The 125,745-nt window shown below is 37.3% G+C and overlaps 4 protein-coding genes across 18 annotated transcripts in view; 2 read left to right on the top strand and 2 right to left on the bottom strand.

Moving 5' to 3' along the window:
• The first annotated feature begins 4,108 nt into the window (after nucleotides 1-4,108).
• dennd1a (DENN/MADD domain containing 1A) lies at nucleotides 4,109-51,126 on the top strand. 3 transcript variants are annotated; one of them, XM_046867395.1, is made up of 23 exons: nucleotides 4,109-4,256; nucleotides 8,734-8,792; nucleotides 12,566-12,609; nucleotides 18,551-18,600; nucleotides 18,690-18,809; nucleotides 18,891-18,960; nucleotides 20,772-20,852; nucleotides 22,205-22,258; nucleotides 22,434-22,544; nucleotides 23,213-23,313; nucleotides 27,529-27,574; nucleotides 30,472-30,573; nucleotides 30,675-30,800; nucleotides 31,276-31,377; nucleotides 31,458-31,545; nucleotides 33,012-33,052; nucleotides 33,125-33,196; nucleotides 36,605-36,661; nucleotides 37,803-37,928; nucleotides 47,180-47,250; nucleotides 48,547-48,675; nucleotides 49,031-49,313; nucleotides 49,447-51,126. In XM_046867395.1, the coding sequence occupies exons 1-23, from the start codon at nucleotides 4,234-4,236 to the stop codon at nucleotides 50,383-50,385; spliced, it is 2,895 nt and encodes a 964-aa protein (XP_046723351.1). In that variant the 5' UTR covers nucleotides 4,109-4,233; the 3' UTR covers nucleotides 50,386-51,126. The 3 variants fall into 3 exon arrangements, with proteins under 3 accessions (XP_046723351.1, XP_046723352.1, XP_046723353.1); XM_046867396.1 differs by lacking the exon at nucleotides 48,547-48,675; XM_046867397.1 differs by lacking the exon at nucleotides 49,447-51,126 and having other exon boundaries at nucleotides 48,547-48,731; nucleotides 49,031-49,172.
• Nucleotides 51,127-59,221: 8,095 nt separating this feature from the next.
• Nucleotides 59,222-67,760, bottom strand: LOC124397714. 5 transcript variants are annotated; one of them, XM_046867398.1, is made up of 8 exons: nucleotides 67,595-67,759; nucleotides 66,143-66,188; nucleotides 65,944-66,057; nucleotides 65,672-65,800; nucleotides 62,595-62,673; nucleotides 61,872-61,927; nucleotides 61,696-61,781; nucleotides 59,222-59,681 (listed from the first exon to the last, which is right to left on the bottom strand). In XM_046867398.1, exons 1-8 carry the CDS (start codon nucleotides 67,622-67,624, stop codon nucleotides 59,409-59,411), a joined length of 813 nt encoding a protein of 270 aa, XP_046723354.1. In that variant the 5' UTR covers nucleotides 67,625-67,759; the 3' UTR covers nucleotides 59,222-59,408. The 5 variants fall into 5 exon arrangements, 4 of the variants coding, with proteins under 4 accessions (XP_046723354.1, XP_046723358.1, XP_046723355.1 ...); XM_046867402.1 differs by having other exon boundaries at nucleotides 65,944-66,029; nucleotides 67,595-67,681; XM_046867399.1 differs by lacking the exon at nucleotides 67,595-67,759 and adding an exon at nucleotides 66,848-66,986 and having other exon boundaries at nucleotides 65,944-66,029.
• Nucleotides 67,761-74,380: 6,620 nt separating this feature from the next.
• skp1 (S-phase kinase-associated protein 1) lies at nucleotides 74,381-83,334 on the top strand. Of its 2 annotated transcripts, none has more exons than XM_046868322.1 (6): nucleotides 74,381-74,448; nucleotides 75,705-75,801; nucleotides 76,284-76,357; nucleotides 80,004-80,147; nucleotides 80,947-81,087; nucleotides 82,723-83,334. In XM_046868322.1, the coding sequence occupies exons 2-6, from the start codon at nucleotides 75,705-75,707 to the stop codon at nucleotides 82,756-82,758; spliced, it is 492 nt and encodes a 163-aa protein (XP_046724278.1). In that variant the 5' UTR covers nucleotides 74,381-74,448; the 3' UTR covers nucleotides 82,759-83,334. The 2 variants fall into 2 exon arrangements, with proteins under 2 accessions (XP_046724278.1, XP_046724277.1); XM_046868321.1 differs by lacking the exon at nucleotides 74,381-74,448 and adding an exon at nucleotides 74,876-75,032.
• Nucleotides 83,335-92,749: 9,415 nt separating this feature from the next.
• The window catches only part of tcf7 (transcription factor 7), a 62,561-nt gene continuing 29,565 nt past the window's right edge, over nucleotides 92,750-125,745 (bottom strand). For 2 of the 8 annotated variants that reach the window (XM_046867696.1, XM_046867703.1), the window contains 7 exons: nucleotides 124,195-124,281; nucleotides 119,471-119,578; nucleotides 118,768-118,930; nucleotides 116,328-116,435; nucleotides 102,510-102,558; nucleotides 98,312-98,384; nucleotides 92,750-94,479 (listed from right to left, as the gene is read on the bottom strand). In XM_046867696.1, the coding sequence (XP_046723652.1) occupies nucleotides 94,224-94,479; nucleotides 98,312-98,384; nucleotides 102,510-102,558; nucleotides 116,328-116,435; nucleotides 118,768-118,930; nucleotides 119,471-119,578; nucleotides 124,195-124,281 (844 nt within the window). In that variant the 3' untranslated portion in view covers nucleotides 92,750-94,223. Of the gene's footprint in view, nucleotides 94,503-98,311; nucleotides 98,385-102,509; nucleotides 102,559-116,327; nucleotides 116,436-118,767; nucleotides 118,931-119,470; nucleotides 119,579-124,194; nucleotides 124,282-125,745 lie in introns of all 8 variants that reach the window. The other 6 variants (XM_046867698.1, XM_046867702.1, XM_046867700.1 and 3 more) reach the window with 6 other exon arrangements.

Here is a 125,745-nt window from a genome sequence, read left to right as displayed (position 1 = left end):
GCCTATTAAAGTCTGCCCCAATCACCAATCGTTCTTTCCTAGGTACACCATCTACCACGTCATCTAATTCACTCCAGAATCTTTCCTTTTCCTCCATCTCACAGCCAACTTGTGGAGCATAGGCACTGATGACATTTATCATCATCCCTTCAAATTCCAGCTTCACGTTCATCACCCTATCAGAAACTCTCTTCAGCTCCACTACACTCTTACTGTACTCGTTCTTCAGGATCACCCCTACACCATTTCTCTTTCCATCCACACCGCAATAGAACAGTTTAAACCACCTCCAATGTTCCCTCCAATGTGGCCTTATAAGGAGACCTTTCGACTTGGTCTCCTGAACCCACAACATATCTACCTTTCTCCCCTCCATCATATCAGCTACCTCTCTCCCTTTACCAGTCATAGTGCCCACATTTAAAGTACCAACCCTAACCTATACTCTCCTACACTTTTCCTTTCCCTGCCGTCTCTGTAGGTGTCTTCCTCTCCTTCTCCTCCTTCGGCCAACAGTAGCCCAATTTCCACCGGTACCCTGTTGGCTAACGATACCCATGGCGGTCGTTGTTAACCCGGGCCTCGAAATTCTTTATCGTGACCAGCATATTTGATTTGGTACATGTTTTATGCTGGATGCCCTTCCTAACGCAACCCTCCCTATTTATCATGGCTTGGGACCGGCACTAAGAGTGCACTGGCTTGTGCCTCCCCAATGGCTGGGTTCCTGTCAGAACTTCAGCCTGAGCTATGTTTATCCTTACCACTAGAGGATGCCATTGCCACATGTTCTACATCTCTTTCAAGTTAATGTAGAAATACCTGCAAAAGTCTACATAGCATAAAGTGGGTGAAAAAGAGTATACTACATAGAGAGTTTTGTGTATAAATAGAGAAGTGAACATTTTATTGACTCCATAGAATTCCAGCCATATGTCAATGTGATCAAGATTGCAATATCTTTAACATTTAGACCTCTCCCGTCTAAATCAGGGGTGGGCAAACCTTTTGGCTCAGTGGCCACACTGGGTTTTATAATTTGAAAAACAGGACAGGCCAGGCCAGTAGCAGATATAAATTGCATGTGAATCCATTACCTCAAAAGTAAAAAAAACTTTTACTTCAGTTAAAACATTTTTAGTTGTCCACTTTTATTTTCTTTGGTCCATTCCTTGTTAAATTAAAGTAAGGTTAAATCTAATGGCAAATATGAATAATGAATATCTGTGTGTAGAGACTATAGACTCTACTTTAGCAAAGGTTGGTAGTGTTTGGAATGAGCTTTTAAATGAAATGAACTGAAGCACTAGTCTTCCACCCGATGAAAAGTTGAAATTGGATTCTTTGCCATAAGGATGCATTTCCTTTATTAAATACCTCTTGTATTATTCGAAGTTATGTTCTTTTACATGTCCATTTATCACAGATAAACGATGTTGAGGTGTGCAGTGATGGTGATCAAATGCAAACTGTAATCCTGAGTCAGTGTAGCAGACTGTTAACATTAACTAAAGTCCAAATCTAAATAAGAGACAGCCTATCACACCACTGTCAACAAATCCAAGAACACTAAGGTCGAGCAAAACAAATAAAGAGACAAAACCCTGATCAGAGGCCAATAACAGGTAATTTCCCACTGTGTCTGTGCTATGATGAGGCCTAAATCCTGAGTGATACATTTCAGAAATGTTATTCCTGAGGTGGTGTGAGCATAACTGCTGTGCTGCAACCTTTTCTAAAATATAAGATAAAGGGGAGGTTTAATATTGACCTATAGTTATATGTTCTTTATTTTTTTATTTATTTTTATTTTATTTTTTTTAAGTATTCACAGCGCCTTAAATTTTTCCACATTTTGTTATGTCACAGTCTTATTCCAAAATGGATTAAATTCATTCTTTTCCTTTAAATTCTACAAACAATATCACATTATGACAACATAAAAGAAGTTTGTTTGTGATCTTTGCAATTTATTAAAAATAAAATAAATAAAAAAAACAAATCACCTACATTAGTAATCACAGCCTTTGCCATGAAGAATTGAACTATAACCTGATTAGAATCCCTCGTGGTAAATTCAGCTGACTGGACATAATTTGGAAAGGCACACACCTGTCTTTATACTGTAAGGTCCCACAGTTAACAGCGCATGTCAGAGCACAAACCAAGCTATGAAGTCCAAAGAATTGTCTGTAGACCCCCGAGACAGGATTGTATTGTGGCACACATCTGGGGAAGACTAAAGAAACATTTATGCAGCATTGAAGGTCCCAATGACTGTAGTGGCCTCATCATACGTAAATGGAAGAAGTTTGGAACCACCAGGACACTTCCTAGAGCAGACTGTCTGGCAAAACTAAGCGATCATGGGAGGAGGGCCTTAGTCAGTGAGGTGACCAAGAACCCAAACATACTCTGAAATAGCTGTAGAGAAAGAAGAACCATCTAGAAGATCAACCATCTCAGCAGCACTCTTCATAATAGGCCTGTATGGTAAAGTGGACAGATGGAAGCCACTCCTCAGTAAAAGGCGCATGACAGCCCGCCTGGTGTTTGCCAAAAGGCACCTAAAGGACTATCAGACCATGAGAAACAAAAATTGAACTCTTTGGCCTGAATGCCAAGCATCATGTCTGGAGGAAACCATGCACCATTCATCACCTGGCCAATACTAAGTCTACAGTAAAGCATGGTGATGGCAGCATCACGCCGTGGGGAGGTTTTTCAGCGGCAGGAACTGAAAGACTAGTCAGGAAAGAGGGAAGGATGAATGCAGCAATTTACAGAGACATGCTTGATAAAAACCTGCTCCATAGTGATCTGGACCTCAGACTGGTGTGACAGTTCATCTTGAACAGGACAACGACCCTAAGCCCACAGCCAAGATAACAAAGAGGTGGCTACTCTGGAGAGATCTACAAATACCTGTGCACAGATGCTCCGCATCCAACCTGATGGAGCTTTAGAGGTTCTGCAAAGAAGAATGGGAAAATCTGCAAAAACAAACAAACAAACAAACAAACAAAAAAGAAATAGGTGAGTCAAGCTTGTAGCATCTTAATCAAAAAGACTTGAGGCTATAACTGGTGCCAAATGCTTTTTTGTTTTTAATAAATTTGCAAAGATTTCAGACTAATTTCTTTCACATTGTCATTATAGGGTATTGTTTGTAGAATTTTGTGGAAAATAATGAATTTTATCCTATTTGGAATAACTGCAAAATAACGAAATGTAGAAAAGGTGTAGCGCTGTGCATACTTTCCAGAAGCACTGTAAACACAAAGCAAGTTAGACATAACCAGACTTACACTCCACAGGTTTGCAATGATTACAAATAAATAATATAGTGGGGAGCTTAAGCCTCATAGTATATATCTGGATAAAGCAGTTATCAGAGCCTTTTCTGATATTTTTTTAATTTTGGTCTGATCAATGTGTAATAAATTACTCACGTCAGAGGTGTGCAATAAGTAAAGAGGTTTATTCAACTATAAACAATAGGAATGTAAAGCAAATTTGTTGCTAAAAGAAAATGTTCTCCCCAGTTGTAACCGATTAAAAGGCATTAATTAAGTGTGCTGCGAAATCTTTATTTAAAAAGAAAACTATAACTTAATATATTGCATATAGATATTATATGGCTGGTTAACCAATAAATAATTATAATTATTTTGCAATGATTATGACAAATTTAATAACTGAGTTACTCAAGTCTGATTTCTAAAAAAAAATGTAAGATAAAACGAGTTTCATTACGATAACGCATAAAAATTTTAAACATTAACTCACCTCCGGTGTTATTGATCTTGCTAAAACCTTTGTTTGTGTGTATCTCTAAAACGCTGAACATGAAACGTGGGTATTTTTTTACTTGTTGATACCTTCAAAGAAAAAGAAGGTGTTTAATAATACGTTACACCAATGTAAATGGCGAAGAATATATACGCAGCCTGTTAGTCAGCCGAATACACCGAAAAAATGTAATCACGCGACTCGCGCGTAATTTCAAACCAGGCGCTTGGTAAATGAAGTCCGTTAGTTTTGTGGTTTACTTCCCAGCGATTCTCCGATAGGCCTTTAAACAACTACATCTCCCAGAATTCCTGTTTGCACTCAGTAGTGATTGTCGCGTGTGTGTGAGGGGGTCGTGTACGCTGTCTAACGGGGCTGTCAAATGGATATTGTTGCTTCGCAACTTAATTCTTCACCGCATTGACTGAGGCTGAAAAAGAAATGAGAATGGGGTCTCGGATCAAGTAAGCGAACTGCCATTCAATGTTATCTGTCTGAAATGACTGAGGGTTACACAATGCAGATCTAGACCCTCGCAGGCCTGAATTTACTTGTTCCGAATGGGTGCAATTTTTATTGTTATTTTTGCCAGGTTCACGTGTTGAATTATTCCAATATGTGTGATATGTATGGGCATTGTCCCTGTTTGTGTCTCAAACGACTCGAACACAGTAATCTTGTGTGTATAATATTGTTCACGCCCTTGTGATCTTATCCACCTCGGTCATGTTGGATCTATATTGGACAGTAACTGCATATTCGAGATATTCGAGATTCATCCTTTCCTACAAAACGTTTTTTTTATCACGTGTATTACTAGTCTATTATATTTGGGAGTGGACAGGTAACCCGTTCCTTGTATACCGCGATTACGCAATGTTTTCAGAAACACTGGACACCAGATCTTTATATTAAATGTCAGTTAGGAACAGTCTAAAAAGTGCATGACTGGCCACAGTTTAAGATCTGTATCTGGGTGAGAAGTGTCAAACGTTTATTAGGCTGTCACATAACATGTCACATAAAAATTGGACAAATAAATCAATCAGCAGCCTCTCTTAAATGCTTTTAGATAAGAGGGAAACAGTTTGTTGTCAAAAACCAAAAACAAAAATGTACCTATGAAAGTAACTTAGTTGCTATAGGGTGGGCTGGTGGATGGGGTGAGCATGGTTCCTGCTATTCAACATGGTCCTTTCTTACCACTTGGACACTGCTTTTTCAGCATACGTGGTTAATGCTTGGTTTTGTACTTACATTTTTCAAGTACCTTCAGGAGGGAACCTGGTCAAAAATTAAGATCAGCTGTGTGCAGTGAAAATTCATTAAACAGTTGTGTCTTAAATTAAGTCATTAGTTTACTCAAAATCTTTAGTACAAACTGCTGCTATTAAACTCTATTCAACATTATATACAGCCATCATACTCACATTACACTGTTTTTTATAACAATTGTGTGGAAAAAACCCTTTAAAGTGTGTGTGCATGTGTGTGTGTGTCTATACAGTACTGTCCAAATGTTTTGGGCAGGTGTGAAAAATGTAAAGTAAGAATGCTTTAAAATAGAAGTGTTAAAAGCTTCTTTTTTTTTTTTTTTTTTATAAATTAAAAATTTTTTAAAGTAAATGAACAGAAGAGAAATCCAAATCAAACTAATATTTGTTGTGGCCACCCTTTGACTCCAAAACAGCATCAATTCTACTAGGTACACTTCTAGGTAAAATATAGATCATCTGTGGATGTACAGTGGGGGAAATAATTATTTGTTCCCTTGCCGATTTGGTGAGTTTACCCCCTAACAAAGAAATGAACAATCTAGAATTTTTATGGTAGGTTTTTTTTAACAGAGAGAGACAGAATTAAAAAAAAGCTGCAAAGAAAGTTTATAAATTAATTTGCATTTGATTGAGTGAAATAAGTATTTGATCCTGTACCAACCAGCAAGAATTCTGACTCCCACAGACCCAGGCATGAGCAGGACACAGGCATTATCCTGAATGAACTATAAACAAACTTATTTACTTCCCCCCATTCAGAAATAAGTTTGAAACTTTTTAATTAATTTACCAGAGCAGCAATAACTTAGATGTGGTATACGTGTTCATGTTTTTTTGGGTGCCGATTTATCGGGGACATTGGTTCTGTAGCAATAAAGCCTGTGATCAACATCTTTCTAACTATTGGAGAAAAGAGAGAAAGTGAGAACACTTTGTGATATTGAAGAATTTCTTGCCAAAAAGTCTCCTGGAGGATATTTTAGATAATAATAATATAATAATAATAATAATTATAATAATAATAATAATAATAATAATGATTTTGCTGCAACTAACGACAATTTTGAAATCGATTAATTGGACGATTGTGTCTCTCTCTCTCTCTCTCTCTCTCTCTCTCTCTCTCTCTCTCTTTGATTACTTGATTAGTCAAATAAATATATTTTTAATCAGTTGTTTTGCTTATTATAATTATATAAAGTTCTTATTCCGGGTATTTATGTATAAAAGTGTACTTAAAGTCACATAGTGAGTTTAACTAACATTAATTGAGACATTTTAAAGTTTATAGTGGCTGCTTGTTGAGGAGTGCATGGGGGAACACACAATTATTTATTTCTGTATAAAAAATAAATAAATAAAAATTCAATATGAAAGGTGATTTGTGTAATTCAACGTTTGTATTGTATTTTGCAGATGGCAAGTTGACAACCATGCTAAAAGAAAATCTATATAAAATATAATACATTGTTTTTGACAATTTGTGTTTAAACAAATATACAGATATTTTGTTCATTTGTAAAGATATAAAAATATTGAATATATAATAAATGTAATTTTGTATAATAATTAAATGATATATAGATAAAAAATCTACAAACATTAAAAACAAGCATTTGAACGTAGTAAAACCACAGTAAATCACGTCCGAAAACAGATCAATGAACTGCGGTAGTAGACAATTCCTATAAAAGAAGAATGGAATGGAGAAACGCAGCAAACTAACAGAAAACAACAACAGTGACAAAAAATGTAATCATTTACTGCTGCTGTTATTTGCTGCATTTAGATTTAGTGTTTGTTCACACTGCTTTAATTGAATCCATCACTATGTCATGAGCGAGCTGATTGTGCAACTTGACACTCGCTAGTCACGACAGAACAGATCCAGTGCGACTGTCCTGAAGTTAGCAAACAAACAGTTTACACAATAGCATTCATTAAACTACACCAGATTCACATGATGAGGATTATACAGTTTTTGCTTACTGTGCTGATGTTTCGTGCATTTCTGTGCACACAATTCCATACCACACAAGCTCTGCTTTGCATGACTTCCAGGTATAGTTTTCTTTATTGCGTTTAATATAAAATGCTCCCATGCCTTGGATGACTTGGGATGCACACTTTTCCTGCTGTCGGTTTACTCTGTACTCAAGTGATTTTCTCAAGCGGCTGTGTTATATTACCCTCATGCTAACCCATAAGTTGAGCAGCCCAACTAATCAATAACAGCTAGAGGAAACTGGGTGAATATAAGATTTCAAAGGGATTTATTGTTTTCTAGCTGAGCTACCACTAAAATTGTTGGATCCAATCATTAAGGTCTTTGGATGTACACCCATCAGTTCTCCTAATCTTTGTCTCGTTTTTATGGCAGAGGAAACCTGAAATAAAAGGTGATTCAGTCCTTGAATAAAGGGGTTACAATGCCGTCTTCTGAGTTATGCTCTTTTAGATGACATCATGGATTAGCCTGTTGGAGAACGGCCGAGTTCTGTGAAATACCAGAACACAGAGAACAGAGGTCAAAAGTTTCTTCTTGTTTCCCTGGGCTCCTAAGAACACAATGGTGTTTACTCCTATATAAATGTTGGCCATCTAACCTATATATCTAATATATATATGTGTGTGTGTGTGTGTGTGTGTGTGTGTGTGTGTGTGTGTGTGTGTGTGTGTGTGTGTGTGTATGTATGTATTTTTATTTATAAAACTAAGGCTAATGTGGATACATTTGAAAATGCAGGTTTTGTCTAAAAACTTTTTGCGTCCACACATTCATTTTAAGTTGTCTGAAATGTCTGAAAAATGTCTGAAAACACTTATGACCCTGTACTGTGCATGAAAAAAATGTAAGAGGCTTCGTCTTTGGTAATTTCCCCCTGCTGTTTATTTACTTTTCGGCTATTTGAAATGTCGTGGCAATGACGTCAACGTTTCCGAATTTATCCACAACGCTTTCATTGACTATAAGCGCCATCTTAGTGTGGATGAAAGACAAAAGTGGAGAGAAAAATATGGGTTTACATACAAAAGATTGGTGCTTGACTGGATCTGCACAACTGTGATTGGTTACTTTCTGAGGCAGCAGTTGCCCTGACAGTATTGCACCTCGACTGTGCGACTAGACACATGGCAAACATCAGAGATTCTGATTCTGTGATTGTAGCGTTACGCATGTTATAGTTAAAATTTAGAATCATTATTTCAGATGTTAACTATAGGTTCCCTGGTGGTCTAGTGGTTAGGATTCGGTGCTCTCACCTTTGCGGCCCGGGTTCGATTCCCGGTCAGGGAACCAAACCCAGCCATTAGGGTTGCACAAGCCAGTGCACTTTTAGTGCCGGTCACAAGCCCGGATAAATAGGGAGGGTTCCGTTAGGAAGGGCATCCAGTGTAAAAACGTGCCAAATCGAACATGCGGATCATGAATACGGATGATCCGCTGTGGCGACCCCTAATGGGAGAAGCTGAAAGAAAGTGTATTTCAGATGTTAAAAATGATTTTAAAAATCTTTAGGGAAGTCTGCATATTTGAGTCTGGAAAAATATGGAATTCTGAAATTTAAAATGTGTAGTAACTCTGAATAATTTGCTATCTATGTTTAGAAACCTTGTTAATATCCTACTTTTTATGTTAACCTTTGACACTTGTGTATTTCAGGGACAAGCCTAAGAAGATCTTTGAGGCTTACCTAGAGGTTAAATATTCTGAGAGAAAAGGTAAATTCTACCTTTCCAACATCACCTCATACAAATACTCAATTCAGTTCCATTCAATGCAGTTTGATTTGTATAATGCTTTTAACAATTTTAGCAATTAGGTTTAAAACCTTTAACAAGGATTGTTAAATTTTGTCATCATAATTTTTGTTATGACGTGGTTGTCATTTATTGCCACAGATTATCTTCCAGTACACTACCATAGTTTGTGACAACTGTGTTTTCAGTAGGTCTTAATATTTCACTGGTGTGTTGTTATATTTTTCGAACCTACTTTGCTTTTATCATAGAGGATAGATGCAATCTCTAAATACCAAAGATTGGGAGCCCAATTTGAGTGTTTAAACTTTCTAAACCTTCACAGATCAAAAACATATACATAGTCTTTCATGAACATGTAGGATTACATATCTTACGCAGTCTAAACACAAACTAATCCAAAACTTTTGCAGCACCCTAACAAATTGTATATAAAACAGAAGTCAACAAATAAACAAGCAGTATAGAAGGACAGCAACATGAACTTTCCAAAAAGTAAAGCAAACTGTTAAAAACAGTTGCAACATAGCCCTCCCTATAGTTAGAATTAAAAAGTAATTATTATATTAAACTTGTGACTAAAATTTAGCCGTATACAATGCTTGCCAATAATAAGCCGATTCACTGTTAAATATGGTCCTCTCTAGTGATTCCATTGGTTGTCCTCACAGCCTAATGTTTACATTCCCACACCCTTTACTAGCTCTGACCATGCATAACAGCAATTATGGTTCCAGTTGCTGCTCCCTAGGCAGATTCACAACAGAAAGTTGTGGCATCCCTGGCTAGGTTACCTACCTTTTGGCTTTTGGAACAGTGAGCAGACTGATGACTGTTTTAACAGTTCAGGAAGTGCCCAAACACTGAAATGCTTGATGAAGACTAGATGGTTCCAGGGTGAAGCAGCTCAAATGTATGAAAGTGAAGATTCATGTATCTCAGGTATATGAACAATGACTCTTTTACATCATGGACTGCACCTCTGGGCAAAAAGGGCGTCTGTGACGTGATATTACACAAGGGGTATTTCTTCTTCATGGCAACTGCACGGGCTTCCAGGCAAAGTAGATAATGACTTTCTGGGGGAAAGTGTGGTAATTAATTGTTCCAAATGAGATTTAGAAAGTGATGTCAAGACTATGCTTAGAAACAGCTGAGTTCAGGTTTATCTCATTCCACTGTTACCTTTTGATAGTCTCTTTGAAGCAACATCTGCAAGTAAACATTTTTTTTTTTTAGTTGTTTACATTTGGGTCTTTTAAAGGATTGAGCTTTTTATAAGTCTGCATTTATTAGAAGGGCACAGCACAGTGGACAAAATCTTTTGAGAGTAGTTCATATAGCATGCATTTATATTATTATATTATTATTACAAATTATACTGTTTACCTGAGATGACAAAATTCCAAAATTATGCATTCAGCAGCTTTAAAATCAAAAGATCTAGTTTTCGTGTAGCTCCAATGCCAAGTTAAATTTTGTATTTTTTTTTTTTACATGAATGACAATTATGAAAAATGGCAAAAACATTTTGTTTAAAAAAAAAAGAATGTAAACATTATTTAGCGATGCTAAATTATGTGCACCTATATGCCATATTTGAAGTGTATATAACAGTCTGTTTCCAGTCAACAGTCATCATTGAATTATAATAACTTTAGTGATAGTATGTGTTGGTATTATTTTCACTTATTATTATTAATATTGTTAGGGGTTCAAGCATGAATGCTGAAACCCTATTGTTATTGTAAAGATTTATTATTATTATTATTATAATTGGTGGATGCACAAGCCAGTGCACTCTTAGTGCCGGTCCCAAGCCCGGGTAAATGGGGAGGGTTGCGTTAGGAAGGGCATCCAGCGTAAAACATGTGCCAAATCAAATATGCGGATCACAAATGAGAATTTCATACCGGATCGGTCGAGGCCCGGGTTAACAACGACCGCCACAGGTATCGTTAGCCGACAGGGTACCGTGGAAATTGGGCTACTGTTGGTCAAGGAGGAGAAGGAGAGGAGGAAGACGCCTACAGAGACGGCAGGAAAGGAGCAGTGTAGGAGAGTGGAGGTTCGGGTTGGTACTTTAAATGTTGGTACTATGATGGGTAAAGGGAGAGGTAGCTGATATGATGGAGAGGAGAAAGGTAGATATGCTGTGTGTTCAGGAGACCAAGTGGAAAGGGAGTAAGGCCGAGAACATTGGAGGTGGATTTAAACTGTTTTATCATGGTGTGGATGGAAAGAGAAATGGTGTAGGGGTGATTCTGAAGGAAGAGTACAGTAAGAGTGTAGTGGAGGTGAAGAGAGTTTCTGATAGGGTGATGATTGTGAAGGTGGAAGTTGAAGGGATGATGATATATGTCATCAGTGCCTATGCTCCACAAGTCGGCTGTGAGATAGAGGAGAAGGAAAGATTCTGGAGTGAATTAGATGAAGTGGTAGATGGTGTACCTAGGAAAGAACGATTGGTGAATGGGGCAGACTTTAATGGGCATGTAGGTGAAGCGAACAAAGGTCATGAGGAGGTGATGGGTAGGTATGGCTTTAAGGAAAGGAATGTGGAAGGGCAGATGGTGGTCGATTTTGCTAAAAGGATGGAAATGACAGTGGTGAATACTTATTTTAAGAAGAAGGAGGATCATGGGGTGACGTATAAGAGTGGAGGAAGGTGCACACAGGTGGATTATGTGCTATGCAGGAGATGCAACCTGAAGGAGATTGGAGACTGTAAGGTGTTGGCAGGGGACAGTGTAGCTAGACAGCATCGGATGGTGGTCTGTAGGATGGTTTTAGAGGCGAAGAAGAAGAGGAGGAGAGTGAGGAATGAAAGAAGAATAAGATGGTGGAAACTGAAGGAGGAAGAGTGTAGTGTGAGGTTCAGGGAAGAGGTCAGACAGAGGCTCAGTGGTGTTAAGGAGGTGTTGGATGATTGGGCAACTACTGTAGGAGTGATGAGGGAGGCAGCTGGAAAACTACTTGGTGTGACATCTGGAAATAGAAAGCAAGACAAGGAGACGTGGTGGTGGAATGAGGAAGTGCAGGAGAGCATAAGGAGAAAGAGGTTGGCAAAACAGAAGTGGGATAGACAGAGTGATGAGAAAAGTAGGCAGAAGTACAAGGAGATGCGGCAGCAGGTTAAGAGGGATGTGACGAAAGCCAAGGAAAAGGCATATGAGGAGCTGTATGAGAGGTTGGAGAAGGAGAAAAGGATTTATACCGATTGGCCAGACAGAGGGACCGAGCTGGGAAGGATGTACTGCAAGTTAGAGCATTAAAGGATGGAGAGGGAAATGTGTTGACTAATGAGGAGAGTGTGTCACTTCGACATAAATGGCTATAACTCATGAATAGAATGAGATATCTTTATCAAACTTGGTGGACATGTCTATGAGCTCAATCCTTGGTCAAATAAAGAAATTACTAGTAAAATAGCTTTGCCACTGGTTGGTGCTAAATAAAGAAATAAATGGCTATAACTACGCAACCGTCCATCCGATCGACTTGATACTTGGCATGCAGTGTCTCTGTCCAATGTGCCATTAGGTTTCATAAGGATATTCATATACAGAAACCCCATCTGCCAGTAACATGTGAGCGCCTGTTAGACAATGTTATCAGAGGCGTATTACAATGAAACTCGGTGGGAATGTCTTTTTCCTTTTGACCTTCAGTACCTCAGTTGCTATATTTATTATTATAATAATTATAATAATTATTATTATTATGTTGTTTAGGGCCAGAGGTGTGTTGGTTTTTTCCTTTGGACTATACTGACCAGGTCTGTATACCTTTATTATGCTTTATTCTCCTCTTGTGTGCTTCATATATATATATATATATATATATATATATATATATATATATATATATATATATATATATATATATATATTAGGGATGTCAACGATTAATCGACGATCGATTAATTGTCGATAAATATTTTAATCGATAAACCTTATCGACGGTCGATTAAGCATGATCACCATTAACGTACATAGTTTGAGACGTAGGCAGCTAGCTGGTTTGCCAACCGCCAAAAGAGGACGACGCACGCGGCTTATGCCAAAACATGTAAAGTACAGCAGTTGTGAAGGAAAATTAAGCGAGCACGCAAGAGTTTTTTTTGGGCTCATTTTATTTCAAATGGTGATAATGTTAATTGCAAACATTGTGCCTGTGTTTTAAAATATAATACATCAACGAGCACCATGATATATCATTTGAAAAAAGTGGATCCAGCGGTTTCCGGACAGAAATAACTAAACGACTGTGCAAAATGATTGCAAATGACATGTTGCCTATAAGCGTCACCGTAACAAAAACTTGCTGACATGGACGCACGCTCGCTACGATTTCCGCTCTATGGAAGTGCGCTCCACTCAGTCGCTAACCGCCCGAGCAAGCGCTCCGTTAATATTCCACTGACGCTCGCCGTAAACCAGTTCCAGCTCCGACATAAAGTTTTTCTAGTAGGCCTAATTGTTTACTGTTTGTACCAAAATTCTTTTATAATTGTCTAAAATTATGCATGCTGATAAATAGCAATTATGTTTCCAAACTAATTTTTTTAATTCTTCTTAATTGTATTAATTGTATTAATTAAAATGTATTAAATATATTAATCTATCCTTAGCAAACATTCCTAAAATGCAAAAACTAAAATAGTGTATTTGATTTTCATTCACTTTATTTCCGTGAAAATAGCTGCCGTTGTTGTTCAATAGAATATTCAAAATAGGCTCATTAAAACACAAACGCACACACTCACACGAGATGAAATGTGCGTAGATCTTTACAAAATACACATGGATTATAAAGCATGTGAAAAGCACACACAAGATAAAATGCACTTAGAACGCTTGGATTATGAACTGGGTTGAGCGAGCGGAGTGGAATCTTCAGAAAGGCGCTCTTAAGGAAATATTACCACTCCGCTTCGCTCAGCTCATATGCCAGAGTGCATCTGAGACTGCGTTATATTAGTCATTGTATTTGAATTAAATAATTATATAAAATGATCAATCGATTCATTTTATAATCCTACTAGCCTTTTATTTACAGTAAAACCCTTTCCTTTGTGGGAGGACGCTATGCTTTTAGTGTCATTGCACAACAATTCATGCGATAACTACTGTAGACGCATCTTGCAGTATGAAGGTTAACGATTAATCGATTAATTGATCGTTAATTTAAACGACGATCGATCATGAGAATTTGTCGAAATTGACATCCCTAATATATATATATATATATATATATATATATATATATATATATATATATATATATATATATATATACACATACACACAGTACAGATCAAAAGTTTGGACACACCTGCTCATTTAAAGAGTTTTCTTTATTTTCATGACTATGAAAATTGTAGAGTCACACTGAAGGCATCAAAACTATGAATTAACACATGTGGAATTATATATGGAATTATATACATAACAAAAAAGTGAACTGAAAATATTTCATATTGTAGGTTCTTCAAAGTAGGCATCAAGAGAATGCCAAGAGTGTGCAAAGCAGTAATCTAAGCAAAAGGTGGAAAAAGGTTGAAGAACCTACAATATGACATATTTTCAGTTCACTTTTTTGTTATGTATATAATTCCATATATAATTCCACATGTGTTAATTCATAGTTTTGATGCCTTCAGTGTGACTCTACAATTTTCATAGTCATGAAAATAAAGAAAACTCTTTGAATGAGAAGGTGTGTCCAAACTTTTGGTCTGTACTGTATGTATATATATATATATATATATATATATATATATATATATATATATATATATATATATATATATATATATACACACACACACACACACAGTGTGGCATAAAAAGTATTTAGTCAGCCACAAATTGTGCAAGTTCTCTCATTTAAAAAGATGAGAGAGGCCTGTAATTTTCATCATAGGTACACTTCAACTATGAGAGACAAAATAATCCAAAATATCACATTGTCTGATTTTTTAATAATTTCTTTGCAAAGTATGGTGGAAAATAAGTATTTGGTCACTTACAAAAAAGCAAGAATTCTGGCTCTCTCAGACCTGTAACAACTTCTTTAGGAGGCTCCTCTGTCCTCCACTTGTTACCTGTATTAATGCCACCTGTTTGAACTCACTATCAGTATAAAAGACACCTGTCCACAACCTCAAACAATCAGACTCCAAAATCCACTATGGCCAAGACGAAATAGCTGTCTAAGGACACCAGAAACAAAATTGTAGACCTGCACCAGGCTGGGAAAACTGAATCTGCAATAGGTAAGCAGCTTGGTGTGAAGAAATCAACTGTGGGAGCAATTAATAATCTCCCTCGATCTGGGGCGCCACGCAAGATCTCACCACGTGGGGTCAAAATAATCACAAGAACAGTGAGCAAAAATCCCAGAACCACACTGGGGGACCTAGTGAATGACCTGCAGAGAGCTGGGACCAAAGTAACAAAGGCTACCATCTAGGGCTGGGCGATAAATCGATTTTATTGATTAACTCGAATGTGTAGTTTACATCGATCTGTTTTAATAAAAATCGGTTTTCTCTTTAATGTCGGCCGACGCTCCCCTCTGGGCTCCCATAGTTTCGGACGAACTCAGCTCCCACCCCCCTCTCCCCGCGCGTTTGCCATAGAGATACACAAACAACATGGCAGCGAGCAGAGAAGAACTCGTTCCCAAGAAAAGTTAAGCAGCCGCATCTTGAAAATACACGGTTAAGCAGCCGCACTTTTAGTGTTGCACGTCCAATCATACACTTACGGTACGGGTGGTGGAAGCGACCAAAATACATGTAAAGACGCTTCAGAACGGTGTTTTCGTTAAGAAAAAATCTGATCATTTAAATCAACATATTCAAACACTCGTAAACACTCATTTTACTGTGGAGTTTTTAAGAAAAGTAAAGGCAAATTCACTCCAAGCATCACTGCATTTTTAACCATGTTCCACATTTAAACACTCATAAAACATTTTTCTTTATAGGTTTGCTCAATCCTACAAATCCCTGTCTATTACTCTCCTAAATTGAATCTCATTTTACTGTGGAGTTTTGGAGAAAAGTAAAGGCAAAATCACTCAAAACCTCAGGTGCATTTTCAATTATGTTCCACATTTAAACACTCATAAAACATTTTTCTTTATAGGTTTGCTCATTTTATGTTGTTACGTTCTATTTTCACAATTTACAAAGGCAGGGCCGCCATCTTGTATTTTTGGCTTGTTGTTTCTGATTGCACTTTAACCCAAAATAGGTTATAATCACAGAAGTGTAAATAAACTTTATTTAATAAAGTTAAAACTTAAAAAAAAAAAATATGCAGATTGATTTTAAGCAGGGGGAAAAAAAATTTAAATCGATTTAAATCGCAAATCGGATTTTTGTGAAAAAATCGGGGATTTTCTTTTTTTAGGCCATATCGCCCAGCCCTACTACCATCAGTAACACACTACGCAGTAACACACTACGCCATTTTTATATATATATATATATATATTAGGGATGCCACAATTATCAATATAATATTGAACCGTTCGGTAAGACATCCACGGTTCAATACGCGCTTGTGAATTGCGTTTTTTCCAGTTTTACGTTTAAATAATTTATGTGCTTTTTATTTCTCTCTGAATTGACTGTTTGTGTGTGCCTGTAAGTCTACGAGCTGAGATGAGGAAACTCCTCCTCGCGAGTAAATGTTCAATCACTATGCTCTAAAGTTAGGGGGCGCTGAACCATCATTCCACACTTTAACATGGCAAGCGGTGGTGAAGTGAGGCTACAGTACCAGCGTCTTTTAAATCTGTGGTGTGGAGGCATTTTGATTTTGCTGTTGAGTATAATGGCGAGGAAGAAAAAACGGTAAACAAAAAAATGACTGTCTGCAAGCATTGTTTTACACGTGTAGCCTACTTAAACGGAAACACTTCCAATATGATTGCACATCTGCGGCGCCATCCCCCAGCAATATCAATGTCTGAAGGCAGGAGATGTGGGCTTTTGTCATTTAATAAAAACACTCGATCCGCGTTACAGACAACCGTCTCGCACATTTTTCAGCACCGAGATAATTTCCGACCTCTATGAAAAGACATGCAACAGTATTGTGTACGAATTGGCTCAAGCACAGAGCCTTGCTCTGACCACAGATGGTTGGACCTCGCGGGCAACCTTGAGTTACCTCACTGTAACTGTTCACTACATGTCGGATTGGGAAATGAAAAGCGCTGTACTCCAAACCCGTCCCCTGTATGAAAGTCATACAAGCGCTCATTGGGCAGAAGAGTTGACAAACGCAGTGAATACATGGAAGTTGAGGAGGCCAAATATGTTTAGGAATTTATGTGTTCCCCAGTTTGTACATGGGCTACCAGCAGCTGTGAGATGTCAGTGTTAATTAAAAAAAAAAAAAAAAATTGTATATTATACAAAACACTAGAAACCAGTGGACTTTTCTTTGCTTTTAAGTAAAATAAAGTATTGCAATAAATCGTTTTTATTTGTTTCTTCTTAACCTCTTACTTTTCCTATTGCCTAAGCATAGAATAACAAAAAACACTTGTATGTGTTAAGCATCAGGACCGAACTGAACCGAAAACCGTGGTTAAAAAAACGAGATATGTATTGAACCGTGGGCTAACTGTATTGTTGCATCCCTTATATATATATATATATATATATATATATATATATATATATATATATATATATATATATATATATATATAAATAATGTGTATATATATATAATGTATATATATATATATATATATATATATATATTTATATATATTTATATATGTGTATATAAAATATATTTATACATACATACAGCCAGATAATACAGCAGTGTATTATTTTATAAATATGTGTATATGTTTTTATGTACCGTAATTTTCGGACTATTAAGCGCACACAAATATAAGCCGCACCCACTGAATTTTACAAAGATTTTTATTTTAAACATAAATAAGCTGCACCTGTCTATAAGCCGCTGTCCACATTGAAACTAATTAACTTTACACAGGCTTTAATGAAAGACATTTTCTGTTACACGACTTGTATCTAAACACTAGCCTACCAAGAAAGTCATTGTTCACTGTCTTCCTCCTTCCTTTCACAACAATTTCTCTCTGGAGTTTTTCTTTTGGCATCGTCGTGCGTGTAAAAATCACCATCGGTGAAGCTTTTCTCCCGATGCCGTGCAGCTCAGAACACAGGTGAAGTGCGTTTTTTTTTATGCTCGGTTGTTTTCAGCGTGATGAATGATTCGCATTTCCTGTTGACAGTCTGAGTGAGCGGCAGGTCAAACATCAGAGGAACCTCATCCATATTTATGATGTGGGAGCACATCTGATTTAATATAAAGAGTTTAATTGGTTCACCTGAACCCGTTCGGCAATTTCACTGGTATAATGTTATGGGGCACAGTTTTTTGGCTTGTAGATTGTGAAACCGGGAAAACCCCAGGAAAAAATCCATAAATTAGCCGCTTCATTGTTTAAGCCGCAGGGTTCAAAGCGTGGGAAAAAATATGTGGCTTATAGTCCGAAAAATACGGTATATGATTTGAAGGATTCAGTGTACATGCAATTGTATAAAGCTGCTGCTAACATTTAAGTAGTAGTAAATTTTAGTAATGTATCTGGCAACAATTTTTTACTTAATACTGGAAAGTAGAAAATTATTTCTTCCTTTCTCTTCCCCTCAGGAAACATTGCAGACAGTGCCTAAGTTTTGTTTCCCTTTTAGTATGGACAGGTATACAACCACATGCATTCAGGCACACATGCATACTTTTTCCTCAAGTCTGTCTTTAGATGCAGATATTCAGACCCATTCTCTCTCAGTCTGGCAGTGAAACAAGTGGGGCAAAACTTCACATTTGTCTTGACTGATATTGAAAGTAAGCAGCGTTTTGGTTTCTGCCAGCTATCAGATGTATCTCTGAGTTGCTACTGCTTCCTCAGGTGAGACTTAGTTATCTATTGTGATTTTGGTATGTTTAAGCAACGTTGCAAATGTTTGTATGTGTTGATTTGTGCATACAGTTATCTGCCATGGTTTGAAGTGTTCTACAAATTGCTGGATATGCTGGCTAACTACAGTAATAAAGGACAAGTAAGTAAAATCACTGTGGTGTGGGTGTTTGGGGGTGTGGTGTAACCATTTATTTCAGTTTATAGTCATTTTTATCCTGACATTTTAATAAAATAAAATTATTTTTAGATTAAAATTATTAAGATTATGTATCCAGCAAAAGATTTCTAACACAAACATCTTTTTATAAATTGGGTGGCATTGTGCCTATAGCTTTTTGGAGAAATGGTTGTTGATCCTGAAAAAATGCAATCACTATGTTATAAGATAAAAAGAATAAAATTACCCCAGTGCACAAGTTTGTTTAATTGTCATATATGGTATTCCATGTAAAATGCACTGCTGTGTAAACCCAGAATGCACTGATTTGCAAAATCTCATAAACCAATATTTTACAATATAATATTCACAATAGAACACAATGGTATTTACAATAGAACATAAGGAAATGGACAGTTTTAAGGAAGAAATCTGGTCTCAAAAGGGCCATGTTCAACACTGTTTCTCTTCTTTTAACAAGTGTCCGTGTACATCTGGGAACTGAGCCAAATGTTTTTAAATGGTGGAAGGTCTGGCCTGCAGGCAGCACATGGACTCTTCTACTATGAAGCCATGCTGTTGTTTTTGATTCAGTATGTGGTTTCGCATTGTTTTGATTAAAAAAAAGGATGCCTGAAAAGGATGTTGTCTGGGTGAAAGCATATGGGATCTGATTTCTTGGTGCCCTTTCCAGTTGTGCAAGCTACCCTTTCCATAAGCATTAATGCATTCCTCCATACTATCAGAAATGCAGGCTTTTTTCATTAAATGCTAATAACAAACCAGCATGTCTCTTTCTTTCTTTTTTTTAGCCTGAAGGATGTGGTGTTCATGGTTTACAATAAGGATTTACACATTTTTATTTGTCTGACCACAGAATAGTTTTTCACTTTGCCTCAGTCAATTTTAAATGAGGTTTGGCACAGAAAAGACAGCAGCATTTCTGGATCATGTTCGCATATGGCTTCTTTTTGGCATGGTAGTGCTGTAAACTGTATTTGTGGATGCCAAGGCAAGCTATGTTTACAGACAGTGGTTTCTGGATGTGTTTCTGAACCTCTGAGGTGATTTCCATTGAAGAGTCATATCTGTTTTTAATGCAGTACTGCCTGAGGGCCTGAAGATTACAAGCATCCAATATTTATTTTTGCCCTTGTCCTTTTTGCACAGATATTTTTCCAGATTCTTGGAATCTAAAGAAATTTTTCACAATTTCATGTTGAGGAACATGATTCTTAGATTCTTCTACAAATTTGTTTTGCAGATTGGTGAACCTCTGTCCATCTTTACTTATGAGAAACTCTGCCCTTCTAAGATACAATTTTTATACTCAATCATGTTACTGACCTGTTGCCAATTAACCTAATTATTTGCAACCTGTTCCTTCAGCTGTTTCTTTCTAGTAACACTTTCATTTTTATTTGCCCTGTCCCAACTCTTTTGAGGCATGTTGCAGCCATCAAATACAAAATTACTTTTTTTTTTTTTTAATGTTATGTTTCCTCACTTTAAACATTTGGTATGTTTTCCATGTTCTATTGTAAACAGAATATGGGTTTATGAGATTTGCAAATTATTGCATTTTGTTTTTATTTAAATTTGAGACAGCTTCCCAACTTTTTTGACATTGCGGTTATAAAGTAATTGGGTGAAGCTACTGCAACAGATAGCACATTTACAAAGTTATTTTTTATCCTTTGACCAAGACAAAACAGGCTTTTCTCTAGGAATGGATAAAATTATCACTATAATTTTTGTGTACTTTGCATCTGTGTTTTTTTTACCTGATACAGGAGAATTTAAAGAAGGAGATGTTGGAATCACTACATGCATTACCTATTCCTGAACCTGGAATGCCTGTATACCTGAATATGGTAATAATTAAAATGTATTAAACATGCAGTCAAAAGATATACTTAATTGAATAGTCTCTCACAAAACAAATATTGACATCAATCTAAAGCCACCTTCACACATTTATGGATATTCTTTAAACATAGCTTTTGCTGTTATGTCCCTTCTTTCTGCATTAAAAAAAAAACTTTTAAAATTAAGTTTTAAAATCTGTCTGTTTTTGCTACAGCACAAACTTGCACAAATGGGTGTGTTATGAAAGTAATAAGACTAAAAATTATAAATGCTAATTCAACTGGTACTTTGTACTGTAAAGTGCATCTTTGTTTTTCACAGCAATTGGTTTCAGATCCTCATACAAAATGTAATATAAGACAAGGAGAACATGAGAAATCACCCTTTCTAGTTACATCAATTATGACATGTTGTCCAGTCCCTAAAGTAGCAGAGCATCTACACACAATTATAGTACCACCACCATTTGACTGTTATGTGGAATGATGTACATTGCCTACAGGAAATCATCATACACCTTTGAAATAGTTACTTTATTCATCATACATACACTGAATTTACCTCCTGGATGAGTCTGCAGTTGTGCTCTTGGAAGGCAGATGTATCTTCTAAGAATTTTCACTATTCCAAGTTTTTTCCATTTGTAGCAAAGGTTCACAGGTCTACCAGAGTTTTTAAACACTTAAGACAAAAATGTAAAAATAAAAGAAATCACTGTCCCATGTTCATATTCCACTGCAAATATCATATAATTAATGGCAAATATCATACTGATGGTGCAGTGATAAAGTTTGGGAAATGAATAGATCTGCAAATGTCTTGTAGAGCACAGCGAATGTAGAGGACTAAAATAATACCAACTCCCAACTAATAATATGCTTGATTTGTCATCCTTCTTTAATAAAGAAACTATGTGTGGTTTGAATAATCGAAAAAGGGAGAGAATGCATCACTCTCAATAAACCCCTGATAGGTATCTCTTGATTCTGTCTTCTGCTTCTCATTCTGAGGCTGATACAAAAACACCCGGTCTCTCTCCACTGCCCCAAGCACACACTCTGATGGATCTGCAAAATAAATGAGACATAAAATCTCCACATCTTCTACTTCCAACTGATTCATCTACAGAACATTCCCACAAAAGGCTTTATCTGTCATTATGTAGACAGCATTGAAAAATATAGCCATAGAATTTCAATTCTTCAAAAATTCACTTAAATACATTTTAAGTTATCCTTTTGGATCACAGAATAGTCAATAAAAATATTTTAAAGTAGGACGAAGCAGACATGCTAATGTAGCTTATGAGTTTGCTAAAAAAAATATACATCCTTTTCTGTTTTCTCTCAATCCTTAGAATGCCTGTTTCAATGTGCCTGATTTGCGAGAGTTGCCAACCATCCCTGAAAATGTGAGTTACTTTGAACACTATGTTTACAATGTTACTGGCCAGTTCTATGTTTTCTAAATATTGCAGTGCCTCTCGGTTGTAATTACAATCCTGCACAATTTTCAGTTGTGTGTTAAGTTTAGCACGTTACCATTTTCTTTTTAGTAACTACAACTGATTTCCTTATTTATTTCAGACAAACCTGACAGAGTATTTTGTATCAGTCGATGTAAACAACATGCTCCATTTGTATGCAAGCATGCTGTATGAACGAAGAGTCCTAATCAGCTCTAGCAATCTGAGCACTGTGAGTGTAACTTTTCCCTTCATTGTGTTATGTTTGTATTTAATCTACACTGAAACACGTTAGCACCTAAAAAAATGTATAAACTGCAAATTAACCCAAAATTACAGGATAAAAGTTAAATATGCTGTTCCAAAATATATTTCTTATTTTGATGCTGATAATGTTATTATGTTGGTATTCTTATGATAACATAACACAAATACTGGAAGAATAAAAAGAAAAATGTATATTTAGCAAAAAATGTAGATTCATCTTTGATTAGAAGCAATAGAAGTGTAGTCAAAGACAAACTTTGTGAGTTTGTGGGCATTCCACAGTGTGGGTGCCATGGCATTGATGAAAGCCCAGTGTGGGGCACCGTAAACTGTAAGGATCTGGGGGTGTAAGCATAGAGAGGCTCTGAAAAAAAGAATAAATTGTAAATGATATTTAAGGGATTATTTACTGTTGTCTATTTTGGAGTTCTGGATAACGAGTTAATGACTGTATACACATGATTGTTTTTGATTCTACACTGTGTTTTATGATTGTACTGTGGTGCACTGTGAAGGTGACCTTATTTTTCTGAATTGTCAAAACATTAAAAAAAAATTTGACATATGACATAATTAAAAAATGACTAGCCAATTTGAATGAAAAAGAGCCTTGGTTCTTTTTTTGTCTCTTAGTTAACAGCATGTGTTCATGGTGCGGCTGCCATGTTGTATCCAATGTACTGGCAGCATGTTTACATTCCAGTGCTGCCACAGCATCTCCTAGACTACTGCTGGTAAGAACATGTGTATGGACACAGACACCACAATGCCATAATATACATTGATTAGAATGTGATTCTTTACAGCTGATGGGATACAAAACAGAGCAATCCAGTGAATAATACTTGTTAGAAAGGTGGCATATGTACTTGTAATCACTCTTCATTTGTAAAGAAATTGTAGCAAATTATATGGTAAATGTGCTAAAAACAAATGTAATTATTAAAAAAACAATTTGAATTTTAATAAGGACACATTGTTTAGGCTAAAAACATATTGGAACAATGTTAACGTTATTTGTGTAATATTTTAATTTGTAATCCTTTATTTGTAGGTATGTGAGAAATGCTTAATAACTGCTTTGCATCATTTTAAGTTGTTCCACTTTATCCTGTTTTGCAGAAGCAGTGGAATGGCTAGTCTTAAATTTCCTTAAATTAACCTAAATGTTTAGTTGCATGTCAAATTATACCATTTGGCAGACACCCTTGTCCAGAGAAACTTACAATTGTCTTATAAATGAAACTTTAGGTTACTTTTGTAACCCTGGTTCTATGATAACAGGAGTGAGGTATCATACTGGGGGAATCAACTCGGGCGTGACCAATCCTTGAAGCACCAATTACACCACGTCTGTTGGTTGAAAGACCAATCACGACAGTGAGGTGGTATTCCAGCCTCACTCATGTGTGATAACAATAACACAGGCTCTTCACTTTTTACAGTATAGAGCAGATATATATTCGAAAAATACTCTCTCTGTACATTATTTTTTTCCTTTTACACACTTGGGACAGAATGAGCCAATGAAGGCTCTGTAGCATCCAGCCTATAAAATATGTCAAAAGTGTGTGGCAAAGCCCAGCTCCCAGCACAAATGTCTTGAATTGAACCACCCTTAAACAACGGCCACAAGGTGGCCAACCCTAGGGTACTATGACCCCTCTGACCCTCTGGAGGACTAAGACCCCATTATAATAACTTCCACTAACCAGTGGGACAGGTGCTGACAGGAAACAGGTTTACCCTAATGAGAATTAGCCCATGAAACAAATAGTTGATTATGCCTTCTCAATCCCTTTGTCCTGTTCACATAGTGATGCAGCACATGGACAGGGCACAAACAATTAAGCCACTCTTCTAACGATGAGCAAAAGGGCAGCGGATGAAAAGCCAGTAAATCTACCTGTCTACAGGTGAAAGCTGACTCTTATTTCAGGCATAAATGCTAAATTAGTCTTTAGAGTTACTCACGAGAAATCCACAGCAAAGCGCATACAAGAGTTATGAAGTGACAAAGCATGCAGTTTGTAAGTGGAGGATTGTTTTTTTGTTCATCTTTTCACACGTTTGTGCCCTCGGCTCACTGCCTGGATGCACTGGGAAATGCCTTTGGCAAAAAGTGTAAACTTCCGTCCTCTCTCTTGTATAACCCCACGGGTGAAGAGAGGAGAAACATGTGGGGCACTGGGTGAACTGATGCACACAGTCCAACAGGAAAACCTCCTTCCTTCCATTTTTCTTGAATCACACCTGATGCTTATTTGCTGGATGGGATAAGACTCCTGTGCTGTGTAGAGTTCTACAGAGACTCCACAAGTGCTGTAGCCCCTCTTTTGATGACCCAAAATCAGACCACAGGTTAGGTGATGCTTAGCTGCTGCTGCAGCTGATGCTGCTGCTGTAAATGATGCCTTGCCTATGGACTAGGGCTGTTTTTGGTGAACCTCCACCTGCATTGACTGCTGAGCTGGGGTGTGTGTGTGTAGGGGGGTACCCTTACTGTCTCCTTACTGTCCCCCCTGAAAGCAAAGGCAAAGCCTGTACACACAGGTTTGGGGGGGCTTGAGCAATATGCGTCCTGGGAAGGCAGGTTTTAAAAGCTTTCCCATCCTTCTTGCGCAAGTTGAACAGCTGAAGCATATTTGTTATTCAGTGCTGAAAAGAGCCTTTGGCTCCACTGGAGCATTAAGAATCTCTGCCTCTCTGATACGCCCGTCAGACACAACCACAGGGCTCTTTCACCCACCACAGCCAGGCCAATGCTGGACTGCTGCTCTCGACGAGTGCAGGTCTGCAATGACACACCCCTTTTTCCACAATGCTGAATCGGGTGACCTCCATGAGTTTATCTTGGTACGCTGAGAAGTGTGGCATTTAGGGGTCTGACCGCCACAGTAGAGTGGAAAATTTTTCTGAAAAAGAGAGAAGCAGACAGCCTATCTAGTCATTCCATCCTGGCAGTGAAGGGGAGGGCTGCTCCCCGATTGGGGTGGAGGTGACTTGCCATAGACAGTTTGGCTGGGGGGTTGGACATCCCTAACACCTTTATATTGTGCACCTCCAGTCTAGAGAAACCCTTAACAGGTACCCTATGTGAGCCCCTCTAAAGGGTTTGTAGCAGAAGTGCCACATTTCTGCAACACATGCTGGGACAGCTGGTATCAGCTGCTTAACTGAGGAAGTGCGTGATAGCAGCCTCTTCCCATAATATAAATTCCTCTCTGGGCCCTTGCGCTCTTGCTGAGATGGCCATTCAAAAGAGAGTAGGGTAACTGTTCTACACATCTCACTGAGGCCCAGGTTCCCATGCATGGGGGAGGGGGGGTCACCCATAGCATTGCCAGGCCTGGAAGAAAGATTGGGAGGGAGAAGAGCATACTCTTCCTCTTCCTTCAAATCCTCCTCTAAAAGACGAGCAACCTCATCTTCACCCCACCAAAGGATCTGATTCAAAGAGGGGAGAGAGTGCAGAAGAAACCTCGTCCATCAACTCTCCCCAGCTGCACCAGGCCTGAGGAGCAACTTTGTTCATCTCTGCGGGTGGCGCAGAAAGACTTGAGTCTTCTTTACTTGCGGCCTCTCACTTAGCACTTCAAAACCCTTAACAGGAACTGAGAGCAGTGCGGGCAGCAATTAGCGATTAGCTAGATTAGGGTTAGCGAGGACAGCCTGTGTGTGTCTAACTCCCAAACACGGTATGTACACGGGGTGAAAATCTTTAGAAGATATCATAACCCCGCATGCACATGGACGAGAGGGATCTTTCCCCTTCGCCGTGCCACTGGATGGGAATAGCAGTCGCCATAACAGAGATGCGCACAACGTGAGATTAACGAAATCACCACAATGTGCCGCCACTCGATATCAGGTCTTACAGCAATTATTCTTTTTTACCCCTCTTATTGGGTGTGAATAATTGAGATAAAGAAGCTGTAACTGCTTGAAAAAATAAAAAAGACATCAGAAGGAAACTATACACATTAACAGTGAATATTTCCCCAAAGGAGCAGTTGTGCTTCGCAACATACCCTAAAAAATGACTCGTCCATAAACAGTTTAGTGGCCACTCGTTCATCTGCTGAGGATTGCTTCCAATAGGATCTTAACGGGGAAAGTGAACGAGGTAGGTAAAATCAGCAGCGCTGTATATGAGGGAGTCAAGACTCTCGCATCACTGTTGTGATTGATCTGTCAACCGAGAGACGTGGTGTAATTGGTGCTTCCAGTATTGGTCACACCTGAGGCGATTTCTATAGTGAGATACCAAAACGAGTGGTTGAGGGTTAACGGCTTTGCACAAGGGCCCCATGAGCTACCACTTCCCACAATAACTGCAGAAAGCAACTGATCAAATTAAATAAGCTTTTTAAAGCTTGTACCACAGTTTGTTTTTTTTTCCAGTTGAAAACGTCTCATAGGGCACCATTTAGCAACAATAAAAACCTGTTCTATGTTTATATATTTATATTAATACATAAAAATATTGATATATTAAAATGTTTTTCTTTTTTTTTTGGAATATTAGATGTAAATATCAGCCAATTTAAGCTGTAAATATAGTCTATAACTTCATACTCGTATTTTGATCATTTGATCACAAATGCAAAAAACAATAAAGAGACTTGTCCTTGCCATTTATTTACTTTTAAATGGTACTATATGTCTGCACTAATCAGTTAATTGACCAAAAACAAACACAAAAGATTTTTCTTTGACTTTTTAGACTATTTTTTAAATAATTTATAGCTGCAGCCTTACTGTTAACCTAATCATTGGTTAATCTAGAGAAAAATAAGGTATGTGCTATGTAAACCATTATTGAGAATTAAAAAAAATGTTGTTTACTTAGACTGTAGTAGTTTTGCAGGGATCTTCTGTACAGCCAGCGTACTTTGAATGCATGCAAGCATAAGGATAAAGGTTTACTTTTTCTCTCTTTATGCTAGTGCTCCTATGCCATACCTGATAGGAGTCCACTCCAGTCTGATGGAGGTAAGAAAATCCTTAAAACAACCATCTGCTAGTTTTAAATCCTTAAACCCTACATACAGTATAATCTGAGAACTAACAGTGCTTGGGGCTGGTAATGGAGCTCAGTAAGATGCTCTATAATTGAAATGTACACCTTAAAACATCACAGCTAACAATTTATAACTGCATTTCCTGCAATAAATACACTGTGCTTAATGCCACAGATGAGAATAATCAGGAATTACCTGAATATTTAACCCACCTCTTCACCATCCACAGATCATTCACCAGCTGCCTTTTTGTTTTTTGTTTTTGTTTTTTGGTATTTTCATGCTTTTCATAATTTAAAAAATTCATGAAACTTGAAAACTTGAAAACTAGAAATGCTGGCCAATAAGACCTTGCAAGGCTTGGGGCAAGTTGTTGGTCAGGTGCTCTGTAGCACCCCATTTGACACCTAGTTTTCATTATAAGAATCCAGATTCATTTACATGCATAAAATTTGGTTGGCATATGGGTCTTCTTAGGACATTAATTTTACACTTGCATTGATTAACTCATCCTAGCAAATGGACAGTCATTTTGTTTTAGTGCTTTTTGGTAGCTTCCAAAATTGTAAAACACATGCAACTGCCAACTGGAAGGGAGGATTTTAAAACAAAACTTTCCTGTATTGGCAATCAATTGAACTATTACATTGAACAAAGATAGTGTGATAGATTTTTGTTATACATATACATTGTGGCATGATTTGAAATTTATGCTCAGTGGCAGGGAATTATTAGTGTGAATTTTAAATTCTTCAACTCTCAAAGGAACTTATTAAAAACACTTCTTTGCTACTCTTATTGAATGCTTTCGGATATTGCATCACATAGTCTACAAGAATTAATACAAATTGATAGCATCATGCTGACCCATGAGATCTTCTGAAGAATAGGGGCCTGCTATCTCAGTATTTACTCCCTATCCTGTTCACACAGCATTACCTAGAAGCATCACCTGCCAAACCAATTAAAATCTTTCAATGAGCTGACTACTAGGGTCCACCCAGTCTTAAATCTAGTTTTGTCCCATATATGTGATTGTAAAAGGTGTACAGAGTCATGAATACAGTACACTGTAGGTTCACCTCCTAACACCACTCCAAAGCCTTGTTTTAAATAAGGCTTTAGTTGATTAAAGTCTGCTCACTTCCTAAATGAACCAAGATGAGATCTATATCCCATTAAGAATCTGTCACTCCAAACTTTAGTCAACAAACAAGTCAAGTAGGCTTTTATTGTCATTCCAACCAATATACAGTACAATACACAGTGAAGTAAAACAATGTTCCCCAGGACCAAGGTGCTACATAAAACAACATTAAAATAAGAGTCATTTAAAACAAAGAAATACTGTGACACTGCAGCACTGACCAGTTTCAAGACTTTTGCCAATCAACAGTGCATATAATGATAAATACTATACATGGAAGCACTGAATTTAAATGTTTTAGCACAAATAATTTAGCAGTCTGGATGTGCTTTGGAACCTTTTCCCAGGTGGCAAGAGAGTGAAGAGTGGGTTGTTAGCGGTGTGTGAGATCACCCACAATGCTGGTGTCTTTGCAGATGCAGCGTGTTGTGTAAAGGTCCATGAAGGGTAATAAAGGGTAGAGAGACACTGATGGTTTTCTCATCTGTCCTTACTATCCACTGTAGGTACTTGTGATCTGAAATAGTGAAATTCCCAAATCAGGCAGTGATGCAGCTGTTCAGTATGCTCTCGATGGTCCCCAGTAGAACGTTGTGAGGATGTGTGGTGGGAGTTGGTACTTCCTCAACTTTTTCAAGAAGTAAAGATGCTATTGGGGTTTATTTGTTATAGAGCTGGTGTTGAAGGTCCAGGTGAGGTTCTTCACCAGGTAAACACCAAGGAATTTGGTGTTCTTGATAATCTCCATGGAGGATCTTCAGCAGGGAGTGATCACTACATGTCCTCCTGAAGTCAACAACCATCTCTTTCAGAGACAAGCTGTTGGCTTTGCACTAGTTATATAATATATATAGAGGCTATAACCTCTGCACTTCATCTCTGTACGCTGACTCCTCATTCTTGCTTATGAGACCAACCATGGTCATGCCTTCAGAAAACCTGATGATGTGATTCAAGGTGTGCATTACTACACATTCATGAGGCATCAGTGTGAACAGCAGGGGATTAACCACACACAGCCCAGGGAGAGTCCCAGTGCTCAGTGTGATTGTGCTGGAGGTGCTGCTCTCGATCTGGACTGGCTGAGGTCTTTCAGACAAAAAGTCAACAAACCAGTTGCAGGGGGAGGTGTTCAGGCCCAACAAGCTTATCTTTCTAGTCAGATGCTAAGGAATGCCAGTGTCAACATTCAAATATGAAAAAGCTGGGGCAAATTTGCTATATTAGGCAAAAGCAGTCCCAAACATTGCACAAAGCTGGTGGGAACCCTAAAATAGTTAGGCAGAAATAGTGGTTTTAGAAATAGTGGTATTAGTCAGAAAAGTGTGAGTGCTTATGAAAGCAACGTTTTCAGCATTTTTCTTTTAAAGATCTGCTGACAAAGATCCGAAATTTGTTAAATCTTTTTAAATGATAGGATTCAACCACCTGCTAAAAACAATATAATAACAAAAAGATCCATATTATGTTGGACAAAATAGAGTGCAAGCATGATAATAAAATCCCAAGGCAATTTTATTTCAACCAATTTTAATTGGTGAATAGCCTACCCCAATCTAAGTATAAGGTAAACAGAACTAAGAGTTTAAAATGTAAACTAAGCCGGCAGTTTAGCTAACTCTTACCTTTACTCGTACTTGCGGTCACTTAAAAAATGTAAGACTGCATATTTGATGTGTTAAGCTTATTTTATATACATGTGCTCATATCGGTGTTTGCAGAAGGTGAGGGTAATGGCTCTGGATGATGTTGTAATTATAAATGTGGATACCAACACACTAGAGAGTCCATTTGATGATCTACAGAACCTCCCTAATGATGTGGTAAGAGCATATGTGCACAGTTTCTTTTCAGGAACTTCTAATAATTTTAATTAAAATCTGTTGCATAAACTGTGCACTGATTTTGTGCATGTGTTCTGTAGGTGTCTGCTCTAAAGAATCGTCTGAAAAAAGGTTCCTCTACAACGGGTGATGGGGCAGCGCGAGCTTTTTTAAAATCACAGGCAGCTTTATTTGGCAGCTACAGGAGCGCTCTACGTATAGAACCGGTGAAACACACACAGCAACATCTATGCTGTCACTAATCTTAGAGCTGTTGTGAAAAGACTTTGACAATGTTAATTTTTAGTCACGCTGATCAAATAGAGATTGTGCACGCTTGTTCACTCTTGGACAAAAAAAATGGACCAAGCCCCAAATATAAAAATGTTAAATAAATGGCCTTGACAATAAATCATTAGAAAGAAATGTATCAAGAATTAAACAAGTAAAATAAAAAAGGGACAATATGTTATTATCAATATAAACTATTTGTCAACTGCTCAACTATTTGAAGCCATTAGCAGTGAATTGATTAAGGACTTCTATTGTTTAAAGAGCAGTCCAAGATTAACCCCAAAGTTTACAAAATGTAACATGTAAGAAGTTTATGTATCTAATGTATATGTTTGTGTCTGTATACTTTAAGTTTGTGTCTTACTATCAAGTTTCCATGCATGTGACATTATTTATTTCTGCTTTCAGGACGAACCAATTACATTCAATGAAGATGCATTTATAACACACAGATCCAATACAATGAGACAGTTTCTCCAAAATGCAACACAGCTTCAACTGTTCAAACAAGTATGCAGATATATTACATACAGTTCAATATACTATGCATATTTTTTATGTAAAATTATATCTATTGACAAAATGCTTAGTTTATAGATGGACGTTTGGAACTGCTGAACTCTGGTGAAGGCTTCAATGATGTGTTTGAGGAGGAAATTAATATGGGAGAATATGCTGGTGAGGATATTTAAAAATATACATTTTGTGTCTGTGTAACAGCCCACAAGGTCCATAATTCATATATTTTCCATGTTTTGTGCAAAATACTGTTTATTCTTAAAAGAATAACCATGTGATTCCTACCTCGTGCTTAGGGCTAGCAATGCTTTTTTGTGTTATTGTGTTATTTTTCTTAATATTCATATCTGTATGTGTATTCAGATCATGCACAACACATAGTGAGCATGGCCTGAAACTGATTTTTGTCATTATTATTATTGCTTTGTTGTTGTTGTTGTTGTTGTTGTTGTTATTATAAATGAATCCATGCACAGGAAAACATTTGAGACAATAACCCCAATTATGTGTGTCCACCTAAGTGTAAAGGTTGCTTGCAGTGACAGATCTGAGAGTTGTCTAGGGAGATCTCAAGATTTAACTTGGGGGACATGTTTCCGGGGATGGAGAGCTTACCTTTGCTAGAATTAAGTTTCAGCCTGTGATGGTTAGAATCTCAGCTGTGTTGAAAGCAGTTATTACATGGAGTCATGTAATTTCTGGTTGCTAATTAATGCACAAGAAAAAAGGAACAAGAAAAAATATTCTGTATTTTATCATGAAACGGATTGCAGCAAGCAGGGAGCAGAGTAACATGAATTTTTTTTTATTGTTAAACTGGTGTTCTCAGTATCTAACTAATTCTGGGAGTTTAAGTCTGGTAATGAACCTGTATGTAATATAACCTCTATTTAATATATCCATGCATACTAATATATATATATATATATATATATATATATATATATATATATATATATATATATATATATATATATATATATATATGTATGTATGTATATATATATATATATATATATATATATATATATATATATATATATATATATATATATATATATATATATATATATATATATATATATATATATATATATATATATGTATATATATATATATATATATATATATATATATATATATATATATATATATATATATACAGACCAAAAGTTTGGACACACCTTCTCATTCAAAGAGTTTTCTTTATTTTCATGACTATGAAAATTGTAGATTCACACTGAAGGCATCAAAACTATGAATTAACACATGTGGAATTATATATGGAATTATATACATAACAAAAAAGTCACCTTCACTCTGCGGTCCAGCTCACCCCTAAACCATCTCGATTGGGTTCAGGTCCGGTGACTGTGGAGGCCAGGTCATCTGGCGCAGCACCCCATCACTCTCCTTCTTGGTCAAATAGCCCTTGATGCCTTCAGTGTGACTCTACAATTTTCATATTCATGAAAAAAAAAAACTCTTTGAATGAGAAGGTGTGTCCAAACTTTTGGTCTGTACTGTGTATATATATATATATATATATATATATATATATATATATATATATATATATATATATATATATATATTTAGTTTTTTTTTCTTCTTGTTTTACACAGGTAGTGATAAAGTATACCATCAGTGGCTTCTGACATTTAAGGTGGGTTATCAGGTTCTTGCATGTCTGTTTTCTGTATGAGCATGATGATAATCTTTATAATTTCCTTCACAGAAAGGTGGCGGGGCCATCTTTAACACTGTGAAGACAAAAGCAAATCCTGCTATGAAAACTGTCTACAAGTTTGTAAGTTTTGTATTTTATATAATTTCCTGTCTTACAATACTATTTAATTTCACAATTTAATATATTGTCAATAAACTATACGAATATTGAACAAAAAGATGTTTTATCATAATGTAGCTTTATCTTAGTACAGTTGTATGCAAAAGTTTAGGAACCCCTGACAATGTCCATGATTTTCATTTTTAAATATTTGGGTTTATCAGCAATTTTATTTTAATCTATCAAATAACTGAAGGACACAGTAATATTTCAGTAGTGAAATGAGGTTTATTGGATTAACAGAAAATGTGCAATATGCATCACCCTTGTCATTTTGTTGATTTGAATACCTGTAACTACTTAGCACTGAATAATTGGAACACACAATTGGTTTGGTGAGCTCATTAAGCCTTGAACTTCATAGACAGGTGTGTTCCATCATGAGAAAAGGTATTTGAGGTAGCCAATTGCAAGTTGTTGTTCTCTTTGACTCTCCTCTGAAGAGTGGCAACATGGGGGTCTCAAAACAACTCTCAAATGACCTAAAAAACAAAGATTGTTCAACATTCAACAGGAAGGCTAAAAAAGTTATCGCAGAGATATAAGCTGTCAGTGTCCACTGTGAGGAACATAGTGAGGAAATGGAAGACCACAGGCCAGTTCTTGTTAAGGCCAGAAGTGGCAGGTCACATAAAACACAGTGGTACCTCGACATACGAGTGCCCTAACATACGAGTTTTTTGAGATACGAGCGGTCACTCGGTCGATTTTTTGCTTTGATACGCGAGCAAAAACTTGAGATACGAGCTCGAGACGCCGCTGCAAGATGGCGAATCAAAGCCAGAAAGCGAAGATTGTGACGAAAATTAAGATAGTGTTGCATTAGCGGGAAAATGAGAGCTGTTTCTTTAAGGCTACTATCTCTGGGTATTGTAGTCCAGAGTAAAATGCATTATGGGTAGTGTAGTGCGGGAACGAAGTGTGCGGACTGGATGTTTTTACTGTGTGCGATTTATATGATTTGTGTTCTGCAGTGCGGTCGGTTAATCCAAGTTTATCCACCTGGGAGAAATATTATACTGTAACCCTGCGAATCTATCTTCATAAAAACAAGTAAAGTGGTATGCATCGGCTAATGTTCTCCATCTTATCATTCCACGAGCATGAACTAATGAGTTGTTACGCTGCCGCCGGGAAAAGTTCAAGCGGATAAGTAACAATAAGCAAAGAAGAAAAAGTAAAAAATGTAAAGTTTAGGGATACGTAGTGTACAGGAGTGATTAGTAAAAAACGAGTTTTCCCTCTACCTCCGCTTATCGCCTCTAACCCCCCCCCCGCAAACTCACACACACACACACACACACACACACCACCTGTGTTTTCCTTAGCTCAAGTCGTCTCATCTCCAAGGAAAATACACTGAATAAAACCTTATTATATCTTTACATTCTCTTTTATTATGTTTTTATACAATATTTGTCATTTATAATTACATTTTTCTTATTCAAAAACACGTAACAAAAACAACTGGGGTGGCATTTTGGGGGCTGGAATGGATTAATGGCATTTCAATTAATTTCAATGGGGAAATTTGCTTTGAAATACGAGCAATTTGACATACGAGCAAGGTTACGGAACGAATTAAACTCGTATGTCGAGGTACCACTGTATTGGAGAGGCAAAGGCGAAGGATTGTGAGAACGGTCAAAAACAGCCCACAGACCACCTCCAAAGACCTACAACATCAACTTGCTGCAGATGGTGTCACTGTGCATCGTTCAACAATTCAGCGCACTTTGCACAAGGAGACGCTGTATGGGAGAGTGATGCGAAAGAAGCCTTTTCTGCACACACGCCACAAACGGAGTCGCTTAAGGTATGCAAACGCACATTTGGACAAGCCAGCTTCATTGTGGAATAAGGTGCTGTGGACTAATGAAACAGTTATTTGGTCATAACAAGGGGCATTATGCATGGCGGCAAAAGAACACAGCGTTCCAAGAAAAACACTTGCTACCCACAGTAAAATCTGGGCGATTTATGCAGAGGAACAAGTACAATGTTCTGGAATGGCCATCCCAGTCCCCAGACCTGAACGTCATTGAACATCTGTGGGGTGATTTGAAGCAGGCTGTCCATGCTCGGCAACCATCAAACCTAACTGAACTAAAGAAATGTTTTGTAAGAAGGAATGGTCCAAAATACATTCATCCAGAATCCAGACACTCATTACAGGCTATAGGAAGCATCTAGAGGCTGTTATTTCTGCTAAAGGAGGCTCTACTAAATATTGATGTGATTTTTCTGTTGGGGTGCCCAAATTTATGCACCTGTCTAATTTCGTTTTGATGCATATTGTGCATTTTCTGTTAATCCAATAAACCTCATTTCACTACTGAAATATAACTGTGTCCTTCAGTTATTTGATAGATCAAAATGAATTTGCTGATCCAAACACCCAAATATTTATTAATAAAAAACATGGACATTGTCAGGGGTTCCCAAAATCTTGCATACAACTCTATCTATAGGCCTGAAAAAGTATTTAGAATCATAATGATTTTAAGTATATGTTTATGTAATGTGTATAATCTTTGGTTGCTGGAAAAGTTCTGCATAGTTCTGCATCTATGGACAGAATATTACCTCCGCTCAGTTATAAGTCTCAGTTCAGGTTATGTTATAGCAAGTTTAAGATTATCTAGAGATCTGGCAAAAGATAGCCCCATACTATTGTGCAAATATAGCCTCATACTATTGTGTTTTATATTCAGACTGCTAGCAGTGGTACATTAATTCAACCTTAGCAACGCAATCCTTTTGATCAAATTGATCATTCAGATTTCAGATTCACATTTTGTGACTTTCTGAATTTCACTGAATTTCATCAGTGTAGGCTAGCTTTAGGAAAATGGTTATGAATTAGGATACAATTGTATTTTTTTTTAATTATGTAAGTCTATGAAGTAGTTTTCTACAGCATAATAATAAAGCCCTTATTAAGTCGTACACATTCGTGTATAAAGGATTATGCTATGTGTAAAAATGCTATACATGATAATTCTTGTTTTAGTCTAGTTCTAGGCTTTTTCCCTCTCTCTTCTTGCTGAAATTGCAGCAGCTGAACGAACCACATGTATAGATCATCCAAGCTGACATCAATGATTCAGCAGATCATTTATTCACGCAGTTTGGTCTTTTCATTTATTTAGTTCATTTCAAAGAGTTACCAGTTTCTGATGAATTACAAACCTACATTGAAAGATCAGACTTGAAAATTATTGTTTAATAAATATTATTGAACAAATGACAAATACAGAGCTATTGTATTATTTATCTGCTAATTTTGAAACATAAGCACAACTTATAATAAATGTCAGTGCTTAGTTGGTTTTGATCCATATTTCTGTGGCTTACTGTCTTTTGCAGGCAAAGGACCATGCCAAAATGGGCATCAAAGAAGTGAGGAGTCGTCTTAAGCAAAAGGTAAACTTACATGTTTTGACATGACAGAACCACACATACTATGGTGTCTGAAATTTTGGGAACCATTAGAATTTTTTAAATATTTTTTGGCACAGATAAGATAAAAAAAATTATACTTGGTTATTTATTTATTGAGAAAATATGGGCAATATTGCATATCTGCAAGTGGCAAACATTTCTTTTAGTATTTCATTCAATTGAAGACAGGACTTTGGCCATTCTAAAACATTCTAAACCTTTGTACCTCTTTAACTGTTCATTCGTAAAAATTGTGCGCTTGGGGTGGATGTCTTGCCGCATGACCCATTTCCTTTTTAGACTCAGTTCATGGATAGATGTCCTGACATTTTTCTTCAGAATTTGCGGGTATTATTCTAACTTTGTTGTTTCATCAAAAATGGCAAGCCATCCTGGCCCGTATGCAGCAAAACAGCCTCGAACCATGATACTACCATCACCATGTTACACAGATGGGACAGGCATCACTTGTGTGTATGTCTCCATATTTCTTTCTTTAGCGTGTTTGTTCTCCCACCCATCAATCACCAGTGCAGTAATGTTTGACACCAGTTATATTCGATTTTAAAAACTACTTGAAGTAAAAGTACACAAAGAACTACTTAATTACAGTAACATGAGTAAATGTAATTCGTTAACTTTCACTTTTGTTTGGCCTCATCTATCTACAAAGATTTTTGCCAGTAGTCTTCTGGCTTGTCTAAAGCTTTAGCAATCTTCAGATGAGCAGCAATGTTCATTTTGCAGAACTGTGTCTATCTCTTTTTTTTTTTTTTATCTCCTTTGTCTGTGCCATGATGCACGATTACAAACGTGTCTTACAGACTTTAATAGACCCTTGTAAAACAAGGGACTCGCTGACACCTGATTGTCATTTGATTAAAATATATGGACTTTAATTTAATTTAATCATCTTCTGCTAATCCTAGTGATTCACATAGTTTTGCCACTTGATTTGTCTCAATAAATAAAAGACCAAGTATAACATTTTTATCTCATTTGTTTGGTTAGGTTCACTTTGTCTACTTTTGGCAGTTTGATTATAAAATCTGATGCTTTGACTTTCAAGCCAAACTGTACACATACATACCGAAATATCTCAGCCTGGTATGACCTTTTACAGGAGATGACTGAGAACAGCCAGTCCACCAGCAGAGATAAACCTACCTCCACCCATTCAGTGTCTACACAAAGAAAGGATGCACATGTCTGGGAACAGAGACGACCAGTTACAGTGCACTTTGGACAGGTATGCAGGACATTCTGTTGACAACAATTGAGTGTGTTACCTTTTAGTTATTTTTCAATTGGAATCTGGTGTGTAAAGGTGAGGAGTATTACTCGGGCAGAAAAGAGAATTTTAGCAGAGCTCCAGGCTATTAACTTTAACATGAACAAGGAACTTTTCAGAACATAGAACCTCAACTGAAACGATATTTTATTTAAAAAAATAATAATAATAAATAAATGTAAAAAAAAGGCTAAGGTTTTGTTGTTTTGTATGTTCCTTTAATATGTTCCGTTAATATCTGTAGCACTCAATGATTCTCCTCTGTCTTGCACTTTACAAATTTTGCCTCGGTGTGCTCTAACAGTCTACCACACATGAACCCCGTGAGAGTTCGTGTCCGACCTTGTGCCTGTAAATCATTATTTTATTTGCCATTGTTGCTTTTGTGCAGTAGATAAATAACATCTTATTTGTTTGTATTAATTTATTTTTAAAAATATATACTTTTAAGACCATTTTGCAGGAGTTCCGCAAATATTTTTTTTTTTAAGGCAAACAAACAATTAGTGTATGAACTATTGGGTAATAACATTTATTATACTAATTATAATAAAAAGTTTTTATCAATGTCTTTGTTTAACAACTATTTAAAACCAGCTAATGTGATAAACAGAATTAGCCATTTGGGATGATAAATATTTTTGTGTTTAAAAGCTACTATCCATATACTTATACTATGAGCACAGAGATTTTAGAATGAGGACCGGTGAAGTAGCTGCTGGAGTTTACTTGCAAAAAAAAAGTTGATCATGATTTATGTATGGTGTTTTTTTTTTCTTTCTCTATTATAATTTAGTTAATGGATAATAAATGTATTTTATTATTTTATTAACATAAAAAATATGGAAATATAATTTGACAATAGAACCCAGCCATTAGGGAGGCACAAGCCAGTGCATTCTTAGTGCCGGTCCCAAGCCCGGGTAAATGGGGAGGGTTGCGTTAGGAAGGGCATCCAGCGTAAAACATGTGCCAAATCAAATATGCGGATCACAAATGAGAATTTCATACCGGATCGGTCGAGGCCCGGGTTAACAACGACCGCCACAGGTATCGTTAGCCGACAGGGTACCGGTGGAAATTGGGCTACTGTTGGCCGAAGGAGGAGAAGGAGAGGAGGAAGACGTCTACAGAGATGGCAGGGAAAGGAGCAGTGTAGGAGAGTGGAGTTTCGGGTTGGTACTTTAAATGTTGGTACTATGACGGGTAAAGGGAGAGAGGTAGCTGATATGATGGAGAGGAGAAAGGTAGATATGTTGTGTGTTCAGGAGACCAAGTGGAAAGGGAGTAAGGCCAGGAACATTGGAGGTGGGTTTAAACTGTTTTATCATGGTGTGGATGGAAAGAGAAATGGTGTAGGGGTGATTCTGAAGGAAGAGTACAGTAAGAGTGTAGTGGAGGTGAAGAGAGTTTCTGATAGGGTGATGATCGTGAAGGTGGAAGTTGAAGGGATGATGATAAATGTCATCAGTGCCTATGCTCCACAAGTTGGCTGTGAGATGGAGGAGAAGGAAAGATTCTGGAGTGAATTAGATGAAGTGGTAGATGGTGTACCTAGGAAAGAACGGTTAGTGATTGGGGCGGACTTTAATGGGCATGTGGGTGAAGGGAACAGAGGTGATGAGGAGGTGATGGGTAGGTATGGTTTTAAGGAGAGGAATGTGGAAGGGCAGATGGTGGTAGATTTTGCTAAAAGGATGGAAATGGCAGTGGTGAACACTTATTTTAAAAAGAAGGAGGATCATAGGGTGACGATAAGAGTGGAGGAAGGTGCACACAGGTGGACTATGTGCTATGCAGGAGATGCAACCTGAAGGAGATTGGCGACTGTAAGGTGTTGGCAGGGGACAGTGTAGCTAGACAGCATAGGATGGTGGTCTGTAGGATGGTTTTGGAGGCGAGGATGAAGAGGAGGAGAGTGAGGACTGAAAGAAGAATAAGATGGTGGAAACTGAAGGAGGAAGAGTGTAGTGAGGTTCAGGGAAGAGGTCAGAGAGAGGCTCAGTGGTGTTAAGGAGGTGTTGGATGATTGGGCAACTACTGCAGGAGTGATGAGGGAGGCAGCTAGAAAAGTACTTGGTGTGACATCTGGAAATAGAAAGGAAGACAAGGAGACATGGTGGTGGAATGAGGAAGTGCAGGAGAGCATAAGGAGAAAGAGGTTGGCAAAACAGAAGTGGGATAGACAGAGTGATGAGAAAAGTAGGCAGGAGTACAAGGAGATGCGGCAGCAGGTTAAGAGGATGTGGCGAAAGCCAAGGAAAAGGCATATGAGGAGCTGTATGAGAGGTTGGACACTAAGGAAGGAGAAAAGGATTTGTACCGATTGGCCAGGCAGAGGGACCGAGCTGGAAAGGATGTACTGCAAGTTAGAGCAGTAAAGGATGGAGAGGAAATGTGTTGACTAGTGAGGAGAGTGTGTTGAGAAGGTGGAGGGAGTATTTTGAGCAGCTGATGAATGAGGAAAATCAGAGAGAGAGAAGGTTGGATGATGTGGAGATGGTGAAGCAGGATGTAGATAAGATTAGTAAGGAGGAAGTGAGAGCAGCGATTAAGAGGATGAAGAGTGGAAAGTCGGTTGGACCAGATGACATACCGGTGGAAGCGTGGAGATGTTTAGGAGAGATGGCAGTGGGGTTTTGACCAGATTGTTTAACAGGATTTTGGAAGGTGAGAAGATGCCTGAGGAATGGAGAAAGAGTGTGCTGGTACCGATCTTTAAGCATAAAGGAGATGTGCAGACCTGCAGTAACTACAGGGGTATTAAGTTGATCAGTCACACCATGAAGTTATGGGAAAGAGTAGTGGAAGCCAGGCTGAGAGAAGAGGTGACCATCTGTGAGCAACAGTATGGTTTCATGCCGAGGAAGAGCACCACAGATGCCATATTTGCTTTGAGAATGTTGATGGAGAAGTATAGAGAAGGACAGAAGGAATTGCATTGTGTATTTGTGGATTTAGAGAAGGCGTCGACAGGGTGCCAAGAGAGGAGTTGTGGTACTGTATGAGGAAGTCAGGTGTGTCGGAGAAGTATGTAAGGGTGGTGCAGGACATGTATGAGGACAGTGTGACGGCAGTGAAGTGTGCAGTAGGTACGACAGACTGGTTTAGAGTGAAGGTTGGACTGCATCAAGGATCGGCCCTGAGCCCTTTCCTGTTTGCAGTGGTGATGGACAGGTTGACGGACGAGGTCAGACAGGAGTCTCCTGGACTATGATGTTTATGGATGATATTGTGATTTGTTGTGAGAGTAGGGAGCAGGTTGAGAAGAGCCTGGAGAGGTGGAGATATGCACTGGAGAGAAGGGGAATGAAACTCAGTAGGAGTAAGACAGAGTACATGTGTGTGAATGAGAGGGAGGGCAGTGGAGTGGTGCGGTTGCAGGAGAAGAGCTTCAGAAGGTGGAGGAATTCAGGTACCTGGGTTCAACAGTGCAAAGTAATGGAGAGTGTGTTAGAGAAGTGAAGAAAAGAGTGCAGGCAGGGTGGAGTGGGTGGAGAAGAGTGACAGGAGTGATTTGTGATAGTAGGGTATCTGCAAAATTGAAAGGGAAAGTTTATAGGACTGTGGTGAGACCTGCGATGTTGTATGGTTTAGAGACAGTGGCATTGAGTAAAAGACAGGAGGTGGAGCTGGAGGTAGCAGAGCTAAAGATGTTGAGGTTTTCGTTGGGAGTGACGAGGATGGATAAGATTAGAAATGAGTTTATTAGAGGGACAGCGCATGTAGGATGTTTTGGTGACAAGGTGAGGGAGGCGAGATTGAGATGGTTTGGTCATGTGCAGAGGAGGGACATAAATTATATTGGTAGAAGAATGCTGAGGATGGAGCCACCAGGTAGGAGGAAAAGAGGAAGGCCAAAAAGGAGGTTCATGGATGTGGTGAGGGAAGACATGCAGGTAGTTGGTGTAAAAGAGGCAGATGTAGAGGACAGGGTGGTGTGGAGACGGATGATCCGCTGTGGCGACCCCTAATGGGAGCAGCCGAAAGAAGAAGAAGAAGAAGAAGAATTTGACAATAGAACGTGGCATAATTAGTTAAACATGCATTGATTTTCTTTTTAAAAAAGGTAGGAAGGCTAAAAATTGTAACCAAATATTGTGTATAATTAAAACTAAATATTTGGACAAAAACTTAGTCCTAAAATTTGCACTTTACAACCAAAAGTTTTAGACATCTGATCATCATACTTATATATGGCACCAACAAAACTGTTGTCCACTTTTTTTCACACTATTCTTTGGACTTTCAAGGATGTTTCATGTTTCTGAAATACACAAACCACCATATCTAGTGCCAACAACTCAGCACTTACAACCAATTCACAAACTTCACACTTTTTCCCCATTCTGATGTTTGATTTTAACTGGATTTTTGACCTGTATCTATATGATTTTATGCACTGTGTTGCTGCCAAATTTTGGCTGATTAGATAAAAAATATATATTAAAATGCAGGTTGCAGATGAAAAAACATCCTGAGAGTCCATGGGCAATATGGAAATTTGCAGTATCTTCACAGAAATGTGCTTCAGGTAGCAATTTTCAGTTATTAACCTGCAGAAAAAAATTGCCTCAAATCATAAAGATTTACTTACAAATGTTTTTGGATTTAGCCACAGGCTAGAACAGACATGGGCAAACTAAGATTTTTGGATTTATTAATCCGGCCCGCCGAAGTGACCAAATTATATTAAAATAGGTACAGGTAAACATGGGCGTAAACTGGGGGACGGGATGACCCCATTATTCTTTTTTTAATATCGCACTCTCTATTGTGGAAAATATATGTATGCATAACTAAATAATTGTGTAAGTAGAGAAAAAACCCGCAAAAAAATGCCTTTAGAAACAGTTGAGTTCCCCCCTCCCCTTCCTCACAGTGGTTTGACCTACACACACACGAGTCAGGTGTGTCTCTGCAGCTCAATTAATGTTCAACTCATTTAACTAGAGTATTCTATTCACTTAAATAAAGTGATTATCTTTAATGTAGTTGATGCAGACTCATTCATAAATTAGTTGCGGCAAAAATGCTGATTAGCGATGTAATTTTCCATGAATCTGCTATATTAGCGATTAAAATATGACTCATCTAGTGAACGTTAGCTTGTTTACAATAGCTTGTAGCATAGTGCACTAACACTAACACGCCAAAACCATTTCCTTGTTTTGCTTTGTCATTGAACCTGAGAAAAACTTGATAAAAAAAATGATAAAAGCAAAGTTGTTCACTGTGGGGACACTGTGTTTTATAAGTACAATTTGACTATTATTTGTGTCCCCTTCAAAGATTGATCATGAGAGATTTTATATTTATTGTCCCCCCCCTACTGTTAAATGAAATTTACGCCCATGCAGGTAAACCTTGTTTAATTTACCTTTCCCCTGTAATGCCCACGTTGCCCCAAAATATGGTGCACTTCATCTACATTGACCTTGTTTGCCTGTATTACTCTCTTCTCCTCTTTAATGAGCCCTTCTGCAAAAATGAGCTTATCAAAGAAAAGTGGATAGTGAGCGCCGAGTGTTTAATAGGGAGTGGACAACAAAATATTTTTTTACTGATGTCCGATCAAAGCCCCTCACAGATCCAGGTTAACTGACCAACACCTCGGATCTATCCTGAGAATTGCCACAACAAAACTTACTCCAGACTTTGATGAACTGGCAAAACAAGGAGTTCAACAACACTGTTCCCACTGAAACTGAACTTGAGTTTTTATGCTGTGTTTATTGATGCACTGGCAAAAAGAAAAAATATCAACAAGTTGTTGATGTTTTGGCACTTGATGAAACTGAATTTGTGTTTTTCTGCTGTGTTTATTTAACTGAAATGTAATAAATTTAATTATTAATTTAATTAATGCATTTGGAAAGCAATTTGTACATTGAGCCATGCATATTCATGCCTTGCTACATGTCACAGGCCAAATCTCTAATGTAATATTTATATATATATATATATATATATATATATATATATATATACACAGGAGTGCAAAATTATTAGGCAAGTTGTATTTTTGAGGATTAATTTTATTTGAGGATTTAATTTGAACAACAACCATGTTCTCAATGAACACAAAAAACTCATTAATATCAAAGCTGAATATTTTTGGAAGTAGTTTTTAGTTTTAGCTATTTTAGGGGGATATCTGTGTGTGCAGGTGACTATTACTGTGCATAATTATTAGGCAACAACAAAAACAAATTCATACCCATTTCAATTATTTATTTTACCAGTGAAACCAATATAACATCTCAACATTCACAAATATACATTTCTGACATTCAAAACCAAACAAAAACAAATCAGTGACCAATATAGCCACCTTTCTTTGCAAGGACACTCAAAAGCCTGCCATCCATGGATTCTGTCAGTGTTTTGATCTGTTCACCATCAACATTGCGTGCAGCAGCAACCACAGCCTCCCAGACACTGTTCAGAGAGGTGTACTGTTTTCCTCCTTGTAAATCGCACATTTGATGATGGACCACAGGTTCTCAATGGGGTTCAGATCAGGTGAACAAGGAGGCCATATCATTAGATTTTCTTCTTTTATACCCTTTCTTGCCAGCCACGCTGTGGAGTACTTGGGCGTGTGTGATGGAGCATTGTCCTGCATGAAAATCATGTTTTTCTTGAAGGATGCAGACTTCTTCCTGTACCACTGCTTGAAGAAGGTGTCTTCCAGAAACTGGCAGTAGGACTGGGAGTTCAGCTTGACTCCATCCTCAACCCGAAAAGGCCCCACAAGCTCATCTTTGATGATACCAGCCCAAACCAGTACTCCACCTCCACCTTGCTGGCGTCTGAGTCGGACTGGAGCTCTCTGCCCTTTACCAATCCAGCCACGGGCCCATCCATCTGGCCCATCAAGACTCACTCTCATTTCATCAGTCCATAAAACCTTAGAAAAATCAGTCTTGAGATATTTCTTGGCCCAGTCTTGACGTTTCAGCTTGTGTGTCTTGTTCAGTGGTGGTCGACTTTCTGCCTTTCTTACCTTGGCCATGTCTCTGAGTATTGCACACCTTGTGCTTTTGGGCACTCAGTGATGTTGCAGCTCTGAAATATGGCCAAACTGGTGGCAAGTGGCATCTTGGCAGCTGCACGCTTGACTTTTCTCAGTTCACGGGCAGTTATTTTGCGCCTTGGTTTTCCACACGCTTCTTGCGACCCTGTCGACTATTTTGAATGAAACGCTTGATTGTTCGATGATCACGCTTCAGAAGCTTGGCTATTTTAAGACTGCTGCATCCCTCTGCAATATATCTCACTATTTTTGACTTTTCTGAGCCTGTCAAGTCCTTCTTTTGACCCATTTTGCCAAAGGAAAGGAAGTTGCCTAATAATTATGCACACCTGATATAGGGTGTTGATGTCATTAGACCACACCTTCTCATTACAGAGATGCACATCACCTAATATGCTTAATTGGTAGTAGGCTTTCCAGCCTATACAGCTTGGAGTAAGACAACATGCATAACGAGGATGATGTGGTCAAAATACTCATTGCCTAATAATTCTGCACTCCTGTATATATATATATATATATATATATATATATATATATATATATATATATATATATATATATATACATATATACACATACACACACACACACAGTATATATAATCATGTGTATCATGTGCGTATGTATGTATATCCTGGCCCGGTCCCTCTGTCAAATTTTAGAACCCATTGTGGCTCGTGAGTCAAAAAGTTTGCCCACCCCTGGGCTAGAAGCTTCAGATAGGATTAAAATTAAGTATACAGCTAACTTCTACCACTGGATTTAATCTTAAATTTCAGATTACAATTTTGTAATAATCAAAGTGCTATAGGAGCAAATGCATGAGCATAATTTGTTAAATTACCGTATTTTTCGGACTATAAGCCGCTACTTTTTTCTCATGTTTTGAACCCTGCGGCTTAAACAACGAAGCGGATAATTTATGAATTTTTCCTGGGTTTTTCCCGGTTTCACAAACTTCAAGCCAAAAAACTGAAAACCCCATAACATTAGACCAATGAAATTTCCGGATGGAAACGAAAAAACGCACCTCACCTATGTTGCACGGCTTCGGGAGAAAAAAATTCCATCGGGTGATTTTTAAACACACGACGATGCCAAAAGATAAACTCCCGAGAGAAATAGTTGTGAAAGGAAGGAGGAAGACAGTGAACAATGACTTTCTTGGTCGGCTACTGTTTAGATACAAGCCGTTGTAACGCGTTGAGTCTGGGTCAGGGGATAGTTTGGTAACGCCAGAACAGAAATCATATAAGCACAGACAGGTTTCCAAAACTCTTGCTTTTTTTATTTTTCTTGGCAACAGTGTTACAGGTTAGTCAAAGAAACTTAGAAATCAGCATCAGAAAATAATAAGGACATAATCCTCAGTCTTACACACACGCAGTAATAGCGGAAGAATGCAGTGCCAGGCTATTCCTAAAATACCACTATGCTCCTAAAGGAAGCGCAACATATTTCACCCGTTACACCGTGTGTAACGTGTCTTTCGTTAAAACCTGTGTAAAGTACATAAGTGAAGACAGGCGGCTTATAGACAGGTGTGGCTTATTTATGGTAAAAATAAAAATATTTGTAAAATTCATTGGGTGCGGCTTATATATGGGTGCGCTTTATAGTCCGGAAATTACGGTAATATCAATTCATACAATTATTTTTTTCAATCTAGGAGGTTGAATTTTTTTAAAAGCAATAGTGCTGCTGGCTTCTCTACTTCAATATTTTATTCATGTGTTTCATTTCCATTATGTATGTTTGTCAGAGATATTGTAAAATATATAAAATATACTATCATAGTGGTATAATCGCAACACCTTACCAATCCTTCTTTATGATATTTTCATTTAGAGATCTTTTTAAACTGAATGTAGGCTTTTTAATTTTAGCTTGAAGGTAGTACTTTTAAAGATTTAGACAAGTTTATGGAAGCAATCAAAAATTATGTGGCACAAAAATACTTCTGCAGGTCTGTCAAAAATGTATGTAATCTTACTTCTGCAGGTCTGGCTTATTCTGTTGGACAGATGTTATTTGCCATCATGTTATTAATTTTAAATACTATATGAAGTTAAAATGATCTTGTACTATGTTTGATACCCTGACTGTAACGTGTGTGTGTGTGTGTGTGTGTGTGTGTGTGTGTGTGTGCGCACGCACGGGGGTGTAGTCTTTCCATCCATGGCCGCTAACAGTAAAGAGACCACACAGCAACCTGGAACTCGAAGGCAGTCATGAACAGTAAGACAATGACATACATTTACATTACATGTAAAAGTGTAACATACTGTTAGACTCACCTTTGTGCATGTTATTGCCCCTTTCAGCCAAAAATCAATGAACAATTTTGTGACACTTGTAATGTTTTAAACCAGTGACACACAGGACACAGACGGTGGGGGAGGGTATACAATGGAGATCTCTCTCTCTTTGTGTATTCTTATTTGTTCATTAAGGACCTGTTCTCTGCACTTATGGTATACATGGAATTATTGTTAATACTACCACTTTTCACAAGAAATTTCTGTGCCTTGTGAATGGGACAAGTGTTGCATGGACTTCTTCAGTATCACTTTCAAAAATGTAATAATTGCCAAGATTTAAGTGGATTTTATTCATGCAATAAATGCTAATTCAAAAAGTGCTGTACTCAACAGCAGGGGTTCTGAAACCTTTTATGGGCCTCCTTTAAATGTTTGAGAAACAATCAAACAAATAAATACAAATAATGAGCAGGGTTTTACTGTATAAACACATGCACAACATTTCAATAATTTGATTATAGTATTTAGGCTAGGTATTGGGGCTTGTTTATCCTTAGAGTTACCTTTTTGAAAATCAAAATGGTCATTAGAATCCCGTTGACTTTAATTATATGTATCTGATAATGGTGGGTTGTTGTAAGTTGTCAGTCACGTCACTGACAGGCAAAAAGCTATTTATTTGAAGCTAGATATTTGTTTATACATGATGATGCAGTTGTGCTAAGCTTTTGCTGTCTCCAGAACAATAATAACATTGTTGAGTGCACAAAAAAAAGGATCATAGAAAAAACTTACGTCGAGATCACAAAAATGGGTATTGTGATCACATGAAAATGAGAAAGGACAAATAGTAAAAATAATAAATGATGGCTTCTGTACTACAATTGCATGAATTATTTGTTTAGTTTAGTATATGCACCAATATAAGGTAATATAAGGTGCAGAGAACAAAAATCTGTGGCAATAAGGAAGGGAGTAATATCAACTGTCTCGCATCCCACAGTGTATTTTATATTGAAAATTGGCGATTAAAATGTTAAATATGTCAATGTGAAATAACTATAAATGGAAAGCATATATGTATTATTGCACAGTAATTAATCTGGCACAATATTTTATCATTAAATTAATCTCTTTTACGTTCTCTTTCATTTTTTTCTTGGATAGGTGTGTTATAGTACACTTCGATGTTTTCACAGCTAACACCTTTTTTTCTTTTTTGTGTGCTTGTACACTGTCTTTCCTTCTGTCTGTCTGTCTTCTCAATGACTAGCTTTATGCGCCCTTCACGTCACTACACTGTGTTTCTATGTGAGGACTCCTCTGGTGATGAACTGTCACAGGACGATGACTTCATCTCTGCTTTTCCTGATCACTTCCTTGTCTCCACACCCTTTGAATGGTCTATTGTTTAATCTGCCTTTGAACCATTCACAACCTGACCACTATTCTCTACCAGTAATTAACCTAATAAAATTTAGAATTGTTCATAATGATATGTTAATTTCAAATGTGTATGTGAATCTTGGGGAAAAAAATACCAGACACTGATTGATACAAAACAATCTACACCATCAGTTTTAATTATATAGGTCTTTTAAAATATATTCTGGAGTTTGTGAAAAAACTAACAATATTAAATGACTATGTAATATAACATCCAGTTAGGACAACTATAAATGTCTAAGAATGGTCAGTTGCATGGCTAATGTAGTTATTACATGTTGTTGTTGTTTGTTTGTTTGTCTGTGTGTCAGGTCTCAATCTTACCAATCTCTAAAGGACACAGAACTTGAGGAAAAGAAGGAGGAAGTTGGGAGTGTGTGTTTCCAGAATAACACAGCCATGCATGGGCCAATACATACTAAGTTATCCGAGCTGAGTCTTTTAGATGACTCCTTCAGCAGCCAGCAGGAGAAGCCAACATATGCCTTACATACTATAAACAGCACACACACAGTGTTTGACTCAGGACAGAGCCTAGAGGAGCTAAGTTCGGTCTGCAAGCCAATTGAACAGCATGGCAACTTTCGCTATCAGGTGCCTTTTACATTGTAATATTCAATTAATTCACTTAACATGTGCTTCTCTTTTTTACATGTTTTATTAAATGTGTGTTTATATTGCATGTTAATGTTCATACACTCAGTGTTTGGTGTTTGTGTGTCTGTAGCACATGGAGCTACCTGATGATGAAAATATTCAGACTTTTCTGGACCTGAAGCACACCAGTCACAACAACCATTGGAGCCAGACGTTACCAGACAGTGTAGCCTTTTCCAGCCAAGACTCGTCTTCCTTTAATATGCCATTGTCTGTATTACCACGGGAACCCTCCACTCCCAGCAAGGAAAAAGCTTTTCCTGGAACAGACATGATTGGGGAAAGGAGTATAACAATTCCTCGGCCACAAGCACAGAAAAAAATACCAGAACCAGGAGCTGTGCTTTCTCCAACAGTAACTTTGCTGCAAGGCTTGAGACAGCATGAAAAAGAGCTGGCAGAAAGTGTAAAAGGGCAAGTGCTTCACCAGACAGACACTACATCCCCCCTAACACAGTCTCAGCCACCCAGCAAAGTTTCAGGGTCTGACCTGCTTCACCTGCTAGATCCTCTAAATGGAAGCGAACAGCCCTCTGAACCATCACTTCCCCCACGGTCTTCTTTGACTCCATTTCAAGGGCAGCCCCCTTTTAATCCCTTCACACAGGTCCCTCAATACATTTTCCAAAAATACTATAACCCCATGCCTCAGGGCCACCATGACAATGCCTTTAGCACTGCCTACTTGTCACCACAAACTACTGCCTATTTCCATACCTCACCTGTATTGATGTTTAGTCAGGCTTCCTCTATGAGTGGAGCCAAAATGAATGGGGTATTTCCAACTGACAGAGCCTCACCAGCCTCCAGCAGTAGCACCTCTCTTTATAGTCTGATTGACTCTCCAACCCCATCCTGTCTATCCCAGGCTCTACCACCCACCCACCTGGCAGACAGACCTACTGACCCCTTCAGTGACCTTCTCACCATGGAATCATCCACGGTTTTAACCACACAAACAAAAAGGAAAATGGAAGACTTGCATAGAAAATGGGAGACTTTTGACTAATCTACCTGACATGAATCCTAGCTACTAGATCTATGGTATTTAAACAGACAATGTATATCTCAGCCTGGTTATACTTACAGTAGAGGTTAAGCTAGCACAGTTAGGCAGGAACCAGGTGTTTGACTTTATCAGCCACATCTTCCAGCCAGTATCCCAATGATGTTACTTGTTAATGTTTGGGTTTTTTTGTTTGTTTATTTGGCTTCTGAACAATGCCACAAACGTTTATAAATCAACACTAGTTTTTAATGATTGCATGAATAGTTATTTGAAACAAGTGATTACACACTATAGATTAAACAGCTAAAACACAAAACATGACTCCAATATGTTCACCCCTAAACACTGTTTATTAATGATTTTCTGTTCAAAATGTTCATTTCATTCTTCCTATTTGACATTCACTATTTTTAAATCCCTGCTTTTCTTTTGGACAAAGCTATATAATGCTCTAATATCTCTCCCCTAACCCTAATGCATTGCTGTTAATTTATTAGAGATCATCTGAATGCAAGTGCAAATGTTCAAGAGAGCAGAGTGCAAATTAGACCAGATTAGACTTGGTTAGTCATTATAGTCCCTGTCACATATAATAATAAATATTACAGGGCCATATTCAGACTTAGTAACTTGAATCAGCTAATGTCAATATTTATGGACATGGTTACATGCTTGTGTGCAGGATGTAGGTTATTTTGCTAGTCTATTTTGTGTTGTTGATTAATAAAATATTACCAATAATTTTGTTATAACAATGCTGCAGATGCTGTTTTAAATCCATACTAAGTGTATGTAACTTAATTATATTTAGTCGCTAGGTTATGTCGGTGACTTCAATGGTATGATGCAACTAAAAAGGCTGCCAGTCAGTGGCACAATCACATTAGACTATGGTGTTGCTGTTTAACGTGTATTAATTATTTTTTAACTTAATTTAAATGATCTCAAAATATAGTGCGATCTATATTGTAAAATGAAGTTAAAATGAATTAATGCAGGGTATAGGGCAACACCATATGCTTATTTCATTATGTTGCTTATACCCACATGGATTTTAAATGGTGTCACTGACATGGCTGGGGTGGTCTTTTTCTGACACAGTGAAATCGCCTAGGTAATGCTAGTCATGTATTTTAACAGTACCCTTTTCCCCTTACTGTTTATTTCCTCACTAAATGGATTCAGCTAGTGAAGGCACAAAATTGCACTTTTAGAAACCACAACAACGCAAATTAAAATCTAATGTTTAATGATAGTTAAGAAGTCCTCAGGCTTAACTATGGACTTCACTATCATGTAGATGAGTAGCAGAGAGGATTAATTAAAATGATTTTGATCTTGAATTAATTTTCCTTGCCCTATATATTAGGAGTGTAACGGTACACAAAATTCACAAATTAAAGTCACAACTTTAAATACATGATTAGTGGCTAATGCTAGCGCTCTGGATACGTGTACCGTTACACCCCTACAATATACAGTATTGTTCAAAATAATATACAATGTTACTAACCAGAATAATCCAGGTTTTTCATATATTTTTTTTTATTGCTACGTGGCAAACAAGTTACCAGTTGGTGCAGTAGATTCTCAAAAAACAAACAAGACCCAGCATTCATGATATGCACGCTCTTAAGGCTGTGCAATTGGGCAATTAGTTGAAAGGGGTGTGTTCAAAAAAATAGCAGTGTATGCCGTTGACTGTACAAACTCAAAACTATTTTGTACAAACATCTTTGTTTCTAGGATTTAGCAATCCTGTGAATCACTAAACTAATATTTAGTTGTATGACCACAGTTTTTTAAAACTGCTTCACGTCTATGAGGCATGGAGTCAACCAACTTGTGGCACCTCTCAGCTGTTATTCCACTCCATGATTCTTTACCAACATTCCACAATTAATTAACATTTCTTGGTTTTGCTTCAGAAACAGCATTTTTTATATCACCCCACAAGTTCTCGATTGGATTAAGGTCCGGGGATTGGGCTGGCCACTCCATAACATTAATTTTGTTGGTTTGGAACCAAGACTTTGCTCGTTTACTAGTGTGTTTTGAGTCATTGTCTTGTTGAAACAACCATTTCAAGGGCAAGTCCTCTTCAGCATAAGGCAACATGACCTCTTCAAGTATTTTGACATATGCAAACTGATCCATGATCCCTGGTATGCGATAAATAGGCCCAACACCATAGTAGGAGAAACATGCCTATATCATGATGCTTGCACCACCATGCTTCACTGTGTACTGTGGCTTGAATTCAGAGTTTGGGGGTCGTCTCACAAACTGTCTGTGGCCCTTGGACCCAAAAAGAACAATTTTACTCTCATCAGTCCACAAAATGTTCCTCCATTTCTCTTTAGGCCAGTTGATGTGTTCTTTGGCAAATTGTAACCTCTTCTGCACATGCCTTTTTTAAACAGAGGCACTTTGCGGGGGATTCTTGAAAATAGGTTCGCTTCACACAGACGTCTTCTAACTGTCACAGTACTTACAGGTAACTCCAGACTGTCTTTGATCATCCTGGAGCTGATCATTGGCTGAGCCTTTGCCATGCTGGTTATTCTTCGATCCATTTTGATGGTGGTCTTCCGTTTTCTTCCACGTCTCTCTGGTTTTGCTTTCCATTTTAAGGCATTGGAAATCATTTTAGCTGAACAGCCTATACTTTTTTGCACCTCTTTATAGGTTTTCCCCTCTCCAATCAACTTTTTAATCAAAGTACGCTGTTCTTCTGAACAATGTCTTGAACGACCCATTTTCCTCAGGCTTTCAAATGCATGTTCGACAAGTGCTGGCTTTATCCTTTAATAAGGGCCACCTGATTCACACCTGTTTTTTCACAAAATTGGTGATCTCAGTGATTGAATGCCACACTGCTATTTTTTTTTAAACACACCCCTTTCAACTAATTGCCCAATTGCACAGCCTTACAAGCGTGCATATCATGAATGCTGGATCTGGTTTGTTTTCTGAGAATCTACTGCACCTATTGGTAACTTGTTTGCCACGTAGCAATAAAAAATATACAAAAAACCTGAATTATTCTGGTTAGTCACATTGTACTGCTATTATTTTGACCAATACTGTAGACTCAATTGTGGACAATGAGAAAATTAGAGGAAACAGCATCTTTGCTGAGATAGCAATGTGATACATTGCTTATCTAAGGACCAAATTTTTATGGATAACATTAACAAAACTGTATAATGTGTACACACACACACACACACAGTGCAGGAAGTATTCACAACGCTTTCCATTTAATTCCATTTATTTAATGCTGCAGCCTTATTCTAAAATGGATTAAATTCATTATTTTCTTTAAATTCCTACAAACAATGCACCATAATGATATTGTAAATGAAGTGTGTTTGAAATCTTACAAATGTATTGAAAATAAAAAAAACAAAAAAAGTATTAAATTATAATAATTAATTCATTAACTATAAAAATGAAACTTGGATATATTTAAGAGTAGTCGATGTGCAGCTTGTGTAGCAGTATAGATTTTCTATCCTCTGAAAATAACTCATCATACAGCAATTATTGTCTAAATAACTAAATTGTGTACATTCTAAGTAAATGTCAAAACTGTGTCCAAAGTGTCAATATTTTCTGCGAGGACCATTGTTACTTATGTATGAAACGATTCCTTAAGTATTTTGAATACAAAAAATCATCGAGGCAAATTATTTGCTTTGTATATTTCCATTTAACTACACATGGAGCATTGTGTTTCCCCACAGACCATTAATACTGATGCACCACCCGCAAAACACTGGAGCGTGCTGGACAGGTAAAAACGGTCCAGAGTGAAAAATGGAGGAACAGGGAGAAAACGGTGAGGTGTGAGAAGTTTCAGGCCAAAGAAAATAACAATCTTTCCATATTTTGGGATCATTTTAAACTAAAATGAAGAAAACACTGTACAGTGCATTTACCTTTTTACAGTCATTTGAAATTTATTTTTTTTATATTTTTATGATTTTTTTATTAATATATTTGTATTTGGGTTTTGATGTAATATGGCAATTATTGGCAATGCATTAAAAGGGTTTAGTTTTCACAGATATTCTTGTATGCAATCTCAGCAATAAACATTTTATATTTTCTAAAAAGGAAACAAATTACTTGAAGTACTTATCCACTTACTTGAATAATCAATGGTATAATCATCAGAACTCAATTACTAGTGTAATCGATAGCTGTGTGTGTTTGAGAAGTTTACAAGACTATATTTAAACAGTCTGGAAATTCCAGTGATAACTTTGAGAGCCTTCTTTTTGGCTAGTCAAAATTAGGAGTTAATTGACAATTTATAGCCAGTTCTGTGAAAAATCCAAATCCTAAGAAAAAAAAGGACTTCCTCAACTAATTAGGAGCAATTTAAAAACAACAGAAGATACCACAAGGATCTGTACCAGCAATTGTATTAAATGCAGATTCTTTGAAATAACAACAAAGGAACAGGTGAAGGATTGGGGGCATCAATTAACAATTATGTCCTACATTGCCATAGCCTGAAAAGCTTTATTGCAAATAAGAACCCCCCAACTCCAATTATGTAGGGAAAAGGACAGAATCATTAAGAGGGAAGATTATGTAGATATACTCAAACAAACCTCAAGACATTGTCGAAACGGGGTCTTCCAACAGTTTAATGATCCTAACCATACCAACAAAGAGAGAGATTTAAAGACAACATATTGAAAGTGTTGGTCTCTATGGTAGCATGAATCTTTATCCTAGGTGCATGTGTAATTTTAGCTTCAACTATATCAGCTGTTAAGGATTGCTTCAGTGTTTAATCACTGTGGCAGATTAGAATGATGCATTCAAACGTTTGACCAAAGTTTTGTTAAAGGGTTAAACTGCTGTGTAACTCAGGTATTTAAGGGTATGAAGGAAGACAGTAAAAACGTGTTGAATTTGATCTAAACATGTGTATGTACATATAAAACTTACAAATAGACAGATAGATAGATAGATAGATAGATAGATAGATAGATAGATAGATAGATAGATAGATAGATAGATAGATAGATAGATAGATAGAGTGAGGAAAATAAGTATTTGAACACCCTGCTATTTTGCAAGTTCTCCCACTTGGAAATCATGGCGGGGTCTCAAATTGTCATCGTAGGTGCATGTCCACTGTGAGAGAGATAATCTATAAAAAAAAAAAATCCAGAAATCACAATGTATGATTTTTAACTATTTATTTGTATGATACAGCTGCAAATAAGTATTTGAACACCTGAGAAAGTCAATGTTAATATTTGGTACAGTAGCCTTTGTTTTTACAGAGGTCAAACGTTTCCTGTAGTTTTTCACCAGGTTTGCACACACTGCAGGAGGGATTTTGGCCCACTCCTCCACACAGATCTTCTCTAGATCAGTCAGGTTTCTGGGCTGTCACTGAAACACACGGAGTTTGAGCTCCCTCCAAAGATTCTCTATTGGGTTTAGGTCTGGAGACTGGCTAGGCCATGCCAGAACCTTGATATGCTTCTTATAGAGCCACTTCTTGGTTATCTTGGCTGTGTGCTTCGGGTCATTGTCATGTTGGAAGACCCAGCCTCGACCCATCTTCAATGCTCTAACTGAGGGAAGGAGGTTGTTCCCCAAAATCTTGCAATACATGGCCCCGGTCATCCTCTCCCTAATACAGTGCAGTCGCCCTGTTCTATGTGCAAAAAAACACCCCCAAAGCATGATGCTACCACCCCCATGCTTCACAGTAGGGATGGTGTTCTTGGGATGGTACTCATCATTCTTCTTCCTCCAAACACGTTTAGTGGAATTATGACCCAAAAGTTCTATTTTGGTCTCATCTGACCACATGACTTTCTCCCATGACTCCTTTAGATCATCCAAATGGTCATTGGCAAACTTAAGACGTGCCAGGACATGTGCTGGTTTAAGCAGGGGAACCTTCCGTGCCATGCATGATTTCAAACCAATTCTTAGGATCATTGAGACCCCACGAGGTGAGAAATTGCATGGAGCTTGACAGTCATGTTTAGCTTCTTTCATTTTATAATGATTGCTCCAACAGTGGACCTTTTTTCACCAAGCTGCTTGTCAATTTCCCCGTAGCCCGTTCCAGCATTGTGGAGGTGTACAATTTTGTCTCTAGTGTCTTTGGACAGCTCTTTGTTCTTGGCCATGTTAGTAGTTGGATTCTTACTGATTTGTATGGGACAGGTGTCTTTATGCAGCTAACGACCTCAAACAGGTGCATCTAGTTTAGAATAATAAATGTAGTGGAGGTGGACATTTTAAAGGCAGACTAACAGGTCTTTGAGGGTCAGAATTCTAGCTGATAGACAGGTGTTCAAATACTTATTTGCAGCTGTATCATACAAATAAATAGTTTAAAAATCCTAAATTGTGATTTCTGTTTTTTTTTTAGATTATGTCTTTCACAGTGGACATGCACCTACGATGACAATTTTAGACCCCTCCATGATTTCTAAGTGGGAGAACTTGCAAAATAGCAGGGTGTTCAAATACTTATTTTTCTCACTGTAGATAGATAGATAGATAGATAGATAGATAGATAGATAGATAGATAGATAGATAGATAGATAGATAGATAGATAGATAGATTCGATCGATCGATCGCAACTCAAATATCAACTTTGCCACAAGAGGAGACAGCATACTGGACTTGTTTTACACATCACTGTGATAACCAGAAGCCATGGCTGACTGGTGAGGTTGCTCTTGCTCAGACAGAGAGATGCTGCCTTCAAGTTGGGGGTAGAAGGACCTCTAAGATTAGCAAGGGCTCCGCTTTCCAAAGCCATCAAGAAAGCAAAACACCAGCTTTCCAAAGCCATCAAGAAAGCAAAACACCAGTATGCACAGAATATTAACAATCACTTTTGGGATATTAATAAGCCAAACACATGTGGCAGGGCATTCAGGCTCTAACTGACTACAAAACCACATCACATGCTAACCACAGTGACCCTCATCTCCCTGACATGTTAAACAGCTTCTACGCAGGGTTTGAAACTCTGAACATCACACGAATATGTCCACACCCACCCCTGAGGAGCAGGTGCTCTGCCTGGCCACAGCTGACGTGAGGAGAACACTATCTAGAGTCAACCCAGGGAAAGCTGCAGGTCCAGATAACATACTAGGAAGAGTGCTCAGGGACAATGCTGACCAGCTAGAAGGTGTCCTCACAGACATCTTCAACATCTCCCTGAGCCAGGCTGTGGTCCCTGCAAGCTGCAAAAAGATCGGTATCATTCTGGTACCGAAGAAGTCAACAGTGAGGTGTCTTAATGATTACCATCCAGTAACACTGACTCCCATCATGATTTAGTGCTTTGAGCATCTAGTCAAGAGGCACATTCACTCTGCTCTGCCCACCTCACTGGACCCACTCCAATTTGCATACTGTTCTAATTGCTCCACCGATGACGATCTCCTACACCCTGCACTCTCTCCTCTCACATCTGTACACAAAGGACACATATGTCAGAATGCTGTTCATTGACTTCAGCTCAGCATTCAATACAATCATCCCTCAGCAACTGGTGGGTAAAATGTAACACTCCACTCTGCTACTACTCTGCAGCAGAACATCAGGCACCATGACATTGAACACAGGTGCCCCCCAAGGCTGTGTGCTCAGCCCACTGCAGTTCACATTGCTCATCCAAAAGTCAGAATCCAACCCCATCGTCAGGTTTGCTGACGACACGACAGTAGTGGGCCTCATTAGCAATAACACACCATACAGAGAGGAGGTGGAACACCTGGTGAACTGGTGTCACAACAACAACCTATCGCTTAATGTAGACAAAACAAAGGTTGACTTCAGGAAAGCGTCGGGTGTCCACCCTCCCCTGCTCATAAAAGGCTCAGTCAGTAGAAGAGAGTCAGTAGTACCAGGTTTCTTGGTGTACACATCTCTGATGACCTCACCGGGACTACCAACACCAACTCCACTATGATGAAGGCACAAGATCATCTTTACTTCCTGAGAAGTTTGAAGAGAGCCAGCCTCCCACCACCCATACTTACCAATATCTACAGAGGAACTGTAGAGAGCATACTGGCCAGCTGAATCACTGTGTGGTTTGGGAAACACCCTGATGCTACCCATGACCTTGCTCCCTCCTCCTTAACTGTGCTCTATGGGTATTACTGGATATATCATGGACATTAACGCACACTCGCATTCAGCCACTTTACTGTGCACTAAAATGCTCATTGGACACTGTAGCACATCTGCAGACATCTGCACTCAGGGACTTTTTACTATAGACATCCACCATTCTGTTAAAAATTACATGCTGGATATTGCACACACTTGAACATTGTGTACACTTGTACATTCTGGACATTACACACTAGACATTGCACACAGTTGCACGCGGTAACTTTGACTGGGCATTCGCACGTTACTGAACTGTTATTGCACTACCTACATTCCAACCTCATATCTAGCACATCTACAGTACCTCATATGTAATCACACATTAACTCTGCTATGTCCTAAATTTACTCTTTATTTATTTATGTTTAATGTTACCCTTGCTGTTTTACTTTGTCACCTTGGTCCGTAGTAACGGCATTTCATTCTTTTGTATACTGTGTAGGTGGAAGAATGACGATAAAGCTTCAGTTGAGTTTATTAATTAATGTTGTAACTGAGATCTAAGTGAGACAAGCAATGCACATGGAACAAAAAAGAAAAAACACCATTATGCTACCTCACATATCCTTAGTCCATGGAAGATCTGTAAATGTAATCTAAAGAAGTGATTTAAAAAAAAAAAAAAAAAAAAAAGAAACTGCAACTTGCAACTTACTTTTGCAAAAAACACTTTATCTCAAGAATTACTCCAGATATACTGCAATTCCAGTCATAGTACTAAACAATATAGCATCTTATTTGCAAGGGTTTTTTTTTTTTTTGCTGACAACAGAGTTTACTGAAGTTGAAAAACAATGAAAAAAACAAAATCAAAATTTTAATATTAATGGTATATAAATCAATTTACTGGTTTGGCGGGAAACTGAAATGTGTAGCTTAGCTTCAGTCTTTGAAAAAAAGCTTCCTTCTCACATCCACCAGTGAAGTCAAAAAATCTGGCTGTCTCTGAAGGCTCTTTGTCATTTCTTCTCAAGTCATTATTACTGACCTTATTGGCTCTTCCTTGGGGCTTCATTGAACCAGGATTAATCATTGATATGGACTGCATGCTGATGACATCACTGAAGGTCACCTTTCTGCATTTTATGGGCTTGTGTTTTCCTGTAAGAGGCTAAGTAAAAGTATTGCACTTGTTAAAAAAGACTACATATCTCATCAAAATAAAATAAGTAATTGCTTAATGTATTGCTGTGAACTGGATTAAAGTGTGGGATAGAGAAAACAAACTTGTACTGGTACTAATGCTAACTGTTGGACCTTTTTAGCTACAAGCATTTGTTACCATTATCTTATTCCTTTTTTTTTTTTTTAGGTTTGTACTGGTGCCAGAGCATTAAATGCAGTGTATAAAATTTTAGATATGGTTGTACAGCTGGAGTGCATCCTATGCTGTTCACACAATTTTGATTTAAATACCTTTAAATTAAGGAGTGTGCAGCAAGACATGCTTTTACCCTTTTGCTGAATATGTAGTAAATTGTTTAAATACTCAAGATGCTTTCTCTATTACACACTTTTGCTCCGTCACTTGCACTAAAGCGTGTGCATGGAAGAAAAATAAATGTAAACCTATATAACAGTATCAGAGATAACAAGACTGATATTCCAGTTTTAATCTTTTTGTCTTAACATCCCTATAGCCAAGGGTAAAAATGTTTAGTGTAATGATTTTTCCAGAATTTAATTTACTTTTATTTTGGTTTAATTTTTACTTTACTCACTTCATTTAAATCCCTATACTTAATATGTTGCCTTAAAGTTGAAATACACAATTTTCTCGAATTTCTTTGTAGAGTATGCTGCAGCATTAAAATCGATGCAAAGAGGTTTACCTCCAGAGTCCCTGCAATATGTGTTTTATCAAAGTAGGTGTAGAAGAACTGAAATGGCTGCATGGAATATTAGACTTAATCCCAGTGAACTACCTTTAGGATGAATTAAAATGCCGACTGCGTCATGCCTTCTTGCCAGACATTAGTGTCCAACCTCACGTGCTCTTGCAGATTTAAAAGGCACAAATCCACGAACCATGTTAAAAAATCAAATTAAAAACCTTGCTAGAAGAACGGAGGCTGCTATAGGAGAAACAATGTAATATTAAATCATGAAGATTTTGGAATAATTGGGATTAAATAGAGAATTTTTGGGACCGTCGAGAAGTTTTTAACGTGGTCTACACAGTTGCCATCTGGGCCAGATCAGATTTACTGACTTACGTTTTAATATATTTTTTGTTTATGATTATGTATTATATTTCTTTCAGTAGTCTATTGTCTTCATATCATAGCATTTCTCTGGAGTACACTGCTGCGCCAACTGAATTTTTTATCCAATCAGATTATAGCCATCACATCACGTATTGCCATAAAGCCAGCACTGTGAGTTTAGTTTAGTTTTATGTGTTTAGTATAAACTCTATGTTGTCGGTACGTACTAGTTGAGTTTTGCAAACAGAATCTGCTGAAAAGCTCAAATATTCCAATGTAGATTTAATAGCTGTTTTTTTTATTCCACAACGGCTGACAGAGAATATGCGGCCATTGATTTAGTCGCAAAAAAAAAAAAAAATACACTTACAAGGGCTTTTACAAAATGGAATTTTCAAGAAAAGCTGAACAACACAAGGAAAGGTCAGCCAAAACAGTTGTTTCAAGTATAAAGGATCAATTACTTTTTCTTATACTTTACAAGTTTTCTTTCCCATATAATTACTGCAAAAAATTTCATTTCTCCAGGAAAACCAGAAAAAAATGCACAAAATGCACAGAAAACCCAGGTTCAATGTCGGGTTAATATAGATGCTTCTGCTAGAGATGATGTATGTGAGCAGTAAAGCTCTGGCTGCAGTAAAAGGAGATTTGGTAAATTGTGTTCACTGGGTTTCTTGCTTTAGTAATGGCATTCATTCTTGCTACATGAAATACCTGCCTGAGATGCAGCACTCTGTTTTACTGTGTTTCTGTATAATATTAATTGTTTCTATAGCCATGATTTCACAATGATAGTATTGAGAGGTGGATTAATTCAGGTGGGACACCACTGAAGGCGTATGCATTTGCATGACCTTCAACTGGGACTACCTGTTTCTTGAACAGTAAGGATTAAAATAAAAAGCATTTTATTACCTTTTTTTTTACAACAGGAGAAACTGCCACAACTCTCTTAGTTACAGGAGTACATTCTTCAATTGCTGTGGTTTTGCTTTTACTTTCTGCAAGCAGTAAAAGAATGAATGTGGATTTACTGCAATATAAGCAATTTTGCTTCATTGAGAAATTTATTGAGAAAAAATAAATCTAACCTAAGGTATTCTTTAGAGATGTTGAATATTCACATGGCCTAACCAAAGGTGAGGAACTACAAACAAATTAAACACATTTTTATTTAAAGGTTAGGTCATACAACAAGGAGCTTGTTAATTTTTTTAAGTAGCTATGTAGCAAGGGCAGAGAGAAATGTGTTGGCATTAAGTTTTTGTATATATATTTGAAGTTTGATGACATTTTTTATTTTCCAGTTGGGACAAACATTTACATATATGTACATATATGTATTCACTATATGTATTCACACATTTCATTATAATCCTCAGACAACTTTGTGAACATAATATTCACAATGTGAAGCGAGCTAAAAGGATTGTTGGCGTAACAATCCTTTTAGCTCGCTTCACATTGTGCTAAAGCTTTAGAAATTTACTAAGCAGTGAGGCTGATTAGTAATTAGTGCATCTGGATAAGAAGAAAAACAGAAGAACCAATGCATTCATCACACCTAGTGCCTACCCGTACAGTTGGTCAGGTCTAGATTCTGAATATAATGAATTAATATAATAAATAAATTTGTTTCTGTCAACGAAAAAAAAACACTTACCTTGTTGTTTGTTTGTAGTCAAACCATTCGTTATTCAATTAATTTGATTAAATTGAATTTTATGATCACATAAAATAATCAGATTACATCTGTGTTGATCTAGCCATATTTTGTGAATAAGCTTTGCTGATATGTATGCAAAATACCTTACCTAAGAGGTGACACAGCTTGAGGTGGGGACAAAAAAAAAGGTTCTTTTGCAGGTTGTCCATCAATAACAGGTGACAGCTCTAGGATAACACCAAATAAAATTATCTATTAAAATTACAATTATATTTCCTATATATATATTCCTACTCTATTATCTATATATTCAGTTAGATGTAAGGTCAAATGTGCAAGTCATGTTGGTCAAATTTTCTCAAATCTGTCATTTTATGCAACCCTCAGTTCTCATCTTCCTATACATGAGGAATGCAAACAAATATGAAGATGCACTGCCTGGTCAAACAAAAACCATTGACCATTGAAAACACTAAATGTCCAACGCGTGAGGGAGGACAGTGGAGTGGTGTGGTTGCAGGGAGAAGAGGTGGAGAAGGTGGAGGAGTTCAGGTACCTGGGGTCAACGGTGCAGGGTAATGGAGAAGTAAAGAAAAGAGTGCAGGCAGGGTGGAGTGGGTGGAGAAGAGTGATAGCAGGAGTGATTTGTGATAAAAGGGTATCTGCAAGAGTGAAAGGGAAAGTTTATAGGACTGTGGTGAGACCTGTGATGTTGTATGGATTAGAGACAGTGGACATTGAATAAAAGACAGGAGGCGGAGCTGGAGGTAGCAGAACTAAAGTTGTTAAGGTTTTCGTTGGGAGTGACGAGGATGGACAAGATTAGAAATGAGTTCATTAGAGGGACAGCCCATGTAGGATGTTTTGGTAACAAGGTGAGGGAGGCGAGATTGAGATGGTTTGGACATGTGCAGAGGAGGGACATGAGTTATATTGGTAGAAAAATGCTGAGGATTGAGCCACCAGGTAGGAGGAAAAGAGGAAGGCCAAGGAGGAGGTTTATGGATGTGGTGAGGGAAGACATGCAGGTAGTTTGTGTGAAAGAGGCAGATGTAGAGGACAGGGTGGTATGGAGACGGATGATCCGCTGTGGCGACCCCTAATGGGAGCAGCCGAAAGAAGAAGACTGTCTATATTGTCTCACATTATCTTTATTGTCTAGTGTTGTCTGTTTTTGTCTTGTCTGTTTTGTCTTGTATAGTCCAAGATGAATGTATAGTTTTATTTATTTATGTACTTTGAGAGTCACTTCCAGCTGAAACCAAATTCCTTGTGTGTGTCTCAACACATTTGGCCAACAAACCTGATTCTGATTCTGATGTTCGTTGTTAAAAGCGCTATACAAATAAAAATTAATTGAATTGAAAATCCAACAAAATATTATTGGCCAGTGTGTGTATTATTCTAATTAAACAAGTAATGTATTCTAAACCAAACACAAACTAAGATATGAAACTGCATGGAATTCAACAGAAAATATAGAATAGAAAAGCAACTGCACAATTGGCTGGGGGAAAAAAAGACTTGACAGTAGCTTGAAAGTAATATCATACAGGCCAGGGACAAGGAAGATGCATTTTTCATCATTCTTCATGTGGTAGGGATAAGCTATAAATAGGGCTGCAACTAATGGTTATTTTGATAAATTGATTAATCAGACGATTATTTTTTTGATTAATCGGTTAAAAAAATTATATATATATATATATATATATATATATATATATATATATATATATATATATATATATATATATATATATAATTTTTTTTTTTTTTAAGCTGATTTGCTTATTATAACTATATAGGATTTATGTATAAAGTTGTACTGTAAAAAATACAAAAGCCAGATACTGAGTTAAACTGTCTTTAATTTTAAAATTTTAAAGCTTATAGTGGCTGCTTGTTGAGGGCTACATGGAAGATTTCTCCTTTAAACAAATTCACTCATCCTGGGTTGTTTCTTTCTGTAAAAAAAAAATGTTTAAATTAAAATAAAAAAATAATAAAACAAAAAGCATTTAAGTATGCAAGGTGTAAATTGTGTAAATCAACATTTGTATTGTTTTTAATGATAATTGCAGATGGCAAATTGATAACCATGCTTTAAAAATAGTCATTTTGTTCACTTGTGAAGATATACGCATCTAGAATACAGTATAACTAATTTAATTGTGTATAATAATTAAATAATATATGCATAGATTATATATACACAAACACTGAAAACAAGCAGTTGAATGTAGTGAAGCCGCAGAAAATCACATTTAAAAATATAAGTTACTGTTGTAGTAGACAAATTCTATAAATAAAGAATGAACGGAGAGCCGCTTAATTACAAAATTTAAATGTAAAAAAGAAAAATTTTATCGTTCACTGCTGCTGTTTTTTGCTGCTTTTAGATTTACTTTTTGTTTGCACCGTTTTAATTGAATCCATCACTCTGTCGTGAGCGAGCTGATTGCACAACCTGATGTTCTTGAGTCACGACAGAACAGATCCAGTGCGACTGTCCCGAAGTTACAAACAAACTGTTTACACAATAGCACTTAATTTAAAACTACGCCATTTTCACATGATGATGATTATACAGTTTCTGCTTACCGTGATGATGTTTCGCTTTCATCCGTGACACCAGTATGTTTTCTTTTCCTGCTGCCGGCTGACCCTGTGCTCTTCACCATTTTCAGGCGGCTGTGTTGTCTTACAATCATGCTAAACCGTAACTTGAGCAGCCAAAGTAACCGATAACGGCATTCGTTGTCAACGAATTTCATTATAGATTATTATCGATTTTATTGATTAGTTGTCGCAACCCTACTATAAATAAATCCGACGTGTGCAATTATACTGGGATTATTAAAAAATATTTTCTTAAAGGACCCAATTTTGTCAATCACTGCAGATTCAGAATAGATTCTGGTTCTTCTAGAATGCAACAAGCCAAAAAAAGTCAGTCTGATGTTAGATAGCTATTGTTAACAGCTTTAAATTAAATGTTTTAAAAAATATCCCAAAACAGACCACTTCCAATTTTAAATCTGAATATTGCACAAAATAATAGTTATAATAAACATAACAGTTAGTGACATTTCATTACAGTAAGAGCAAAACATAATGGTTTTAAAAAAATCTGAGAACCTGCAATAAACATTGAAATCTATATATGTAAATTTAAGTAATTCCACACTGTATTAATATATACTTTTAATCTACATATAATACCTAGAATTGAGGAGAGGTTTGGAGGGTGCTGCATGCCAATATTCACAGCATCACTAAAACTGAGAAGTGTTGAGTTCTTGTTATAGCAGTGCAGCATTTCCTCTTCACTGACCAAACCTGTTCCCTCATCTGAGTCAGACAGAAAGGCAGACATGCATTGCATTTTATTAAGTTTAAACTGTAGTTAATAATAAACATAAAAATATATGGTTACTATACAATTCATATAACTGGAAATATACCATTAGTAATCAATACATAAGAACACTTACCGTAAGTATCAGCTTTGCACAAAGTCTCAATGGAAGGTAGTAGGTCCCCTGCCTCCATGTCTGAATCCATACAATCCAGAAAGAAACTGGAAACACCAGAAGGCATGATCATGCCTAAATTGTAACAAGACTTTCATTATAGTAAGTGCTAGGCTCAGCAGCAAATAGTTATTCTTTAAAAAATATCTCAAAACCCTACTTGTGCAGTCTTGGCTGAGTTCTCTGGCACTGTGGGTCACTATGCCCTAAAAAAACACAGGTATTACAATAAAGCAATACAACATATTTACTATTACAGAAACATGCCTCCAAAGGTGATGCGGCTGAATTATTAGTACATGGCATATTTTTCTTAGAATAACAAATTCTGCTTTTACATACTGTGAATATACTATAAAATGTTACATTACAATTAACATAATGAATACCTCTATTACAAATATGTTTAATTAAGAAATAGCATTTTAATTTGATCCCATGGTCCAGAGACTGTATTATTGCACATGACCAAATCATATAATATCTCATACACATAAAATCTTGTTTTTGACCAGAAAATGCCATACATCCAAATCCACACAAAACCAGTTGCTGGAACATTATATTTTGCAATTACTTTTTAAATTTTGCAATAACTAAAATCATCAATCAAAATTTTAAATTAAACTAAATTTGTTCTGAATTTAACTAAACTGAACACAGAATGAAGGTCTAAGTGGCCTGAGAGATATTTCCAGAGTTTACAATCTATGATTAGTGTTTAGGCAAAAGCAACATTCATAGTAAACTCTACATCGGCAGTTTAACATCTATAAAAAATATCTTTGGTAGCTAGCACACTACAAGTCAGCATGAGGGTATTAAAAACAAGACAGACAGAACTCTCCTGTGAGAGACAATTTACCCCATCCAGGATCCAAAGTGTCACTAAAAGATATCCAAAGCAAAGCAAACCAAAGCATTGTGAAGAAGACAACTCCAGCTGCAGCCTGGGAAGCAACACCCGACCTTACACTGATCCTGGGCACTCCTCCCTGTTATACCTCCATATAAAACCTTCACTCAGTAATCTGAACTTTCTAATGAGCTGGAATTCATGAAGAAAATAATTTCTCTGTGCTGTAATATATTTGTAACAAATAAGGGCTTCTTCTAACTGTATAATGGCTAGCCTGTTTTTAACGCCCCTCGCTATTATCCCCCTGTTGTTGCTCAAATCGTTTTGAGTGTTTACAAACCAATTATCATAAACTGTACCAATTTTTACTCCATCCTGTTACTGTGAAAGTAAAGGTAACTTTTTTAAGAGTTTTATTTTGTTCAGACAAAGCAAACAAAAGACAAAATTGTATTGTATGTTTTTAAATTGTTTAGGATTTTTTTAAGGGTTAACTATAACCTTCATCAAATCATGTTTTAAAATATATGAAGCAACTACCAAGCATTTTTTTTGTAGCCAGTTCTTTTTCTTTTCTACATCAACCGAGTGAATTAGCACCAACGATGTAAGTTAGGAAATAACTAGATTTCGAATAGAAGAATCCCGACTTCCCAGTTGTCACGAACGCCACATTATGCTCCGACTTGATTTTCAAGTTTTGGTTAGTCAGATAATTTTAAGCTCGTCAGTAAACCAGGTAAAGACACTTACATTTACAGAAAGAGATAAGTTCACTGACATGGCAGAAGAATGATCAACAATACACCTTTACTGCAGCACCGTGAACGTCCGCGTCTGCAATTGTTGCACATGCGCACATTTTATTAAGCTTTAAAACGGTTACAAGGTTTCTCCTGCAGCGCACGTGTGCAATGTTCACAAGCGCTGTTAGTAGTAGGAATCGGCAATATCACTTCGTTTGCAGCATCATAAATAGTTAATGGACACTACATCTTTTCTGTTATATATATATATATATATATATATATATATATATATATATATATATATATATATACAGTACAGACCAAAGTTTGGACACCTTCTCATTCAAAGAGTTTTCTTTATTTTCATGACTATGAAAATTGAGAGTCACACTGAAGGCATCAAAACTGAATTAACACATGTGGAATTATATATAACAAAAAGTGTGAAACAACTGAAAATATGTCATATTGTGGGTTCTTCAAAGTAGCCACCTTTTGCTTAGATTACTGCTTTGCACACTCTTGGCATTCTCTTGATGCTCACTTTGAAGAACCTACAATATGACATATTTTCAGTTCACTTTTTGTTATGTATATAATTCCATGTGTTAATTCATAGTTTTGATGCCTTCAGTGTGAATCTACAATTTTCATAGTCATGAAAATAAAGAAAACTCTTTGAATGAGCAGGTGTGTCCAAACTTTTGGTCTGTACTGTATATAGAATATATATAAACTTTTGGTCTGTACTGTATATATATATATATATATATATATATATATATATATATATATATATATATATATATATATATATATATGGTTAATCAAACAAAGCTAACAAAATCTACACGTCATGTACATCATATTTAAACTATTTATATCTGTCACACAGTAATTGCATTCCCTCCTCTTTAAAGGTTTTTTTGTATGAATGTTGACATATTTCTTCTTTTCCAATTTTGGGAATTGTACCCTTCATCAACTGTTTCCAATTAGTAACTTGGAATGAAGAGTCTTGACAAATGCAGGAAAAAATAAATCCTTCTACAGCTTCTTCTTCTTCTTCTTCTTCTTCTACTACATCTTTCTATATACTACTCTTTTATTTATATATATATATATATATATATATATATATATATATATATATATATATATATATATATATATGAACTAGGAAACAACTTTATGGCCTCCAATCTGCCGTTCACCACTGTTACTTTTGACAGCAGACTGAAACCACCTTGCAACAGCTGCAGTTTGGAGATTCTGTTTTCCTGCTTCTAACACATGAGCTTTGAGGACAAAATGTTCACTTTCTGCTGCCTAATACAAACCCGATTCCAAAAAGTTGGGACACTGAACAAATTGTGAATAAAAAAAGGAATGCAATAATTTACAAATCTCATAAACTTATATTTTATTCACAATAGAATCTAGATAACATATCAAATGTTGAAAGTGAGACATTTTGAAATGTCATGCCAAATATTGGCTCATTTTGGATTTCATGAGAGCTACACATTCCAAAAAAGTTGGGACAGGTAGCAATAAGAGGCCGAAAAAGTTAAATGTACATGTAAGGAATAGCTGGAGGACCAATTTGCAACTTATTAGGTTAATTGGCAACATGATTGGGTATAAAAAGAGCCTCTCAGAGTGGCAGTGTCTCTCAGAAGTCAAGATAGGCAGAGGATCACCAATTCCCCCAATGTTGCGGGGAAAAATAGTGGAGCAATATCAAAAAGGAGTTTCTCAGAGAACAATTGCAAAGAGTTATCATCATCTACAGTGCATAATACCCAGATGAGGATGGGTTCCCTCTTGAGTCTGGTTCCTCTCAAGGTTTCTTCCTTATGCCATCTCGTGAGTTTTTCCTTGCCACAGTCGCCACCGGCTTTCTCATCAGGGACAAACTTACTTATAAAGAACATATTCACTTTTAATCACCACATTATCTGTGTAAAGCTGCTTTGAGACAATGTTTATTGTTAAAAGCGCTATACAAATAAAAATGAATTGAATTTAATAATATCATCCAAAGATTCAAAGAATCTGAACAACGCATAAGGGTCAAGGCCGAAAAACAATATTGGATGCCCGTGATCTTTGAGCCCTTAGACGGCACTGCATCACATACTGGAATGCTACTGGAATGGAAATCACAACATGGGCTCAGGAATACTTCCAGAAAACATTGTTGGTGAACACAATCCACCGTGCAATTCACGGTTGCTGGCTAAAACTCTAAAAAGAAGGTAAAAAAAGAAGCCATATCTAAACGAGGTCCAGAAGTCCAGGCATTTTCTCTGGGCCAAGGTTTATTTAAAATGGACTGTTGGAAAGGTGGAAAATTGTTCTGTGGTCAGACGAATCAAAATTGTAAGTTCTTTTTGGAAAACTGGGCTGCCATGTCATCAGGTCTAAAGAGGATAAGGACAACCCAAGTTGTTATCAGTGCTCAGTTCAGAAGCCTGCATCTCTCATGGTATGGGGTTTCATGAGTGCATGTGGCATGGGCAGCTTACACATCTAGAAAGGCACCATCAATGCTGAAAGGTATATCCAAGTTCTAGAATAACATATGCTGCCATCCATTCGTTGTCTCTTTCAGGGAAGACCTTGCATTTTCCATGACAATGCCAGACCACATACTGCATCATTTACAACATCATGGCTGCGTAGAAGAAGGATCCGGGTACTGAAATGGCCAGCCTGCAGTCCAGCTCTTTCACCCAAAAAACATTTGGCACGTCATAAAGAGGAAGATGCGACAAAGAAGACCTAAGACAGTTATTGTATTAGACAAGAATGAGACAACATTCCTATTCCTAAACTTGAGCAACTTGTCTCCTCAGTCCCCAGACGTTTGCAGACTGTTATAAAAAGAAGAGGGGATGCCACACAGTGGTAAACATGGCCTTGTCCCAACTTTTTTGAGATGTGATGATGCCATGAAATTTAAAATCAACTTATTTTTCCCTTAAAATAATACATTTTCTTTTAACTATTTGATGTCATCTATGTTGTATTCTGAATAAAATATAAAAATTTGAAACTCCCATATCATTGCATTCTGTTTTTATTCACAATTTGTACAGTGTCCCAACTTTTTTGGAATCAGGTTTGTATATCCCACCCACTAACAGGTGCCATGAAAAACAGATCATCAGTGTTACTGTTATTCACCTAAAGAAGGTGACAGTTTGCATACCGAGCAAACAGATCGGTGGATGACGCAGTCCACATGGGGCTGAACTACATTCTGCAACACCTTGACTGCCCAGGAACATATGCCCGGATTCTGTTTGTTGACTTCAGTTCAGCTTTCAATACAATAATTCCAGGAATTCTCCACTCCAAACTGCTAATCCTCACTATACCCCTGTCATCTGTCAGTGGATCACCAGGCAGGAAATAACAGGTGAGACTGGGAGGTGTTACCTCCGGTATTCGGACAATCAGCACTGGTGCTCCTCGGGGATGTGTCCTCTCTCTATACGAACGACTGCACATCAAGTGACCCAACTGTTAAACAACTGAAATTTGCAGATGACACCATGCTCATCGGACTCATCCAAGATGGCGATGAGTCTGCATATGAGCAGGAGGTGAAGCAGCTGGTGCTATGGTGCAGTCAGAACAACCTAGAGCTAAACACACTCAAAACTGTGGAGATGATAGTGGACTTTAGGAAACACCCTTCAACACTACTCCCCCTCACAATATCCAACATCCCTGTGTCATCTGTGGAGAACTTCAAGTTTCTGGGTATTACCATTTGCCAAGACCTGAAATGGGAATCCAACATAAACTCCATTCTGAAAAAGGCCCAGCAGAGGATATACTCTCTACTTCAAATAATGAAGTACAGTCTGCCACAGGAGCTGTTGATACAGTTCTACACTGCAGTCATTGAATCTGTCCTGTGCTCATCAATCACCATCTGGTTTGGAGCAGCAACAAAACAGGACAGAAACAGACTGCAGAAAACAGTTAAAACAGCAGAAAAAATAATTGGTGCTCCCCTGCCCACTCTCCAGGACCTGTACCATACAAGAACCAGAAAACTTATATATATATATATATATATATATATATATATATATATATATATATATATATATATATATATATATACAGTTTTGGGCAATGTTACTTTTACAAGTAATGCATTACAATATTGAGTTACTCCCTAAAAAAGTAACTAATTACGTTACTTAGTTACTTTTTATGGAAAGTAATGCGATATATTACTTTTGCGTTACTTGTATCTCTTTCACGCCTTACAGGTGTAACAGGTGTAATATAGATAATTGCCATTAAGAAATCAGTTATATTAGGGCAAAAGACATTTCTTAAACATTTAAAATGTTTAATAACTGCTTAGAGAACAATAAGATGATCGACTAAATTTTGACCACAAGGCTGAACACTTTCCAGTCGCACTTCTGTACACTTTGCAATCTGCCTTCACTGTCAGGAATGTAACTATCGTTCGTGTATATAAGGTTAAGAGTGTGGGCTGCACACCGGTGATGTGGAGGGAGAACATACCTTTAGCTGTATTCTCGTAAAACATCGTGCAATTCCGTAAATATGACCTCGTCCTCGTCTACATCATTCTCTGCTTCATCATCAGCTTGAAACATTCTGAACACTTTTACAAAGTTTGCGCTATTATCAGTGACCGTGGCAGTTTATCTTCCCACAAAGAGCAAATGAGCTGTGAATTTGCTCTCTATCTCCGCTGCGATGGCATCGTACATGTGTCTCCCATGGAAAACTTTTATTCTGAGCAGTCCATGGAGCTGCAGTGGTGGAAAGCCGGCAAAAGTTTTCTATATTTCTTTCTCCATTTCCATATATTCAACATTATACACACCTTTTTGTGTGTGTGTGTGTGTGTGTGTGTGTGTGTGTGTGTGTGTGTGTGTGTGTGTGTGTGTGTGTGTAATCACTCTCAGTAAGTAAATGTTAGGGGAATGATGGGAGTATGAAAAAAGCAGCATTAGAAGCTTTCGGTGGGCTGCTGCTGTGGATGCTCAGAGCATGTGTATCGAATATATCATAGTTAGCCCTACTTTTTACTATATCAAACACTCCCCCTGGTAATTTACACCACCACAAGTTGACTTGGAGTTACAGAAAAAAGTTGAATAGAGGAAAGGTCACTTCAAAATAATTAGTTGCTGAACAACACATTGAACAAATATATCCATTATTACAAGGTTTCAAATGTTTCCAAGAATCCAATAACAGGATAATAGCAGCAGCAATATATACTCCTAACTTTTATTTCAGCAAAAGAAAAGGATAACAAATAAGTTTTTTTACCACAACAAATTGCCATTCCTGCAGTGGGTGGAGAATGCATAGCCAGAATGTGATAATATGCACAGACTCTCACTCAGCTTTACCAAGTTTCTCCAGTGGACAGTATACAGCAAATAAAGATCAGAGGTGGGTAGAGTAGCCAAAGATTGTACTCAAGTAAAAGTACTGTTACTTCAGAATAATATGACTCAAGTAAAAGTAAAAAGTAGACATCCAAATAATTGCTTGAGTAAGAGTAAAAAAGTACTTGTTGAAAAAACTACTCAAGTACTGAGTAACTGTTGAGTAACGTCTGATTTATTTTTTAACACAAGACAACTATCAGACAGACAAAAATACAAAATAATCTTTAGGCAAATTATGGCTCATCCAATCAATAAAATAAATTAAAATCAATTAATTACAAAATAGCTTAAATTAAAATAATTCAGGTCAATTCAAGTACTTAATAAATAATATCATAATAAATAAAAAAATAAATACGCACAAGTAACACAAATTTCCAAACCTTTATACTTTTTTACCAGGCAGAACTAGAACGAGGCATAAATTCTCAGTGTGTGTGTGTGTGTGTGTGTGTGTGTCTCCAGTGACAGAACAAGGAAACACACACATTTCATAACAGGCATGCTGAACACCTCATAATGTAGCTACTCTCTCACACTGTTACTAAGGTAAACACGCTTTTAATGAGAGTTCAGGGTGCAGGTTTTATTCCTTGTTTGTGTCTGCATTGCTGTTGGTTGATTCTGACATGTTTGTGTTGATAACTGACCCGTCCCGCCGCTCAGATTGAGTATGGTAACGTGACGATCTGCATAACTACGTTTGATTGGTGAAACACAGTCACGTGGTAGAGGCTTAGCGGAAGTTTCTCTCTGTGTCAAAATAAAACATTAAAATTGATGCGTAGAATACCAAAGAGGTAAAAAGAAAAGTAACGAGCTCATTGTAGCCTAATGTAGCGGAGTAAGAGTACAGTTTCTTCTTCACAAATCTACTCAAGTAAAAGTAAAAAGTATAGTGATTTAAAACTACTCCTAGAAGTATAATTTTTTCAAAAACTTACTTAAGTAAATGTAACGGAGTAAATGTAACTCGTTACTACCCACCTCTAATAAAGATATAATATATGATATATTAGAACGTTTACTCAGAATCCACAGCATGAAGTTCAGTGTGACTTTGGTATGGAGTGGGAGTGGAGGACAATGAGACTGTTGCCAAATAAGCTAAATAAGCATTAAAACATACATATGAAGTCAACCTAATCAAGGAAAGAAAGTTTTATAATGGCATGGCAAGGACAGAGGGCCGGAGAACAAAAGGTGTAGGAAGAAATTCACAGTTTACCATTCCATGATAAGTTACCTCTGTGACATCACAGTGTACCGTTCTCTATCAAGAGCATAAAAGGCCAGATGACAGCAAGAATCACACCACACACGAATAATCTTTAACCCAGTAAAGTTTGAGTTTTCTAAATCCTATACCTTGTTTTTTTACTGCCGTGCTAGGGTGAGTACAACCTCCTGATCAGTGTACACCAGATAGTGAAACTTCCTTACAATTGGTCCTTCAAACTAGATAGTAAACCTTCCTAACACAAGGGAAGACACCTATATAGCATAAAAAAAGCAAGTTAACACAGAAAGGACAGTTTGCAATGAGCAGATAGAGGACACAGTTATCACTCGATTTTGAATAGGGCATTCAAGTCAAGTCATTCAGTACATATAGGAAAACAAGAAACATGAAATGATTATAGTCAACATATACTCCTTCACCGTAAAGCATACAAAAATGGAAGATCTAATCTCGAAACTATACAGTATGAATGTGAACAAGATTAACATGACTGATTTACAAAATTTTCTGTAAAAAAAAATATCCTTAAGTAAATCAGAGAAGTTCTCCCCATTGATGCGTCACCCTCCTATTCAGTTGGTGGCGGTAATGCACCAAAAGCTGGTCTGCTAACAGCCAATAACTGAAAAGAAGAAGAAGGGAGGCAACGAGGGGATTTGCGGTTGTCACGGGCCTTCTCGACGGTCACAATTTGTTTTTGAATTCTATAGGGATATAGTCATATTAAGTACATGGTATGTATGTTATGGGAATGTTATTTTTGCGACAATAAGTCCTAATGGCAAATACTTAATTTTGTTTGCGTTTTGCTTAATTGTTTATTAATCGTTGCTAGGCCTTGATACCCATAACAGCTACAAGCTAGCTTGTCGCTTATAGTTGATTTAGACCTGTTAGCTAGCCGCTACGCTACATGACAATATATGTTTGTAAATTCAATAAACCGTTGCTGTGGTATTGTATAAGTTAACTACCGTACATACTGTAGGAATATTCATTCTATTAGCATAAGAGCTAGTGAGAACTAGCTAGCAAATGAAGCTCTTTCGGTATGATAGCAAACATGTCTGTTTTACAATGTTGTTAAAATGGTGGCGACAACACAAACTAGTTCGTGAGCTGGTTAGCTAGCTAATATAATATGCTCTCAGTGTTAGCTAAATAAGGGTTCTTAATGATAAATAGCCGTATGTAATTGTTTTATTATTACTACTACACTGAGTAATTTCTTTTTTATTATTGTTGTACAAAAGCAAGATGTATAAGGCAAGAATGGTCTGAAAAAGTCAGTTTGGATTATTTAGGACAGCAGATAATCCATATCAGTCTGTCTTAAGTGCTACAACTGTAGGTTTTTGACAATTGTAGGATATATAAAATGTTTATTTTTTTATTTTTTTTTATAGATGCCAACAATTAAGCTGCAAAGCTCTGATGGAGAAATGTTTGAAGTGGATGTTGAAATCGCCAAGCAATCTGTAACTATAAAGACAATGCTGGAAGGTAAGTTACTTAAAATATTTTGCCATGCTTGCCCCTGTTTGCTAATTTGTTATAGATTTAATTTATACATTGTTTGATTATTTTAAAGTAACTGATAAGCCATAACAAAACATTAAAACCATTGAAAGTAAGTAGCATGGTACTGGTATCTCCATCCACACCCTTGTTAATGTTGAAGCAATTGAAAGTAAGTAACATGTTACAGAGGTTCGTGTGTGTGTGTGTGTGTGTGTGTGTGTGCGTGTGTAAATGTGAATATGTATAAATGTAAATGTAAGGGGACCATAAAAATCACCACAAATCGATTTATTATTATAATTTATTAAGCACTGTGTCCTTGCAGGTCTACATTACCAAAAAAAAAACGTTGTATTGCTTTTCACCTGCATGCCACATTTGAATTTGACGGGTTTTTAGGGTCCCATATTTTAAAGAATATTTGTGTGCCAGTTTTTTTAACTTGGTCTGACTTTGTCTAATAGATTTAGGCATGGATGATGAAGGGGATGATGATCCTGTTCCTCTTCCAAATGTGAATGCAGCCATCCTCAAAAAGGTTTGATATCCATCTATGCAGCATTGTTTTTCCTTATTATTACTACATAAGCTGATCACAATAAATATATGCCAGAAATGTTTTTTTTTGCCTGTCCATATGCTGTAAAATGAAAATAACTTATTTTGCTGCTTATTGTTTATATACTGTAGGTTTGTTATATTGTGTGTTAAAGGACTGTTTTGTCCTTTTGCTGACTGTCAGTAGCAATTGATGTGGAAAAACATATGAAACACATTGTGTACATATGCTGTTTTATTTTTCAATTCATTTTTATTTGTATAGCGCTTTTAACAATTAACATTGTTTTTTTGGCTTGTCTGTGGTCTAGATTTAGCATGTTATTAGAATTTGCTGTTAAACTTGTTAATAAGACCAGGAATACAGCAGAAATGAGGTTTGGATTAATATGCAAGCATTATATGTTAGCTAAGGTTATTATGAAATAGAAATTAAATTTGAACTATACCTGCATGTGTGTGGTGTTGAACAGCATTGGATATACTTGCTAAAAGCTTCCTGGCAAAGAAGCTCAGATACACAACACTGTTTAATTCAAACTTATTTATGCTTTGTATGGGACAACTTTCACAGCATTTTTTAGTAGCAGGGAAGATGGAAGCTAAAATGCATCACTGTTAAGGTGCCACTGTTGGGCAAAGCCCTTAACCCTGTCTTCTCAATGGGCATCATATTGTGAAGCACAAGCTGTGTTTGTGCTTTGACTCTAAGTTTCCAACAAGCTTGGACTGGTGATGGTGTATTGTGCCATAATGAATATGTAACAAATGAAAGCTCCTGCTGCATGTTGTGTTGATCAAAACTCACAGACATTTGTTGTCCAGTTAGGACTATGAAATAGGCGAGAGAGAGCACAATTTATGTGTGGTGTTGGTTTGATTTCGACAGTTTGATGGCCTACAGGAAGAACCTGATGCTTTGATGTCTGCCTGTTTGTAGCATCAAACAGTTTGGGGCTCAAGTATCCTGTGATTCTCTGCTTTTTTCACGTGTCAGACAGATGCTGGAAGCTCACCTCCTATGATGTTCTGGGATGTCTGCACCTCTTTTTGCAGAGCTTTGCAGTTGAGGGCAGTGCTGTTTCTATATCAGGCATTAAGGCAGCCATTCAGGATGCTCTCAGTTGTACAGGTTTACCTTCAGCCATCTGAGGAATAAAATGTTTTTGAGCTTTTTTTTTTTAATTTTTATTTTTTTTTAAACACTGGCTTAGTGATGTGAAGCTGTTGACTTGCTTCCCTGTTGATGGTCATATGGGTGTGCTCCCTGTCCTGTCTCATAACATTTACATTTATGGCATTTTGTCGACACAGAACGACTTACAATTAACTAATTTATACAACTTAAGCAGTTCAGAGTTAAGAGCCTTGGCCAAGGGTCTAGCAGTGGCAGCTTGCTGCTGGTATTTGAACTTGTGACCTTCTGATCAGAAGTTTACCAATCCCCGAAAAATCCCCGATTTTTTTTCACAAACAATCTGATTTGCGATTTTAAATAGATTTTTTCCCCCTGCTTAAAATCAATCTGCATGAGACACACATTTAAAAAAAAAAAAGTTTTAACTTTATTAAATAAAGTTTATTTACCCTTCTGGGATTATAACCCACTTTGGGTTAAAGTGCAATCAGAAACAACAAGCCAAAAATACAAGATGGCAGGCCCTGCCTTTGTAAATTGTGAAAATAGAACGTAACGTAACATAAAATTAGCAAACCTACAAAGAAAAATGTTTTATGAGTGTTTAAATGTGGAACATGATTGAAAATGCACCTGAGGTTTTGAGTGATTTTGCCTTTACTTTTCTTAAAAACTCCACAGTAAAATGAGTGTTTATGAGTGTTTGAATATGGTGATTTAAATGATCTGATTTTTCTGTTTATTAACGGAAATGGCGTTCTGAAGCGTCTTTACATGTATTTTGGTCGCTTCCACCACCCGTACCGTAAGTGTACGATTGGACGCGCAACACTAAACAAAGTGCGGCTGCTTAACCGTGTATTTTCAAGATGCGGCTGCTTAACTTTTCTTGGGAACGAGTTCTTCTCTGCTCGCTGCCATGTTGTTTGTGTATCTCTTTCTGGCAAACGCGCGGGGGGAGGAGGGTGGGAATGAGTTGGTTCGAAACTATGGGAGCCCAGAGGGGAGCGTCGGCGGACATTAAAGAGAAAACCGATTTTTATTAAAACAGATCGATGTAAACTACACATTCGAGTTAATCAATAAAATCGATTTATCGCCCAGCCCTAGGTTGTTTTCATGGAACTAGTGGGTTGGGTTGCCTTTTTTTTCCCTGTAGGCTTATCAATTGTTAACTCAACAGAGCTGTGTATGGCAATGCATTTGGAGGTGTTTGAGTACTAAAAAGGGTTGAGAACACAACCCTGCTGGGTCAGTGTGGAGGAGAATGTTCTGGCAATTTTAACTCCCAGGAACCCAGTGTTTGAGCTGAGAAGGCATAGTGGTATTAAAGCTGTGGTCCACAAACAACTTGGGCGTACCTGCTAAATGGCAGACACACTTTGCATTATATTGGAACTATTCGGACAATGCAGGCTGTGCCATGTCTTAGGATAATTTAGCCACTGATTGGGGTGCTAAACAATAAATAGCACTCCCTGTCTTTTAGTGGTAATTCATAATTGCCAATGGTTACCGAGAACAATTTATTTATTTTTTATTTTTTTGGACCGGTACCTAATTGGAACAGGACTACTGATAAGCTTCAGGACAAACAATACTGTTATTGTCACTTTATCTTCGTATACTTCGGTGTTAATGGTGAATTAGGAGCTGCTGCTTGTCATTTTATATTCCTAAACGTCAAGTGGCCGACATTGGCTCGACGTACGTCTGATATCTGTGCGTGTGTGCGGTGTGTGTGTGTTTAAATGCAATCATTGGGCTGTCTCTAAATTTATAGTGAAGGATTTATTGCCCTTTACTGTGGTGAAATCAAGCTGGATCAGGTATTGTAGCTAATAGATAAGTTAGTCTAATTGCTAGAGATGCCAGAATTGCATCTCTATGCACATGCTGTTCAAATATGTTGTGCTGTGGTATGCTGAGGAAAGCTCTCTTTTTATCTCTCACTTTGTGCATTTTTCTGTTTGCTTAGCAGCATTTGTGCACCCCACTAGTAGTTCAGCAGTAATTAAATAACTTAAAATGTTCAGTATGTTTTACAGCTTGTCTTTTTGCACCAAATTATACAGTGTAGTATCATTAACAGCATTGATTAGTACCGGTATTGATAAAATGTAAACTAGACCCATCCCTATTCAGAGTAGTAAGTGGATAACATTCTCGCTAGTGTCTGTTAGCTGATAAATTAGATGTTGTTTTTTTTTCTGGCAGATCATTTACATTTGCGGCATTGGGCAGACGCCCTTATTCAGAGCGACGTACAAAAGTTTATAAAAGATTATCACCAAGTATGATCAGATTTCTAGGATTTTCAGGTGTTTTTGCAAAATGATTGTGCATGCATCTATTTGTGCCCAGTGAGCATAGTAGTCAAATAATTATTGGGTGTCTTTTAAGCAAAGGAAATTGTATTGTTTATCTCTCTAGCTCACAGGACTGAAATTTATACTCTGCATTTGTGTGTGTTTTTATATATACATAGGTAATTCAGTGGTGTACGCATCACAAAGATGACCCTCCACCGCCTGAGGATGATGAGAACAAAGAGAAGAGGACAGATGATATCCCTGTTTGGGATCAAGAGTTTCTCAAAGTGGACCAGGGCACACTTTTTGAACTCATCCTGGTTTGTTTTCATGAGTTTTTAAAAGCTATAGCTAATGCATTAATAGATTATTGTTTGGTTTTTCCATGGTGAATTCAATAGTGTAGGGCTGCAGCTAACAATTATTTTGATAATCGATTTATCGGGCAATTATAATTTGAATTTTTTTCCGGTTAATCAGATAGAATAAGTTTTCACATGATGATTACACAGTTTCTGATAACTTTGATGTTTCGCCTTCATCCATGACACCAGTGTGTTTTCTTTTCACATGCCCTATGGTACTTCCAGACCATACCAGCTCCGCTTTAAATGCATAAAATGCTCCCATTACTTAAAATGCACTTTTTTTTCTTTTTTTCTGCTGCCAGTTGACCTGTACTCCGCCATTTTCACAAGCGGCTGTGTTGTCTTACCGTCACACTAATCTGTAACTTGAGCAGCCCGAATAAGCGATAATGGCATTCGTTGACAACGAATTTCATTATCGATTATTATCGACCTTATTGATTAACTGTTGCAGTTTCAATGAGCGTTAGCTTTAAATAGGTTAATAGTTGTTGGTAATGAAGAAACCAGGAATGTAGGCTGCATTTTATTTTCATGTTTTTTTCTGCTCTATTAAAAAGTAAGCTTTGTTGGGACACTGCAAATTTATATTTTCCTTTTTCCCATGATTGTTGCCATTTCTGCAGAAAAAATGTCAATAGTAAACATTATGGTGGCATACGCGGATGGATTAAGAGTAGGATTAATTTGCATTTCTCTATAATGGGTTATTTCGTTCTTTCCTTTACATGCATTTTGTCTCGTTGTTTAGGCAGCAAATTATTTGGACATCAAAGGATTACTAGATGTCACCTGCAAAACAGTTGCCAATATGATTAAAGGAAAAACCCCAGAAGAAATCAGGAAGACATTTAATATCAAAAATGACTTCACAGAGGAAGAGGAAGCTCAGGTAAGGGAAATATTAGTCTTAACCTATTAAACTTTTTATTTGCCTATTTAGGCTGTGGGCAAGGCCATTAGAGCATTATTTTTGTATGTCTAAAATATTGTTGGTAAAAAGTGGTAGCATTTTTCTTAAAATGTACACAATCACAGTCTGTACAGGCAATGACTACTTTAAAACTTAGTTTATTTATGCAGCACTTTGTTTTTTAAATTATTTTTATTTTACGCAAACCTTTAAAGTACAACAGCCTGTTTTACAGGGTCCTTTTTTGTGTACGAGTACAAAGAGAAAGAAAAACATACACATTGATGAAGACAGACATCACTTGTATAACCCTACCTTACCTGACTTGTTGAACATTCAAAATAAATAGGCATAGCGAGAAGATGTATAATAGTACAGAGACATGCTAAGTAATAGGGTTTTCACATAGGCAATTGATAGAGGTCTCCTTTAATCATTTTTTAGCCATTTTGTAGCGTGGTGGTGTTTTTAATATAACTTCAAGATTGTTTAACTCGTCTGTCAGTTGACTGTGTTTTCTTTCACTATAATATCACTGTAATTGTAACTCATTCTCAGTTCTATGGCTTGTGTTGACATGCTAAGCACTCTTAAAATGCAAGGTACATTCGGACCAGGTTTAGCTAATTGTCTAAGGTACTGCTTGGGATGTCCCACAGGGGATTTTATAACAAGTGATGATGTAACTTATGTGCAGTTGATTACAAAGAACAGAACACGGATTTGAAAGACTAGTGCTCGATGCAGTTGTCATTTACTGCAAACATTATGACTAATACACATTTTAAGTTAAACGAGTGATCTGAGAGCTTCATAGGAGTTGGATAATGAAGCTACTTATTCCTTGTATCAAAATAGAGTGCAGCTGCCATAATAAGTGAGTCATATGTTCTCACACAAAAAGTGATATGCCCGTCATGCCTAATGCCCATTGTAAAAGCTTGTGGAAACAGTGTTATTGGGTTTCTTTTGGTCAGGTCTATGTTCAGCAATGTTGTGCGCCAAAACATGGTCAGCTCACTGCCTGAATATACCAAATGACCAGGTTATTTTCAGTGTTTTTTTTTTGTTTTTTTCCCCCTTGATTGCGTGGGCATATTCCAAGATGACAATGCTGGGATTCACTGGGCCCAAAACACACCTGACTCTATTGAAAATATTTGGAATGTGCTGGAGAAGAGCACATTAGGCAGAGTTCCTAATGTCTAATCATCAATATAAGATCTTGGCAAGAAATTAATGCAGCTTTGGATGAATGTGATCTTGCATAAGCTTATTAAAACGATGCCATGACATGCATGCTGTGATCACAGCAAAAGGTGGTCCAAACCAATGTTGGTGTGTGACTTTTTTTTTTTTGGGCAGGCAGTACATTTCCTTTTGATATAGAGGTCAAAATGGAATACACAAACTTTTGTACTAAGTAATATTTGCCTCATTTTGTCCCTATCAAGTGTCTGTCATCTTAACATAACCTGTAGGGTAGAAGTTTTTGCTGGTCATATGTGATAATACTACATGTCTGCTTTTAAATGTACAGCAATCAGAGCACCTGTAAATTATTTTTTTTATTGTAGTCTGTGTAAACCTAAATCTGCACTCTGTTTCACACAGGTACGCAAGGAGAACCAATGGTGTGAAGAGAAATAAAGTTCACCCCAACGATGTCACACTAAGGATTGTTCCCGAAAACACACGTACTGGTTGCACTGCGCTATTCATACTTGCTGATATTTACCAGTAGAATTAGATCTCTTCTGTATTGATAGCATGATTTCCATTGCTTGTCTAGTGGAAAAAAATATATAATTTAAGTGGTATCAGTTTTTATTCTTTGTATATTCAGCAGAAATTAAGTTTCCTTACTTCTTACAAGTAGAAGCCCAATTACCCTCTTTGGGAATAAAGTGTCATCAGGAAACTAACATTTTGACATTATTTGAAGTCAAAGGGTTGGTTTTTTTGTTTGTTTTGTGTGTGTGGGGGGGGGGGGGGATTTGGACTTCTATATATAGGTTTCTCATTCATGTCTAAAAAGGTAGAGAATGTGTGGCTAAAATATTCAGCTTGACCTGTCGGCTGGAAGTATTTAAGTTGTGTTCTCATGGAGCATGGATTTGTTGCCACTTGTACATTGTAAAAGATCAAATACCATTTCCTAGTTTTATTCCTAACACAAAGCATCACATTATCTTTCAGTTCAAAAATTAAAACCAACAAAATGTGCTGGTGTGAATTTTGTAGATATTCTTTTAATTTACCTATTTTTTTTCTTTTCTTCCAAATCAAAATGCTACACAGCAAATCAAAACACTGTTGTCTAAAATGTTGTCCCGTCTTGGCTCTTACTTTTTCTAAGGGGAGTTGTTATTGGAGAAGACTAGACTAGAGGTTGCTTTAAACATTAATTAATATTACATCTCTTTCTCTCTCACACATTTTTATTATATATTATTGTTTTTTTTTTTTTTTTTTTACCTATTAATGGTATTGAATATAAGATTAGTTCATTAAAAAGAAATGCCCGTATACATGGAATGGACTTGTTAGTGCTATTCAACACCTTTTTTTCCTTTTTTTTTTTTTTTTTGCTGTATTAATAGAAATTAATTATAATGTGCTTTGAGCCTGTTGTTTTTCTTTTGTCTCACTACATGAAAATCAGCTAGGTAATTTATGGGTAGTTTACTTTTATCGACTTATTTGACATTAGCAAATTGTTAGTAAATGTTAATAAATAAAACTTAATGTTTCTAATCATACATCTAAAGTTGCAACAAAATTGAATTAAAAACAGAAAAGTTAGTTTTACTGTAATCATCACAAAGCCCTCAACTCCAATTCTAATATTGACAAAACCCAAAAAATGTTTTTGAGCAAGAGGGCCTGAAAACCTGAGTTAGTTTAGTTAATCGGGGCAACTGTGGATAAAGTATTGTGAGAAGATTGTGTAAGGCTTTGGATTTGAAGTTAAAATAATAGTCAATAAAATTGATTATCTGGACAAGTTGACACATAAGATATTTGGCATATATTAAACAGCAAATGTCTAAAAACGTATATTAGACAGCAAATTACCAGTTCACGCAGCTGATGTGCTGTAAACAGGAGAGAAAAAGACCAAACATAAGGCTCTGAGTGACATTGATTGGGTAAGAATATCTCCAAAATGGGATTTTCCTGGTATGCAGTGAATAGGCCACTTTTAAAAGTACTAAAGTATCAGAAGTGGTCCAAGAAAGGACAACCTTGGCTGCATCACGGGTACCCAGACACTACGACGGCGCGACACTTCACATATCAGCTCAGAAGTTCAGACTCATTGCGCCTTCGGTAAATATCAAAATGCAAGAATTGCACAAAGGAAATCAGGATGTTAAACAGGTAAAAAAAAAAAAGATGATTGCCCGGTTAATTTATGTTTTCTGTTTTGTGTTATGATACTGAAACCAGCCTAATATGAAGCTGTTTTAATTAAAATCATCTTTTGGCTTCTCATATTTGGGGTCGCCACAGCGGATCATCCGTCTCTATAGCACCCTGTCCTATTCACCCCAACTACCTGCATGTCTTTCCTCACCACATCCATAAACCGCCTCCTTGGTCTTCCTCTTTTCCTTCTTTCTGGTGGCTCCATTCTCTTACTGATACACCCCATGTCCTTCCTCTGCACATGTTCAAACCCCCCCCTACCCCAGTCCTACATGCACTGTCCCTCTAATAAATCCTGGTCACTCCCAATAAAAACCTCAACATCTTCAGCTTTGCTACCTCCAGCTCCACCTCCTGTCTTTTACTCAATGCCACTGTCTCTAATCCATATATGTTTTAATTAAAATAAAATTGAAATTCTATCAGTTACTCACCCCAATGTTTATTCACTGGAAGTTGAAACAGTATTTTAAAAAATCTATATTTTTCATGCAATCAAGCAATAGTAATGGAACATCACTGAGCTTCACAAAGAAAGTAGTTATGTATAAAGGTTTGGAAAAATCTGGAACAGCTTTTTATTTATTCAACAACGGAATAAATCTAAATTTAAATTATGTTTATGAAATTTTGAAGGATTAATATCAGATTGTTGTAATAATGAATAGTCAGTTCATTTCAAAGAATTAAAGAAACTCAATAAAACCAGCCTGAATGATTCATGAATGGAACTGATTTGGTTAAAATAATTAACTAAATATAATGGAGCTGCTGTTGTGTGAATCTTATTCCCTTTTCTTTCCTTATCACTCTGATTATAATAATCCAAACGGTGTTTCAGTTGTCTTTGTGTGAGAGAGTGCATACAGTGGTAGTGATTGCTTTACTGTATACAGTATGCATCATTTCAGTTAATTTCATAAACTGTTAAAATTTAGTTATTGTCTCTCACTGAATAGACAATAATTGTTATACCTATTGATAATAATTGTTGTTAAATGTAGAAAAAAGTTCAGATATTTGGGGGATGAGGCCTTTGGAGACCAGAGTACAAATTAGCCAGGGGCCCAGAAACCCTAGCAGCACCCCTGGATGCCAGTGATGCAGACCCAGCTTGAAAGCAAAATGTCTTGAATTCTTATGAAACAACTCCCTGGCCATTTTTAAGTGATGACTTGTCTTTGAGTGCAAGAAAAGCAACAGCTTTATTATGCAGTGTAAGCTTTTTTTTTGCCAAAGGTGACTGAACTGCCATCTTATAAAACTCATCATCAAACCTGCAGAAGCATATTGAGGTCAGTTAATAATACTTATATTTTAAGATTACATAATTGTTGTACTGTTGCTTTGCATCACTGCATGACACTGCTTATGTTGGTTAGCATCAGGGTTGCTCTATTACCAGTAACATTTTAAGTTCATATGAAATGAATGAAAAGTGTTTATTTTTAATGTTGCATAAGACCAACATGTGAGCAAAAGTGCATAACTTACATTAGACACAAGTCATGGACTGTAGAGTATTATTATTATTTTTAATTTTTTTTTGCTTGCTTGCTGTCTTTGTTACTGAAATAAAGTTTTTATTTTATAATCTGCAAAAAAAGTTTTAACTAATTCATTAATGGTTCTTAGTTTGTTCTATCTGTAGCCAGAATATGACTTGTTTTATTCTACCTACCTTATAATTGTAATGGTAATAATTCCATTAAAATTACCACCTGTTTAAATGAAAGTATAAATATGAGGTCATATAGTGTTACTGTTATTCCAGTTGTTTTGAAGCAGGGTAATATGAGGTGCTTGTTCCTAGTCAGTGTGTTAGCCACAGAAGGCTGCTTCTAGTCTGCAGGAGCAGAGCGCAGTGCAGGGACATAGCCAGAGGGCTATTCATTCATGTATTCTTTACATTTTTCTTATGTAGTGATGACAGGCATTGGCTGCACAACTGCTGGGTTAGTGAGTAATTAGTACTCATACTTAACAAAGTGACCATCTAGCAAACTTCTGTCATCTGTGCCAACATACAAAGCAGCTCCAGGTAAGGTCTGTAACATGCATATATGCAAAACAACTCTTTGGCATTAGAATATTCTTCAAGCTTCAAGGTATATTTTTTTTATTAAGATACATTACTTAAATCGCAAAGTGATTTAAGTGAAAAACATCAAAATAGTTTTAGTACTTTTAAATAAAATAACATACATAGGTATGTTATGAACCACTTTGCTGCTTCAAAATGGTTCATAACATACCTATGTTCGGACATGGTTAAAAGATCAGTCTTTTATGCAGATCTAGTCCACCAAGACCAAAACTATTTACACTCCATTCCTGTAAATAAACTCTTTTTGTCTTGAACTCAAAGGTTGTCATTGTTGTCATCACAATGTTTTAATTGTTTAATGTTATGTGACAACCAATGAAATTCAAATCAAATTGAAATGTTGTAGGGGAATAAAAGAGATATAGCAATAACCTAGATGCACAAGTGTGCATATTACTGTGTTTAGAATTAAATTAATTGACTGCAAAGATTTTGGAGATTTAATTGTTTAAAAGTATAAGGTTTAAGACTGCAATATGGAGAGCTATAAATTCCAATCTATTTTGCCACAAAAAAGGATTTAAGAAGATGATCATTACTTTGGAGTGGCCAAGCAAGGGTGAAATTTTAAACTAAGGATGAACTAAATTGGTAGATAAGTGTACTGACAAGAGACAAGGGCAAAAAAATTAATATTGGATGCTCATGATGTTTGGGCCCTAAGGTGGGACTGCAGTTAAATCAGTTCTTTAATGGAAATTACTCAGAAACACATTTAAAAATCATTGTCTGTGAACACAGTTAGCTGTGTCATTCACAAATGCCGGTTAAAGCTCAATGATGCAAAGAGAATGGCATATATAAACATGATCCAGAAATATCATCTTCTCTGGGCCTAAAATGGACTCAAAGTGGAAAGCTTTTCTCTTCACATCCATTCCCATGGATACTGTATCCTCTGGACTAAATAGCTGAGTTGCCTACTTGTAATCAGCACTCAGTTCAAATAGTATTCTGATTGAATTGGGGTTCATTAGTGCCTATGCATTGGTTTTATATGGATTATATAATGTCAAGTTTTTTTTTAATTTTTTTTTTTATTACATTTATAGTATTTAGCAGACACCCTTAGCCACAGCAACTCACACAGTGGGGGAAATAATAATTTGATCCCATGCAGATTTTGTGAGTTTACCCACTTACAAAGAAATGAACAGTCTAGAACAAGGGTGCACACACTGTTTCAGCATGTGAGCTACTTATAAAATGACCAAGTCAAAATGATATACCTACTATAAAAATACATAAATAAATACCTCTTTTTTAATGTCATGTGATTTACCAACACTACCTTTGCGATCAACCAGTAGATTGCAATCGACGGGGCACCCCTGGTCTAGAATTTTTATGGTAGATTTATTTTAACAGAGACAGAATATAAGAAAATCCATTAAAACAATAAAAAAATGTTATAAATTAATTTGTATTTAATCAAGTAAAATAAGTATTTGATTCCGTACCAACCAGACAGAATTTTGACTCTCATTGATCCAAATTATTCCTGTCTCTTTAGGAAAGAACTCCTAATATCAACTCATTATGGGTATAAAGTACACCAGTCATTCTTTGACAGTTCTTTTGGTGTGGGTGGGGAGGTTTGGTGGTGGGGAGGTTTGACTGGAAGAGGTTGATTCTGTGACTAGTGTCTTTTATACACATTATCAGTTGATTTTAGGAGTACCACTCAAGACCACTTTCACTTTCCAGAAAAGATGTCACAGATGACAGAATAATAGCCTGGCCCGTTGTACATCTGATTTAAACACAATTGAAAACTTGTGAGCCCTTCTTAAGCCTAAGATTCACAATAAGGGAAAACAATACACATCTTTAGACAACATCTGGGAAGCTTTGGTGCCTGCTTCAACTACAATTGAATGAGAAAATATCAAGACTGAAGATCTGATTAATTCTATGGATGGGTGGGTCATGGATATACTATATATATATATATATATATATATATATATATATATATATATATATATATATATATATATAGTATACACACACATACACTCACCGGCCACTTTATTAGGTACACCTGACCAACTACATGCATTTAGGCATGGTTGTTGGTGCTAGACGTGCTGGTCTTTGTATTTCAGAAACTGCTGATCTACTGGGATTTTTACACACAATCATCTCTAGGGTTTACAAAGAATGGTCCAAAAAAGAGAAAATATTCAGTGAGCGGCAGTTCTGTGGGCGCAAATGCCTTGTTGATGCCAGAGTTCAGAGGAGAATGGCCAGACTGGTTTGAGCCGATAGAAAGGCAACAGTAACTCAAATAACCACTTGTTACAACCGAGGATACAGAAGAGCATCTCTGAATGCACAACACGTTGAACCTTGAGGCGAATGGGCTACAGCAGCAGAAGACCACACCGGGTGCCACTCCTGACAGCTAAGAACATGAAACTGAGGCTACAATTCGCACAGGCTCAGCAAAATTGGACAATAGGAGATTGGAAAAACGTTGCCTGGTCTAATGAGTGTCGATTTCTGCTGCGACATTCGGATGGTAGGGTCAGAATTTGGCATCAACAACATGAAAGCATAGATCCATCCTGCCTTGTATCAAGGGTTCAGGCTGGTGGTGGTGGTGTAATGGTGTGGGGGATATTTTCTTGGCACACTTTGGGCCCATTAGTACAAATTGAGCATCGTGTCAACACCACAGCCTTACCTGAGTATTGTTGCTGACAATGTCCATCCCTTTATGACCACAGTTTACCCATCTTCTGATGGCTACTTCCAGCAGGATAACGCGCCATGTTATAAAGCGCGAATCATCTCAGACTGGTTTCTTGAACATGACAATGAGTTCACTGTACTCAAATGACCTCCACAGTCACCAGACCTCAATCCAATAGAGCACCTTTGGGATGTGGTGGAACAGGAGTTTCGCATCATGGATGTGCAGCCGACAGCAACTGCGTGATGCTATCATGTCAATATGGACCAAAATCTCTGAAGAATGTTTCCAGAACCTTGTTGAATTTATGCCACAAAGGATTAAGGCAGTTCTGAAGGCAAAAGGGGGTCTAAACCCGTACTAGTAAGGTGTACCTAATAAAGTGGCCAGTGAGTGTATATACAGTGAGGAAAATAAGTATTTTGCACTCTGCTATTTTGCAAGTTCTCCCACTTAGAAATCATGGAGGGGTCTGAAATTGTCATCGTAGGTGCATGTCCACTGTGAGAGACATAATCTAAAAAAAAAAAAAATCCAGAAATCACAATGTATGATATATTTATTTGTATGATACAGCTGCAAATAAGTATTTGAACACCTGAGAAAGTCAATGTTAATATTTGGTACAGTAGCCTTTGTTTGCAATTACAGAGGTCAAACGTTTCCAGTAGTTTTTCACCAGGTTTGCACACACTGCAGGAGGGATTTTGGCCCACTCCTCCACACAGATCTTCTCTAGATCAGTCAGGTTTCTGGCCTGTCGCTGAGAAACACAGAGTTTGAGCTCCCTCCAACGATTATCTATTGGATTTAGTCTGGAGACTGGCTAGGCCACGCCAAAACCTTGATATGCTTCTTACAGAGCCACTCCTTGGTTATCCTGGCTGTGTGCTTTGGGTCATTGTCATATTGGAAGACCCAGCCTCGACCCATCTTCAATGCTCTAACTGAGGGAAGATTTTGGGGTTGTTCCCCAAAATCTCGCAATAAATAGCCCCGGTCATCCTCCCCTTAATACAGTACAGTCGCCCTGTCCCATGTGCAGAAAAACACCCCCAAAGCATGATGCTACCACCCCCATGCTTCACAGTAAGGATGGTGTTCTTGGAATGGTACTCATCATTCTTCTTCCTCCAAACATGTTTAGTGGAATTTGACCCAAAAGTTCTATTTTGGTCTCATCTGACCACATGACTTTCTCCCATGACTACTCTGGATCATCCAAATGGTCATTGGCAAACTTAAGACGTGCCTGGACATGTGCTGGTTTAAGCAGGGGAACCTTTCGTGTCATGCATGATTTCAAACCATTACGTTTGAAATCATGAAGTTAGTTCTTATAAGGGATTTTTCTTCATTCGTCTCAATCTAACAGTAAACAAAAATATTTAAACAAATAAAAATTTAAAACAATATACAAAAATTTATATATATATATATATATATATATATATATATATATATATATATATATATATATATATATATATATATATATATTTTTATTGTTTTTAAATTTCTATTTGTTTAAATATTTTTGTTTACTGTTAGATTGAGACGAATGAAGAAAAATCCCTTATAAGAACTAACTTCTGTAATTGCCCACATTTTTGAGAAAGTTGTAATTCCCCTGAGAGTGACAAATTGCACTTTTTTGAAAAATAGTTTGGAACTTATTTATAGCATTGTATCTCTTCAACAATAAAGATTTTCATGAAAACATAATTTGGAAAATGATTATGCACACAATATAGACCAAAAACATCTTCATACTTCTTTAGTCTAACCCTCCATAGTAATCTTATATATTTGTAGGGTCTTTATTTGGAACCATCATCAGTGGCAGCAAGTGGGTTTGCATTTGAAGAGAATTCTGTGAAAAAATAGGTCACCGATATGGCTCAGGCAGGTCCAGCAAGCATGTCTTTCATTAGTCATAAATCCTGACCGATACAATACATATCACGAATGTTATCCCTATGTAGGTATGAACATATCTGTTGTATGCAACCTTTTCTAGTATCTTCAAGATTAACGGGAGGTTTGATTTTGGCCTATAGTTTGACAGCTGACAGTAATTGCAATTGCTGATCTGATATATTGTTATCTACAGTCAGTGTTCATGACTTCACCATAAGAAAGATACTGGGCAAAAATGGTCTGCATGGGAGAGTTCCAAGATGAAAACCACTGCTGTTCCCACTTTTGTACGTCGCTCTGGATAAGGGCGTCTGCTAAATGCCACAAATGTAAATGTAAAAAGAACATAAAGGCTCATCTCAGTTTTGCCAGAAAACATCTTGATGAGACTTTTGGGAAAATACTCTGTGGACTGACGAGACAAAAAAGTTGAACTTTTTGGAAGGTGTGTGTCCCATTACGTCTGGCATAAAAGTAACACCGCATTTTAAAAAAAGAACATTATACCAACGGTGAAATATGGTGGTGGTAGTGTGATGGTCTGGGGCTGTTTTGCTGCTTCAGGGCCTAGAAGACTTGCTGTGATAAATGGAACCATGAATTCTGCTGTTTACCAAAAAATCCTGAAGGAGAATGTCTGGCCATCTGTTTGTGACTCAAGCTGAAGCGAACTTGGGTTCTGCAGCAGGACAATGATCCAAAACACACCAGCAAGTCCACCTCTGAATGGCTGAAGAAAAACAAAATGAAGACTTTGGAGTGGCCTAGTCAAAGTAATGACCCTATTGAGATGCTGTAGCATGACCTGAATTACAGCAATTCTGCATAGATGAGTGAACCAAAATTCCTCCACAGTGCTGTAACAGACTCATTGCAAGTTACCGCAAACGCTTGATTGCAGTTGTTGCTGTTAAGGGTGTCCCAACCAGTTATTAGGTTTGGGGCAAAGACTTTTTCACACAGGGCCATGTAGTTTTGAATTTTGTTTTCCCTCAATAATAAAACCATTCATTTAAAAACTGCATGTTGTGTTTACTTGTGTTATCTTTTACTAATATTTAAATTAGTTTGATGATCTGAAACATTATAGTGTGACAAACATGCAAAAAAATAAGAAAACAGAAAGGGGGCTAAGCTTTTTTACACCACTGTATATCATCATCGTGAAGATCATGAAGTTTGTGAATCTTCTAAAAATTGTGGTAAAATAAAAAAAAAAATCTTAGGTGGGCATGGGCTAAAACAGGATAGCCGATTTGTTTTGTACATCGAAAAATGATTTTAGTCTAATATAGTGTTCATAAGTTGTTAAAGACAACTGTAGGCAGGGTTGAATAAGGATATATTGTTGTGGGAACCTTGTAAACTACTGCATTATCCAGAAATAGGCAACGTGAGATTGCTAGCAGAATTAAAGAATTCATTTTAGGTCACACCCTACAGTGTAAAAGGCTGAAAGAAAAGCTATGTGAAAAGAGAGAAGATTTTGTTCTGATGTCTGTTTTATTATTAGGAGTGACATTAGGGTTAAATTGTTTACAATAACCCCTGAGTGTCGGTCTGTCCTTAATAATGGCATTGCATTAGCCATTTGATCACACAGGTATTTGGGGGGAGAAAGTACAAGAGATTTACATCATTGAGCACTTGCAGTCTCTGCATCTAGGTCTGGATCAGAGCCAGGTTCATAAAAGAAAATAAAGTTATATAGATAGAGAAATACTCCCAGCAGGTGTCAAGAGAACTAATCAGTGCACAGATAAATGTACACCTAAACTAGGCTATTTCCATGGCTTTGGGCAAGTGTGCCAAACTACCAGTGTTATAGGTGACCATTACACACCTGGTTCGTACCAGTTATTTACAATCCTTAGTATGCTTTTGTCCACCTGATTTGTGACACTCATTATAGTTAGAAGGTTTTGTCTTAGCATGGTCCAGTTAATACTGTTTGCTCATTACCTGACCATTATATTTGTGTAAATGTGTGTAATATTTGTGGAAATGTGTTGTTGTTTTTTTACTTTTAATTTGACAAAAATATAATTTTATAACAAAATAAATATAACAAAACCATTTCATTTCAGAGAATCTTTGCAGAATAAAGACCATTTATAACGCTTTGAGATAAATCACAGTCATAATTATGTCAATTATTATGTAAATACTTCCTAAAGGCATTAAGAATGTGCAAAGAAAAGAATGGAAACCCATTTAAACACACTTCAATGCATGTAGGTCAATAGATGCAGTACATTGGGAAATGCAATACCTTAACACAACAATAATTTCTTAATATTTAATCAGAGGTATTCATAAATTAATCTGTTTAGTTCTTTTAGGGTTGGTAAAAAAATTGAGATTTCTTTTTAACACTGCCATAAAGAATTAAATTCACAAAGTTCCAAAATGTTTAATATATTAAAAATGGATGTCACCAAAGAAAAAAAATAAAATCACCACCTGTGTAAAAATATATAGAAAAAAAAAAGATTTACATAGAAAAAAAAATAAAGAAGTTAAATTTGAAGTAAATGAACACAATAGTTTGATGAGCTGCATTAATTCACTATAAACCCTCCAATATTACTTGAAAATGTTTTGCACATTTCTTTTCTGAATCAAGTCAAAATTTAATACTTATAAAACAGCAAAAATGAGGCATGATTCACTGTTCTTCAAACATACTTGACACTGTGGAGTTTGGATGAAAGTTTCCAGGCAAAGCACTCAGAATGTGTTTGTAAATAAATGGAAAACTGGAGTAATAAAATTTGAAAAACATATATTTTAGTTTTAGGAAGAAAATATTATCATTTGAATACATTTTTAAAATTTTAACAAGTTGCTTCCAATGTGATACACACAGAAGCTGGTGTCTCATTAAAATATTTATAGTGTCTTATGAAAACACTGAAGGCAGAAGAGTTTCTGGGCATCACTGTTTAATGATAATGACTACTGAGATGTGGACTGTGATCTCTGTTTTTGCTCTGCTGAAGAAAATTGGGAGTTCACAAGGACTGAGTGTTGAGGGTGTTGTCCGGTCTGTACAGGCTTTGCTTTTGGAAAAGGAAAGGGGCAGTTTAGAGGATAGGTGGGGTGTGTTAAGTGATGAACAGGAGAGGAGGGCGAATCTAGAGCACTTCCATCGGAAGAATTGGGGCTGACGTACTGTCCTCCTTGAAGATAGCGAATGCACTTCTTTTTTCTCCTAGGAACAGTCAAGAGAGTTATCTGTGAATAAAATGTGGATGTAAAATGTCATACATATGCATACTCAACAACAGAAATGTGCTATAAAACATGAAACAGTTATTAGATAAACTATACAGATAAATGTAGTTGAACAGGTTAGCTGGGCACAAATATTGCGCAAAAGAATATTGGATGACACACCGAATGACGGTCCAATTCATCCCAAAGGTTCAGTGGGTATTGGTATTATAGCTTGCACGCAGCATTTAAGAAAATCGTTTTGGTCAATTCAGTGATTTGACCAAAACGATTTTCTTAAATGCGAATCCTTAAACAACTATCCAACTGTCCAACTGACTGACTGACTAAATCCTGACTGATACATTTCATTAATGTTATTCATGTGAAAGAATGTTATTCCTGTGAGCATACCTACTGAGCTAAAACCTATAGACCAATGTCAAATCTACCCTTTATCTTAAAAATTCTTTAAAGGTTTTTAGCTCGGTAGGTATGAAGGCAAGAAATGTCACAAATTAATCACAACAGGCACACCTGTGAATTAAAAAACATTCCAGAATACTACCTTGTGAACCTAATTAGAGAGTGCCTTAAGTTTCCAAGTTTTTATCAAAGCTACATGTAGATAGGACAATCTAAACACATGTAGACACATGTAGAGACAATCAAAACTATAAAACATATTGTTATACTGTACAAATACTTCGTTACTGTACTTAAGTAGATTTTTCTGGTATCAGTAATTTACTCCACTACTTATTTTTTAGACAACTTTTTACTTTTACTCATTACATTTTTACACAAATATCTGTACTTTTTACTTCTTACATTTTCAAAACTGGCTCGTTACTTTAGTTTTAATCCATTGATTAAATTTTTTTTTTTATTTTCACTGTGCGCCGATTTCAGCCGAACAACCGATTTCCTGTTACTGTGCGTGTTTTCCAATCCGCTGGTGTATAAAGTCCTGACTCTCACTCACCACAGATGTAGACTAGTTTACGAAGATAAGAATGAGCAGGCAAAAAGCAGTAAGAAGTTTGGGGTTAATGTGGATGAGACAGAGGGAGTCAGTGATGTAAACATGACTGAGAACAGACACATTCATGATCATCATCATCTTTTCTCTGCTTGTGTTCTTTATGTGGATCTTCAGCCTGGATACATTCATTCAGTAACAACATTTTTAATTCGTTTTGTATTAATATATTAATATATTATATATATATTTGGCTGTCAAAATTAAAATTATTGTAAACGGCACTAAGTTTTATTAACGCGCTATCAATTTCAGCGCGCATTTCTGTTTTTACCATTTTTATAAAAAATGTAAATACATAAATAAATATCTAAATATAAAAGAGGGGAGATTAAAACCTTCGGAAAAAAATACATTTATCCACGACGTCCTTTCTTTACTTAGATATAAAATAAATAAATAAACTCCAGATAAAAATATTTTTAATCAGTAAACTTTTGTTTTATTTATGCGCCAAGTCTCAAATCAAACACAAAATCCGCCATGTTTTACACAATTAACCCTCTAGGTGGCGTTTTGTGGGTTTTTCCCCTCATAATGGCGACACAAACTACTTTTTACTTAAGTACATGTCAGAGCCAAGACTTCTTTACTTTCACTTGAGTAAAAAAGTTTAGTTCAGTACTTCAACTTTTACCCGAGTATTTTAAAACATGAGTATCTGTACTTCTACTTAAGTAAAGGATGTGTGTACTTTTGCCACCTCTGTATATATATATATATATATATATATATATATATATATATATATATATATATATATATATACACACACACATCATTAATACAAGAAAAATTGGTGAAAAATTACTGCAACTCTGGATGGGGAAAACATTTTGTGACATTGCAGATGCTTACTAAAACAATTCCACACACACACACATATATATATATATATATATATATATATATATATATATATATATATATATATATATATTAGGATGCACCGAATATTCGGCCACCGAAGATTTTCGGCCGAAAATGGCCCAAAAGTGCATTTTCGGTTTTCGGCCGAAAGACTTTGATCACCGAAAAAACACGGCCGAAACAGTTTGTTGTGATGACGCAAACAGAAACCGCTGCCTGCACGTGCATGTCTAAAACAGCATGTCTGCGGTGTGGACGTGTTTCAGTATATCTGAGAAAGACCCACGGATAGCGATTTGCAAACATGTAATGCCGAAATTTCGTCTGCAAAAACTTTCCCCACGTCGGGTTTAATTTGAAATCCAAACATCCGATCGCTATGCTGAATATCAGAGGAAGGCAAACGCACAGAAAAGCAAAACCCCTCCGAGCATGCGCACTCCGTCAGGGTTAAGGTCTGGACTCTGTGGTGGGCAATCTCTGTGGTGTGAAAATGATGTCTCATGCTCCCTGAACCACTCGTTTTACTATTTGAGCCTAAAGAATTGTGCCATCAGGGAAGAAAAAAATCATTGATAAAATAACCTGGTCATTCAGTATATTCACCAACCTGACCAACTGCTGCAAACCCAGATCATAGCACTGCCCCCACAGGTTTGTATGGTAGGCACTAGGCATGATGGGTGCATCAGTTCATCTGCCTCTCTTCTTACCCTGATATGGCCATCACTGTGGCACAGGGTAAACCCTGGACTCATCAGACCACATGACCTTCTTCCATTGCTCCAGAGTCCAGTCTTTATGCTCCCTAGTAAATTGAAACCTTTTTTCCAATTAGCCTCACTGATAAGTGGTTTTCTTAAGGCTACACAGCTGTTTAGTCCCAATCCCTGAATTTGCCTTCACATTGTGCATGTGCAAATACTCTTACTTTCACTATTAAGAATAGCTGAGAGTTCTACTGATTTTCTTAAAGATTTGATTTTACCAAACGTTTTAGAGATCATGATCTTTCAAGATTTTTTTCGGACCACATTTCTTCCTCGAAGATGAAGGTTCCCCACTATCCTTTAAATTTTTTTGAATGCATTGGACAGTTAACCCAATTTTAGTAGTTTCAGCAAACTCATTAGATCTTTTCTTTTCATGCCAATAATTTGACCCTTCTGAAACAGATTAAACATATTTTTCATGACCACAGGATGTGTCTTCCAACATGGTTGTTTAAGAAATGAGAGACTACTCACTGCATTAGTTAGGGTTAAATAATTTGTTTCCAGCTGAAATATAATCATCCATGCAGTAATTATCCAGTAGGAGACTCTTACCTATTTGCTTAGTTAAATCCAGATGGTGACTTTTTTTGAACGGGCAGTGTGTATTATACATATAATCTTTGTTCTCTCTCTCTCTCTCTCTCTCTCTCTCTCTCTCTCTCTCTCTCTCTCTCTCTCACACACACACACACACACACACACACACACACACACACACACACACATTCTTACCCCTTTTGCTATTCAGACATTCAGATCCATCCATTCAAACCATTCACTACACCACATTAATAGTCTAAAAAAAGTGTGGATAGCATAGTTTAGAGCTAAAACTTCTGTAGAACTGCATTTGCCACAAACAGTTTGGCATGTAAGTCTCTATCAGTGAAGTACTTATAGCGTCTCTATAAAGTGAACTACTTTAACAACACTACACTGACAGTATCCACCATTACAAGTGCTAGCCAAATAAATTTTTTTTTTTTTTTTTTTTACATTTTAAAACAATGTTACCAAAAATTGTTGACCATTGTATGCTCTAGTGTTAGTTGGGGACACCATGCAAAGCAGCATACAGCAGCAACAGAAAGAAAAGAAAGGATGGACAAATATTAAGATTGCAGAAAAGGAGAGGTACACACCTGCAGGGGTCACACCAGTCCATTTGTTGATTGAGACCGAAACGAGCTCGGCATTTCTTAGGGAAGCCAGGGTCTGAGTGCAAACCAAAAAGCATGCACACATAGCAAAGAAAGAAGCAAAAGGACAATTGAAAGAATGGACGAGATAGAAGGCATAGGCAGGAGTTTGTTGTTAACAGACAAAGAGTACATGAAAAAGAAAAAAAAATAGGTTAGAACCCTCTATTAAAGGTTCCAAAAAGAAATCAATGTGGAGAAAAAAATTATTTTAAAAGTGGTTACCGTAATTTCCGGACTATAAAGCGCCGGACTTGTATCAGCCGCACCCACTGAATTTGACAAATATTTTTATTTTTAACATAAATAAGCTGCACCTTGTGTATACTGAAACTAATGAACTTTACACAGGCTTTACCGAAAGACAGTGTCTGTTACACGGTGTAACGGGTGAAATATGTTGTGGCTCCTATAAGAGCAGAGCGGCATTTTGGGAATAGCACGTCACTGCATTCTTCCGGTATTACTGCGTGTGTCTGCATGTAAGACTGAGGATTATGTGCTCATTTCTTTGACTAACTCGTAACGCTGTTGCCAAGAAAAATAAAAAAAAGCATGAGTTTCGGAAACCTGTCTGTGCTTATATGATTTCTGTTGCAACTGGAGTTAGCGAGCTCTCCCTTCACCCAGACTCAATGCGTTACAACGACTTGTATCTAAACAGTAGCCGACCAAGTAAGTCATTGTTCACTGTCTTCCTCCTTCCTTTCACAACTACTGTATTTCTCTCTGTAGTTTATCTTTTTGCATCGTCGTGCGTTTAAAAATCAACACCGGTGGAAGTTTTTCTACCGATGCCGTGCAGCTCAGAACACAGGTGAGGTGCGTTTTTTTCGTTTCCGTTCAGAAATTTAATTGGTCTAATGTTACAGGGTTCAGTTTTTTGGCTTGAAGTTTGTGAAACCGGGAAAACCCCAGGAAAAATCCATGAATTAGCCACTTCGTTGTTCAAGCTTCGGGGTTCAAAACGTGGTAAAAAAGTAGCGGCTTATAGTCCGAAAAATACGGTACTTTAATTTACAGTACATGGTCATTTTCTGTTTTCTTAGCCAGTGAATGTATATTCCCTGTAATTTAGTTAGGACTTAATCTGGAATGGGATGTTCAAAAGTTACATGTGGTTGTGATGATCAAGTGTCCACAAAATTTTGTGCATATAGTGCCGCCAAAAAATTATTAGAGGTCCTGTAATATGGTACGATATAACAGACAATGCCCCATATTGTTGAGGTTAAAGGAATTTTCCAGGATATACAGTAAAATTGCCTTATTTTGCCTCTGCATACCTTGCTGTGCCTCTGTATGCATTTGAACTAAAGTTTTAACTAAAGACATTCAGCTTCAGTTAAAGGTGGTCATATTGCATTAATCGTTTAGGAATTATAGCCATTTTTACCCTTTTTTACAGGCTCAAAGTAATCAGACAAGTGGTTAATAATTAGATGTAGATGGATATATGTTGCACGTTTCTTCCATATTTTGGGATAAATTAAGGAGATAAAAGGTCCAGAATTGAATTCAAATGTCAAACTGGCATTTGCTAGATGTTCAAACACTTGAATTCTTAAAATAAAGGAATGTTCTAGAGAGCTCAGACACCAAAAGGCAAAAGATTGTTTAGACAGATGAAACCAATATTAACTTTTACTAGAATAATAGGAAGATAAGAATATGGATTAGGAAAGGAATGGCTCATGATCCAAAGCATACAATGTAGTATGTCAAAACTGTTATAGACATGTATGGCTAACAATGATACTGGGTCACTGATGTGTACTGATTATGTGATTGGTGGATGTAGCTGGAAGAATTTTATAAAACAGTCTCAATCATAGAGGGGGCCATAATTAAATACTGGGTCTAAGTAGAGGGTCAAATTATATCAACATTTAAAGAACAACAAGACAGACAGGATAGAGTATAAATTGTGGGAAAAAAACAGTAAGTAAAAACATTTGTCTCTTATGCACATTTGCCTGGGCAAGAAGCTTAGCATGTTTTCGTGCCTGTCGGTTCATTACTGTTTGAGGTTAGGTTCTCTGGTGGGGAAACTCTCAGGACAGATTGAAGTGTGCATCAGGGAGACGACTCCATTGTTAGCTTTCTGTCATCTTTATAACAAACAAAAGTAGCTTACACAGATATGTACTTTCAAACATGCAGATCGTTTGAGTAGCCTGTAGGTGGAAATGAAACCTCGTTTTAGGGATGAAGCGTGAAAACTGTGCATGCCCATGGAGTCAAACTTAACCAGTTATAACAAATATGATGAAATATGATATTACCTTGTGGGCCAGGTAATGGATCAGTACGCAGAAGTAGCTTGGGGCCTTGAGTTTTAACATGTCTGCTATAAAGCATAGAACTATACTTTATAAAATAAATTCACTGAAATGCTGCAAATTTTACCAGAAACTGGTAAAGCAACACTAGAGCTTCTTAGGGCAGAGAAATTTAATGTTCTTTTAATGGCCAAATTAAACAACTGAGGTTAGCCTAATTAAACATGTCTTTTACTTATGGAAGACAAGTGATTGCAGAAAAAGCCACAAATAAGAGGGAACTAATACTAGATGCAGTAAAAGCCTTGCAAATCATGTCAAAGAAGGAAATTAAACATTTAGTGATGCCCATGTGTCACTGACTGCAAAACATCTGAATCCTAATAAACATAACATTTTATATTTATAATTATTTTGTCCACTTACATTTGAGCCAGTGAAAATGAATGAACAATGTAAACAGTTATTTATATATATATATATATATATATATATATATATATATATATATATATATATATATATATATATATATATATATATATATATATATATATATATATATATATATATATATATATATATATATATATATATATATATATATTCTGGACCTTTATCTCCTTAATTTATCCCAAAATATGGAAGAAACGTGCAACATATATCCATCTACATCTAATTATTAACCACTTGTCTGATTACTTTGAGCCTGTAAAAAAGGGTAAAAATGGCTACCCTACCAAGACTTGGCCGAACACCTAAACTGACAGGCCAAGCAGGGAGAGCATTGATCCAAAAAGCAGCCAGAAGGCTAATGGTAACTGCAGAGATCCACAGATCAGGTGGGAGAGTCTGTCTACAGGACAACTATTAATCGTGCACTTCACCAATCTGGCTATCATGAAAGAGTGGCAAGAAGTAAGCCACTGTTGACAAAAAAGAATAAGAAGTCCCATTTGCAGTTTGCCACAGGCTATGTACACAGCAAATGTGGAAGAAGGTGCTGTGGTCAGATGAGACCAACATTTTTTGGCCTACATGCAAAACACTATGTGTGGCAGAAACCTAACAGCTTGAAACACCATCCCCACTGTGAAACATGGTGGTGGCAGCATCATGCTGTGGGAATGCTTTTAACTACAGTGCAATCCTGGAAGAAAACCTATTAGAGGCAGCAAAAGACTTGAGACTGGAGAGGAGGTTCAACATCCAGCAGAATAATGACCCTAAACATATAGCCAGAGCTACAATGAAATGGTTGATATTAAAGCATATTCAAGTGTTATAATGGCCCAGTCAAAGTCCAGACCTAAATCCTATGAGAATCTTTGACTATACTTGTAAATTACTGTTCACAGACTCTTCACAGTTCTCCATCCAATCTGATTCAACTGGAGCTGTTTTGCAAAGAAGAATGGGCAAAGATTCTCTAGTCTCTAGATGTGCAAATCTGGTAGAGACATACCCAAAAAGACTTGCAGCTGTAATTGCAGTGAAAGATGGTTTGAGAAAGTACTCTGAATACATATGCATTATTTGTAAAAATTCTTTAACACTGTGTATCATTTTTCTTCCACTTCAGTATTATGTGATACGTTGTGTTTGTCTATCACATAAAATCCCAATAAAATAAATTTAGGTTTGTGGTTATAATGGGACAGAATGTAGAAATATTCAAGGGGTATAAATAAATTTGCAATGCACTGTGTATATGTATATGTATATGTATATGTATATATATACATATATATATATATATATATATATATATATATATATATATATATATATATATATATATATATATATAATTATTATTTTTTTAATAAAGAAAATGTATAACATAACTATAATTGTACCTAAGGTAGAATCTTGCTGCTTGTCTCTTTTCCTTCTTTTCTTCTTGCCCTGTAAATCAAAGCATACACACAGAGCCATCTGTTAAAAACATTTGAACAGAACCCATAACAATGACTAACTAAATAAAAAACTGATTTTTTTTTTTTTATTTAACAGCAAATGCATTATTGCATTCATGTTTAGTGACTAACTGATTCTCCTGTTAAAATGTGCATATCTGGGACTGTTTAGAAACATCGACATAGTCCTAACCCTGGTCCTATATGTCCTCCCCCTGTCCTAAAGTCCCTCTGTCCTAATGTCATCTGACACTTGTAGGGGGTCAGGGCAAACACGTGTGCAAGACAGTGTGCAAAATAAGGGTCATAGGTGACAGTCACATCTGCATCAGGTGGAGCTGTCTCACTGCTGGAGGTGGTCAGGTAGGGTAACACAGGATATGGTTTTAAGACAGAAACCGCTGGTAGACATACCCTCATTCTGACTCCAGGCCAGTCCAGTTATGGGTGACATTAAGTATGGCTTCAGTTGCCTTGATGAAGTTTAACCCCCGAATCAAGGGAAAAGTCAGGTGGATATCTTCCACAATGTAAATATCTAATATCCAAGATAACTCATGCCAGTCAAATAGAACAGGCCGTCTAGCTCTTTCAGGATAAATGTCTTTTATCAACCATTATTTTATCAACCACTGTTTCTGAGTGGGTGCATGAATGCTGTTCAAGTCCTCCCCAGCAACTGTTTCCAAAGGCTTTGTTACATCAGGGTGAAGGTACTGCCTGCATCCATAATTGCCTCCATGTGCCCTTCACTGACAGAAAGCAGCAACTGCAGCAAGGAGGGAGTGTGGTCGTACTAGAGTCCAGTGTTGAGCAATAGACACACCAGCCAGATTGTGTTACCTTCTGGCTCTCCCTTTTAGCTGCCATACCTAGTCTTGCTGGAGTCCCCAACTGCACAATGTCCTTAACTTTTCTAGAACAATTAGGTTATTTAATAATCTATATATTTCTCATTCTCTCTCTCTCTCTCTCTCTCTCTCTCTCTCTCTCTCTCGGTCGAGTTAAACATGCTCCTGTACCAGTGACCACTGTTCCTGCCCCTCTCCTCTCCGTGGATCTTCCCACCTCTGGATGGTGTTCTCTTCAATTGGAGGCCACTCTGTGTAGCTGGGGATGGTTTCTCATCAACGGCCTGGGGATCCATGAAATTATGGAGTAAGAAGGAGCTTTGAGGATGGATTTGGACTGAACTTAATTTTAACAGTCTGATACACTGACTCAGGACTACAGTTTTAATTTTATCACCATCACTGCACACCTCAACATCGTTAAGCTGTAATAAATGGACATTCGGTACCACCCAGATAAGGATGAGTTCCCTCTTGAGTTTGGTTCCTCTCAAGGTTTCTTCCTTATGCCATCTCAGGGAGTATTTCCTTGCCACAGTCACCACTGGCTTGGTCATTAGGGACAATCTTACACTTATAAAGAACAATCTTATTCATTCTTTCTTACCACATTATTTGTGTAAAGATACTTTAAGACATCATATATTGTTAAATGCGCTATACACACACAAAAAAAAAATATTGAATTGATATAAATTGAATTTACTCTGGGAGTATGGGAGTCTGCCAATAACCGTTTGTGAGTGGGATGTTGTGGGGGGATATGGTGACTTACTGGATATAAAATGTGATGGAGGGTTTTAATAGGGTGTATTAAAGTCATATATAGATTGTGCAGGAGGATAAGAATGTAATCTGGCAAAGTATAGAAGTGCTGGTGTGTCCAACCTTTGTGATCTGGCTTTCCAATCTATCATCTCTACTACAGCTTGCTGAGGTTTCAGCTAGCTGAAATGACTCCCCCAACCTCTACAAACTTGCATCCACTGCTTCTCTTTTAAGAGATCTATGAATGTTAATTTGATGGTTTACAGTCAATATATCTACTTTTATATCTCCATCTCTGGTCTGGTAATTATTTTCATTACACCCATCAGCAACAGCATCATAATCATTTCCATCATTAAAGAGATAAAGCAAGGTTAACAATGTAACTTTTACAGTTGGTTTGTGCTTTGTTACAAATGACCCTGCTGTACTATCTATCAACGAATTACCATGGCAGCCTCTTTATCCCCATTAACTATTAATATTAATATATATGAATATATACAGGGAGTGCAGAATTATTAGGCAAATGAGTATTTTGACCACATCATCCTCGTTATGCATGTTGTCTTACTCCAAGCTGTATAGGCTGGAAAGCCTACTACCAATTAAGCATATTAGGTGATGTGCATCTCTGTAATGAGAAGGGGTGTGGTCTAATGACATCAACACCCTATATCAGGTGTGCATAATTATTAGGCAACTTCCTTTCCTTTGGCAAAATGGGTCAAAAGAAGGACTTGACAGGCTCAGAAAAGCCAAAAATAGTGAGATATATTGCAGAGGGATGCAGCAGTCTTAAAATAGCCAAGCTTCTGAAGCGTGATCATCGAACAATCAAGCGTTTCATTCAAAATAGTCAACAGGGTCGCAAGAAGCGTGTGGAAAACCAAGGCGCAAAATAACTGCCCGTGAACTGAGAAAAGTCAAGCGTGCAGCTGCCAAGATGCCACTTGCCACCAGTTTGGCCATATTTCAGAGCTGCAACATCACTGGAGTGCCCAAAAGCACAAGGTGTGCAATACTCAGAGACATGGCCAAGGTAAGAAAGGCAGAAAGTCGACCACCACTGAACAAGACACACAAGCTGAAACGTCAAGACTGGGCCAAGAAATATCTCAAGACTGATTTTTCTAAGGTTTTATGGACTGATGAAATGAGAGTGAGTCTTGATGGGCCAGATGGATGGGCCCGTGGCTGGATTGGTAAAGGGCAGAGAGCTCCAGTCCGACTCAGGCGCCAGCAAGGTGGAGGTGGAGTACTGGTTTGGGCTGGTATCATCAAAGATGAGCTTGTGGGGCCTTTTCGGGTTGAGGATGGAGTCAAGCTGAACTCCCAGTCCTACTGCCAGTTTCTGGAAGACACCTTCTTCAAGCAGTGGTACAGGAAGAAGTCTGCATCCTTCAAGAAAAACATGATTTTCATGCAGGACAATGCTCCATCACACCGTCCAAGTACTCCACAGCGTGGCTGGCAAGAAAGGGTATAAAAGAAGAAAATCTAATGATATGGCCTCCTTGTTCACCTGATCTGAACCCCATTGAGAACCTGTGGTCCATCATCAAATGTGCGATTTACAAGGAGGAAAACAGTACACCTCTCTGAACAGTGTCTGGGAGGCTGTGGTTGCTGCTGCACGCAATGTTGATGGTGAACAGATCAAAACACTGACAGAATCCATGGATGGCAGGCTTTTGAGTGTCCTTGCAAAGAAAGGTGGCTATATTGGTCACTGATTTGTTTTTGTTTGGTTTTTGAATGTCAGAAATGTATATTTGTGAATGTTGAGATGTTATATTGGTTTCACTGGTAAAAATAAATAATTGAAATGGGTATGAATTTGTTTTTTGTTAAGTTGCCTAATAATTATGCACAGTAATAGTCACCTGCACACACAGATATCCCCCTAAAATAGCTAAAACTAAAAACTACTTCCAAAAATATTCAGCTTTGATATTAATGAGTTTTTTGTGTTCATTGAGAACATGGTTGTTGTTCAAATTAAATCCTCAAATAAAATTAATCCTCAAAAATACAACTTGCCTAATAATTCTGCACTCCCTGTACATGTTTAATTTAGATTTGTATATTTTTTTATTTATTTTTGTAAAGCTGCTTTGAGAGAATGTTCATTTTTAAAAGTGCTATACAAATAAAATTGTAAAAATGTACAAATTTACACAACACTATGTAACACTCATCAACATAACACAGACTACACTAATATGCAAAACTCTTTAAAATGCTCAGTATATATTTAGTACTATGTACAAAAAATAAAGTGATGACACTTTCTCTCTTCCATTTAAATTGTCCCAGTTCTTACATACATAAATAGAAGGGGAAAAAATGTCCATGAGGAATAAAACATAAAGAAAAGCAAAAAAAAGTGTGCGAAAAAGTATAACGCACTAGTACAATGAAAAAGTGACTATAAATTCAAAAGCATATTGAAGTTTTGAGAGAGTCAAACCCTTTCAAAAGACAGGTCAAGTGGCAGTAGCAAAGCTATTACTAAGTAGGTGAAAGGATAGTTTATGTGATACCAATTTTTAGCATGATGGTTAAAGGTTCGCTTTTAGGAACTCGAGCTGCATCAACAAAGCTTTGGGAACACTTTGGTTTTGGAAGCGTTTTCTCCCAGGACTCGGAAGCAAACCAATCCGCGGTTTCATCCCCCTAACACCCGCTGACACTCACTCACAGCCAGTTCTGTTTGAGGCGCTTATTTTTATTTATTATATTTAGATTTGTATATTTTTTTATTTATTTTTGTAAAGCTGCTTTGAGAGAATGTTCATTTTTTAAAGTGCTATACAAATAAAATTGTAAAAATTTACTGGTGACTCATGCAGTCACCAAGCTTGAAATCTCTTGGCCAGATGAGAAGCAGAAGCAGCGTCCGCCAAGCAAGCTGGACCAGCGCTTTCTGCAACCTATGTCACTGCCTCAACGCTGGGATGCCTTTTTCCTGTATCTGCATACTGAGATATCCAGGTCTGAAGCTGCCCATATTAGGCCCACCTCTTCAGTCCCAAGGTCTCCCTCTAGGCTTGAAGAAATGCTACCGGGGTATCTCTCTCCGGGTACTGCATCGTCCCATAAGGCCCTTTGGATCCTTTGGACTTCCTCAGCATTGGTGGGCAATGCTGTAGGTGGTAGGTCAAGACGGTGGCTGCCTGCACACAATGGCTGTGTTACAGGCTTACCATGCTGGCCTGCTGTGGGAGTTGGATGAGAGAGTCGAGGGGTCTCTGCTGGGGGGTATGCACCTCAGTGTACAATGTCCATCTCTCCTCGGCAGCCTCAGGAGGTCGGCCCGTTAATCCTGCCGCATATGGTGTTTCAGGGCACAACGATCTCCAGCGAGTGCCTCCCTCAACCTCCGCCCAGGACCGTAGCGGATTGGGAGCTCGCCACCTCTGAGGAGATCCCTAAAATGGCTGCGAGCCACTGCTCCAGTTGCTCTAGGCATACCAGAGATCAGTTTTAAGAGACTGGTTCCCTTAAGAGACTATCTGGCAGCCCATTACCCCTGCCACATATAATGTTTCAGGGCATAATTATCTCCAGCGAGTGCCTCCCTCAACCTCCGTCCAGCACCGTAAAGGATGGGGGGCTCAACACCTCTCAGGAGGTCCCAAGAACGGCTGCAAGGCACCGCTCCAGCCGCTCTAGGCATACTAGAGAATAGTCTCGAGACACTGGTTCACCCTTAAAAAACTATTTGGCAGCCTGGAAACGCCTGCCACACGTGTCTCAGTGGGTCCTGTGCACTGTATAGAGGAGATACTCGATTCAGTTCAAGTCTTGTCCCCTCCCCGGTGTGGAGTGCGGAGTGTGTCCCACTTTCGTGGGACCTGAGCAGGTTCTGGTCACGGAACGAAAAGTCCACACCCTCTTAAGGAAGGAGGCCATCAGGTCCCTCCACAAGACAGAGTCCGGGTTCTACAGCCAGTAATTCATAGTTCCCAAGAAGGTTGGAGGTCTATCACTATTGAGGCTCAGGTTCAAGATGCTCAACCTCAAGCAGGTTTCTTTCGGGGCAGAAGCTTACTAATTCTGAAGTCTAAACTACATCGACTATTGGTTACACTAGCACAATTAGAGCTTTTGAAAGCCCGGCATCGAGATGTCGTTCTTGCCCATAAAAAGGATTTGGGGAAGACTAAACAGAGTGTGATTTCTCCAGTACAAAGAAACACTTTGACTGTTATGCAGGCACAACTGTCTCCTGCTTGGATCAAGTCTATCCTCAAAGGGAAGCTCCATGTCCTTGTGAAACGCTACGGGATGGGGTGGTCATGAGTGGCCATTCCACCTAAGGTCTCTGAAAAGGGCTCCATCTCTCCAAGACATTTGCAACGCTGTGGGCTGGTCCACCCTGCTGACCTTTTTCAGGTTCTATAGCCTTGACCTTAGGTCCACTTCTGGCTTCTCCATCCTTCGGCCTAGCTGTGCCCATCCACACTAGGCAGGGACTGGTCAGTCTGGCGGTATTGTACTCTTATTCCCAAAGTGTTGTTGACGCAGCTTGAGTTCCTGAAGGAGAAAGTCTCTAGGTTATGTATGTAACCCTGGTTTCCTGAAGGAACGAGAAATTGTGTCTCTAGGCCACACTCCCTGCATCCCTGCAACGCTACCTTCGATTTTAGAAGCTAGCGTCATCTCCACCGCATGTGCTTTTAGAGCTTCCTGGTTGTGATGTCACCCCACCGGCCTTTCCATTGGACAGATTACACACGTGATTGATAGCGTAGACACACAAAAGCATTTCCAAAGCATTGTTGATGCAGCATTTACATTTACATTTACATTTACATTACAGCAGTTTCATTTTGTTTTGCAGAGTTGCCAACTTGCAGAGTATCAACCTGAACCAAAACCACTACTTATGCATTTTGCAGCACCATGCACCACCCTCCGGTATATGCCTTGTGGGTCAGGGGTTTATCCTACAGCAAGATAATAATACAAAACCTGCCTAATAGAACAGAACTAAAACAAAACAGAAATAGCTTAGAAGATTAAATCATGGAATGGCCAGCACAATCTCCAGACTTAAACACCATTGAGCTGGTTAGGGGTAACTGGACAGATGCAGAAAGCAAAGCAATGGACAAGTGCAAGACATCTGTGGGATCTTCATCCATGACTAAAGGTAAAGTGCAGGGTAATTTATTTTTTAATTTATATTGTATACCAATCATTTGTTATTTGTTGGCAATGTTGACTTTGAATTGCATATTTTCCCAATGTAAATGTTACTTTAAAACATTTACAAAAATATTTAGTGTTCATGCTCTATGTTGAGCATGATTTCACTAATAATAAACCTGCATTTGCATTAAGCATTCATATTTGTATATGCCCATGTTGATAAGAGTATTAAAAAAACTGGGATTAGGATGTGATTAATCACGAGTTAACTCATGACAATCATGTATGTGTGTGTGTGTATATATATATATATATATATATATATATATATATATATATATATATATATATATATATATCAATCATAGAAATTAAAATTGGATATATTTTACAGTAGTGAAGATGCAGCTTGTAATCTGCAGTACAGATATACAGTCCTCTTTAAGTGAGAAGTCAAAATTCAGCCATTATTGTCAATATAGCTAGCAACAAACATACGGTACAACCTAAATATTAACAGCTGTATATCGTTTAACCATTAAAAAGCCACATGTCCTATTCATCAGGTTCATGTTTTTGCCTGCTTGACAGGACCCTACAAATTGCTGTGCCTCAGGTGCAGGAGCTGTCTTCAGAAAACAGACACGAGTTCTGCCAGCATTTCTCTCGTTAACACAGTTAAAAGTGTTGAAGGGAACAAAGCTGGAGATCACTATGTCATGCTGATTTAGAATAACACACTGGAAGCTTTAAAAGGATGGTGATGTTTAAAATCATTGTTCTTCCTTTGTTAACCATGGTTACCTGCAAGGAAACATGTGCCGTCATCATTGCTTTGCACAAAAAGGGATTCATAGTCAAGGATATTGCTGCTGGTAAGATTGCACCTATATCAACCATTTATCGGATCATCAAGAACTGCAAGGAGAGAGGTTTAATTGTACTGAAGAAGGCTTCATGGCACCCGACAAAATGTATTCAGCTGTGGGATCAGGGAGCCTCCAGTGCAGAGCTTGCTCAGGAATGTCAGCATGCACTTGCGAGTGCATCTGCATGCACAGTGAGTCAAAGCCTTTTGGATAATTTCTTGGTGTCAAAAAGGGCAGCATAGTAGCCACTTCTCTCCAGAAAAAACATTAGGGACAGATTGATATTCTGCCAAAAAAAAAAAAAAAAAAAGTAATTTTCTCTGATCAATCCCCTTTGCAAATTTTTTGGAGCCAGAAAAATGCTTGTCTGCAGAGGAAACGTTTAGCACTACCATCAGTCCTGTGTCATGTCAAAAGCATTCTGAGACCATTCATGTGTGGGGTTGCTTCCCAGCCAAGTGGGTGGGCTTATTTATAATTTTGCCTAAGAACACAGCGATGAAAAAATTATAGTACAAAAACATCCTCAGAGAACAGATGACGGGTGACAAACAATGCCTTTTTCAGCATGATGGAGCACCTCCCCTTAAAGCAAAAGTGACAACTAACTGGATCGGGAAACAAAATATTAAAACTTTGGGTCCATCACCTGGAAACTCCACAGACCTTAAACTAATTGAGAACGTGTGTGTGTGTGTGTGTGTGTGTGTGTGTGTGCGTGCGTGCGTGCGAGAATGGCGCCATCTAAACTCTCTTAAATCCAGAGAAGATCCTGAATGCCTCAAAAGTTTTGTTAAATTTGCAACTCAGTACAAAACAAAACCATGGAATTACACAAGTTTCACTCTAGAAATCAAAAACAAGGTGGTGCTATTAGTCATTTATCAGTGATATCAGGATTTAAGCAAAGGCATGTCATTTCAGAGAGTTGACAGATGAGCTAATTTGATACAGGATGGTATTTGGCATCAACAGTGAAAACAGTGAAAGCACTGTTAAGAGACAGCGACCTAACTCTAACCAAAGCCATCTCACTATGTATGAAATGACTGAAGAAAATAACAAAGCAGCCACTAACGTGGAAAAAGTACAACCAGTTTCCAGCAGATGGCGCCAGTTTACAAGACAAAGCCCAGAATAAAACAGCATGATCCACTAACTATAACTGATTGCAAAAACTGTGGTACAGTCACCATTTCAAGAAATGCTGCAAATCACGTTGTCAGTATGGTTAAAATAGACAAAGTGCTTCAACACCCTTTCATGGCCAAGCAGGAGGAGACCTTTGTCACTATGCACATAAACAAAACACCAATGGAGGTGAATCAGACACTGGGGCAAAGTGTCATTTAATGTCGCAAACAACATTCAAAAGATTTGACAACAATGATCAACTACTAAATCTAGAAAGTACACCCAACCGTGTAGCTAATTGTGGAGGTAAAATGAAAACAAAAGTCTAGTTGCCCTGCTGTGTAGTTCAAAATGTCAGAAACCCTCAATCCCATTATTTTTGGTGGAAGATGATGTCCAACCGCTGTTAGGATTCCAGGCATGCTTAGACATGGGGATTGTCACATTGAGGCTTCATGTTTTGACATGGTTAGTATCGAGAGAAGCACTGAACAAATTTAGACAGAATACAATGATTTGTTACCTGATAAGCTTGGACAACTACCAATCACATACTAAATGAGAGTAGACCCAAGTGTGCAGCCTGCAGTTCATCCCGCACATTGCATTCCGCTGGCAATACAAGATCGTGTTAAAGCATTATAACACAAGTATCCGAGCCAACAGACTGGGTTTTGTTCATGGTCAGAACACACAAAAAAGACATCAGAATGTGCATCAAGATCTCAACATCCTGGATGCCTATAGCAACTGTATTTTCTGTGCTGGATGAAAAAAACTGGCAGATATTCTCCTCTATGGTGACTGCATTCAGTAGCCCATTTGGGTGATACAGATTTCTTCGCAAGCCCTTTGGCATAAGTTCTGCAACCAAAGAATTTTAGTGCTCAGCAAAGCACCCTTGTGCTATCATTGTCAATCGTATCATTGGAGGTCTTGATGCCACTAAACACATCAATGTGAAAAAGGTGCTTAAACCAGCCTGTGTTAAGGTAAACCCAGCAAAGTGTAAATTCCGTCTGAAAAAGTCAGCTATGTAGGCCATTTTTTCAGTAGAGAATTCTTAAAGACAGACACCTTAAAAACAAAAGCAATCTCTAAAATGCCACCTACCAGTTATTTACCAGTGTTGCAGCGATTCATTGGAATGGCAAATTATTTGGGGAAGTTTTCCAGCACCCTAAGGAAGCTAACACACAAAGAAACTGCATGGTGATGGTATTACCAACACCAACAAGCATTTTATACTCTCAAATCAGGTTTGACCACCCTGCCTGTCTTGTCATAAAAAAGCTGGTCACACTAACCTGCAATACCTTATATTTTGGTCTTGGTGTTGCAGGATGGTCATCGAGTTTCCTACGCATCTTGCAAAAACACAGAGATGCGATATGCACAGATTGAAAAGGAGCTAGTGGCTGTCATTTCACCTGTACTAAATTCTGGGATTATGTGTAAGGAAAACCCACATCATTGAAAAGACCACCAGTTCCTGGTGACCATTCTATAAAAAAAATCATTCACAAAGACCCTGCACTATTACAGAGGATAATTCTTAGGTTAAAGTGCTATCACATCACTATTGTGTACAAAAAAGGTAAACGCATTTACCTCACCCCTTTTCCTGGGATTTGAACAAAGAAGAACCCAAGACACTGAAAGTTATGCATTTGAAGTCATGTCCATCAGTTATATTTCCACTGCTCTTCTGGAGGAAAGCATACTGCTGAAGATGAGGTGCTACAAGCTCTTAGCACAATGATTTAACAAGGCTGACATGCCAAAGAACAGTGTTGGCCCCACTATCCGTCCATTATTTTCCTACAGAGACAACTCTGAAAGATGGTGTGGTGATGAAAAGTCACAAAACAGTCATTCCTCATTCCTTGAGATGATAATATATATTGGCATAGGCCACAGAGAACACCCTGGTCTTGAAGCTACCAAGCACTAAACTAGAGGTATAATTTTCTGGCCAGTGATGATGGATGATATCACAGAATATCTCTTTTCATTCCAGTCTGCAATAGCACTAAGCCACATCAACAGAAAGAACCTCAAAAAATGTACCCAGTTCCAAATCTTCTCTGACTTTCTCCAATATACATCATCCTCTGCCGTAATCAAGAAATTAAAGAGATCTTTTCTGTACACCTCACATTCTCATTTCTGAAAATGCCAGTCAATATACAGGTCAGCATTTCAAAGACTTTGAGAAGTCAAAAGTATCCCAGAGTTCCTACAGTCCAATGGCCTGGCAGAAAGGACAGTTCAAAGTGTCAAACAACTAATAGAAAAATCTCACAGACATGGAAGTGACTAATTTCTCATCTTTTAAATTTCATTTACATTTCCCCCGCTGAATGCCTAACGTCATGAAATGTGTTTTCTAAATATTTACAGTATTCTTCTTTTCTTTGTTGTGTTTTATCCAAACGTTCTTGTTATGTTTCATGAACTATTTTCGCTGAAGGAAGGGGATGTAGATCATTGTGGTATATGATCTTTTAGCAAGAACGCCATGTTTGCATGTTCCAGGATGCCCTAATGATAACTGGTAGAGCTCTTTTAGAATTGGCCTGCCCTGTTTCAGTTTGTAGTGCACACAATATATGTATAGTGTTCGAGACACTAATGTTAGAGTCAAAAGTCATGTGCTATATAATAAAATATGACCGTTTTTTACAGCTTGTCTATCCTTCTGTCACATTCAATGTCAGTATATATATAGAATATTCTTCTGTCAGTATTCAACACCTACAAAACAAATCATATAAACCAGTGATCCCCAACCTTTTTATTGCCACGGACCGGTTTAATGTTGAAAAATATTTTCACGGACCGGCCTTTTAGGAGTGACGGATAAATGCAACAAAATAAAATGATACGACCATAATAAAAACTGGTATATTTTAAATATAATAATAATCGTGAATCCAATGTGTTTTTTCTTGTACATTTTGCTAGCTTGGGGGTTTGAATTTAGTGGTTATGTATTATGTGTTACCGGGGCGAAGCAGCCCCTTTAGGAAGGTAGAGGATGGAGGTAAGACATGTGACGGAGGCATTATGACATGCGTCAAGAGTGAGTCACAGATGTGGTGGAGAGAATCCGGTTATTTTTTAAAATAAAACATCGTTCAGAATCAGATAATAAATAAAACGGAAATAATGTAAGTTATGTATTCTTTCTGTGCGACCCAGTACCAATTGACCGGGGGTTGGGGACCACTGATATAAATCACTGAAAAATTGCTTAGGCTTGCTTAGACAGAAAATTTGGTAATGAAGCTATTTCTGATTTCTTTATTTTTTACTACTGTTACCTACCTTTTGTTACTTTTATGACAGTTAAAGACTACAAATTAATATGGTTTTACCTAATAATCACTATACTTCTTTTTCTTTGCAAGTTTATTGCAGTCTCTACAAACATGAAAAAAGTTCAGTATAGTCCCTTTACTCATTTCACCAATCTGGGCTTTGCCCCTCCTATATCACTGTAGCAAGGCATCAAAATCATAAGTGCTACAGCTAAATATCAGATGCTCGCACCACTCTAATATAGCAGATAAAGCATGTCCTATTTTTATATATTTAAAAAATAATAAGCAGAACATATGTGTTGAAATTTTGAAATTACATATTCTTTAATTTAAATGATTTGTATTCAGGAGTGGTATATAGGTAGTGGGTACATATTTCAGTATTTACCACAATAGAATTTAATAATAATACCTAAAATATTTTTTATAACATGGGTATAGCATGTAAACCTAAAATGTGGATATGCAGTGGAATTCGCTTATCTCGCCCTCGGTTAACTCGACAACCCTATTAAGTCGACGTTTTTGAAGTGGAACCGCCAAATTCTCGCTTTTTCTAAGCATTTTTTATCGGTAATGTCAATTGTTTTATTGTTTTTTATGTCGCCGAACCCTAATATCTCGAGCCCAAGGGGGGGAAAATTTGCCATTTAACGTCGGTTATCTCGGTGCAGCCACAGAAGAACTCGCGGAAGTGGCGGAAAAATCAAGGCTTACAGCTGCTACAGGTGTTGTAGTGTATACTGGTGAATCTCTGCTGTTAGTTAGTGCTAGTGTTAGTAGGGGCGCGGCGCGGCTTTGGGAAGAAAATCGCAGCCGGTGAGAGAGTGCCGGTGGGAAGACACGTACCGGGATACACATGAGCAATAACAACGACCGCCGTGAACCAACATATACCAACAATAACGGACGGTGAGAGTGTGGAAGTTTAAATAGGAGCTGGTGATGATGCTAAACGAGCACCATATGTGCGCGATTGAAGCCGCGGAAGCTTCAGAGGAAGTGGCTGAGAAAGCACCTGACACGCTGAAGGGGCCGAAGGGGGCGTGGCAGGTGGATTCATGACAGATAAACATGTACAGTATGTATTTTTATAGCATGCCTTCATCAAACAAATCGCGGCAACGCTGTTGTGTAAAAAACCCCTTCAAAAACACGTGCATGCACATTCTCATTTATTAACGCACATCATGTACATAAAGAAATTTCAAGCACGTTAATATATTGCCACAATTTTGATTTTCGTTTATCTCGATCATCGGTTACCTCAATGCTTTTTGGCGACCCCCTAGGACATCGACATAACCGGGTTCCACTGTAATTGGATCCAGTTCCAGTTCCACTTTAAAGTTAAGTGAGTGAATATGTAGTATAAACAGTCTTGTTATATCAGTTTAAAGCTGAATTCACTCAGATGCATCAATTGTAATTTACCATTTTTTTTGTTACTCACCAATTCTGGCTATAATAATTCTTATTAAACCACCAACTCTAAGTACTAATCATAATAAAGACATAAAACATATGATGGCTTTTAGTGGTGCATGCCGCTTTAAATAGATTGGACCTTTATTTACTGTAGATATTCTTGACAATGCATGTGTGTCCGTTTTTGTCTGTGTATCTGTGTGCGTGTCTGAAGGCACTCACATAGTTGTCTCGGGCAGACCAGCTTGGGTAGAGTTGCATGTGTAGCTGCCGCTCTTTCCTGGCAAGCTCATAGTACTTAGCCTGTTCCTCACGGGTCAAAGCATGCCACTGTAAAACACATACACATTATTTTATTGATTATTTTATTGATTTCAAACTGAAAACAAAAATAATAAAATACAGATATGTTGGATCCAAATTAATATATTTTAAAATATTTACACAACACTTTCTTTTATGATAAAAGAAGTTTGGATTATGTTTTTGTGTTTGCCAAATACCTTGTTAATAAAATCATTGCCTGCAACCGTAGCTATCTCTGCCGCTTTACAGAGTAACTCCTTTTAATGACCCAGGGCAAATAAATTGCAGCATATGGCCAAGGCTCACCAGATTTTCATGTCCCGATAAAAAAAAAAATCTGACTACTGACTGCTCCCACCTGATTTATAGTTGTCATAATCATGGCGAAAATGTATTGTCAGTCTTTAGTGATGAGAGCTTTTTTTAGATGCCCAGTTCAGTGTCCATATTTGACAATGAGGGAATGGGCTCCCAGCAATCAGCACCAACCCATATCGAGTCTCTCTCTCTCTCTCTCTCTCTGCTCAAGAATTCTTAATTTTCACTTTAAGTGTTTTTTTCTTTCTTTACAGCTTTGAATGATTTCAGTGCAGCTGGAAACTTCATTGACCGGTCCAATGTGGGAAAAGCTCAAGCTCTGCCTCTTTAGAACCCATTTCATATTCAGACTCTAGATGATGGTTGAAAGTTAAAAAACACACTGCACCAGCTCTCCAGATCCAAGCCTGCATCGTTAATCATAAAACCATCTCCCTGTGCTCAGCAAAGCAAAAACGAGTGGTCTGCCTCCTCGTGATCCATGGAGCTAATGCCTGGTACCATGGACCCTCACAATCTCAAATATCTTCTCTCCACCACAGAAAACCAAGTAAAGCAAGCATATACTCTAAAGCTTTTGCACATGAATGCATTCAATCCAGCATTAGTCAGCAGGTGTTCGGTCTTTTAATGATTGTAAACAACTTGAAAAAGTCAAGAAGAGGCCACTGTTGCCAAAAACTAAATTTTCTATTCTTACTATTTTGAATGTCACATTCCATCATTTGAGAACCATTGAGACTTTATTTCTTGTACTTAATTTGTTAGTTGTCATGTAGTTTGCAGGTTATAGAGAAGGAAAGTGCTAGGATAAGAAAATTTTATTGAGTTAAATAACAGACAAGTCCAGGTCTGCATGCAACTAAAAAAAGGGAAAATAGGCAGACAAACACCAAGACCAGGGCATAAACAAGAATGAGCAATTGAGAAAACAGAAACAAGCTGGAGAACTAGAAAAAACATGAAAAGGGAAACAACTTGAGATTATGAGTTAGTCAGTGCTTATGGGATTTGATCATGAATCATGCAGCGTGTTTGAGTAGTTTCATGTTGATAGGGAACATAATGGATTTGGTCCAGTTAGTTAAGTAATTGGTGAATTAGAATATTTTTCAATTGTGTGGATAGTTTTGAATATAGAATATAAAGGTTTGGCAAAAGGTTTGAAATGCAAGAAATGTAAATTGATGTTCTGGATATTGCTGATGTTTGCATTTTGTTTTATTGCTGCATATATTGCATATTACTCTCTCAAGAATTCCATGCTTACCAAATGCTTGATGACTACAAATCACTATTTTAAGGGTAAGAAATACTAAGAGCCATATGTCTCAACAAAATTCCAAGCAAATTGTACTTTGTTTTGCATCAGATTTAAGTTAAACAGTTCCTTTTGGCCTTATACATTGCCTGCTAACTGGCACCCAGAGTGAGCTAACCAAGAAATCAGCAGATTCCTATTATCATTTTGTGGCAATATCCAGGAGGATTGAGCTCAATTCCTGCCATGAGGAAAAAATGCACATAACTTGCTAAAACACTCATCTCCAGTGTGTCCTCAGCTACAAACCTCCGTTGCCCCTACCAATTGCCCAGCAGTAGACTAGTGGTTCAAGGGCAAAGTTAGAAGGTGTGGGCAACCAGTCACTAGCATCTGGAACAAGTGGCAAGGGAAATATGGCAGGACACCAAAAAGTTAAGCTTTAAATCTTTGTATAGACCTTTAAACCAGTCAGACTGTGAAAACATATAAATAGCTAGAAGTGGTCTCTACAAAAGACTTATCCAGGTTCTTCAGGTAATTCAAAACCCCTTAAGCATTCTTTACCAAATTAGGAAGAGGAAAGGAAAGCCATTATCAAATAAAAAAGTAGTGGAGTGGGTCATTTTGAAATCAGAATTTTGTAAAAGAAATTGCAATAATTAAAAACTATTTGACAAATATCTTACAAAATGTTATGTTAAACTAGATATTATTCAAATATTCAAGGCAATTTGTGTTATTAACTGTCCAACACTATTTTTGGAGAACCCTCACCCTGCGGCCCAGTATCTGGTTGATAGCTGCGCTCTCCTTCAAGGTGCATTCTGCAATGACTTTTGCCCTCATCTCCTTCATATACAGCATAAAGGCATTCAGCGGCTTCTTGATAACTGGCTTCTTAGGCTCTCTCTCCCTTTTTGACTCTGTATGAGGCTTACTACAATGCAGAAGAAAAAAAAAATCAACATTTAAAAGTTAAGCGTTTGTAAATTTCAATATCTTTCAAATACTGTAAAAATCCCCATCTGCAGTTTCCTTAAAGGTGCAATAGTCTTTTTTTATTATTGCTAGTATAACAACATTAATGCAACTAATGACACAAATATAGAACAGCAGTAGTGGTGGTCAGCTCAAAAAACACATTAAAATTATTTATAGTGATGTAACTTGGCTACCATCAGCTGAATGGCCTAGTGGACAAAACCACAGGTCAGAGTAACATGTTAACACCAGAACAATACACAATACACAGATATCATGCACTATATAGTTTATTATCTATATATTTAAAAATAAAGCCAATACTCTTAAAAAACATGCTTGCTTTAAAGTAAACGGATAAAGCTAACTTCAACTCCACTCTTCTGGCTACTGCTGATTCTGGTGTAAATATTATAATATTTTATGTTACCTCACCTACTTAAAAGCTAGAGCCCCAATATTGACTAATGCACCGTTAAAGTCTTTTTACACATACATGTCAAACTGGTCATGCTCTTGCCTGCCTGAAGAGGGTACTATGGCAGGGTGTGGGATCCCTGTAGGATGCATTCCAGATGGCCCCATAATAAGAGAGTGAGAGAACCTTCATAAACACACAGGAACAACAAAGTTATTTCCTTCATCACAAATGTGAAAACATGGAAATCTTTTTTTGAGCTACAAAAGATTAATTTATGAAACAAATTACAAGTTACTTAAATACAATGATAAAATAAATATGGCAGTCAACAACAATCAGCTTGACAGTAACCTACCTGAATTTTCCATAATCCATAATGATCAAATATTTTGTAAGCAGGGAAACCACACACACTCTTTTCACCATTTAAAATATGCTCCTCAGAATGCTTTGCATTTAAAATTAAAAGGTATGTATTTTATTAATTTTAACTGGTAGTTTTATGCTACACAAATGGATGAAAAATACATTTTCTGCATCCTGCTCATTCATGCAATTAATTATTCGCTCAGCAATTAAGTGTGAGCAATTACTTACAGTACATAAAATGTCAGATATTTGTGTGTCAAACATTATTTAAGTATGCAGTGCAGGTGTGGGGTTAACCAAATTCAATTCCATGTTATTTGTATAGCACTTTTACCAATAGACATTGTCACAAACAGCTGTGAATAATATCACTGACTAATACGGACAGTATTTATATATATATATATATATATATATATATATATATATATATATATATATATATATATATATATATATATATATATATTGCCTCGCACATTGATTTGTACTCTATGCATAACAGACTATGCCAAATCGCCCCATTTTAAAATATTATCCGAAATGTTAGACAATCAATCAATTGATTGTATAACCAATTAATAGCTCTTAATGCCTACTCTTGGTTTTTCTCCAGTGTTTTTCTTCTCTCAAAACTTGAGAGAAAGAAAGAAAAGCAAGCCAAATGAGCATTCATTTCACCTCCTGGAGCAAAAACATACAACTATAGTACAGGCTAATGAGATTAATTGTATTTTATCAAATGTCTCTCATAAAAAAAAACGACAGAGCTTTACAAATTTGTGAAAACTTGTTTCTGCAAATTGTGAAACAATTTCTAAATAATATTTCTCAGCATTACATTAAGGTTGCACAAGCCAGTGCACTCTAAGTGCTGGTCCCAAGCCCAAGATGGGGAGGGTTGCGTTAGGAAGGGCATCCAACGTAAAACATGTGCCAAATCAAATATGCAGATCACAAAAGAGAATTTCATACCAGATCGGTCGAGGCCCGAGTTAACAACGACCGCCACAGGTAGAAATTGGGCTACTGTTGGCTGAAGGAGGAGAAGGAGAGGAGGCAGACATCTACAGAGACAGCAGGGAAAGGAGAAGTGTAGGAGAGTGGAGATTAGAGTGGAGATTAGGGTTGGTACTTTAAATGTAGGTACTATGATGGGTAAAGGGAGAGAGGTAGCTGATATGATGGAGAGGAGAAAGGTGGATATGTTGTGTGTTCAGGAAACCAAGTGGAAAGGGAGTAAAGCCAGGAACATTGGAGGTGGAGGTTTAAACTGTTCTTCATAGTGTGGATAGAAAGAGAAATGGTGTAGGGGTGATTCTGAAGGAAGAGTACAGTAAGAGTGTAGTGGAGGTGAAGAGAGTTTATGATAGGGTAATGAACGTGAAGCTGAAAGTTGAAGGCGTGATGATAAATGTCATCAGTGCTTATGCTCCACAAGTTGGTTGTGAGATGGAGGAGAAGGAGAAATTCTGGAGTGAGTTAGATGAAGTGGTAAAAGGGGTATCTAGGAATGAAAGATTGCTGATTGGGGCAGATTTAAATGGGCAAGTAGGTGAAGGGAACATAAGTGATGTGGAGGTGATGGGTAGGTTTTAAGAAGAGGGATGTGGAAGGGCAGATGGTGGTAGATTTTGCAAAAGTGATGGAAATGGCAGGAGTGAACCATTATTTTAAGAAGAAGGACGATCATAGAGTGACGTATATGAGTGGAGGAAGGTGCACACAGGTGGACTATGTTCAATGTAGGAGATGCAACCTTAAAGAGACTGGAGACAGTAAGGTGTTTGCAGGAGACAATGTAGCTACACAGCATCGGATGGTGGTCTGTAGTATGGTTTTGGAGGTGAAGAAGAAGAGGAGGAGAGTAAGGACTGAAAGAGGAATAAGATGGTAAAAACTGAAGGAGGAAGACTGTAGTGTGAGATTCAGGGAAGAGTTCAGACAGGGGCTCAGTGGTGGTGAAATGGTGCTGGATGATTTGGCAACTACTGCAGAAGTGATAAGGATGGTGTGACATCTGGAAATAAAAAGTAAGACAAAGAGATGTGGTGGTGGAATGAGGAAGTGCAGGACAGCATAAGGAGAAAGAGGTTTGCAAAACAGAATTGGGATCGACAGAGTGATGAGAAAAGTAGTCAGGAGTACAAGGAGATGCAGGTGAAGAGAGATGTGGCAAAAGCCAAGGAAAAGGCCTATGAGGAGCTGTATGAGAAATTGAGCTGGGAGGAATGTGCTGCAAGTTAGATCAATAAAGGATGGAGATGGAAATGTTGACTAGTTAGAAGAGTGTGTTAAGCAGATGGAGGGAGCATTTTAAGCAGCTGATGAACGAGGAAAATGAGAGAGAAAAGGTTGGATGGTGTGGCGATGGTGTGGCGATGGTGAAGCAGAAAGTGAATAGGAGTAGTAAGGAGGAAGTGAGAGCAGCAATTAGGAGGATAAAGAGTGGAAAGTCGGTTGGACCAGATGACATACAAGTAGAAGCATGGAGATGTTTAGGAGAGATGTCAGTAGAGTTTTTAACAAGATTGTTTAACAGGATTTTGGAAGGTGAGAGGATGCCTGAGAAATGGAGAACAAGTGTGCTGTTACAGATCTTTAAGAATAAGGGAGATGTGCAGACCTGCAGTAACTACAGGGGAATAAAGTTGATCAGTCACACCATGAAGTTATGGGAAAGAGGAGTGGAAGCCAGGTTAAGAAAAGAGGTGACCATCTGTGAGCAGCAGTATGGTTTCATGCCGAGGACGAGCACCACAGACGCATTATTTGCTTTGAGAATGTTGATGGAGAAGTATAGAGAAGGTCAGAAGGAGTTGTATTTCTGGATTTAAAGAAAGTGTACGACAGGGTGCCGAGATTTTGTGATATTGTATGAGGAAGTCAGGTGTGTCAGAGTAGTATGTGAGGGTGGTGCAGGACGTGTATGAGGACAGTGTGACAACGATGAAGTGTGCAGTAGAAACGACAGACTAGTTAAAGGTGGAGGTTGGACTGCATCAAGGATCAGCTCTGAGCCCTTTCCTGTTTGCAGTGGTGATGGACAGGTTGACGGACGAGGTCAGACAGGAGTCTCCATAGACTATGATGTTTGCGGATGATATTGTGATTTGTGGTGTGAATAAGAGTGGTAGTGGAGTGGTGTGGTTACAGGGAGAAGAGGTGGAGAAGGTGGAGGAATTCAGGTACCTGGCGTCAACAGCGAAAAGTAATGGAGAGTGTGTTAGAGAAGTGAAGAAAAGAGTGCAGGCAGGGTGGAGTGGGTGGAGAAGAGTGGCACAAGTGATTTGTGATAGAAGGGTATCTGCAAGAGTGAAAGGGAAAGTTTATAGAACTGTGGTGAAACCTTATATTCATATTCAACAGATTTAGCTGTCAGCTGCCTTTTTTTTATACATGGTTTGTTATTATAATGTTCATTATACACCTATTACCTAGAAAAGGGTTATGGTTAGGTTTATGAAAAACTGCTTTGCAACAATGTCCTCTGTTAAAAGCAAATCTGATATTAATGACTATAAAATTAAATACTTAAATAAATATGCAAAAATGAGACACTCAAACAAAACAGTGATTTCATTGTAATGTGAAAAGCCTTAGGCAATGGTTTGCGAGAGCTTGCAAGGCTGAAATGCAGCCATATGGCAACTAGGACACTGAAGACAGACATTTTTCTCTTTATTATCCAACTCAAAACAAATGTTGACCACACAGAAAGCAATAGCTTTACACCCAGTATTTAATTTACTTAGATTAATCTTTTAAAATCTTTTTTTCCCTAAATGGGTTATTCAAATACCTACCTTCATGGCTGTTGGAGTTGGGATATTAAACCTGTGTCAGTGAGCCAATCTAAACTATAAAAATGTGATCTTTATGTCCAAGTAGACATAAGCCCTAAATAAATTCATAATTTAAATTAAAAAAATTCTTAGAATTGCATCCCAAAATTGATTATGTTTTGGGACTGCAAGATATGAACTTTAACTGCACTGTAGGAAGTTATGGGAACTCTGAATGTGTTCTCTGTGATGACTAAGATATATTTAACAATGAACTGTATAAGAAGTGTTGATAATAATGTTGATGCAGTGTTAATTTGACAAATTGACTAGTGCGGCTTGACAATACCTTCTCATACTTTATAATACAAGTATTCAAAACATTATTAGTCTAGGTCAAGTCATACAGGCTATGGTTATGGTTATGTAAATCCCTCCATTCAAACCATGAATATCTGTATATACAGACACTGCAATGTAGTCTGTAAGCATTTATTTGATTAAAGCAATAAAAGGAACACATATGGCAAAAGCTTAGGCAAGCTAAGCTAAGCTAAGCAGAAAGTACACAGGCAAGGTATGACGCTGGTGAGAGCACGTTTAGCTGAAACTTCAGAGTTAGCATGGTTTCAGCTAATACTATACCTGGAATAGGAGGAGTTGCTGGTGAGACTGGAGGAGTAAGGCTGCCTGAAGCCGCACGAGGAAAGTGGATAGACAGGCTGACCTTGCCTGCAGGTAATTGGGAGTTGGGGTAGGCATGGTAAGTTTTAGCTGACTCTTTTAGTGCTAGGGTTATGTTGATGAAGTATATTAACTCAGAAAAAATGTAATTTTTATTTAAACACTGAATTCTAGATCCACTTTATATATATACACACATTCACCAGCCACTTTATTAGGATCTATCTGTTCATTTATCTGTTCATTCATGCAGCTATCCAATAGAGCATAATGCTAATGTCATGCAGATACTGGTCATGAGTTTCAAATAATGTTCACATCTGTGATCTCAGTGACTTTTTTTAACACTTTCATTATTTCAGAAATGATGGTCTCCTGTGATTTTCACATAATAGTCTAATGAGGTTACAATCAGAATGGTATGCCAAAAAACATCCAGTAAATGGCCCACAGAAATGCTTTGTTAATGACAGAGTTTATAGGAGAACAGCCAAGATAGGTAAAGCTAACAGCAAGTTTACAATAAGTCAAATAATACTAATTTAGAATATAAATGTGGGTTAAAAGAAGGCAGCACAAACTGGCAGGTAACACATTACGATTCTCACGTCTCCCAGGATTAAGGTACCTCTCACCCTCACACAGAAGCAGATACACTACAGAAGCTGTGGAAGGCCAGCTCATCTCTAGCTGTGCCCTCTGCCACCAGTCTACATGATGTGCCACAAGTTGACCTCCATGGATTATTCAGAGGAAAATCCATATCAATATCCTTTGTTTTATAGCATGTGGAAGCATGGGAATGGCAGAGGATCATTTCGCAACCTTTATTCTTGCTTCCTCCTCCTCAACTCCAATATATGATCCGCTTTCCTTCCCATTACCTTCTATTGTTCTCCTTCACTTTTGATGTCTCCCCCAAATTCCTCTCTCTCATATGCGGTATAACCTACCATGTCCTCAGGAAAAGCCTGGGCAAGTATACAGACATGGAGCTGGGCATTTTCAGTATCCGTGCACCCCTAAAAGCAGGATCTGATTTCCTCATTTTCCTCACTTTCGCAATCAAACATGTACAAAGACAAAAGCAGGACGCATAAGGTTTTGTTGGACTGCACTCGAAATTACTTGCAAAATGGCAGGGACCTTTTGAGACCATTTGACATGCTGATAAATTCTGTAAATGCTGGAAAAAAAAACAAAAGGTGGAGAAGTGTGTCTAACATCCAGCTCCATGATGTCATTATGGAGGAGTGGAAGAGGATCCCAGCAACAACCTTGCAGCTCTGGTGAATTTTATGCCCAGGAGGATTAAGGCAGTGCTAAATACAATAGTGCTCTCACAAAATGTTGACACTTTGGACACAGTTTTGACATGTTCACTTGGGGAAATTTGTATGATTCTGGCAAGCAGACATGAACATGATAAACAGGACATGTGGATTTGCACGGTTAAACAACATATAGCTGTTATTACTTAGAATGTACTCACTTTTGTTACCAGCTATTTTG

The sequence above is a fragment of the Silurus meridionalis genome, chromosome 15, assembly GCF_014805685.1.
Source record: "Silurus meridionalis isolate SWU-2019-XX chromosome 15, ASM1480568v1, whole genome shotgun sequence".
Taxonomy (NCBI): domain Eukaryota; kingdom Metazoa; phylum Chordata; class Actinopteri; order Siluriformes; family Siluridae; genus Silurus; species Silurus meridionalis.
The sequence above is the reverse complement of the archived record's forward strand: the minus strand, read 5'-3'. Positions and strand labels throughout refer to the sequence as shown.

What these genes read in the sequence shown, in the direction of transcription:
- dennd1a (XM_046867395.1), top strand. Translation starts at nt 4,234, where the DNA reads ATGAGAATGGGGTCTCGGATCAA. An exon ending in TTCCCTTTTAGTATGGACAG is followed by an intron (nt 18,601 to 18,689) that starts GTATACAACCAC and finishes ATTCTCTCTCAG; the next exon opens with TCTGGCAGTGAAACAAGTGG. An exon ending in AGAACCTCCCTAATGATGTG is followed by an intron (nt 30,574 to 30,674) that starts GTAAGAGCATAT and finishes TGTGTTCTGTAG; the next exon opens with GTGTCTGCTCTAAAGAATCG.
- LOC124397714 (XM_046867398.1), bottom strand. Translation starts at nt 67,624, where the DNA reads ATGTCAGTGAACTTATCTCTTTCTGTAAAT. An exon ending in ACTTATCTCTTTCTGTAAAT is followed by an intron (nt 66,189 to 67,594) that starts GTAAGTGTCTTT and finishes GTGTTTTTTTAG; the next exon opens with GGCATAGTGACCCACAGTGC. An exon ending in ATCTCTAAAGAATACCTTAG is followed by an intron (nt 61,782 to 61,871) that starts GTTAGATTTATT and finishes TACTGCTTGCAG; the next exon opens with AAAGTAAAAGCAAAACCACA.
- skp1 (XM_046868321.1), top strand. An exon ending in TATAAAGACAATGCTGGAAG is followed by an intron (nt 75,802 to 76,283) that starts GTAAGTTACTTA and finishes TTTGTCTAATAG; the next exon opens with ATTTAGGCATGGATGATGAA. An exon ending in ATGCAGCCATCCTCAAAAAG is followed by an intron (nt 76,358 to 80,003) that starts GTTTGATATCCA and finishes ATATATACATAG; the next exon opens with GTAATTCAGTGGTGTACGCA.